Here is a 140,142-nt window from a genome sequence, read left to right on the forward strand (position 1 = left end):
AAAAAATGCCTTTTGTGAAGCAATAAAATTTGTTAATTTTAAGTCTCTTGAATACATTTCATTTTAAATATATGTGTGATAAAATGGGAAGTAAACATAAAGCATTTTTGCTCAATATAGAAGGGTATTGTCTCAAGGAAAAGCATTTGTGTGATTACTTGAATTGCTAGCTGCTTTTTAAAAGCACAAATGACAGAAATTATGATTATTCAGAGTTGGATATTTGGTGTACACTTTCTTGTGAATCCAAGCAGGGTGGGCAGCCCGGGTGGCTCAGCGGTTTAGCGTCACCTTTGGCCCAGGGTGTGATCCTAGAGACCGAGATCGAGTCCCACGTCGGGCTCCCTGCATGGAGCCTGCTTCTCCCTCTGCCTGTGTCTCTGCCTCTCTCTCTGTGTCTCTCATAAATAAATAAAATCTTAAAAAAAAAAAAAAAAGAAAATCCAAGCAGGGAACATACCGTTTTAAGGAAAACAATTGACATTTGTTGTCGGTGCTTAAAATTTTAAGCACAAATTAGAATATTGCAAAATTTGTATGTCTCAGGTTGATAGCTTTCCAATACTTCAAAACTTTTCCGATGAAATCCATGGTGACATTAACATAGGATTTCTTGGATGTTGTATAATGAAGACACATTCCAGTTTGCAATTAGCTTTTCAGAAACTACTGCTTGTTGATTTTGGACCAGATTTTCTTCATGTACTTAAAAAAAAAAAAAAAAAAGGCCAAATACCAACAGATTGAATGCAGTATTAAATCTGAGACTTGCCTGTCTACTATTCAGGTGGACAGTAAATAGATTTGCAAATAACACCAGTCTTTTTACCTCTTTTTTCAGTCGAAAACAGTTATTTTCACTAAATATTTATGTAACAGGTTTTTAAAATGTATTTAACAATTTCAGTTCTAATTTCTAATATGGTAAATATCGACAGATAACTCCTAAACAAAAGGTCTTTGGGGGTTCTCCAAAATGGTTTGTAAGAGTTATGTGAAGGAGTCGTAAGGCCAAAAGTTTGTAGAACCCAATTCTTTGAAGGACCCTTTCCAGGGACCGTAAAATAGACACAGGCTTCATTCCCATCAGGAGTCTACACGGACTTCTGGGCATTGATTTTGTATCCTGCCACGCTACCGAATTGCTGTATGAGTTCTAGCAATCTTGGGGTGGAGACTTTTGGGTTTTCTATGTAGAGTATCATGTCATCGGCGAAGAGGGAGAGTTTGACTTCTTCTTTGCCAATTTGAATGCCTTTAATGTCTTTTTGTTGTCTGATTGCTGAGGCTAGGACTTCCAGTACTATGTTGAACAGCAGTGGTGAGAGTGGACATCCCTGTCTTGTTCCTGATCTTAGGGGAAAGGCTCCCAGTGCTTCCCCATTGAGAATGATATTTGCTGTGGGCTTTTCATAGATGAATGGATAAAGAAGATGTGGTTTATGTATACAATGGAATATTACTCAGCTATTAGAAGTGACAAATACCCACCATTTGCTTCAACGTGGATGGAACTGGAGGGTATTATGCTGAGTGAAGTAAGTCAGTCGGAGAAGGACAAACATTATATGTTCTCATTCATTTGGGGAATATAAATAATAGTGAAAGGGAAAATAAGGGAAGGGGGAAGAAATGTGTGGGAAATATCAGAAAGGGAGACAGAACGTAAAGACTGCTAACTCTGGGAAACGAACTAGGGGTGGTAGAAGGGGAGGAGGGCGGGGGGTGGGAGTGAATGGGTGACGGGCACTGGGTGTTATTCTGTATGTTAGTAAATTGAACACCAATAAAAAAAAAAATTAAAAAAAAAAAAAAAAAAAAAAAAGGAGTCTACACGGAGAACTTAGAGGTGCCGCCCTAGAGGGCGGTGGGGGTGGAGCCAATAGTGCGTCTCCAGTCTCCCGGGAAACCACCTTTCTCCGGTCTCCTGGATCGTTCCGCCGTTCCTCTCTGCCTCTGATTGGACGCAGGTTAAGTCGGTGGGCGGTCCTTCGGGAGAGGGGCGGGGCCCGCCTCTCGGGAACGTATTGACGTCACGCCGACGCCGCGGCCCTGACGCCACGCCCTCGCATCCCTCAGTGAGGCTGCTGAGGTTGTTCTTTCGGGGGGACGCGAGCGTCCGCTACCCCCTCCTCAGAGGCCTGGGGCTGGCAGCCTCTGTCACGGCTCCTGTGCCGGCTCGGCGCTGCGCAGCGCGTCGGTGCCACCGTCATGGATCTAAATTTAAATCGAGCGGATTATTTACAGGTAAACCTGAGGGGATAAGGCGGGAGCCGCGGGGGGTGATTCTGCCCTTGCGCCGAGTACGGTCGGGGCCGCCCGGAGCGGGCGTGGCGGCCTAGGTGCTGCGGGGCGGGGGGCTGCGCTCGCGAGTCCCGGTCCCCGGCAGCTCCTGCTGGTTCCTGAGGGTCCGCAGGGACGTGGAAAGGAGCGGCCCACGCCCCAGCGTCGCCGGCGCCTGCCCGCTTCTGAAGATGCCTAGAATGCATGACGTGATCCCGATGCCCCTCCGGGGGGGCCCGTCGCCTCGCGTCTGCGGCTCCCTGTGGGCCCCGACGTCCCGGAGCTCCGTCTCTACCCAGCCCCTTCTCCGGAGCGCCAGAGCTCGACCTCAACCAGCCAGGTCGTAAACGCGGCAACCGTTGATTGTGCCCGCAGTTTTGTTCTAAGAGCTTAACATGCTTTAATCTTCATAAACATTTCTCTTAGGAGGTGATGTTACGACATGGGGATCCAGGGACTCGGATAAAGCAACTGGCTTAACAGCAAAATAAAAGGATGGAGTTCCTATCTGAAGCAAAGTCTCTGACGCCGGAGCTGGTGCTCTCGGTTACACCATCCTGCCTCTCCTTATTTCAGCTCTGCATATTCTGTACCTCTTTTCCATCTCTTTTTTCCAGTAATCCTCTTTTGGCTAATTGTACAAAAGTTTGCCCGTCAGTTTGCCTGGAAGTTATGCTTCGTTACTTTCCACCTGAATCCCTTCCATGTTGAACTGGTCACCACTTTTTGCTACTGCTTTTGTCTCCTAAATATCTCTTGACTCTGTCCCATTTTTTCCATCTCCATCTCCAGTTCAGGTTCTCATCTTCTCTTTCTCCAAGAATTGAAATAGCTTCTTTTTTTTTTTAAATAAAGATTTTAGGGGATCCCTGGGTGGCGCAGCGGTTTAGCGCCTGCCTTTGGCCCGGGGCGCGATCCTGGAGACCTGGGATCGAATCCCACGTCGGGCTCCCGGTGCATGGAGCCTGCTTCTCCCTCTGCCTATGTCTCTGCCTCTCTCTCTCTGTGTGTGTGACTATCATAAATAAATAAAAATTAATTTAAAAAAATAAAAAAATAAATAAAGATTTTATTTATTTATTCATGAGAGAGACACACACACAGAGAGAGAGAGAGAGAGAGAGAGAGGCACAGACACAGGCAGAGGGAGAAACAGGCTCCGTGCATTGAACCCGACAGGGGACTGGATACCAGGTCACCAGGATCACACCCTGGGCTGAAGGCGCGCTAAACCGCTTTGCTACCCCGCTCTTGGTTGGGCTCCTAGCCTTCAGCTTCACCTCTCTCCAAGCCATCCTTAACATCACTTATTAGAGTGATGTTTCACAAATGCAAGTCAAAAGAAATACTTTAAACTTTAATACTACCCCTTAGAATAATGAATAAAATTGTAGTTATATACTCCCTAAATCCTTTCATGATTTATTGTTTTTTTCCAAGTTCTCTCACGTTGGCCCCATCCTTCCCACCTCCTATCCTAATGGTGCGCCAGTGATAATTCGTTGCTGAACATGCCATGCTGTTTTCATCTTCCGTAACTTTTGTGAAATAATTTGATCATCAAATTGGATGGTATTGCCATCAGCATGTTTGATATTTTAGCAAAAATCTTCTGTGTTGGATTATTAATAATTGTCATCTACTTCCAAAGATTTTTTAAATCACTTTACAACAACTATATGAAGTGTTTTTTTTTTTTTTAAGATTTTATTTATTCATGATAGACGTAGAGAGAGAGAGAGAGAGAGAGGCAGAGACACAGGCAGAGGGAGAAGCAGACTCCACGCCAGGAGCAGGCTCCACTCCAGGATCGCATCCCGGGCCAAAGGCAGGCGCCAAACCGCTGAGCCACCCAGGGATCCCTATATGAAGTTTTTTTTATGAAGTCTTCTAGAAATACTTGTTTGCTAAGTATTTTGCCACTAGTGTCACATTATTTTTGGCTTGACAACTTTTAGCTTGAATTTTACTATTTTGAGTGTCCTGTATTTTGATTTTTTGTGGCATATTGCATTAGAAAATAACTTCATCACTGACCATAATTATATCACTAATTGCAGTAAAAAATAAGACTCACTATGATCAGCATCTGCTGGTCCTTTTAATCTCTGATGTAATAATTTCAAGTTAGAATAACAGAAAACATTCACTAGGTGACTGGTGTATTTCCTTAGGTGGGAGTGACCTCTCAGAAGACTATGAAGCTACTTCCTGCCTCAAGGCATAAAGCTACACAAAAGGTACTGTAGAGGTACTGATTTCTCCCCATCTCTGTAGCTCTGATAGAGTAGAGGTTTATATTTCCTTATTGATAAGTTTCTCTTAAAAATACTAATGTTAAAATATAAAAAAATTTCTTTTAATTTGAACAGAGGTTGGAATACCAAAGGACATTTACAGACAGAAATTTACTTGGATGTTATAATTTTTATGTACAACCTGCAATAGATAAGCAAACATGTTGAAAAATATGTTCAATTTTCCTGTTAATAACTTACTCAGTATTTGTGTGTACCAGATTGTGTATATGAAAAAAGGAACATAAAGCACAATAGGATATAGAGAAAATACTTTTTAAGCTTTATTGTATTAATAAGTTATTGGGGTGCCTGGGTGGCTCAGTCAGTTAAGTGTCCAGCTCTTGGTTTTGGCACAGGTTTGATCTCAGGGTCCTGAGATTGGGCCTGCTGATGGGGTCTGCGTTCATTTCATAGTCTGCTTGTCCCTCTCTCTCTACAATACCCCCCACCACCACCACCACTCTACCTCATAAATAAAAATAAAATCTTTAAATAAAAGTAATTAAGTGCTTTGATTTTGAACTTTCTATTTAACTAATAATATTTTTATAGAAATATTGATCCTATGATTTCTATAAGCCAATTAAAATTTCTTAGTAGACTAGTAAGATATTTTAATAGCTGCAAAATAAATACAATATCCTGATATAATAACATTTTGTTAAGATAAATCATCAGATCTCTGTCATTTATTGTATTTGGTCTACTAGATCAGAATTTCTCAATTTTTTTGGTCTTGGGACCCTTTTACACTCTTAAATTATTGAGGATCCCAAACAACTTTTGTTTATTTGGTTTATATCTATCAATATTATTATATTAAGATTCAAACTGAGAAATGTCTAAAATATTTATTATTTTATCCTTTAAAACAACAGACCCATTACATTTACATAAATAACATTTTAATGAAAAATAACTGTTTCCAAAAATGAAAAGAGAATTGTGTTACACTTTTGCAAATCTCTAATCTGGCATAGGCAAAGACACCTGGCTTCTCATGTCTGTTTCCTACAGTCTATTGTGATAGAAGTATACAAAGAAAATCCAGCTCACACAGACATGCAGTTGAAAATAGGAGTTCTTTAAATAGCTTTCCGAGATAATTACGGCTCTTCATATATATGACACAGATGCTTGATAACTAGTAGTTTCTTAAACATTAGCTGCAATGTGGGATATGAAACCCCATTGATTAGCTTTTCATGGTACATTAAAAACCATGTGTACTTTGTTTTGTCTTTGTTTTTGTTTTTTGGGGTTTTTTGTTTGTTTATAGATTTTATTTATTCATGAGAGACACACAGAGAGAGGCAGAGACATAGGTAGAGGGAGAAGTAGTCTCCCCACTCCTCACTGGGAGCCCCATTTGGGACCAGATGCAAAGACCCCTGGATCATAACCTGAGCCAAAGGCAGATGCTCAACCACTGAGTAACCCAGGTGCCCCAAATCCATTTGTACTTTGAATGGATCTTTTACTCATGCATAGTTTTATAGTATCTTGAAATGGTCATTTGAGATTATTGGTTCATTCAGTTATGCAGATCTCCTAAATGTTGAGTGTTCAAATGTTGATTGTTCCAGGTATTATTATAGAATATCAAACAGATCACATTTGTTGATATCACTACTGATTTCATCAGAAAAGTTATTAAATGTGGAGTAGCTGTCAAGGTCACAGTAGGAGTAGATACAAGTCTTCCAAAGTACTTATTTTCACCTGAAAGCTCAAATTTTATCATTGGGAGCAAATACTGTCAATTATTTTCCTTTAAAATGAAAAGCTCAGGGGATCCCTGGGTGGCGCAGTGGTTTGGTGCCTGCCTTTGGCCCCGGGCGCGATCCTGGAGACCCGGGATCGAGTCCCACGTCAGGCTCCCGGTGCATGGAGCCTGCTTCTCCCTCTGCCTATGTCTCTGCCTCTCTCTCTCTCTCTGTGTGACTATCATAAATTTAAAAAAATAAATAAATAAATAAAATGAAAAGCTCAGTTCTTTCAGTTTTTTGAGTTTTTTTATTTTAATGTCTACAAATACCCAAATGTTAATAGCAATTTGTTATTAACTGTTGATAGTTGCCAGTTGTTCTTTCATTTCTAAAATAGTGTTTCTTGGGGTGCCTACGTGGTGCAGTCGGTTAAGTGTCTGACTTGGTTTCAACTCAGGTCTGATATCAGGGTTTTGAGATCCAGCCCATATCCAACTCAGTGCTCAGGGTGGAGTCAGCTTGAGTTTCTCTCTCCTTCTGCTGGTCCCCTCCTGCTCATTCTCTCTCTGTCCCTAAAATTAAATAAATCTTAAAAAAAAAAAATGTTTCTTGAAAAATGAGTAGTTCAGCTTGAAATGAAACAGTTCTATAAGTGCTTTTTGGTATGCAGCAAGTGTTTTATACATCTTCTTTCTTTTTCTTTTTCTTTTTCTTTTTCTTTTTCTTTTTCTTTTTCTTTTTCTTTTTCTTTTTCTTTTTCTTTTTCTTTTTCTTTTTCTTTTTCTTTTTCTTCTTTTTCTCTTTTCCAATCATTTTAAAGGGGGAGCTGCAGAAAGAGTCTTAAGGAGACTCCACACTCCCAATGTGGGGCTAGATCTCAGGACCCTGAGATCATGATCTGAGCCTAAATCAAGAGTCTGGTGGACATTGAACCAACTGCACCACCCAGACACCCCAATTTTATACATATTTTCTATTTTCTCACACTAAATACTAAAAAGACACGACTCAGGGGCCAAAATTTAACAAGAATAATACTTTTTATTGCTTCATCAAGAACATTCTTACATGAAGTTGGATTTTTTTTTTCCTTACTCTCAAGTGGTGATAAAGATTACAGTGACCACTGGTATGGTTTGTTGCCATTGTTTTGGTTCTTGCCAGACACTACCAACTTTATCCACCATTGCTTTTGTACCATCTTGTAAACATCAACCTATAGAAAAAGGAAAACAAAGACTTACTTAGAGAAATAGTTTTCACTTGCCAGATACCCTATAAAGTTCTTGTTGACCCCAGGAGTTAAGGAATCACACTTTGGGAAACCCTGTAATACATAATTGTTTTACAAATTATTAGAGTAGTGCAGTGTTAAAAAAAATTCAAAACCTTAGCTATTCTTATGTATTTTTTCATCTGAATAGAAATCTGCCAATACCAAAATTCTTTTTTAAAAATATTTTATTTATTTATTTATGATAGAGAGAGAGAAAGAGTCAGAGACACAGGCAGAGGGAGAAGCAGGCTCCATGCAGGGAGCCCGATGTGGGACTTGATCCCGGGACACCAGGATCACGCCCTGGGCTGAAGGCAGGTGCTTAAACCGCTGAGCCACCCAGGCTGCCGCAATACCAAAATTCTATAACTGAAAGCGTGTGCATAATTATTTGTAAATGTTCATTGTTCTGGGGAAAAAGTCCATAGCTTTCATCAAATGCACAAAAGGGTTTGTGATCCCCCAACCCCAAAGTTAAGAATCAAGGGCCTAAGAATCTGCTCTATGCAACATCAACTTTTTCATATTTGAGGCTTATTGTATGTCCTAATACATGGTTACCTTTCTAATGTTTTCTGTGTGCTTGAAAAGAACATTTATAATTTAATTCCTAGGACAAGTGATTACTTATTTATGCATGTGTTTACACACATACACTATATGTATGTGCATGCAAGTATACATATGTGTATATATTTTAAATCAAAGGTAATTGTTTTTTAATCTATATCCTTATCTTTGTCTGCTTGATTATCAGTTCCTGAGAAAGAAGTGGTGAAATCTCCCTCTATATTTATTTCAAAATAATCCATTGTTTACATGTTGATAATTATTGAAGCTGAGTGATGGATACATGGAAATTCATTATAATATTCTGTCTACTTTTGTATATGTTAAAATTTTTCTATTAACAAAGGTTTTAAAAATATCAAAACGGTAAGTCACAACTTTAATTGATAATCTGTTTTGAAAGATAATTTTAACATGTTCTTATGCTCCAGTTGAGAAAAAAAGAAAATTACCTCCCTGCCATTTCTTTCTCTGTTCTCTTGTTCTGTTTACATTGTAGGAACAAAATATATGGTCAGCAAAAAAAAAAAATATGGTCAGCTACTTCCATAATGACTCTCCATACCACCAATTTGCCCTTTTCTTATAATTTCTTATAGTAGTAATTTTTATGGGAGTTACTTTCCTAGATTTTCTGATCTCTACATTTAAAGTCATAATTTATATATTGAGAATTGTGTTTCCCCCATATAAGTTAATAGGACATAATAATAATTTTAGATTCTCTTCAATCTCTTGTAGGTCGTTATTGGAGATCATGATGGGGTAGTTATGTGCTTTGGCATGAAAAAAGGAGAAGCAGTGGTATGTATAACTTTTTTTTAGGAGAAAAAAATTATTTTCTAAAGAGAAACACACTACTTATTGAATACTTTTAGTTTAAAATTGTCCGAAAAATGCATTGTAAGGGAAGTAGTTACATGAAGTATTGCTATAGGCAACACAGGAGTCATGTGCTAGATAGCTGTAAAACACCTTTGACAGCCTAGGGGTGATGTAAGTTTCTGTGCTGTGTAACTGATTACTTCAAATTTTGGTGTTTAAAACAACACACATTTATTATCTCAGTTTCTACGGATCAGGATTCGGAGCTCAGTGTCTCACATGGCTACAGTGCCAGGCTCTATTCCTTTCTGGAGTTGGAGTCCTAATCCAAGCTAAAATAACAGGATTCAGATTCTTGCTTTTGTAGGACACAGGTCCCCACTTTATTGCTGTCTGTAAGCCAGAGCCTGTTCTCAGCATCTTGAGGTTCCCACAATTCCTTGCCCTGTGGTTTTCTCACAAGCTCTCCCCTAACATGGTGACCTACTTCTTCAGGCCAGCAAGAAAATCTTCTCTTAAATAATTTAGGATACGTGTTTTTAATAAGGTTTAACCATACTGATACCACTGCTTAATGAACTGTACTTATAGATGCAGGAGTTTAGATTTTAATGATGTGGCTGATGTATGTGTGGCAATAAATGCTCTAAATTTGGAAGATATTTAGCCAGAAACCTTGAAGACTTACTGAAGTAAATATATTTGTATCTAAAGATGTTTCTATAGAACTATAATATTTTTTCTGTTTGAAATCACAGCATCTTTTACAGTAAAGGAAAATGGTTACAGTAACTTAATTTTTTCTCCAATGATTTTTGCAGGCAGTGTTCAAGACCTTACCAGGGCAGAAGATTGCAAGATTGGAGCTAGGAGGGGTTCTTAACACACCCCAGGAGAAAATTTTTATTGCTGCAGGATCTGAGATTAGAGGCTTTACAAAGAGAGGAAAACAGTTCCTCTCTTTTGAAACCAACCTCACTGAAAGCATAAAAGCTATGTATGTTTATCCTTTTTTATTTTTACATATCCATTTACAATATTTTGGATAGCTGACAAGCATCAGATGGAGTATCATATCCTAATAGGTTTCCTGGGAAATAAAATTGACTAAAGGTACCTTATTAGTCAGAAGTTTATTAACATAGAATCAGTACAAAATCAGTTGGTTGTTGAAATGTTTTTTTCTTAAGACCCTTATGGTATTTACACATTCATTTATTGACTGATTGGTTCAGTTGATTCATGAACAAAGTGTAAAAGATAAAAGTAAAAGAAATCTAGAGATATTTAGGTTTCTGTTTCTTTGCTGTCTCTGGTCATTTTGGTTGTGAGGTAGTATCATTTGTTTAAAAACTGGCTGTCAAAGTTGGTAACTACAAATAGGATATAATTTCAGGTAAGTCAGGTAAGACCCTAAATAAAAAAAAATGACTCCCTTAATGGCTTCCTGATATATGAGATTTTGCAAGTAAAATTTTAATTTTTTTAAGTCATGCGGAGACTGGAAAGGATTTTAAGGTTTTTCTAATCCACTGTCCTCAAACCTACCACTTAGGAGAATACCTTGGAAACATAAGAGATTTCTTGTCTTACTTATACCTGCAGAATCAGAATTATTAGGAGTGGTTAAAAGAGAAATGTTCACTTGACTGTGATGCAGTCAAGTTGTCTAAGCAACCAGACCTTGGTTTGAAAACTACTAATTTATAGAGTTTTGTGTGATACACAGCTGTCCTGTATAATTCTATATAATGCACATTACAAATCCAGTATCCAGGCTGTAAGACTGTTTTGGTGATATTAGATAAAAATTATACAATGGCAATTGGGAGTGAGTTCAGTGGTTTAGTAAGAATGTATTATTTTTGAAATGGACAATTATAATTGTGAAATACTAAAAATCAAAGTAATAAATTAGTAATTTGCATAACTCCACATTCGGAAAAGTATGTGGACAGATGTTTGAGAAGGATCAGGAGTTTCCCAGCCAATAGTCTCTTTTGCTAGTTTCTTAAATGTTTTTACTGGAGTGGCAGAGGTAGGAGGGAGGGGATCTTTACTCAATTTTCAAAAATTTATTGTCTGAATTTACAGATTTTTAAGGGTGCACAGGAAATCAAGGTTATAACTTGAAAATATTCAATAAGAAACTAAGCATGTACAAAGTTAGTTACCACTAACACATCTTTCCCTGCTTAATGCTTCCATCCTCTCCACTCTTGTCAACAACAGTGATTCCAATTATTACTTTGGAAAATGTGTAACTGCAATATAATTGCAAATGTAATGCAGATGGCTTTCAAGATGAAACTTCAAATCTTGAAAAAGATAGAATTTCATTAGATTAATAAAAATGATATTAAGAGGACTACTGAAATAATATCCAGAGCCTCAAAGTGAGGCTACTTAAGCAATAATTGAAGAAGAGAAAGTCAGTAAAGCTCATAATAGCATTGGAAATAATTTTAGTACCAAAAATTTTTAAGTAGACTTTAGAATGGTGGAGAAATAGATGAAACCTTCAAATTACTTTCTTTATGCTTATGTGGTTTTAGCAACTTAGAAATGAAAGGTAATACACTAGTATATAATTTTTGTCAAATTTCAACTCCCTCAGTGGAAACTGGATTCAATATAAGAATTAGAACATAGTTATGATTATTGCCTAAGTTTTGTTCAGTGTAATTTGAAGTGCATTTGTCTTCATTCCCTTTTTCAGGATAAAATTCTAATGAATTTTTCTCCCACTGTTTATCATTTAAAGTAGATTTGCTTCTAATAGCCTTTCCGGACAATTTCATGTAGTAGTAAGAAAGCTAACTCTAGAGCTAAAAGCTACCTGAGCTGCAATCTACTCTACTACTAGTTGTGTGCCATTAGGCAGGTTACTTGACATTTTAGTGTTCTCTGTAAAAAGGGATAATAATGGTCCCTAGTTGACAGAATTATGAAGATTAAGCTAATACATGTAATACATGTAAATCCATTAGGACAGTGCTTGGCACATAGTGCACATTCAGAAAAAGTTGCTTTTTGACATTTTTTTTTTCAAGAATAAATCAAGTGGTTTTATTTATTTTTTTATATAAATTTATTTTTTATTGGTTTTCAATTTTCCAACATCTAGAATAACACCCAGTGCTCTTCCCATCAAGTGCCCCTCTCAGTACCCATCACCCAGTCACCCCCACCCCCGGTTTTTTGACATATTAATTGTCTTCAGATACAGACAATTATCATGGTCTTTGTTTTCAGTTTTACAGAGCATAATTTTTGAGATGCCTAAGGACTTAAGATCCTAATTTTCAGCTTTTTAAAATCCGTGTTATATCAAAAGGCTACAAATTAAGTGGGGGAAATGAGGGGAAAAAACTATTCTTTAAGTCTGTGATAAAATGATAGGAATTAAGTAAACTTTTGTTTTCATCTCAAAAGAATTCAGGAATTTCCTATATTTCTTTTTGGAAATATGGATGTTTTAAATTACTTTTAATGTTCTCAGGTATATATCTGGCTCAGACCTCTTTCTCAGTGCAAGTTACATCTATAACCATTATTGTGATTGCAAAGACCAACATTATTACCTTTCTGGGGACAAAATCAATGATGTCATCTGCCTTCCAGTGGAAAGATTACCTCGTATTACACCGATATTGGCCTGCCAGGACAGAGTGCTCAGAGTTTTACAGGTTTCTGTTATTTGCATTTTTATAGTTTTTCATAATTTATGTAAATGAATATAGCTGAACAATGTGTACTTGAGATAGATTACTTACTACCGCTTTAAATGTCCTACTTAAAATTATATTTGTAAAAAATACTTTTTAATTGGTAAGCTAATTTTTTTTTTTTTTTTAGCTTGAGACAAATGTATTGAGAATTTTGGCAAATTTTTAGAGAGGCATATTTGGGAAAAAGGATGCTTTTCTGTCCCCATGCATAATTTCTGAGTTAGTTCAGTCAGAATGGAGTCTTTGCTACAAAGGACACTTCTCACCTTTTTTTTTTTTTTTTTTTTCTTTCTTTCTTCTTCCATTACTCTTTCCTCTCCCCAAAATCAAACTAATGGAGAAAATTGGTTTGGGGAGAGGATGTTAGGTTTTAACAAAGAAGGGATAGTTGTGATCAGAGTTGTATCATTTGCACTTATTCCACATTAATGACAGTTCTGGAACAGAATAAGCACTCAGTAAATATTAGAAAAGTAAATGAATGATAGAGGGAAAAATTTTATCATTCTTACATTTCTATTAAAAACACGATTGTTTAAAACAACTGCATAAGACATTGTTATTAGTAATAATAGTTACAACTATGTCTTCTCAAAAGTGACTTTCAGTAAAATACACATACATACACATGCCAGGATCCATAAAATAAAGTTTATGCAAATAAACTACACATGCAAATAATCTAGAACGGATAGATTATTTGGGTCAGAAAGTTGGACTAATATTGGTACAGTTGAACAAAACATCTACCACTTTATTCTTTGCCATCACTAACTTTCTCACTCTGGAATTTCATAACTAGATGGCCATTTCTTGACATCAGTTCTTTAAATGGAAGGGAAAATCCAGTAATTCTGTGAGGTTTTTTTTTTTTTTTTTTCTATGGGAAAACAAAGTTGACATTCAAGGTTCATTCTAGGGGCATGAATAATTAGTTTCTTCCATTGTCTGTACTCCCAAATATGAGTTGTCTGAATAAGGCTTTTAACAGGAACTGGGTAATATTCAATTAGGAATTAGTCTGGCTGATTCTAGGATTCTGCTTTGTTTAACAAGAAGAGATGGATGTGCTTACTGTAAAATTTAAAAAAAAATCACTAAGGATTTGTGGGAACTTAAAACTTTGCCTTGCTAGTCACATATTCCTACTCTCCATCGACTCCCCATTTGTAAGCAATCATTACCCCAGAGGTAGCCTTTTTAAAAAGTTTTTATATGTATTTTTTGTGTTTATATAGTTGATATGTATGAATTTTCAGGTGTAATTTTAAATAAAAAAATAAAGTATGACTTTAACATGTTCTATATAAATTTAATTTTTTAAGAAAAATATCATTCCATATTTACTATAATTTCATGGGTTTCTTTGTTGAATGATCTATCGTGGATATTTTTTCCACTTGAGTATGAGTACTTCTACCTCATTCTTTAGCAGCTTCACAAATTATGTATACTAAATGAAAATATTACAAGTGGCAAAATTTTTAAAAAGACAAATAAATGGGCGTAATTTGTTTTCCTGTCTAAATAACTGGCTCTCATTGGAGTTGGTCTTGGAAATATCCAAATGCAGGACCAACCTTCTCCTTTAGGAAGTAACTTTGGATCTGTTTAAATGTTTGAATGTGTTCTAAGTTAAACTGGACAAAAGAAACAACTTGTTCCAGGAAAGCTTTGATAGTAAAATTTACCAGTGTTAAGTTTTCAGGCAAAGTATTTAAAATGAAAATTATTTGAAGTGTAGAATATTATATGTATTTCTTCTTGATCTTTACATTTTATATGTATTTTAAAACGAGTTAACATACACAAAATAGCTAACAAATTCAAGTTAATCACAATCTAACTTTTTCTGGCAGTTTTTATTCTACAGTTCTTTATATGAATATTGATGTTTATCTATTAGTGTCAATGTTTTAAATTTGTATTCTGTTTCAGTTTTAAAATACTTGTTCTCCTTCAGGGGTCTGATGTGATGTATGAAACTGAAGTGCCTGGCCCACCTACTGTCTTAGCACTACATAACGGAAATGGCGGTAATGATAATCAAGGGAGTGTATTGTGTTAGGTCTAGATATTTCAGGTTTAATCATTTAACTATAAATAAAGTGAATGAAAATAGGAATTGTAGAAAGAGCATGAACTAGAATTAAGACAGTTTTCGGGTAACTTGCCAGTAACTAACAGTAATGAATTATTGAACTTTAATTTTCAGTTTCCTCATCTTAAAATTAGATGATGAGGAAGGGTCTTATCCCTTATATTTATAAAATTCTGTGACTATGTAACCAACTTCCAAATTAAGTGTCTGACTTTTTATATTTTTTAAATGAGATTTTTATGTGATATTAAAAAAAATTTCAGCTATAAAGAGATTATGAGTCATGGAATAAATATAATATGTTGACTTTAATTATAATCAGGAGACTCTGGAGAAGAACTTTTGTTTGGAACATCAGATGGAAAACTTGGGCTTATTCAGATCACTACCTCCAAACCAATACACAAGTGGGGAATTCAAAATGAGAAAAAGCGGGGAGGTAGGTTCGTGATATAGATTCTGAAATTTCATTGATTATTAAATACCTAAATTATATAGTTCATTCTGTTTAATTTTTCATAGTACGTAGTAGACTTAGTAATTCACAAAGCCACCTTATTATTTATTTATCAGGTCTGTCATATTTTGGCATAATCTTTAATTAAGAAATGCTAATAGTAATTTAGGATAGATAGGCTTTTATGGGCTATTGTCCATCTGTAACATCATTCTGTGGTCGAATCCATTATTCACTGTTTGGTGTAGGATATTCATTGGAATTTGAGAGTATTCGATATGAAGCAAGGAGAAAGTCCGACAGGTCTTTTCTGTTCAACGGGAATATTTGTTTCCTAAGGAATTTATAACTTTCTGAGGGAATTTATATCTGACTTAGAAGTTAGTAAGATGGCTATTTATAGGTATGGTAATTCTGTTCAGGAAAGCCTGGGTGGCTCAGTGGTTGAGCGCCTGCCTTTGGCCCAGGACTTGATCCTGGAGTCCTAGGATCTAGTTCCACATCGGGCTCCCTGTATGGAGCCTGCTTCTCCCTCTGCCTCTCTCTCTCTCTCTTTCTCTCTCATGAATAAATAAAGTCTTTTTAAAAAAGTAATTCTATTCATTTATTCCTTCAACAAGCACTTATTAGGAGAGACAGAGAATAAAGAAATAAATAAATAAGATAGCTTCATCCAGTCACCTGAAAGAAATATCAGCGGGTGATGTATTAGTGGTGGGTAAAGGAAGAAGACTATATTTAGACTGTGTGGTAATGGAAGGCATCTTTTAAGAGGTAAAATTTGAGCTGAGATCTGATTGATAAGAAAAAGAGTAGTAATATAAAAATTTGAGGCGAAATTATGTTCCAGGAAGAGGAAAAAAAAATCAAGACTTGAGGCAGAGGTAAACTTAATTCATGTGAAGAACAGAGGGAAGACTAGTGTGGCTAAATGCATTAGCATGGCAAGCAAAGAAGTCAGGGAAGTAGCATAGAGCCAAATCATGTAGATCCTTGTGGGCCTTGGGGAAGGGTTTGAATTTTAATCTAAGTGCAGTGGGAAGTCCTTGGAGAATTATAAGTGGGAGTATGACATGACCTAATCTACCAAAACAAAACAAAAAAACCTACCAGGGAGAATGGATCTGGGGGGAGGCTTCAAAATTGGAAGCATGGAGATCAGTTAGGAAGTCATCGTTATAGTTGTTATAATTTATTTTAGTCTAGGCTAGAGATATAAGCCACCTGGGCTAGGCTGATGGTAGTTGGAAATGGAAAGGAGGCAATTTCAGTATATGTTTTAGAGAGAGAGCCGATAAGATTTGCTAAGGGATTTGGTGTGGACAGTGAGAAAATAGAAGAATCAAAGAAATGGTCTAGATTTTTGGCCTGAGGAACTAGGTGATACCTTACTGAGATGAAGAAAATTGGGGAAGAAGCACTGAAAGGGTGTGAAAAAGGTGAATGAAGAGTTTTCATTGGGGCATGGAAATTTTGAGATGCAAATGTATGTCTCAAAGAAAATGCTGAATGGAGACTTGGCTACATGAGTCTGAAGCTCTGAGGAGAGGCCAGAGCTGTGGAGATATAAACTTATGATCCATTTCTATTTAGATTATATTTAAAGTCTTAGAAATAGATGAATGTGGACAGAAAAGAGGACACCTGATAGTGCTCCCAGTTTTTTTGTTTTGTTTTGTTTTTTTCCCATTCTGATTTGGTATATACATTTTTTTCATTCTTTACTTAGTATATACTTGACATAATGTTAGTTTTATTAATAACTTGTCACCTCTATCTTTTTTAAAGGTATTTTGTGTGTTGATAGCTTTGACATTGTGGGTGATGGGGTTAAAGATTTACTTGTTGGGAGAGATGATGGAATGGTGGAAGTATACAGTTTTGACAATGCAAATGAGCCTGTTCTACGTTTTGATCAGGTCAGTTCATTAAAAAAAGACTAAATACACTTGTTCATCAAATAATTAGAGATGACTAGGATGGTTTGGGTTTTATTAAATATATTAAAATCTTGTGTTTGGCTTAGAATAGTGTACCTTTGATATTATTAAAATCTCTAGACCACTCATGTGTTTGAATAATAGACTACTGTCTTCCAGCTACATAATAAATTACTGCTTCATTTGGTTTCTAAATATTGTATTTTGAAGTATTAAATATTTGCATTAGTTTTATAATGCATAGTAGAGTACAGGAGTAACATATGTTTGGTAACATAAGCAAAACTGTTGTTTGAAAATAATAATGTTTTAGGAGTAAACTCATATTGTTAGGACAATGTCAAAATATCCTTAAGCATAGAGAGAAAAGTTGCAATTTCACTTTTAGGCATCCAAGAGTTTACTATATGAGAAGAATTACTAGTTAAGAGTAATTTTAGTTCACAAATTTTGAATGTAGTTAACCTTGCTTATCCTAAAATAGAGAGTTACATGGGGAATCATTCTGGTGTAAATGTCATCTTTCATTTTCATGAAGTGGTATTTGCCAGTCCAGGGTGTCCCATTTTGCCTCAGGCGGGATTCATTGAGGCATTTTTAAAAAACAGAAACAACAAAACTACAACTCAGTAACAATTTTCCCTAATTTCTCTACTAGTGCTACCTTTCAGTTCCAGCTTTAACTGCACATCAGCAAATATAGATGTTTTGATGTATAGAGAAAGTATATTACATAGATAATATGGGAATAAAAATTCCCTAAAGGCTTCATATCATCTTCTTAATTCATTTACAAAACTATTTGGAAAAAACACATGAGAGGTGGTATATGGGATTCAGGTAATAGGCTAAACATATTGGGAGTTTTTCTTATGTAATTTTTTTAAAAAACTTCTTTCTTGGGGTGCCTAGGTGGCACAGTTGGTTGAGCATCTGATTTGGTTTCCTCTCAGGTCATGGTCTCAGGGTCATGGGATTGAGCCCCACATCAGGCTCTGCACTCAGGAGTCTGCTTAAGTTTTTCTCTCCCTCTCCCTTTACCCTCTCCCTCCCTATGCTATACCCATGTGGACTCATTCTTTCTAAAATAAATAAATACATCTTTAAAAACAGAAAGCAAAAATTTCTTTCTTTATATAAATAAAGGATTTTTGCTCATTAGGTGACATATAAATAAATGATTTTTGCTTATTAGGTGACTGCTGTGGCTAAGTACAACACACAAATATATGAGTCATTTCTAATCTTCTTTCTCCAAACTTGAAAGCACTGGGATTTTCTGCCATTTGTGCAGGATTTTTGCCTTCCAACCTCAGTGTTTCCACATGATAAATACTCAGTAAATGTATGTTGAATGTCTGGAGATGGGAAAATAAGTTTTATGACTTATTTTATATGTCTGACAACTTTTTATTTACAGTTATTTACAGGTACTAATGAACTGCTTGATCTTAAATTTATTTTAGATGTTGTCTGAAAGTGTCACATCTATCCAGGGTGGTTGTATAGGGAAAGATGGCTATGATGAAATTGTGGTATCCACATATTCAGGTAAGGTAAACAGTAATAGGTAAAGAAAGAATCAATAAGAAAATAGAAATTTAATACATTATTTTTGATGACTACTTTTTAAAAAAAGTGTCATTAGTAAATCAGTCTTACCAACAGCATTCAAACCTTTCTTTATTGGTTAAAAAATAAGGAGGTAAGGAATGGGTGTATTGATTTATTGATTTATAAAATATTTATAAAAAAGTTAATATTTGAATAATACTTAATTGAGAGTACTTAGCATCCTCTAGTATCTTTGAAAATTAAATGATAGTCTTTGGTTAAAAATAAGTATTTACTGAAATTATTTTATGTTTTCTTATTGTATACATTTCTTATAAAAATTTCCTTGGTTTTGAGTTGGTCATTTTTATATTTTCAAAATAGCCAATGGGAGAATTTAACTTTCCATGAAAATGAATTTTAAAAGACTGTTTTAATTCATCAGGTATTTGCTAGAATGTTTTGACTTTTTCCATACTTGAAAACTAACATTATAAGATTTCCTTAATCATAGTATTATACTACTTCAGGCAAAATAACTAGTATCTCAAAATACTTGTTATTTTTTTTTTTTATCATTTGAATATTTTCCAGCTTGATTTCTGTTGTTCTTCATTTTGTTTTGTTTTGTTTTTTGGGGAATAAGTCCTAGGACTAAATGAGTTTGCTCTTCGTGGACAAAGATATATATACGTTAGGGTTTTTTTAAACACCTAGCAGCACTTAATGGTGCATGATTATAATTTCATCTCTACAGGCTGGGTTACAGGTCTGACAACAGAGCCTATACATAAGGAAAGTGGGCCAGGAGAGGAACTAAAAATTAATCAGGAGATGCAGAATAAAATTTCTTCTTTAAGGTAATTTTGGATTTTTTTGTTGCCTTTTTTTTTCACTTCATGAAGTACATGTTTGTTTGTTTTTTTAATTACTAATAGATGCAGAATATTGTGCTCATTTTGGCAGCACATATACTAATAGATGCAGAATATTTTATTGGAAGGAATTATACCTTAATCCATTTATCACCTTTTTAAATGAAAGTTTATCAGTTTGAGAAAATTAGCAGTGAGTGCTAATTAATATTTTAAAGTTAGAAATATACTTTTATATGCCTTATTCTATATTAACTTTTTCTTATATCAAAAATTGTATTTTTTCACTCGTTTAGTTATAGATAGTGGTAATGTTTTGTTTTTTTCACAGGCATTAGAAAGAAACCAACACAGATGGCTGTATTCCTCATTAATTGTAATGTTTACTGCTCCTATGGACAGACCAGATTTCTTACTGAAAATGAGTAATGTTGATTCCTTTAGACACAGGGATTGCTTCTGTGGCCTATTTAATTTGACAAGTCCTATGAAAAGGGACCCCAGACTCAAGTAAAATTACTTCATATAATGAAGAAGTGGGAATTGCCGAAACTTTAATAACTACTCTCCCTACTTCAACTCTTACCAACCTCTTGGGGCAGTGAGGGCCGATCTTTTTTTGGTGGTAGTTAAGGGCTACAGAAGTTTTTAAGGCAGCAAAATGCCATAAGTACTGATTCACTAAAGCCACACAAGTTTACCACAAGCCAGTTTAGCAAAGCCACCTGGAAAGCAAGCTCCAATATTTGTACAAGAAAACCAAGTAGAGTTAATGTCTACTATTTCACATTCTCAGTATGAGACCATAAACCATCTGTTTATAGCCCAGTCTATCCCTCCTGATTCCAGCGGAATATTGAATGAGAAGCTTATGTCTGTTTTGTTTATTCAGCACTTGCAATATAGGTACATATGGAGCACTCAGTAGATATTGCTTGGACAAATAAATCTTTTCCTTTGTTTATTGCACAAATCTCTTCCAAGCTCCTCCCAGACTTTTCCCCCTAATTTGGGGCTGGCTAAGCCTCATGTTGTTGTTTCTCAGTTACTGTTTGCTTCATTTGCATATGCTTTTCCCTTTAATTGGAGTGGCTCTAAGCAATGAAGCAATGCCTTTGTAGTGCAGTCTGTAGAACTTCAGCTATAGCACTGGCTCATGATCATTTTGTGGTCCCCCAAATGTGAATATGCTGCAGCCTCCTCCTTCTTTTGTTTCCTTCTTTTGTCTGTCTTGCCTAATTCTTATTGAAAGGTAATGTTTCTAGTTTTGCACATTTTGTTTCTTCAAATTAAATCTAATACATTTCTCTGTCCCAGTACAATCAGTTTCTCTTCTGATTAGTGTTATATGTAACTGTACCTAGACTGGTGTGTTAGAATTGATTATTTGCAAGCTGCTTTGATACTTATAACTCTTTAGTAATAATGCTGGTATAGTACTGAGCTTTAATTTTTAAATTAAAGATAAATAATGTGGAATTGGTCAGTCACAGAAGCAAAATTTTGTTCCTATTAGTATCATAATTCTAGTTCAACTAATAAAAGTCCATTTTGCAGAAGTAAATGTCTCAAATGCTTGAAATCATTCTAAGAACTTCAAATATGTATACTTATAGGTGATAGAGCTGTATATATTTTCCTTTAGGAGTGAGCTGGAACATCTGCAGTATAAGGTACTACAGGAAAGAGAAAAATATCAACAGTCTTCTCAATCAAGCAAGGCAAAATCAGCAGTACCTTCATTTAGTGTAAATGACAAGTTTACATTAAATAAAGATGATGCCAGCTATAGTCTCATCTTAGAGGTGCAGACAGCAATAGATAACGTCTTAATACAGGTAAGCAAAATGGCTTATTTGTTTTATGATTGGATCTATTTGCAGACCAGTCATATGCACTAATTACTACTAAATACTTTTAATTTTAGACAGTAATTGTAAGTGTTCATCTTTTATTTATTTTTTAAGTGTTCATCTTTTAAATGTTGCATTTAGTTTAGATAATTTTAAAGGCTTATCTTAATCTTTAAGTAGATAATCAGTTTGGTCATAGATTACCTAAATTATATCTTTACTTTTTATTTATCCTATGAGCACTAAATAAGACTGATGTACTTAAGTTTCAGGAAACATCAGAAAGAACGTTAAGGGTTTCGTTCTTTGGTTGACCTTTATGAGAATTTTAAGAGATGTGAAAGAAAATTGCAGTATTTAATAGCCTTATTATAACCTTTTTTTTTAAGCTCCAGATCCTAAAATGGGAGCTTACAGTACAGCTTGCTCATTAGCCACTAGTTTCCAGGTAGGTCAGTAGACAAAGTGGATAATCCCAAAGGTAGAATTGAGGGATAAAATATATAACTCCACTCAACAATATATTTAATTAGTTTTTCTTTAAATTGGATGATATTCAGGGAGTGGAGAAGGATGATAGTGGGATGAATGGAAAACAAGCAAAAGATCAAAACCCATCAGAAAATGAGAAAAAAACATGAGGAAGAAGACAAGATTTAAAAAGATTTGGGGAGAGATCAGATTTTTAATTAAATCTAAAGGCTGAAACCTGTCTTAAGTAATGCTAGCTTAAGGCTTGCATTAAACAGCTCTAGGTACATCCATTTACTTTGAACTGAGTGCAACAGCAGTGTCCAAGAAACTACTCTCCAGAGGAGATTAAATATTATCTCCTTTCTGTGTTAGAGGTGAAAATAAAATTCATAAAAATGAACTGATATAGTAAGAATAGCCACATTAGGAAGATTATACTTTTAAGGGGGTGGTAAGAGATGATAGTCTATGATCTCTGGTAATCCAAATAAGAAAGAAATAAGTCATTGGGATATAACATTTATTCTTTATTGCATTTATTTTCTAGAAGTATACATTGTCCTCACATATAAATTTAAAAAATTCACATGTTCAAATTTAAAGATGACTATGAAATAGAATTAAAGAGAATACTTAGAAAATATTTTGTGAAAATTTCTACTTTTCCATCTGAACCTTTTTGTTTTTTTTTTTTTAAATTGACTGTAGAGTGATGTTCCAATAGACTTACTTGATGTGGATAAAAATTCTGCTGTTGTCAGCTTTAGCAGCTGTGATTCTGAGGTGAGTAGAAAGTATAAAGAATTTTTCAGACACTTTCATTTCTATGACACCATTTTGAATTAAGTCTGTGATTGCTACTAGGGTTTGATATTTCTTCTTCAATCTTTTTTCATAACCTTTCCCTCAAAATCTGCATCTGCTCTTTTCCTGTATTTTCAGATAATCCATAAAACTGGGGTGTCATCCTAGATTCCTTCTTTTCTCTGATTTAAGTCCAGTTAGTTACTAGTTTATGCCAGTTCTATCTCCTTGGCTCTTACACCTCTATTCTGCTTCATTTCCACGTTTTTTCATTTATTTCTTATCTTATTAATTTTGTAAAGGTTTTATTTATTTATTTATTTATTTATTTATTTATTTATTTGAGAGAGAGGGCATGAACAAGGGGAGGGGGAGAGGGAGAAGCAGACTCCCTACTGAACAGGGAGCCCAACTACAAGGAGCTCAATCCCAAGACCCTGAGATCATGACCTGAGGCAGACACTTAACTGACTGAGCTACCCAGGTGCCGCTTCATTTCCACTTCTTTTAACTTTCCAGGCCCTTATCATGTTTGCTTGAACTACTCTTCTACCAGTTTTTCTGCCTCCAGTATTGCCTCTCACCTCTAGGCTCTGTTGTATACTGCCACCAGAGAGGTCTTCCTAGAGTATAAACGTCTCTGTGTCATTTCTTTTCTTAAAACCTTTAAAAATCCTTATTACCTGCTGCATATAAGTCTAGATTTCTCTTTGTAGCATAACAACTTCCTATGATTCAGCTCTTGATTATATCTCTAGCTTATCTCTTGCCAGCTGCTACTTTTCCTCCCATGCACATATTTCTGCCAAACCGAAGTTCTTTAAATTTCTTGAAAATGCTATATAGTTTCACACATCCTACATTTGAACATGGTCTGTTCCTTCTGTCTGTTCTTTTTCACCTTTTCTGGGCTTGCTGGATCTTGCTTAACTTTCATTTAGTAGGCATTTGTTGAGTACTCACCATGTGCAAAGTACCTTGGATGAGATTGTGTCGGAGCTTTTGGATATGCGTACTATATCACTTCTTCCTGCTTAGTACTAGCTAACTAGCAGTCTCAGAGCGAAGTGTGGCTCCTAAAGAGAGGTTAGGGTAAAGTTAGGGTCTGGAGTAGTTGTATTGGAGAAACACAAGCTAGAGCAGGAGATGGTGACTAGAGTTGGCAGGTAGTTATACACATAAAAAAGGGAGGAATAAAGAGTAGATGAAGGACAAAATTGGTGCCTATAATAGGGAATAGTTTTCAGTATAATTACATAGTAAAGGTTTTTTTGATAAGAGATTTTATAACAGTTATATTATGTAATATTTATGGTTTTTCATCCCTATTTGAGAATAAAACATAAAAGATTGGGACTTACATTTTTTATTTTCATTTAAAAAATCAAATTGATCTTAAAAAATCTTAATTTCTAAGTTGCTATGAAAGATTAACCGATTTTATTTACACCACTGCAGGATTCTTTGAAATGAGCATTTTATGCTAATTTAGAACCCATTTTCTAGAATGATGGATTTAAAAGAAAAAAAATAAACCTGTTATGGAAATTCTAAGTATATACAGAAGTAGAGACAATAGTATAATAACCTCCATGAACTCATTAACTTCAACATATGGCCAGTCTTGTTTTATGGTCTTCTCCTTCTCCCATCCCAAGCCTAATCCCAGACTTTTCATATATTTTAATCTTTATCATCTTATCCATAAATATTTAAATATATAATATTTGTTCTTAACCACACGAAAGTATAAGTTCATAGAATTCTGTTTACTAAATTTAAATGATTTGAAATTAAAATATTCAAATTCTCTTTTTGATATTGGCATCCTTTTAATTTCTTCAGTTACTTATTAAAAATAGGGAAATAGTAGTACACAAAAGTTGCATGCTAAATATTTCATGTTGCTTTGTTTTTACAATTCCTGCATACAACATTTCTCTATTTTTAGCAGTTTAATATTGTTTCAGGAAGTTAGATTTGAAGTAAGCTCTCCAATTTAATTTGACAAACCTGTAATGAATGCTTATAGTATCCCAGGCACTGTGCTATTTGCTATTTGTCCTCTATAAGTATTTGTGAAAGTTAAAGACAGTCAATACCAAACACTGATGTTTTTGTCTTTTAATATTATAAACATTAGGAGTATGTGCTGTCAGTTAAAGTTTTAGGACAATTAATATTTAAATGTTATTGTAGAAGCTCAGGATGGAAAGATCATGAGCATTAGAGTCTTAAAAGGTACGAATTTGGATTCCACTTTCATTGCTTACTATCTTTTGGGAGATTCTCCTAACCTATGATGTTGCAGTTTCTTCGTCTGCTAAAACTTACTTAGTAAATAAAACTTTGCATAGGGCTGTTTGCAAGAATAAGAAAAAAGCACTTATCACAGTGTCATCCAAATGATATGTGCTTAGCAAATGTTAAGTAGCCATTATTATTGTTGATGTTTTTGTTATTAAAAACATGAATTCATCCTTTTTCCTCAACTTTGAATTCTTCCCAGTCAAATGACAACTTTCTTCTCGCCACTTATCGGTGCCAGGCAAATACCACAAGGCTGGAACTCAAGGTAAAAACATTTGAAATTAAAAAAAAAAAAAAAAAAAAATTTGAAATTACCTTTAATTGAAAACTTGAACTTTTTTCCCTCTGGTATATCTTGCAACATATGATCTCATTTCTTTGTATTTTTTTTCTCCCTGAAATGAATTGGAGTAATGACTTTTGGATGACAAGTTAGGTTTTAACTAGCGCCAACCATCATCATTTCTGCTATTGGCTTCTCTAGAATTACCCATCCTGAATTTCTTCTAAGTGGAATTTTTTTTTCTAATTTTCTATTATGAAAGTTTCAAAGGTACATAAAAGTAATGACTTTAGTTTCGGCAGTCATCAACTCATAACATTCTTGTTTATACTGTCATTGTCCATTCCAAATTATTTTGAAGCAAATACAAGATATTTTATGATTTCATTTGTAAATATTTCAGTACATATGTCCAAAAGATACTATTTGTTAAAATGTAAGCACACTACTATTATCACACCTAAGGAAAATTAATAATTCCTTACTATCATCAAATATTTAGTATTTAGATTTCACTGACTTTAATGTTTATAGTTTGATCCAGTCAAGGTCCAAATATGGTAATTTGGTTACTGAAGTATTGGAGTATTTGCCCTATATTTTTCTACCACCCAGATTTTTCTGATTGTGTTCCAATAATGTCATTTATTACCATATATTCTAAAGAAAATATTTTAATTTTTCTTTAGTAATTTAGTAATATCTCTTATAATTAAATACTGATTATAGCACACAAATCTATTTTAGTTACTTAATTTGTGTGAGGTTTCAAAAAAATTATTTTTGATACATTTATGATCTAAAAATTAAGGGTTGTAACTGTTTTCCTTGTGTTGCTGATGTTCAGAAACTCAAAGCCTGTTTTTTTCAAGAGAGATGCTGTTATACAATAACTTTTTCACATCTAGTTAAGGAAGTTCCAATTAAATTTAGGTTTTTTTCTAAACAATTTATTTTAGTCTGCATAAGTTCCTTCTTGTGGATTTTGAAAGCAAAGTTGAAAACTAGAATAAATTTATTTCTAAACGAATATACTTAAAACATATTTTGTGTAACTTCATTAAACATTTTAAGTTACATTTCCACTGAACAACACTGTGCCAATAAATTGGGAAGTAGGCCTAAAAATATTAAAAAGCTGTGTTCTTTTTTTAAAAATTGGATGCAATAATAGATGTGAAAAAATTACAAAAAGAGAAGAAAAAGTTGGAACTTATCTTGCCATATGCTAAAACATAACACAAAACTACTATAATGAAAATAGTGTAGGGTATTTATAAGACCTAAATAGGCAGAGCAACATAATAGAAATAGAGCCCACTATACATTTATGGAAATTTAATGTATGATATTTTTATGTAAGGGAAAATTCTATTAAATTACTATTTCTATTTAAAAATTGATGTTGACACAACTGGCACCTATCCAGAATAAAATCAAGTGGATTCTTATCTTAATGCCATATTTAAAAAATAAGTTCAGATGAGTTAAGTACTTTATTTTTAAAAAGAAGGAAATTTAGTTGTCTTGTAGGTAATGGGTAAATATCAATAAAATACAAAGACTGTGTATAACTTGTTATTAAAAAAAAAAAAGATTTCCACAAAAGGGAGTCAAAATAGCTAACAAATACTAAAAGAAGATGTTCTGCCGTATTATTTGTTAGAGAAATTCAAATTAAAATAAACAAAAAACATTTGCTATCTAAGAGACTGGCAAAAAATTTTAAAAGGGAACATCACCAGATGACAGGGATGAGAAAAAGGACACTCTCAACCATAGGTGAAGGAAATAAAAATTGTTATAACTACTTTGGAAAAAAAAAAAAAAAAAAAAAACTACTTTGGAAAACTGGCAAAGTCCCATTTGGAAGAATCTATTTTATGGCAACAAAATCACAGTATCATACACAGAGATGTATATTTCATTAACCGCCCCAATGGAACCAAGGTGGACATTCAGTAATTGAATGATTGAATAAATAGCTGTTTATGCATTCCATGGAATGTAACACAGGTGCAATAAAGAATGCATTGATCTATTCCTATTAACATGGAGTAAACTCCATGAAAAATAAAATGTGAATGAAATCCCTGTATATGTAAATACATTTTACCTATGGTGGTATAAATATGAAGAAAGATATGAAAATACACACACCTGTCTGATATAACAGGTTATGAAATAGGGGGAAAGCATGGGTGGGATGGGAGTGGGTGGCATTGGAGACTCAGAGATAAGGGAAAAAAGTAATTATTAGAAATAAAAACAAAGATGTCTGATATAAAAAGAATTTATTCCTATGCAATTACGCTTTTATTTTTATACATCTGCATAGAGAAATGTGTGAAGGCATGACCAATATAGCAGTAATGATCATCTCTGGGTGGGAGGATTTTAGGTGACTTCTATGTTCATCATAATTTTTCTTTACTTATATTTTTAATAGTGAATGTGAATTATTATATAATCAAGGCAGTATGACTTTTTATTGTGGAAACAATTATGTGCCAGTGTAAGCCTATGTTTTAGAACCAAATCCTGAAATATGGCTGTATCAGATATATTTTTTATTTCCTATCTGTATTTGTATCTTTTATCTTTTTATCTTTCCTCTCTTTCCATTTAGAGCAATATTTGCAGTATAACATTTACATAAAACCTTGCTTTAAACTTTTATGTTTCCCATTTAGGTAAAACATTGATTCTCTGCTGCCCCCACCCCCCGACACGCTAGGAAAAGTGTGAATTAAAATATCAGCTAGCTTAGAGAAGCTACCATGGTAATACAAGAGGTACTACAGTCCATCTCATGAATTTGAACTGAGAGGAGCAGAAAGTGGGCCAGGAAGGAGAAGCCGGACGGCTTTCCAACCCCTCTAAAATTAGTTCTTCACAGTTATGAATTATTATTTTCTGTTAAGTGTTTTTGAATTCTCAGGATGTCCAACCAGGTACATTTAAAATATCTCAAAAGAATTTCCTAATTCAAATATGTAATAATTAGATGGTGTTTATTTCTCTATTCTCATGGAAAATCAAGAATTAAGTTCTTAGATTTTTTTCTGTCAATAGCTTTTTTTTTTTTTAAGATTTTATTTATTTATTTGGGAGAGAGTAGAGTGGTGGTGAGGGGCAGAGAGTGAGGAAGAAGCAGATTCTCCTCTGATCAGGGAGCCCAACACAGAGCTCAACCCCAAGACTGAGATGACCTTGAGCCAAAGACAGACGCATAACTTACTGAGCCACCCAAGTGCCCCTCTGTCAACAGATTTTTATAATAGCTTTATGCTGTGATACCCTTACTTAATGAGAAAATGAAGTATTCCATTTAAGTTTTAATTATTTGAAAAACTTATCCTCTCAATGAAAATGTTTAAATTTTAACCGCTTTTTATGTGAATCTTATGAAATTACATTATACACCTATGTTTTTAGATGTGATAGGGTAGTGTGTGAGAATCTATGTTTTTTGGAATGGCATAGCACTGCTAAATGTAGACAAATCACCTAAAAGTATGTCATGGAGATAACTTCTATAGATAAAGTTTACCTTTGAGTACCCAAATCTTTTTATTTTTTAAAATTTTTTTAAAGATCCTATTTATTTATTCATGAGAGACACAGAGAGAGAGGCAGAAACAGGCAGAGGGAGAAGCAGGCTTCCTGCAAGGAGCCTGATGTGGGTCTCGATTCCAGGACCCTGGGATCATGACCTGAACCAAAGGTGGACGCTCAGCCACTAAGCCACCCAGGTGCCCGCCAAAATCTTTTTTAAATTTTCCTTTACTCTAGATAAAAAGCAGTTGTTAAATAGAATGTCATTATTTACTTCAGAATATTACAGAAGAGATTAAGGTCTAATTACTTGGTTACTTGTGTTGAACATTTTAAAGATGACATTTATGTTTTGTTGCTAGATTTTTAAAATTTTCTTTTCTCTTTTGTGTTAAATCAGATTCGTTCAATTGAAGGCCAATATGGCACACTTCAAGCATATGTGACTCCAAGGATTCAACCTAAAACCTGTCAGGTGCACCAGTACCTTATCAAACCGCTTTCACTCCATCAAAGAACTCACTTTATTGATCATGACAGGTAGGTCAAAGGAAGAAGCAGTTTATTTTTTAGGATATTACATGATGCAAATACACTTTTCACTTTTATAGTACAAATTCTGGTAGCTAGTTATACATTTTAAAAATTAAATATTTAAACACTATGGATTCATAATTTTAATATAAGATTTGTCTTCTTTTAAAGGTTGATTTAAGGTGAATTCTCCTGTCTTTCTCAAATATTACCATTCTGATATCAGCAGAACAATAGTTCTCTCTCCCAAACACCTATGATGAATAAATATGATTTAGCATTTCAGTTTCTCTCTGAATAGGCTCTTACTGTTACAGGATTTCTTTCTACATGGGTGCCTGCCATTCTTTGTCATGCCATTTTAAAGAATGAAAAGATAGACCAGACAGTGGTGGGTAGCAAAGCAAGCTTATTGAGCAATAGCAAAACTATAATACAAAGCTCCCAAAGAAGGAGGGAACCTGAGAGGGTTATCAATGGAGTTTCTAAGTCTGGGGGTTTCTATGGGCTGTTTTAATCTGATTAATCATCCCTGTGCCTGTCATCCAATCAAGTTTTTGTCCCCTATCACGTGGGAAAGGGTGGAGGGCTCCTTCCAGGGAGGTGTAAAATCCTTTTAAGTGTGGTTTAGTCTCCTTGGGGTGGGGGTGGGGGTGCTTGTCCCTGCCTGCTTGCCTTCAGCTATCCTTTATCATTATTATATTAGTCTCAAACATTATATTTTCTATTTTACCTCAGGGAATACTGGTAAAGCAATTGGTTGTGATAGTCCCTTATTTCTGGATTCCATTTCAAGTGAAGCATCCTTCTGTTGGTAGTTTTTCATTTTCTTTCCTAAAGATGAGACGCCATGGACTTAAATATAAGTCTGACAGCAAGCAAGACAGATAGTAATGTCTCCATTTTATAGATGAGAAATGGAGGCTTGGAAAAGTTAACTAACTTGTTTACAGAAAACAGTTATGGTTGGAGGCCAAAGCCCATGTTTTTTATATTGCAGTTGGTAATTTTAAAGATATGTACTTTAAATAAGATATAAGGAGAAATATTCTTAGTGAAGATTTTGAGAAAACATTAAAGAGAATAGATTCTTTATGGTTTTCTTCCTGTTTTAAAGTCTAACTTGTTGTTAATGGAGGTAGCATGCATGGTGTGCTGGAAAGAACAGCAAACTGGGAATCAAGAGACCAAGATTATAATCTTACATCTTATCTAATGTTCCTTTTTGACTTTGGGGAAAGCATTTAATCTCTCTGGGTTTAGGTTTCTTATCTGCAAATGAGAGGGTTGATCTGGATGCTCTCAAAGGTCCCATCTTGTCCTTATATTCTTTAATTCTGTGTCTTCTTAAAATTCCTCTGAATCCTTAATTCCTTGCATTTTCTTAACTGTTCACAATTATCTATTTATCTTAAATGTATTTGATTTATTTTACAACCTTTTGTGTACATGTGCATATGTATGTGTGTGATTTTGCAAAATAAGAAGTATTGTATTCCATATCCCTGCAAGATAGCAGGTATTTTTCTCTAACTTGCCCAGTGCCTCACAGCTAGTAAACAGCTAGAAAATAATGGAGCAAGGTTTCAAATCCATGTCTATTTTACTTGAAAGCCCAATTCTTCACCTTCACATTATGCTGATTCTTTCCTTCAGGAAATTCTTGTTTAAGTATATTTTGTAGTTTATATAGATGAACTTTTAAAAAATGAAGTCTACCTGAATAAACTGAATTTTATTTGTAAAGCTAATATTTTACTTAATATTAAAAATAATTTTTTTCATGAAACTGGAATTTTTATTTATCTGATGATTACTATTAATCTGAGGAAAATTAAATGGATATTTTTCTATTTGTTGAACCACTATTGCAGAATTCTGTTTGTTCATGTGTTATGCACATAAATACCTTCACATATTCCCACACACAAATCTGTACCCCCACTATTAAATTACAGACCTATGAATACACTGACTTTAACGGGCCAGTTCAGTTTTGCTGAAGTTCACTCCTGGGTGGTTTTTTGCCTACCTGAAGTTCCTGAAAAACCTCCAGCAGGAGAATGTGTGACATTTTACTTTCAGAACACCTTCCTGGATACCCAACTTGAAAGTACCTACAGGTAAATAAAGCTTATTACTGGCTTGCAAATATTTTTATATAAATGGAGTTCTAATTTTTCATTTGTTTTAAGGCAGGAATAACTTGAAAATAATATGATTGAAAGCTTATACTGTTCAAGAGAATCTATTGAAAAACAAGTAGAATTAATGAGCTTAAAAAAATGATTGAATACAGATGAATATGAAAGATCAATACCTTTCCTGTTCCCAACAATAACCAGTTAGAAAATAAATTATTTTAAAAGACACTATCAGAATAACAATAACAGTAACAAAATATCCATGTAAAATCTGTAGAACTATTCATTAGAAATATGCAGAACTTACATGAGGAAAACTTTAAAATTTTATTGACATAAAAGATTTGATTAAATGTAGTAATATATTCTATAGTCATCCGTATGACGATATTGTAAACATGGCAGTCCTTCCCAAATTGTTTCAGACATTTATCCTGATTCCAGTAAAAATTCTGGTTAAATTTGTTTATGCAAAAATAGGAAATGGCTCAGAACTTGAGAGCTTAGGTTTTTGAAGCTATCATGTTAAAAGTTGGAGGTCATATTCTTCTACACTCTTAAGCTCTTCATTGCACTCCTGCTCCTTCATGTCGCTACTCACTCATCTCCCACAGGCTTCCATAATTTCTGTCTGAATACAGTAGAGGCTAAATTTTGCTTCTCCTTTGTTCCTATCTTGGAATGTGAAATGACCTGTCTTAGGTATTTATTGTTATTTGTTTGAAGTAAATAGTAATTTTTATGTAAGCTTGTTCCTTCAAATTATTCAAATTAGACTTTAAGCTCCTTATGGGCATAGTCAATTTCTTAATTATCTTTATATGTTTCCTCCAAGTACCTACTACATGGCTTTGAACATAGTGGTGCTCAAATATTTTTAGGGTACTTAAAAATACATGTAATATGGAGAAAGTGTGCTTTAGAGGCAGACATTAGGTTTGAATCATGACTCTGTGACTTATCAGCTATTTGATCTATCTGGATTATTTCACTGATTTCAGTTTTCTTTTCTGAGGGATAGAAATAATAGCACTTCAATGAGTGGTGATGATTGATTAAAGAATGTAAATCTTGTGAATCATGCCACAGTGCTAGGTACTATGTGTTTAATATTAAATATCATCAGTTAAAATTAAAGACTAGTGAAAATATCATGATTTCTAAAACATAATTGGAATCAAAATAATATAGGAGTCATCTTCCTAGAAAAAAAAAGAATTAGCATTTGTCTACAGGTAGTTAATATAAACTATTAGGGTGTGTGAAAATAAAAAAAAAGACAGCATTTCATACATGAAAGATGGTATATATATTGATTAGGAAACTTTTGATTATCATAAAAAGGAACCAAATACAGGTAGACCAACATACCAAATAAAAGCTCATATAACTTAAAAGTCCATAGTAATCTGCTTTAGGCACAACTGGGTCACTGGCTTAACTGATGTCATCAAGACCATCCCTTTCCATTGCTCAGCTCTGTTCTTGTCTCTTTTTGGCTTTCCAATTAAGTATCATTGTGGCCACCAGCAGTTCTATCCAGTTTTCTATCTTTTCAGCTAATATCGAGCCTTTCTTTCCCACTGTTTCCAATAAAAGTCCCAGGATTGAGTGTCATTGTAGAGCCATGAACCATTGTGGTCAGGAATGTCACATTTAGTGACAAATTGCTAAATGCTTCCTCCTAAAGTCTCACAAAAAGGGTTGAGGCCAGTGCCAGTGAAACTATAGTTGACTCTTAAACAACACAAGTTTAAACTGTGAGAGACCACCTATATACAGTTTTTTTAATAAATACAGTATGGTACTGTAAATGTATTTTCTTATGATTTTCTTAACATTTTCTTTTTTCTAACTTACCTTACTGTAAGAATATAGTATATAATACATATGACATACAAGATACGTGTTGATTGACTGTTTATATTATTGGTAAGGCTTCTGGTCAGCAGTAGGCTATTGCTAGTTAAGTTTTTGGGTAGTCAGAAGTTATATGCAGAGTTTTGACTGCAGGGGTTTGGCAGCCGAACCCCCCACATTGTTCGAGGGTCAACTATATGGATTGAGGAGGGTTAGAGAAAAAAGAAGTGGTTCTGTAAAGAAGATGACGGCTCCTGTGTCTGTAAGAAATGGCAATGGATGATGGGCATGGAAAAACAGAGCTATTATTCTTATGTTTAGTATCAGCTTTCTTTTAAGAATGAAGAATGTAGTCCTGTTGTAATTTGTGTGAGTACGTTGAAGAAAAATATACTTATGTGTAATAAGCAATTCTAAGTGCATTTCATATACATACAGAATTAGCTGTTGGGAATTTTATTAGTCAAAGTAAAGAAAAAAGATGCTTTAATGACTTACATGTATTGACGTATGTTTGGGAGGCATATATCTAACATCTTTTATTTAGTTTCACAATTTTGTTCACATGAAAACACATGAAAACTTTGTATAACAGTAAAAGATTACACATTTTAAGTATGCTTTATATTAATAATGAGATACGTATATAAAGAAATCTAAAATCAAATGAATTCTAAACACCAAGTACTGGTTATAAAGTATTGTATTTACTGGACCTACTTACTATATTTATTTTCTTCTAAAGTTGTTCTTTTAAAAATATATTAATTTTATAGAAAAGGAGAAGGAATTTTTAAATCTGACAACATTTCTACTATATCCATCCTCAAAGATGTGCTGTCTAAAGAAGCTACCAAAAGGAAAATTAACCTCAACATATCATACGGTAAAAAAAAAAAAAAAAAAAAAAAGAAGAAGAAAAATCATTCTTTCTGGGGTATTGGTTTTTCGTTGTTGTTACAATAAGAATGTTTCTGATCAAAGTGACTTAGCTAATCGTGCCTGGCTCACCTTCTTCTAGAGATAAATGAAGTATCCGTCAAACACACTTTAAAGCTAATCCACCCAAAGCTGGAGTACCAGTTGCTTTTGGCTAAGAAAGTGCAATTAATTGATGCTTTAAAAGTAAGTATACATTTACATGGACTCATGATCATTACTTTATGGTGATGGGATTTCTAAAATTATAGACTTTAAAGTTACATGGATTTAACTTTGAACATTAAAGGCCTTTGTTTTTTATTTTAAATAAGGAATTGCAGGTTCACGAGGGAAATACAGACTTTCTGATACCGGAATATCGCTGTATTCTAGAAGAAGCAGATCACCTACAGGAAGAATACAAAAAGCAACCTGCACATCTTGAAAGACTGTACGGTTAGTAGACTATTCTAGAAAATCTTGCTATATTTCTTTTCTGCTGGCTATTTGTGGAGGATCATGTGAGAGAAGCTAGGCAGAAAGGTAAGTGAAGATTATAAAAATCATGAACCAGTGACAACGAATTTATTTCATTGAATATTTTGTCAAATTTTTTTAATTAATATTTTTACTTGACAAAATAAAAGTTAAGTGAAATACATGTAATGCAGTAAATTAATCTGTATATGAAGAAATCTGGTGTGAAATGAATATAGCCTATGAAGTATTAAAATGTAGGCTGTATTTCACACAAATAATTTTTAGGTTATGATGATAATGTGAAATATCAAAATGCAACATTTAATATTTTTTAGACAAAATGTAAGGGATATATATGTGCTGTCAATTTACAGTTGAAAACTTGTTTTGCTTTGATGGTGACAAGTTGGGTGTTTCACAAATTGTCTTGAAAAACATCGAGAGCAAGAGAGAGACATATAGGAAGAGAGAGAAAGGATAGAACAGCTTAAGGAAAACATTTTTTTTGTGATCTTTATATAATATCTATGTGCAGAGCACGTTTCTTTACAGTATCTTCATTAATCAGATATTTAATCCTTCCAACAGTTCTGCAAGGTAGATGGTGTTACCGTTATTTTTCACATTTTTTTAAACTGAAACCTGAGACTAAAAAGTTTGTTGTCACATAGGTAGTAGCACAGCCTGCATTATAATTTCCTCATCCCTAAATGCTTGCTTTTTGTACTATACCAAATCTTCTGTAGAGTCAGTTGGTATCATCAATCCACACTGATCTTTGAGCCTGCCTAATGAATTTTATACCCAGGGACTTGCTCACAAACTATAACAATAAAATCTAGTATCTTAATATTGATTATATGGCAAACACATAATCTTTTATCCTTACAATAACTTAGAAGATGGGTGGTACAAAACCATCTCTTATCACAAGTTCCAAAATCTAGAAAGCTTTGAAAACTAAAACTTTTATAAATTATTTGGCAGCAAATTTGACTTGATCTAAATTAATAATTTAATGACAAAACCTCACTTAAACTGACAATTGAGGTTATTTATAGTCATTTTTATTCTACTTAGTATGAATATTTATCGATATATTTTGCCGCAAAAACACTATTGTGTTTTTTTGGTTTTTAAAGATTTATTTATTTATTCATGAAAGAATAAATAAATAACACACAGAGAGAGGCAGGGATATAAGCATAGGGAGAAGCAGGCTCCCCTTAGGGAGCCCAATGTGGAACTCAAACCCGGATCCCAGGATCATGCCCTGAGCCAAAGGCAGAGGCTCAACCGCTGAGCCACTCAGGCGTCCCACTATTATGTTTTGTTCTCAGATGCTGCCGCTCATTTCCCTTGGATATTATGCCATATATGATGTATTCCTTTTATTATCTTTCTAAAATATGAAAAATTCTGAAACACATCTTAGATAAATTCCAAGAATATTCATCATATTAATTGAATATTTTAATTCAAATAGAACTGTTAAGAACAAGATCTGTTGGGGTACCTGGGTGGCTCAGTTGGTTAAGCATCTGCTTTATCTCAGGTTATAATCCTGAAGTCCTGGGATTGAGCCCCAAGTGGGGCTCCCTGCTCAGCGAGGAGTCTGCTTATCCCTGTCCTTCTGTTCCTCCCCGTTCACCCTGTTCAGGCTCTCTTTTGCTCCCTCTCAAATAAAAATAAAATCTTAAAAAAAAAAAAAACAAACAGAATCTGTCTACATTTTGTCAAAATGGTCAGCTTGGGAAGAAAAATAAAACCACTTGTGATGTTACATATATACCAATAGCAGTTCACAGCATGTCAGCAGTTAATTTTCTGAATTTAGTAGCTTTTAACTAATAAGAGGATTACTAGCCAAATTATTTGTTTTGAAACTTGCCTTAAAATCCCCCCAAATAAATATTTTTAAAAATATCAATACTTTTAGTTTTGTATATATTTAAAAATGCAGTTAATGAGTGCTTAGAAATAGATTCTCAGGTATCACTTTCATTAAGAACTGTGTTAATTAGAACTAATCAATGACAAGAAATTAACATTTTTCTTTATAGGCATGATCACTGATCTTTTCATAGATAAGTTCAAGTTCAAAGGCACCAATGTAAAAACCAGAGTGCCTCTTTTACTGGAGATTCTGGACAGTTACGACCAAAATGCATTGATTGCTTTCTTTGATGCTGCATGAAATGTACACAAGGTAAAGTTCCAAAGAAGTTGTCTTTTTAAACGAAATATTTTAAAACAGAATTATGGCACAAGCTAACTGTACATACTTGTATTTCAAATGCTTTTTAATATAATCTAAAAACATTTAAGATGTGACTTCCTTTACTAATGCTTCTATTTTGAGAAATGGAACTTTTTAAAAATAAAGAGAATTTTTATTTTGGAGCAAGTGGAATGATTATAAGGAATTTCAATGAACTTTTTGCAAGTGGATGTTTTAACTTTTAAATGAGAAATATTTGGAAAATAAATTCAAATATTTAACAAGCTACACCCACATATAAGCTGCTTTACAGTTTTCAAAGTATTTACATATAGTACTTCATCTGAGCTTCACAATATATATTTATTGTTATTTTGTCAAGTCGTATAAGAAAACTGATTCTCTGTGAGGTTAAGTGATGAAGAGGACATGCTGCTGTTATTTTGTAAAGCTGGGACCAGATTCCAAGTTCTGGTGCCTGGTTTGTGTCCTGGTTACTATATAAGGACCAGTTATATATTGTGAATCAGTGAGAATAACTTACTAATTATTTTTTCTAGGAGTTGAGATTGATTTGCAACTGATTTCTTTTTTTTTTTTTAAGATTTTATTTATTTATTCATGAGACACACACACACACACACACACACACAGAGGCAGAGGCAGAGGCAGAGGCAGAGGGAGAAGCAGGCTCCATGCAGGGAGCCTGATGTGCGACTGGATCCCTGGTCTCCAGGATCACACTCTGGGCCGGAAGGCAGCGCTAAACCACTGAACCACCCAGGGATCCCCCAATTTGCAACTGATTTCACTCTTGCTAGGTAATGTTTTGTGACCCGTGCTCAGTTTGTGAGCTTGAGTATGCTCAGTGCTATAAATTTTGGCCAGGGAAATGAGCAGAGCTGCACAGATTGAAGGGATCTTCACTTGCTGTCCTATAACCAGTAGAACTGTACAAGGCTACTACATGTGAATAGTGCAGAAATAGTGATGGCCTCTTAGATTTTCCTGCACTAGTGTCCACTGACTTGTTTTATCATGTAGAGAGGGAAATAAGACTTTAAAGCTACAGAAGTTTTATTCACTAATGTTAATTCATGTTTCTTCATACTCAGGAGAATATTGTGTTTGAAGATTGTTTTAAAATGGCGTAAAGATTATATAATCATGTTTTTAAGAAGGGCATCCTCATGAATTTGTCAGAAAACAAGGTCTCTTAATTCTTTACCATTATATTAATATATGCAAGCCTTGTTTATTAAATCTGAGAACTTGTTAAAGGCACATATCACTGAGAGTTTTATTTTAAAAGGTCATGTTGTTTTTATTTAAACAGCCTTCATTGCCAAATGGAACAAAATTCTGTATCTATGTCACTAGAAATTTCACTGGGTGCTTTTTGTTGGCTGGCACAGCTGGGAAAAGCATCAAAATTAGTGACTGTCTAGTTGAGTTTCTTCCAGTACATTACTATTTGTTTATATATATGTATCAACAGTAGTTAAGGTAGCACCTACCTAATCACATCTTCATGAGGTGAATTCGGAAGCATGACTGAAGAAACCCCTAAATGATACATGACAGTACAGTCCACACTCGAGGATCAGTAAGCAAGCATGTTAATGATTTACGCACATTACATAATCACAACAGCCATACGACATGTAGCATTTTACCCCCAATTAATAGATGAGAACACTGAGAATCAGAGACGTGTCATCACGGGGCCCGCCTACCAGGCCGGTTCGCGGCTGGGTCGGATCCGAGCTTGGGAGACCAGTCAGTCCAGCCAACTGAGGGCCCCACGGCCAGCGTTAGGCAGGCGCGGCCACTAACAATTGCTGGGGTTTGACTCCGTCGGTCCTAGAGACAGCCGCGGCCCAGCACCCTCGGGTCACCAAGTGGCCCAGTTTAGTCACTAGAAGTTCAGGCCCCGCCTCTTTGGCCGGCGCAGGCGTTTTCCCTCCCGCCGCCTTTCGGCGTTTCTCCGCCCCCGCTCCGTGGCCTTCACGGCTTCCTTCATTTGTCTGCGACCGTGTCGCCTTGAGTGACGTCAGGGGCATCGGCCCTTCCCATTGGCCCATTTCAATAGTCGCGGGATACTTGAACTGCACGAACAGCCGCCGCTCCGGCGGGCTGCTCGCTACATCTCGGGGGCGTCTTGAGCCCTCCACGCCTGGCAGTTCCTGCCTGAGCCTTTCGCAACGTCCTCGGAGCTGCGCGATCCCGAGCGAGCAGGCTGGCCCGGACTGCCGCGGGCGGCTGCGGCTGGAGCGTTTCTCGGCGGGGTCGGCGGGACGCAGTACACGCTGCTTGGCGCCGCAGGCTGATCCCGCCGCGACCCGGGGAGCAGTGATGTTGGGCAGCTCGGAGCCTGGGCCTGAGGCCCGCGAGGCGGGCTCGTCGCTGCTAACGTTGCAGCATACGGCGCTCCAAGAGGACCAGGAGAACATCAACCCCGAGAAGGCGGCGCCCGCCCAGCAGCCCCGGACCCGGGCCGGGTTGGCGGTCCTGAAGGCCGGGAACCAGCGCGTCCCAGCGCCGCAGCAGAGGCCCAAGACACGGCGGGTAAAGAGATGAACGATATCTGCAGGCGAGGAGGGCCGAGCGGGAGTTTTGCACGAGGTTTGAGCAGGCCGGGGAGCGTGGCGAGAAAGCATCTTCCGAGCTGTTGTAAGGGAGGCCTGGGTCTGCAGTCCCCTTGATGCCTAGTGTTCTGGCGCGGGGGATGCCACGTAAATCTTTCCCATAGCTCTCTTCGCCAGCGCTGTGTGTTTTGCTCCCTGTCTGCTCTTTATTTGGTATATTTTCCGATAGAATATGAGGGTCAGACCGAGCCCCACGACGTATGTCCGCGCTTTCTTCGCCGCTTTAAACCCCAGGCACTGCCCTAGGATCTGGACCCCCTTCCTGCTCGCCATTTGGTTAAGATTACCTTTACTTTAGGAAAGAGTATAAAAAATAATTTGCTTTTACTAAATTCCGCCATTTTACCGGATTTGCTCTGTTGCTCCACCCTGGGGCCAAAGCGGTGAACCAACACCTCTTTGCCGGCTCTCCTAAACTTGTCATCATTCAGCCTGCTACCCCACTCCTCTTGTGGCCTTGATTAGTTTTGCATAAATGCATTTAGTGTGATTCTATAACTCATGTAGAAATGCCGCTAACGAACTTGAACATCCCTTTCTTCAGCTATTCAAACTTTACTGCCTGGATTTTGTCCCAGATAGTTTAATTTCCTTAGAGTATTTGGGAGTGAAAACAGAAACTGAGAACCGTAAGGGGAAGAAAGCAAGCAGAACTCCATTTAATAGGCTCAAAGCTAGCTATTCATTTCTTTTTAGGTTGCACCTCTTAAGGATCTTCCTATAAATGATGAACAAGTCACTATTCCTCCCTGGAAAGCAAACAGTAAACAGCCTGCATTTACCATTCATGTGGATGAAACAGAAGAAGAGACTCAGAAGAGGCCAGCTGAATCTAAAAAAACAGAACATGAAAATGTCCTGGCTTTTAATTCAGCTATTACTCTACCTGGACCAAGAAAACCACTGGTACCTCTTGATTATCCAATGGATGGTAGTTTTGGTAAGTTTTAAAGAACATCTGTATCAAATCAATGTAATCCTAAAGTGATTATGGATTAATGATAGTTTCATTTTAAGACATTATTTTACCTGACCCTTACTATATAATGAATTTGGTGTAATGTAACAAAGTTTAGAAAGGGTATGATTCATCTCCGATCTCACAGCTCATACATTGACCTAGTGACCTATAAATCCTAACTGGGTGCTCCTTCCTTCCCATATTACTGCCAATCACATCAATTTAATTAGATCTCAAACCCTTATTTTAATCTGACCCTGGAAATATTTGCCTGCTTGGGAGAATAGATTTGAACCGTATTCATAAACTCACTGTGTACATACCACTTACGAGAGTATTTGAATAGGATACAGCTTTCAATATTGTGATATCTAACATCTCTTACAGCTTAAAATTTTCTGTAAATCCAGTCTGATACCAGAGAGGGACACTGTCCTCCTGTGAGGCAAGAGTTGAATCATGACTGCAGCTAACCACATATAAAATGAAGTAGCTGCTATAAAGCAAGCTCTGCCAACAGTTTATGCGTGCAACTTCTTTACCATACATAGATAGGTCTGTTGAGTCACTGGATAATTCATTCGTTTCATCTCATTTAGGTTTTAGTTCTGAGAAGTGGTCTGGGAATAGCAGGAAAATCCTTTGGAAATAAAGTAATTTTTGTATTTTTCTTGAAAATTTATAACAAACTTTAACCTTACAATGAAACTTGAAAAGAGTAATGAATGATATTCTTTGCCTCAAAAAGTAATTTAAAATTACAAAACATGAAACATTTGGTGATTATAGTGTTAATTTGTTTGAATTGCTCATAACAAACCTAATTTTAATTAACATTAACCCTGCTTTTAGTTATTGCTACATTGTTCTTTGAATATGTCAGACTTTGGGGTCAGCACTCTTAAGGTAAATACTACATAATACCACAAAACTTGGATTTTAACTGTCTTTGCAGAATCACTGTGCCATTTGCTCTTCTCTCATGGAATATGATTGATACTTAAACATAATAATACATTTTCAAGCACACTCTTTTAGTGGCCTAGCAGTATTTTCTCTTGTTGATTAAAACCAAGTGGACTGGGGATCCCTGGGTGGCTCAGCGGTTTAGCGCCAGCCTTGGGCCCAGGGTGTGATCCTGGAGTCCCGGGATCGAGTCGCGCGTCAGGCTCCCTGCATGGAGCCTGCTTCTTCCTCTGCCTGTGTCTCTGCCTCTCTCTGTCTCTCATGAATAAATACATACTTAAAAAAAAAGTGGACTGAGGTACTAAAACCAGAGTGAAATATTGTTTCTTTGCCATGAGAAGCCCTTTTTAATTGGATGAAATAAATGCTTTTGAATGGGATGCCTTACAAAGCCAATCAGTTTGACTGTTAATTAGAAAATTAAACTATGAACTTAATCATACTTTTATATCCTCCCAGAGTCACCACATACTATGGACATATCAATTGTATTAGAAGATGAAAAGCCATTGAGTGTCAATGAAGTTCCAGACTACCATGAGGACATTCACACATACCTTAGGGAAATGGAGGTAACAGCTCTGGAATCCAGTTTTTATACTGTTATTCATTGTGGCAAAATGAAACCAAGGGGATGATTTTAAGTTTTTTAACTGCTAGTGGATTATTCTGTTGTATTTAGGTTTCTGGTATGTAGCATCTTTGTTAATGGTAGAATAATCTAATTGTAATTTTAACATTATACTAAGTAACTTTCTCAACAGGTTAAATGTAAGCCTAAAGTGGGTTACATGAAGAAACAGCCAGACATCACTAACAGTATGAGGGCTATCCTTGTGGACTGGTTAGTTGAAGTAGGAGAAGAATATAAACTACAGAATGAGACCCTGCATTTGGCTGTGAACTACATTGATAGGTTCCTTTCATCGATGTCTGTGTTGAGAGGAAAACTTCAGCTTGTGGGCACTGCTGCTATGCTCTTGGCCTCGTAAGTCCAACCTGGTTTGTTGGATTAAAAGTGATAACTTCTTGTGTAGGGAAGAAGTTGTGATTTTTAACATTGTGACATTTTAATATACACAAGGCAGAGAGTGACTACTTTAAGGGGTAGCAGTATGAAACAGAGTAAGAAACTAATTTAGGACATTAATTTTCCCAGATCTAGATTTCAGGGAATTTTCTTGAATGAAGATGGGAGACGGGCTATATTTTAATATGCTAGGACTAGATTACCAAGTTTAAAAGTGGTTCCTTCCATCAAAAAGTACTTTCTGGCATGAAATCTTCTCACCATTAAGACATGGAAACTAAATTCAAAAACTAAAAATGTTTATTTTTCTAAGAATTTCCTAAATTTTTAGTTACTTGGTGAATTCTGGCATTGTGGTGGAGTATAGGTTTTGGATTCATTCCATGTATTCTGCTAAAGGGATTTCAGAATTAGATAAACAGCTTGCTTCTCTTTTTGGAAGAACTGATTACTCAAAACTTTTTTCATTGTAGAAAGTTTGAAGAAATATACCCCCCAGAAGTAGCAGAGTTTGTGTACATTACAGATGATACCTATACCAAGAAACAGGTCCTGAGAATGGAGCACCTAGTTTTGAAAGTGCTTGCTTTTGACCTAGCTGCACCAACAGTAAATCAGTTTCTTACCCAATACTTTCTGCACCAGCAGTCTGCCAACTGCAAAGTTGAAAGTTTAGCAATGGTAAGTTCTTTTCATTTTGTTGAATGAAGATTTTTAGGTCACATAGTTTAATTACATAGCTTTGGTCAAGGGATTTAGTATTTCAGGGACAAAGTAGTGTTGCCGCATAAAGAGAGCCTACCATTGGCAAAAGAGAACATGAATTGGGAAAGTACCAGGAGTATAGTGGTATAAGGATGAAGTCTTAGGAAATGGTAGCCAGAAGAGTTGTTTTAAAAATTATTAGGGATCCCTGGGTGGCGCAGCGGTTTGGCGCCTGCCTTTGGCCCAGGGCACGATCCTGGAGACCCGGGATCGAATCCCACGTCGGGCTCCCGGTGCATGGAGCCTGCTTCTCCCTCTGCCTGTGTCTCTGCCTCTCTCTCTCTCTGTGTGTGACTATCATAAATAAATAAAAAAAAAAAAAAAATTATTAAAAGAGGAAAAAGTTCAGGATGAGAATGGAGCAAAAAACACTAAGATAATGGATAAGGCTATGGGAGGTTTTTTCTTTGGTTGCCATAGAGCCAGTCTTAAAGAGTGGAAAATGTTAGGGCAGAAGGCAAAAATTTGAGGTTTGAATTCTAGAGCTCTTGTAATCATCAAGTGTATTTACTTTTTCATTCCAGTTTTTGGGAGAATTAAGTCTGATCGATGCTGACCCCTACCTAAAGTATCTCCCATCAGTTATTGCTGCAGCAGCCTTTCATTTAGCACTCTACACAGTCACAGGACAGAGCTGGGTATGTATTGCCATGCTTCACATGTCTACCTAGCAATTTGAATATTTAGGCCAGATAAGTTAGATAACTGTACAAGTGTTGGTGGTCTAGAGGTACCTACCTGGAAAAACAGTTCAAAAAAATCTAAGCTGCTTAAAGTTTACCTGTTTAGTAATATGTTTGTTACATAGAAAGCTTAGTTATTGCTTGGATTTGGAAGATGTGACCTACTACTGACAGGTAAAGTAATAAAAATTGATCAAAGTCAGCATAAAAGATGGATTTACAGCTTGAGAACACTAGATTGGTTAGTTGGAGGTGTTAGTCCTAAATTTAATGAAATTCAAGCTTAATACCAACTACTAACTCATTGTGTTTAGTGTTGCTAAAAACAAAACTCAGTGGTTCTCTACTCCTTTCTCTGCAGCCTGAATCTTTAGTTCAAAAGACTGGATATACCTTGGAAAGTCTTAAGCCTTGTCTCATGGACCTTCACCAGACCTACCTCAGAGCACCACAGCATGCACAACAGTCTATAAGAGAAAAGTATAAAAGTTCAAAGTAAGAATTAACATAAATAGGTATTAAAGAAGCTTGCTTTTCCTGGCTACTGTAGGATTCTGAGATCCTTGACATTTTATCAAAGGATTCAAAAGAGGCACAGCCTCCTCTTGGCAAGCCAACTGTTTTGAGCAAGTTGTAGTTAGAGGCTTTATGTTCTCCATTTGAGGGAGAGGAGGGGAGAGGAATGGGGCATGCATGCATGCTTTGTGGACCAGTGATTTAATAACCATTAATTCAGAATAGAAATAGCATTTTTGAGTTCCTAATTAGATGTATCATTCCATGATCTTACCTGATGAACATTTACTGTTTTTTCCTACTTACAGGTATCATGGTGTTTCTCTCCTCAACCCACCAGAGACACTAAATGTCTAACAGCGAAAGACTGCCTTTATTTTCTAAGATGTAAATCACTCAACGTATATGGTGTACAGTTTTTGTAAGGTTTTAATTTTACAATCATTCTGAATAGTTATGGTCAAGTACAAATTATGGTATCTATTACTTTTTAAATGGTTTTAATTTGTATATCTTTTGTACATGTAACTATCTTAGTTATTTGGCTAATTTTAAGTGGTTTTGTTAAAGTATTAATGATGCCACCTGTCAGCACAATAAGAGTAAGAACTAATAAATGGATTTGGAAAATTTGGTTTGTAAGTCAAATTGGTTTGACTTTAAGATACCACTCAGAAGAATTAATGTGATTTTACTATAGAAGGGGACTGGGAAGGCTTCTCTTGAAATTAAAAATAGTTTTAGGGAAACATTGAAGTTTTAATATTCAGTTTCCTAAGCAACTGGATCAATTTTGTGACTTGAGCATAATCTAAGCATATCTGGAATAAATCTGTGCTTATTTATCGGTTGTGATGATCCTGAGAATCTTTCAGCCCTTTGAACACACTATGAAAGTGCTTTTTCTTTCCTCAACTTTTACACTTTACAATTATTTAAAACCTGTTAAGTTGTCCAGAAGGTTAATATTTTAAAGCATAATGTAAAATGCTATGTAAAGAATCAACTAGATTTTATAATGGATTTGTGAGTAGAAAAATACCCAAAGTTATTAGCACTGAATAAATATCCTTTTAATAGTTATATATACAAACATACAACTCTATGCACTTCAATTGGCAGCTCTCTTCTTTTTTCTCTTTTTCACCGGCTTTTTACTTGGTGCTTTTTCTTGTTTTGCACTGATGGTTTGTGTTCTGTGAATAAAATAAATTAACATTTTACTAACAGTATTAGCATTATAAAGGTGAGACCATGGATGGTTTACCAGACTTACACCATTTGCTCATTAAATTTTGGACCACCAAAATAGGAGGCCTTATTTTTTTTTCTAGTAGAACATACAACATTTGCCAATTATGAGAATAAAATGAGGTAACTTTAAAGGCATCCATCCAGTTTTTCAGTAAGAACAGCTGGAATTTGAATAAAATAGGGGTGTCTTTGTTTATAGTAGGATGAGAATAAAACCACAGAAGTCTTGAGTATGTGTATACATTTGAAATAAACCAGAAATTTGTTACCTTATTTTCTTTGGGTTCTTGTCTGGTTCTAAAATGATCATTTCTTCTTCTTCACTGTCTGAGAGTACTATAGGGGCATCTTTAAGAAAATAATTAAGAAATTAAGGAAACTATATAAGTATAATCACGTGGAAAATTTCTACATAGGTTTATGTCAGCAGTTCTGATACTCTGTTTGCATACAAATAGCCCCAACTATTCTGGAGTTTACAGAACTACTTGGTTCTTTCCTTCCCTAAAGTAACTCCTTGGAGCTCTGAAAAATAACATACTTCTTTCCTAAAATTCTGTAATTAATTATATGTATAATTCTGTAATTTATACTTCTTTCCTAAAAATTCTGTAATTATATTCTACTTTGTACATGTCATAATGGGGCAAAATCTATGTATCTTCTATTCTGAAAGGAAAATACAAAAAAAACAATTATTGGGTCAAAGGTATATACATTCTAAAAAATTTATTGCTAAATCCACCCAAAATACTGTTCCAATTTAAATGAAAAACCTGTTTTTCCTATATGCACCCTTGCCAATGGTGGTTTTTAAGATTTTATCTAAGAGCAGAGGAAGAGACTCTGAACTGAGGATGAAGTCCCACATGAGGCTTGATCCCAAAACCTGAGTCAAAACCAGTCAGACTTTACCTACTGAGCCACTAGATGCCCCAATTTCTAATATTCTCTGATAGAAATCTCTGCTTTGAATTTATTTGTTACCACTAGAGTTGCCCATTAAATATATTACTGGCCATTTATATCTGAGAATTACTTTGTATCATTTGCCAATTTTTCTCCTGAGCCTTAATAATATATATATATACTATATACAATGTGGATTAGCCCTCTTCCTAGTTGGCATATCAATTCTTTATAGTTTTCAGTTAAGTTTCTTTTTAGTGTTTATATGCTTTAGAAAGACTTTACCTGTTTTTATCCTCCCAATTATCTTAGGTCTACTTTCATTCAGTTGAAAATATTACTCTTCCAAGCGGTAATTGAATGTTTAGCTATTAATCTTACTAATCTTAGAAAAATATTTCAAAAATATCTAAAAAGAGGCCTATGCAAAGATGCTTTACTCTAGCACTGTAACAGAAAATGGCAACATTTATCAACGAGGGAATTTTGTTAAGCCAACCTAGTTAATGTCAAAGCTAGAATTCAATGCAGCATTTAAAAATGTGGCTGATGACATGAAAAAGTTCTAAGGATTCATTCACAGTCCCTGTGTTTAAGCAGCTTATTCTGGTGTAAATACACAGTAAATAAATACATGGAACAAGGTCTGGAAGAGTAATACCAAAAGAAGTAACCACTGGGAAAGCTGAATAAGGCTCCCAATCAATGGGGATTATTTTTCCTCACAAAACACCCCGGCAGGGCAGCCCCGGTGGCTCAGCACAGTTTAGCACCGCCTTTGGCCCAGGGCATGATCCTGGAGGATCCTGGAGGATCAAGTCCCACATCGGGCTCCCTGCATGGAGCCTGCTTCTCCCTCTGCCTATGTCTCTGCCTCTGTCTCTCATAAATAAATAAAATCTTAAAAAAATGAAAACAAACAAAAAAACACCCCAGCAGCCTCTCAGTAATGTTTATAGATAATAACTTCTTTCCTTGAAGGTAGGCAGGTATGTGCATTCCATACCTAAACAGTATCACCTAATTTTTTCAGCCAGATTTTAATAATTACACCCTTTAGTTCTCTGCCAGCCTACTTGCTACATCCAACCTTGGAGGATAAGTTTTACCACATAAAAAAAGCCCAATTCATGATTATTATGAGCTAAGCAAGAATTTTTACTAACAGTAAAAGTTAAAACAATTTTCTCAAGTTCTACAGCTTTCAGAATGCAAAGAATATCTTATCCAGGACTACCAGTATTCTAAGCAATTCTAGAATTTTGTATGTTCTAATACTGCTCTATTAACAGCCATGCATGGCTGTTTACTTTTCTATTAACTAAAATTAAGATTTAGAATTTAATTTTCTGTCACAAACCACATTTCAAATGTTCAATATCTGCATGTGGCTAGTGGCTATTATACTGAACAGTGTACATAAAGATCTCTAACATTACAGACAGTTCCACTTGTACAGCTCTAATACCTGTTATATGGGCTTTTTATATTTGAGTCTAGAAACTACAAAGAGAAAATAGCATGCAGGAATGAATCCTTAGGAAACCCATCCCTTTAAAACTGGCCAGATATAAAAGGAAAAAAGAACAAAACATTTTTAAACTAAAAATGCCACTACATACAAAAGAGTACCACTAACTCCACAAAGATAAGCACATTATTTTAGAAAAGAATTGGGGTTAAATATGAACAGATTCAAACCACAAAATATTTAGCTCCTCTGAAAAAGGAACTGCTAATAAAAGAGCTGTAATACACATAATATATTACATAAAAGCCATAAAGCGTTACCTACCTTGGCTCCCAATATTGGAGACTTCTACTCCAGTGTCCATTTTTATAGTATCAAGAATGATAGCTTCATCAGTGCCATCTTCATCCTCCTCTTCCTTCTCAGACTCTTCAAGATCACCCCAGGAGTTTTCTATTCCCTCTCCAATTTGGGCAGTTCCAGGAGTCCAAAGCACAGGATTAGAAACACTTAACAAGTTAAGAAAACTATGAATAACAAATGCTGTGATTTGATGCAGTGTTGAAAAAAGATGAGAGTAAAAGTTTTAAGACTGAAGTGTGCATCATTTGTGCAAAATTTCACTAACAGCTGCGCTATGGATGGCTGAACAATGAGAAAGAAAAAACATGTAACTAAGGTTAAGATTTTATGGAAACAATGGTGAGAAATACTGAGACATACTGGCTCTCAACAGTTCCAATCATAAATCTGGCAAGTGTATGAAAAATTTCCAAGAACAATGTGTAACAGTATATATAATGCTTGATTATGCCAATGAGATTAAAGAATAATTTTCCAAAGGAAAATAAAATGCTGTAAATTGGCTAAGATGGAAAATTTTCTGTTTTTGTAGGATAGATGAAGAGGTGGATATTATGTCAGACTTAAGACTAGTCACTGTCTTGTATCTTAAATGTGTTCTCTATCAAAGCAGTGTTTCAGAAGGTAAACCTCAGTATGTACACCCTTCACATATACCTAATACTGCCAAAAGTGTTATGAATCATGTTACTGAAAAAATCATCCAATAAAGATACACTTCTGAAGGAGGTTCAGCTTCAGCAATAATTTCTTCTGCTTTCTCTTCTACGTCGGAGGTATCGATAGGGGCCTTCTCCATTTTAAATGCTGTGATTCTTTGACTTGCTATGGACTCTGCAAAGCCAAATTTTCCACCTTCTTTCCTGTGTGGGTTTTATTTGGGAGTGGGAGGCATGGAGGAGGGGGGTATGATAATGGAAGAGAAAACAGGAAGGGAAAAGTTAACTATTTCATCCTTTTGATGGAGAAACATTGGAAAAAAACTAACTTAACCTCACCAATTTACTATGCTTATCAAAAGTAATAATTAAAAAGAAAGTTACTATAATTACCATTTATTGAACCATGTGCCAAGCAAGTGTTAAGTGCTCTAAGTATATTATTCTTTAATCCTTAAATCAGCCCTACCAAGTAAGTCTTATCTCCCATATTTCAGAAGACTTGGAAGTGCTACATTATAGAAGCAGCAGAGTGTCAACCCACTTTGTGTTTCTTCTGTTAATTTGAGCTACCAAATCCTTTTTTTTCTGAAGAAAATGATACTTTTTTTAAAGAAAAATATATGGCTTCTCAATACAGACTATATTTAAATTGGAATACAACACTTCAACTTAGATTAACAGATAAGGAAAAATGGGAGTGCAAAAATTATATTGTTACCCTTGTGCAAGAAAAGTCCCTAACAGAAAAATCTGTTAAAAATAAAAAGACCATTTAGTTTTAAACTTACCTAACTTTCTGGTCATTCTCCAAAGCCTTCTGTATTAGCTCTGTAATTTCCAGTACTTTCACACCAGCTATTTTACTACATCTCAAAACCTATTTATAAAAGTGCATTCTGTTATTTAAAGACAACAAACCACATAGCTTTCTCTAACAAAGCTATAAACATGAGAATAGTTTTTCTACTTTTAAAATTTAAGCCTGACCTTTTCAAATATGAAAATACAGTATAAACACAAATTAATGCAAAATGTGAGAGCTGTTTTAAAATGTCTGAAGGATTATCATGTTAAGAAAACAGACGCAAGGGACGCCTGGGTGGCTCAGTGATTGAGCATCTGCCTTCAGCTCAGGGTATGATCTTGGGGTCTTGGGATCGAGTCCCGCATTGGGTTCCCCACGGGGAGCCTGCTTCTCCCTCTCTGCCTCTCTCTCTGGGTCTCTCATGAATAAATAAAATCTTAAAAAAAAAAAAAAAAGGAAAAAAAAGACTCAAAAACTTCCCTGACAGTGCAAAAAATACCACTGAAAAGGCCACACACATACATTATATACTCAGGGATGCACTAACTACCTTTCTATGTGAGTGATTCAAAGCATCGGTTCAAGACATGGCTGCAATATCCCCTGGGAAATTTTTATAAAGCAAAGACTCCCAGGCCTCAGTGATCTAATGGATCAGAATCTCTGCAAATAGGGATCTGGTAATGGTCACAATACTGGTAATAGAAACTAACATTTTACGGCATACTTAATATATGCTACTACTCAGTGCAACGTACCCATGTGTTTATCCTTACATTCTTTAACAAGGTGTTGACAATAACATTATTCCTGGTTTTGCAGATAAAGAACCCAAGGCACAAAAATATGAAATTATTTGCAAAAGGTCAATTAGTATAAGGCAGAACTAGAATTCCAACTAAAGCAGCCATGTGCCCCACCTGTGCTATATGCTAATCTATTTTCTAGAAGCCTTCATGGGAATCTGATACATAGCTGGATTTGAGAACTACTGCTTATTGAACCCAACTTCTGAGAATAAAATTATCTTTTTACCTAATTCATTCATTCCTTCCTTCCTCCCTCCCTTCCTTCCTTCCCCTTTTTTGGAAGAGGAATACAAATCTCTTTCCTCACTGGGAAGAAAAGTGTTCCTTTATGTTGAAGGGCCATACCCTGGAGGGCCATACATGGGAGCAGCATGGAAGACTGGTAGCCACCAGTCAACAGAATGTAATAATATTGAAACCAGATTCTAACATCGCCTGGAATCAATCACTGAAAATATCTTTAATGGCTTTTAGTTAAAAAGCAAGCAAAAACAAAACAAAACAAAAAATAAGAACAAGCTTCTAAAAAGAAGAGACCTATTCTTAATAGGACATTAATCAAAGCACTAACTTGATCTTTCAGCAGCATTATCCCACCACTGGATTGGATAGTACAAATCTCTCGATGCTTATTCATGGCAATCACCAGCAGGCCATCCATTACACGTTCTTCTCGTTCATTGGGATCCACCAATAAATATGTGCTGAAATGAATGTTAAATGGACCTGAGCAAATCTGAGGTTGAATGCTTATCAATCTTAAGATAATATTTTTAAAAGATAGTATTAATAAAGTCAACATGGTGAAGGTCTGAGCCTATAGATGTGAATCCCTTTAATAGGAGAAGAAATGAGAATTACAGTTTTTATGAACAAAATAAATGCTAAGTGGGTATCACTAGTTATTACAGTAAAATCACTTAAGTTCATATTGTTGTTTTTTTTTTTTAATAATATATAATCTAAATCTAATGCTATCACTTTGGTTAAATGACTTGTGGCTTATCAATAAAACCTTAGATGGGGCGCCTGCGTGGCTCAGTCAGTTAAGCATCTGCCTTCGTCTCAGGTCATGATCTCAGGGTCCTGGAACTGAGTCACATGTCAGGCTACCCACTCAGCAGGGAGTCAGCTTCTCCCTCTCCCACTGCCCCCCTCCAATTGTGCGCACAAGCATTCTCATAAATAAGTTTTAAAATATTTTTGAAAACTTAGATAACATTCATTTTTAAATTTTAAATGTTACCTAGTGTGTTGCAGATTATGAAGTTCTTCTAGGTTTAGCTAATGGCTCATTAAAAAAATACTATTGGCCTTTAGTCACATGTGACTATTAAGCCTCTGAAGTGTGCTAGTCCAAATCAGGATGTACAGGAGTGAAAAATACTAGATTTCAAAGACTTAGTAGAAATACAAGAATGTAAAATATCTCATGAATAATTTTATATTAAATATTAAGGTAATAGTTTACACATAAATAAAATATATATAAAAATTAATTTTCCCTCTTTCTTCTTACTTTTAATGTGGCTACTGGAAAACTTAAAATTACATGTACTGCTCATGTTGTGTTTTTACTGGAGAGTGCTGGTCTATATCCCACTAATGAAATTCTGCACTACAATGACTAAAAGTTGAAGAGTTCCCTTGTTTTTAGTCATAAGATCGTTAAAACATCTGATTTATACCTCCCTTTGTTTCTGAAGAGATTTAAGGCTCAAATTTTCATTTAAAGGCACCATAACATGAACCTAAGACTCCAGTTTTTCTGCTGTAGAAAGTTAGCAGTGAACTGTGAAGAAACTACTAAAGAGATAAAACTAGATTTATCCCATCTGTGAACCATTACCCCTTGTAACCTGCTCCTACAACCACTCCATCTAATATGCTCCAAAGTCCCATCTTCCATTAACTTACAGTAATTCTCACCCTACTCTCCCAAATTAGAGCCTAGCACACAACTCTGTTAACATCGATGCATCTCTAGCACCACCATGCTGCAGTAACTTTGTAAGTATCCTTTGAAAAGTGTTGTGAACTCTCTTCATTATAGAAGAGTTTGTCACTTCTATTGAGAATGCTCTTTGCCAACTAATGCTCTTCCAAGGAAAGAAAAAAGGTGCTTTAATATTAAAGGAGGTATTTGTTCCTTTGTCCAGGGAACATTTGAACAGAACAAAAAAGTTCCTAGCTGTATGTACAATTTCAGCCCATGACAAGAACGAGACTTACCCTTGCTGGAAGAAGGCAAAACTGACACAGATGGGCATGTGGTGGATGCTTAAAGGTACAGGATCACGCTCTTCAGGTGTATACTGTTTGAAAATAAAAATTCCTTTAATCCTCAGTTAAGTACCTAAATAACTCTTTTACAATTACCTATTTGACTTTGCCACTCATGTTCCTTAGAACTTTATACATATGTCAAAAAGGTTTTTTAATGTATAAATAACATAAAATCCATTAACAATGAATATTATGGATAAATATTGTTTGTAGTACTTTATAGTTATGTAATCCAGTTGACTTTTCCATTATCCCACCAAATCTTAAGCTTATTTGCAGTCACTTCTCCCACTCCCAACCACGAGCATTCCATGCAAGTAGAATCAAGTAATTTTGTCTTTTACATGTGCTTCTTTTGAAGTTAGCATGTTTCATCCATCTTGTATATGCATTACTACTTTGGTTCTTTTTACTGCTGAATATATAGATATAGCACAATTTGTTTTTCAACTTAGCAGTTGATGAACATTTGGATTCTTTCCAGTTTTGTGCTATGACTAATGCTGTCATTCACCATTCCCATGAAAGTCTCTGACTGAAAATGCCCTATCTTTTCTCCTGAGTAGATTCCCAGGCATGGAATTGCTGGGCTGTATAAATTGACAATTATCTTTTTAAGAAACTGCCAAACTCTTCCAACGTGGCTATATATTCTAGGTTACCACTAGCAATAACTCTACAATATTTTTAAATTGATCACTCTTTTACTTCCTCATACCAATTCCCTTCTCTAAAGGAACATGTCTCTATAGTTAAGAAACCTTTGTCTGTACATTTAAGTCGTTAGAGCCTAGCCTATTGCCTAAAAGCAGCACATGAACACCTAACTGCTCAGAATTTTGGGCATCTGATGTTTCCTTTCACAACTTTAAGACTCAAACTATCCAAAGTGTACTTTCATTATTCCAGCATGAATTCAAATATAAATTGAAATGAACATACTGAACACAAAAGAGAGGGGCAACGTAAAGAGTATATGTCAACAGTTTTCAAAATGTAGCCCTAACAGTGGCAGCATCATTATCATCTAGAAACTCTGTTAGAAGTACTTTGTAGGTTCTACCCCTACCCTACTCTGAGGGTAGAGCATAGCAGTATGTTTTAATGAGTCTTCTAGTTGTTTCTGATGGACTTTTGCCAGAGAGTACGCACAAGTATCTCAACATGCTGCGAATCATGTATCTCTCACACATGTGGCTCCTCAACATAAATCAACCACTTCATCTCATGCTCAATCCCAAGAAAAAGTCATCTAGTTTTATCCTAGAAAACCAAGACAGGGTGTGCTTTTATTGACAGATACTTTAATACAAGAGATGGAAGAGATTTCAAGGACAATTTTGACCAATATCATTTTTGCCTTATCAACAAATATTAGAACATACTTAATTACCATCTACAATAAGAATTCACTAATAACAAGTTGCCTACACATCAAGGATACTCATTCATTTATAGGGAGAAAACTGGCTTAAATTACGGGAGCTTACCAGTGTTACTTCATCTCCTTGGACAGAGACATCAGGTCTTCGGAAGTGGCACAAGGCTACAATTGCAGCAATGCTGGCAGCGTCAATAATATTCCCATCATGATTTAATAAATGTAGGTCCACACGTATTTGCCAAACCTGAATGTGAATTTAAAACAAAAATAAATCCTAAAGGATCACAACCAGTGGGTAGTTATAAGCAAAATAATACTGTGTGCAAATTTTTCTCTTGCTGTTAAAACATGGAGTTACTCCTATTCTACCAATAAAATGTATTAAGAGAAATGTTAAGCCAGGCCAACATCTGAAGTACCAACAGTTCACCCTTCTGAGTCATCTGACAACAGTAAAATATACTCTCTAAATAAACAGAACCACTACACAATAGTACTAAGATTTTCCCAACCCTAAATATATTTTTATTGTGTCTCCTAACTTAAAAACCTCAAACTCTTAGGTTTTACTTCACAATATTTATAATAACACTACAAGTAATTCAAATAGAAAGTATTATATTCAAGGATAGAATGTGGAAAGTGACTTCTCCAGAAACAAAAAAGATAGTCAAAATACCCTAATCAAGGGTAAAGTTCTAAAACATCATCATGCACACAATTCATTGAGAGCAGTATTTCCAATGTTAGTCTGTCACTGCCTCCTCGTGTAGCCCTACATAAGTCAATAAACCTACACAAAAGGATTTAATCGGTTCTTCAGTTCTTTCATTCGTAAAAAAGGAACACATTAACTGCTTCTATCAACCCAAAGAACATAAGAAAATAGAATATATGAAAAACCACAAGTTCTTTAAATAACACATTTTTATACACATCTAGATTGATACTTTCACTGAGGTTTATTGTCTCTTCAGAGAGAGATGACATAAAATTCTATGGGTAGCACTCAGGAACATTTTAAGTGAAGTGAATCAGTATAAAACTAAGTTAACAGAAGCTCTGAGAATAAAAGTACAGATACAGGAATCCATGAATCAACAATACTCAGCCTAAGATTAAGAATTTTGGGCATATTCCCCACCTTTTCACCAGCAACAACACAGAGAGATTCAGTGTCTATACACTTCGAATTTCTTAGACATCTTTCCAAGAGTCGATTCAACTTCACCAAGAGATCTGACTGCCTATGAAAATAGGAATGGGCTAATGTCATGAAATATAACACCAGGCATTAAAACAATAGCTCACTGCTGTTAGGTTCTCCTCTGGCTAAAGCAGCTTTTAAAAAAAAAAAAAAAAAAAAAAAAAAGGTTTAAATACCTGCCAGGTTCAAAAGCTGGAGCAGCCATCTGAGAGAGTTCAAGGTTAAAAAAAAGAATACCTTCTGTTGCCCTATTGAGTTTTGGAGAAACAAGTTCACAGGAAACCTGTCCAAGAACTCTGTAAAGATAAAGCACAAATCTGTTAACTAAATATATCTCCTTTCCAATTAAAAATTAACCTAAAACAGATACCAATTAAGTTTTGATCTTACTCTGAGTAATCACACACTCAGTATGATGTACTATTAGAGGCTGAAATCACAAATAGAGTTTAGAATATATACAGAAATAAAACACATATTGGTGTACTCAAAAAGATGGTACGAAAAAACAACTCTTGGGATCCCTGGGTGGCGCAGCGGTTTGGCGCCTACCTTTGGCCCAGGGTGTGATCCTGGAGACCCGGGATCGAATCCCACGGCAGGCTCCCTGCATGGAGCCTGCTTCTCCCTCTGCCTGTGTCTCTGCCTCTCTCTTTGTGTGACTATCATGAATAAATAAATAAAATCTTAAAAAAAAAAAAAAACTCTTCCTATAATACTATTCCATAGATTTTATTTTTAAAAATCAATGATCTTTGCTTTTGTAAAACAACTATTTATCAACACAAGATGGCATGAAAACTTGAGATTTCTTAAGAGTTTTCATATGGCATGGCTAGCTAACGTTACCTGAACAATATTTTTACAGCTTCCAAATGAATATTAAAAACCTAATTCTCATGTCAGGAAAATGAGAAAAGTAGGACCATTTAATGGGAAGTACAGGAAACAAATTCAGGGCAATTACTGCTGGCTTGAAGAGATCAGAAAACTACGTGATACTCATGGGATGAAAAATACATTTTATGATACTCATGGAACAAAAAATACGTTTATGGTGAAAAATCTTAAATGTGAACTATAAATCCGCAAAACTCTCGCATTTAAGAAAATATACTTATTTTGGCAGCAAAACAAAGAAGTCTGTGCACACTTCTTAGCTGCTTTGTAAACAACTGATTCAGTAAGGTTCTTTTAAAATTCTCCCTGTTGGGCTTTCATCTAATTCGAATCCTTTATTACCTTGTCTTCCCAAGCTCCACAATACAGCACCCATAATCTGTTCCAAATGAGATCTTTATGTTCCTATAATCATAGGTTTGTCTGCCATCCAGCCGCTGTAAGCAGAACATTCATTCATTTATTCCTTCAACAAGTATTTATTGAGCAGCTACTCTATGCCGGAGCTAAACATGGGGCGGGGGGGCGCGGCGGCGATTCCTAACCACTCCCCCATCCCATCGGAAAGTGGAATCTCGGTCCCTGAGCACTAATAGTTGCTGGTGTGATTCCAGCCTTGAACCCAACTGGAGCCAAGAAAAAAAAAAAAAAAAAACTTGAGGGATTGGGGCATTTCCCCTCAGGGGCTCTCCCCCCACCTCGTACCTGTCCCCCCTCCCCCCCGGCCTGCGAAGGCCAGCTCCGTTGGACCCCCTCACCCCTCCGCCCCCCTCTCCCCCCCCATCTCCCCCCCCTCCCCCCCCCCCTCGCTTGCGAAGGCCATCTCCGTTGGACCCCTCACCCCTCCGCCCCCGGACCCCCCTCGCCCTCCCGCCCCCCCTAACCTCCCCCCCGGCCTGCGAAGACCAGCTCCGTTGGACCCCCCACCCCTCCGCCCCCCCCGACCCCCCCTCGCCCTCCCGCCCCCCCTAACCTCCCCGCCCCGGCCTGCGAAGGCCAGCTCCGTTGGACCCCCCACCCCTCCGCCCCCCCCGACCTCCCCCCCGGCCTGCGAAGGCCAGCTCCGTTGGACCCTTCACCCCTCCGCCCCCCCGGACCCCCCTCGGCCACCCCGTAACCTCTCTACCCCCCGCCCCGCCCACCCCCGCGCTTGCGACTGCCAGCTCGGTTGGTCCAAGCCGGAAGGCTGCCGGCGGCCGCGCGACCAGACCGCCCTCGCACCGCGAAGCTCTCCGGGGCCATTTACCTTCTTCTCCTCGATGGCGCGGAGTAGGAAACGGCGCTCACAATTTGAAAGTGGTGTCTCCTTCATGCTGCAGGCACACGGAACACACCAGCACCGGAATCCGCTGGGAGAAGTGATCTGGATCCCCCTTCACGCGCGCCCCGCGGGCTCCGACGCGCAGGAAACCTACGTCATCAAAGCTCGGCGGCTGAGGAGGGGCGAGGCGGGGGCCGCCCCAGTGCGCAAGCGCGGAGGCCCGCGGGCGCTCGCGTGCAGAGCAGAGTGGGAGAGGCGAGCGCGCCGGCGGAGAGGCGGGTGTAACTATCAGGCATAGAAGTCGATATCCGCATGGGGCTTTCACATTCCACCGTTTCATCAGTTCTAACGGGGTAGCTAGACAGGTATTGTTACTCACAGAGATGAAGAACTTGGGATTCAGCCGCTAGGAAGCTGCAGAGGCCAAGTCTGTAAACGTTTTCAGAGGAGAAACCCCGGAGCGAACGCGCGAAGGGGGGGGGGCGAGGAGGAGAAACTGGGGTGAGGGGGGTATTAACTGCGGGCTCAAGGTGAAATCTCGTAAACTTGAGGAGTTGACAAGAATTGGGAATATTAACCACTTTGTAACTAACAGCGTTATAATCCCCGCTAGCCTTGACTAAGTGTGTGTGTGTGTGTGTGTGTGTGTGTGTTTTCAGTCTCCGCAGTTATTTCAAGCTGATAAACTTAATTTCATGGGCATAGAGGAACCGGATGCTCGCGCCGACCACCTGGCATTTTTTTTTTTTTTTTGGAGAGGCGGTACCGAGAAATAGTTAAAAGCAGGAACTCCAGACGATCCAGATTGAAATTCTGCCTCTGCCCTTGACTAACAGGTCTGCGACCTTGGCCGAGTTAGTGTATGGGCTTCACATTATTCATCTGCAAAGTAGGAGTGATACGCCTATTTATTATGAGGGATGAAAACGAGTTAACACATGTAAAATGCTTAGAACAGTGTCTGGAACGAGTAAGTCCTATGCAAGTGTTTGCATATTATGTGGTTGACATTTGCTTCAGAGGTAATAGGCACTACGATTCCTTTTCAGGTTCCAGTCCACTACTTTTGTTTCATCTTACAGGATTTTTCCCCTAAGGGTGATGACATTGTAGTCTCAGTTTGTAGCACTTGCAATCCACATACTCAATAAATTCTTTTTTTTTTTTTTTTTTTTTTTTGGTGGGGGGATGCGCTTCTATGTCCCAAGAATAATTCAAATGCTGGAGAACAGTGGTGGACAAAATCCTGTTTCCTCGAGGAACTTCTATTCTCTTTTTAGAAGAGACAAACAATAAAAACTTTAAAAAAAAAAAAAACAAGTTCAGATATTGAATGCCATCTGAGAATGGGGTGGCTATTTTAATAGGGGTAGTTGCAGGAAGAAGTTTTGTAGAGGTGGCATTTGAGTTAAGGGAATTGTCAGTGATGACAAGGAGCAGCCATGATATCAACCTGGAGGAAAGGATAAGTGTTTCAATCAGGAGGACCATCGAGAGTCAAAAAAAATGAGATAGGATGAGTTTAACATGACCTGGTGACAAATTGTGAAAGAGGAAAGTGGACAGAAATCATGTCCACATGCTTAGACAGTTGATTGATTTTCAAAACAGGAAAAGGAGATTACGGAGTATAGGCATTCAAGCTCTTTAACAACATTAGTTCTTTTATACTACAGTTTCACAACAGGACTCCAGGCTAATTTCATCATTTCTTTGAGTGGACATTTACTAATTTCTCTTTTCATCAGAAATGAAGTGGGGCTTTATTGAAGTAATCTAGCCTTTCCGGGGGAGCAGCCTGGTAGAGGAAAAAAAAAATGGGAGTTTGGCTTCAGATAAACGTCAGTTCAAATGGATTTTGGGTGAGTGAGGTAATCTGTGTGAGCTTCAGCTTCTGTATCTTAGTTTGGAAATAAGTAATTACTTTGTATTAAGTTGAAAAAATAGCACAGTGTTTTAGGCAAAATAGCTATTCAAATATTAGTTTCCTTCCCTTTTTTGGCTTGCCAAAGGCTTCCCTTGAAATTATCCAGAGTCACCATGTCAGCTTGCTGTTGCTTGATTAATTTGCCTTTGCTTTTCTCCACTTTGGTAGGATTTCCACCTTTCTTTCCTACTTTCACTATTATGTTATCGTAATTTTAACACTGCAGCATCTGCCTTTTATTAGAGTTAATACAAAGATGTATAACACATGTCCACTCACGTCTGCGTACCATCACAAAATATATTTACTTCACAATCTCATTTTTAGAAATGTTTGAAACACTCAAGGGACTTTGGCTTCATGTTTTCAGGCGAAAAAAGTTTTTGAAGTTTGAAAAGGGCTTCAGATAATATTGTACATTCTGTTCTTTAAGAAGAATCGGTTTGAATCAGCATATTAAACTGGACTATCTGCCTGAATATAACCTGCTTTACAGCAAAATATTTGAGTACACATCTTTTTTCCCTCTTTATTAGACATCTTTGCTTTGTCTGACCATCATCTTTCTATTTTATTGGAGAATGCCCTGTCCCGATCCCACATTATTCTGGTGTCAATGTGTTAATAGCAGGCATGGGTATAACCAGATCCTACCAATCATGGAGCCCCAACCCTCTCTCCTCATTGCCTATTCACCCAGGTAGGACTACATAGAGTCCCTTCGTCAGTTTTGACATGTGAAATCTGGGAGACAGTAGGTCTTTCCTTCTCTATTATGAACTGTAAGGACGATGCAAGTCTGGAACTGTTAGGGGCCGCCTTGCCACCACATGGAGAGAATGTGTTTGAAAATGAAGTCAGACAGAGGCCAGTAAAATGAGAAATAAGGGAGAGAAGTGGAGCCCTTATGTAGAAATAGTTTGCACCATTTCTTGGACTTCCCAGTTGATGAGCCAATACATTTGAATTGGTCTTTGGTTAAGGGTGTCCAGAAGAATCCTGACTAAATACACTTCTACTAGATTATAAGGATCCATGTCTTATTAATCTTTATATCTCCCACTGAAATTGGTAGTATGCTTTGTGAGTCAATGGATGAATGGCCTATTATAGTACATCTGGTGAAAGAAATTAATAGGCGGATGAATAAATGAACAAGTGGAATCTTTCAATTTTGTTTGCCATATAATATGTCTGCTGTACAATTTACAATTTGTCTATATAGAAATTGGTTTTCCAAAAATTATCCTGGAAGGAAATAATGCAAAATGTTAAGATGGTTTTATCTCTGGGTGGTGGGATTCTGGGATTTTTTTTTTTCTTTTTGAACTTTCTTCTTTATATATTTTCCAAATCTTCTGTAAGGCATATGAATAGCTTTTATCATCAGAAAAAAATAAAAATGTATTTTTCTTTTCTTGTTCTGACACATTTATCAATTTAAAGAGATTTTGACTTACAACTACATTTTAGCAAAGACATTTGTTTTGCTGTTTTTCAAGACTCAAACTGGAAACTATGTAGTTAATATGTGAAAACGTTTTATGTATTGACAACTGCTGTGGTCTGAATATTTCTGTCCCCCTGCAAATTCATATGTTGAAATTCTAATCCCCCAAAGTGATCACATTAGGAGGTAGGAAGGGGAGGATGGAACCTTCATGAATGGAATTAGTAGGTTTATAAAAGAGATCCCACTGAGCTCCCTGGCCCCTTCCACCACATGAGGATACCATAAGAAGTCTGTGACTCAGAGAGCTCTCACCCAGTCATGTCAGGACCCCAATTTCAGTCTTTCAGCCTCCAGGAATGGTGAGAAATAAATTTCTATTGTTTATGAGACACCGAGTCTGTGGTATTTTTGGTTATAGCAGCCCAAACAGACTAAGACAAAAATGATTGAACACTAATAAGTCACATGTAGTATGTATTTCCTTTCCATATTTTTCTTCATATTATGAACTTAAAACCCTAGATTATCAAGTTCATCTCTAACTTCTATGGAATGGTTAAAAGAGCTTCCTTTTCTTATCATTTGCTATTTATATATGATCTCATTATTAAGATTTTTCTATATGTTTAGAGGAATAAAAAATTATATCTTCAACTTATAAATACAATAAGATGAAGGGAGAGGAGAAGCAAGGAATATTTTGATTTGCATTGTTCACTGATAGTTGTAACATGTGAGTAATCCTGAACACAAAGAAAATTAGGCAAATTCTCAGCTTCCACCCTAGACTTACTGAATCAGAAACTCTGCAAAAGGGGCCCTACCATCTGTGTTTAAAAAAAAACTCCTCCAGCTGATTTTTATGCACACTAAAGTTAGAGAAGCCCTAATCAAACTTTCTTACAGAAAGTGATATGCCGGGATCCCTGGGTGGCGCAGCGGTTTGGCGCCTGCCTTTGGCCCAGGGCGCGATCTTGGAGACCCGGGATCGAATCCCACGTCAGGCTCTCAGTGCATGGAGCCTGCTTCTCCCTCTGCCTATGTCTCTGCCTCTCTCTCTCTCTCTCTCTCTGTGACTATCATAAATAAATAAAAAATAAAAAAAAAAAAAAAAAAAAAAAAAAAAAAAAAGAAAGTGATATGCCTGGTCTTTTCCATAGCTCTGGGATTCCCAGTCTTATGCAAAAATGTGCTTGCAGATGTTACCCACTCCCCTTCCCCAGGGAACACTGCTAACTGAGGGCTTAGAGACTTCTGGAGGAAAGTGGAGGCAGAAAAGGGATTACAGAGCTCCTAATATGTGCTAGACAGTGTGATTTGTGCCAGCAAAGTTGTGCTTCCTTACAATGATTGGCTTCTTTGACTTAACAATATGCATTTAAGTTTCTTGCATGTCTTCTTGTGGCTTTCTTTTTTATTACTGAATAATACTCCATTCTATGGGTGTGCCATAATTTCTCTATCCATTCACCTATTAAAGGACATCTTGGTTGCTTCCAAGTTTTTGACAATTAGGAATAAAGCTGCTATAAACATTCAGATACAGGTTTTTGTGTGGACATCAGTTTTCAACTCATTTGGATAAATACCAAAGTGCACAATTGCTGGATCATATGGTAAGAATATGTTCAGCATTGTAAAGAAACCTGTCAGACTGTATTCCAGAGTGGCTGTACCATTTTGCATTCCAACCAACAGTGAAGATCTTATTGCGTTACATCTGCACCACCATTTGCTGTTGTCAGTGTTTTGGATCTTGACCATTCTAATAGGTCTATGGTGGTATCTTGTTATTTTAATTTGTGATTCCTTACTGGCATATGATATTAATATATGTTGAGCAAATACATTTGCTTATTTGTCATTTACAAATCTTTGGTGAGGTGTCCAGATCTTTTGCTTATTTTCAAATTGAGTTTTATATTTTCTTATTCTTGAGTTTTAAGAGTGCTTTGTAAAAAAAAAAAAAAAACAAAAACACTTTTTTAAAGAGTTCTTTGTATATTTTGGATGATACATATATGTTTTGCAATATTTTCTCCCAGTCCGTGGCTTGCCTTCTCATTCTCTTGACGGTGTCTTTTACATTACAGAAGTTTTTAATTTTAATTGAATCCAACTTGCCAGCGTTTTTTTTTTTTAATACTATCTTTGGCATTATATCTAAAAAATCATCATCCCCAAGCCCATGGTCATTTAGATGGTCTCTTGTGTTCTTAAGTGTTGTCTACCTTTTTCCATTAGAGCCCTTAGCATATTAATTATAGTTATTTTAAAATTCCTGGTCCTATCATTCCACATTCCTTGCCATATCTGAGACAGTTTCTGAGGTTTGCTCTGTCATCTTCAAACTATATATTTTTGTCTATTAGTATGCCTTGTAACTTATTGTTGAAAACCAGACATCATGTACTGGATAAAAGTAACTGGAATATATAACCACCTAGTGTTGGTAAGGTGTGGGAAGGGGGAAGCATTCTGTAGTCCTATGATTTGGTCTTAGTCTTTTAGTGAGCCTGGGCCCCTAGGCTGTGACCTTTACAAGTGATTCTCAGTTCCCCACCCCATCCTCCTTAGGTAAGACAGGAAAACTAATGGGGAATGGAGTTGGGTCTTTCTTTTCCCCCAAGTTAGGTGGACTGTGGTAAAACCCCAGTCTCTTGGGCTCTGGTGACATAGTTTCTCTTGAGGACAAGCCTTATTAAGAAGAACAGAGTGTTCTGGCCCTATGTCAGAATGGCTAACTGTTCCCCTCCCCTTGCCAGAAGCATGAGAAGACTTTTCCCCCCAATATTCACTGTGAGAGCCTGGTAGGGCTTCTGGAGGTAAAACTCACGAAAGAGTGGGAGTCATCCCATGAGTGACCCCCCAATGGAGAGTTTTTAACTATCAGACTTGTCTGCATTGAACTCCAGCAATTAGTCCATTCATTACTGCTCAGGTATTCTACCATAGAGGTTCCTGTTGAGGTTTCTGTATGTGAGTTTCTGTTCTGGTAAGTTGTAGTTCTCTGTATCAGTCTGTCTGCCTCTCCAGATTTTGTGACAGTGTTTTGGTTTATGACAGATCTAATAAAAGTTGTCAATTTTTTAGTTCAGCTTTTTTTCTTTTCATGTGGGCAGAAATGACCATTTCCAAGATGACTGTGTGCTAGACCAGCATTGGAAGTCACATGAGGAACACCAAAAACTTAAATTCTTTTATTTATCAAACATGCATATAATTCTATGTTCCAGGCCTTGATTTAAGCATTTATAAATATTAATCCTAATAACTACCCTACGAGGTAGATCAAATTATCATCTCTGTTTTGCAGTTGGGGAAACCAAAGGCACCGAGAGATTAAGGATTTGCCTAGGGTCAAAAGTAAGTCATGAAACCAGAACTCATTTGCAGGCAGTCTGTCTCGAGACAGGTATTTATCCACTACCCTGTGCTGCTGCTTATAAATGAGAATCCATTTCTATTCCAAGTATGTGATCTTCATCTTAATACCAAATCAATTTATTTTCTTTCTCTGTGAGGATCTTAACTTTCCCCTTTCAGTTCTACTTACATCTACAGTTGACCCTTGAATAACATGGGTTTGAACTGTATGGGTCCACTTATATGTGATTTTTTTCTGATAAATACAATACAGTACTGTAAATGTGTTTCCTTAATGTTTTCTCTCACTTATTTTGTTGTAAGGCTACAGTATATGTAACATACAAAATATATTTAATTGATTATGTTATTAGTAAGCCTCTGGTCATCAGTAAGCTCCTAGTAGTTAAGTTTTGGGGGAGTCAGAAGTTATATACAGATTTTTGACACTGTGGGGGGTCAGCACCCTTAACCTCTGCATTGTTCAAAGGTTCACCATACATAGATAAGAAAGCTGCTATTATATTACCCAAACTCCATTTCTTATGCTTAGACTTGACATGCAATTAGAAGTACAACCATGAAGTGGGCTCATTAATGCAGAGAGACATGATGAGAACCAACTGTAATCCCAAAGCTTGCATACAGAAGGAGTAAGATTGTAATTTAGCTTTTATTAATAAGCAATAGGAGAACTTCTACGTGCAAAAGTGGTGTTGGTGATTGAGTGACTCTTACAGAATATGTCATTTGTATGACCGTTAGCCCTAAAGCCCAGGATGCTGCACCTATATCATGGATCAACTCTTTATCCACATTAATGATTTAAGAAGAAATGCTTCTACTTCTTGTTTTCACTTTGTGTACCTCTTCCTGAAGTTGCCTAAGAAGGAAAGCTCAGATTGTTTCCAAGCAGCAGTGTCAGCAGAAATGGGAGAATACCAGATGACAGTGACTCTCAAAAGGTGATAGTGGATAGCTGAGGCAAGAAGGTGGTTTCATGTGGGCACATTTCTCTAACAAGCAATAAAGTAGGGGCGCCTGGGTGGCTCAGTCCATCAAACATCCTACATGTCCCACTTGGGCTCAGGTCATGGTCTCATGATCTCAGGGTCCATGGGATCAAGCCCCACATCAGACCCCCAACACAGCAGGGAGTCTGCTTCTCCCTCTTCCTTTGCCCCTCACCTTGCTGGTGCTCTCTTTCTCTCAAATAAATAAAATCTTAAAAAAAAAAAAAAAAAACAAGCAAGAAAGTATTATTTTGAGGTAGTACTTCAGTGGTAGGCAGCCTCAAAGATGGCCCCCAGTGATCCCCACCTCCTGTTTCAAGACCTGCATAATCTTCTCCCTTTGAGTAACTTGCCTCAAACCAATAGACGCCCTCAACATTGAGGGGATGACACATCTGTGATTATAAGAGAATGTAACTTCCATATTCCTACAAGTTTCTCTCCCTTGTTGGCTGCGATGAAGCGTATTTATATTTCTATGTTAGGGGGGCCACATGGCAAGTAAGGATGTCCTCCAACCAACAGCCATGTAGATACTGAGGTCCACAATCCACAGCTCCCATGGAACTGAATACTGCCAATGATCACCTAAGTGAGCTTGGAAAAAGATCCTTCCCAACTTGAGCTTTCAGGTAACACACCCCAGCCCTGCTTGATAGTGGCCTTAAGCAGGCCCAGCTGATCTGTGCCCGGATTCCTGACTCAGAAACTATGAGATAATAGACGTTTATTGTTTAAGCTGCTAAGTAGCAATAGACAGCTAATGCAATTTCTAGCACAAACTCTTAGGTAAGCATTACTTCTGGATTTCATATTTCCACTCACCTATTCTCATCTTGTTGATAGTGCAAAGAAAATCTATATTTAACATTTTTTGCAACTTTATCAAAATGTTGCTAAAATATTTTGTGAAGAAATTTGTAACACATAAATGCTGATTCTGTGTCACTAAAGTATGCTTTCCTTAGTGACCAGGAAATTTTTTGATGATCTTTAAGAGGTCAACTGGAAGGAAAGCATGGTTTGTATCTCAAGAATCTTGCTATAGTTAATTAAGTCCTACTAGACTAGAACTATCATTTTTATCTCTGGCAATATAAAATATATGGGAAATTACTTCTAATGTGCAGATGGAAAAGCCTTTACCAACTTTGCTCTTACTTAAAAAAAAAAAGTCTGTTGAAAGTCATTGACAAGCAAAAATCCTTTCAGCAATGGATTTTTTTTTACCTGATCCAGTAATGTTATCTGAAAAGGCAAATTCATATTGGAATCTCTGTTATGAGTACATATCTATAAAGAGAAATACCAGTATTTGGATTGGAAAAGAAGGCTGAAATTAACATAGATATCTATTACATCTCTAACAGAGATGAACTATTACGGAGATTACAGATATCTATTACAATTTTATTAGATAAAATTTAAAGTGGCACTTTAAATTTTATTTCTAATATTACTGATAAAATTAGATTGTGTAGCAAATAGGAATTTGAAAGAATTCAGTCATTTATATAAATATTTTTTTTGTGAGTGAACCATGTGCCAGGCTCTATTCTAAGCACTAGAATATGTAGTAAACAAAATAATAGACAATATTCCCTTGGAGCTTATGTTATAGAGACAGGGGCACAGTAAAATAATCAACAAACAAGCAAATAATAATGCCTGGCAATGACAAGTGATACAAAGAACAGTAAAACCAGGTTTGGGTGAGAGAGTGGCCAGAAGGTTACTATGCGGATGACATAATCAGGAAGGGGCCTCTCTGATGAGCAGGCATTTGAGGAAAGCTGGAAATGTGGGGAATGAATGTGGTGGACTTTCGTATTCCAGATGACCAAATAGGCTGTGGAGGAAGGTTGCTGGAAACAAATAAATGACTTCTTCAAGGTTCTATGGCATGTACTATATACAGCTGGACATAGTTTTATGAGAGGTAATTTAAAAAGCCTGGGCTGTAGAGCTAACCTCCTGGTTTAAAGTCCAATTCTAACTTATTAGCTGGGTGACCTTGGGCAAGTTGTAAACTTCTCTGAAAAAAAAAGAGGCTAATAATTACACCCTCATAAAGTGGTCATGAGGGTTAAATAATGTGCAAAAAGTACTTAGAACAGGCTTCAGCCCATATTTAGTAATAATAAACATTAGCTACTGTTCTTAATAAGTTTCCTCTGTTACAACATTTATTCTTTATTAAATAAGGTCAACACATAGCACTCTCTGGAGATATAACGATCTGCCTCTTATAAGATGAGGGCTCTAGCCTTCAAATTTGCAAACCCAAATTCCTAAGTAGCTTTCCTGGCCTCCTGGAAAGTTTTAGCACAGGAACCAGGAACTAGCTTTTCAGACACATTAGGTATAAAATCCATTGTTAAAACAAAGGTCTAAAGAAGCAAGTGTCAAAGATTCTTTGAAATCATCTAAGAAAGTCACACATTTTCTAAAATGTAATTTTTATAGTGGTTTGGGCATCAGGAAGCCTTGGGTTTAGATCCTGGCTTGGGAAACATTGGTGTCTTGGACCTATCATCCTACCTCTCTAAACCAGAGTTGTTATAGCTGATACTCTTACAGCATCTATTACATGCCAGATACTTTTCTAAGATGTTTACATAGATTAGCTCTTTCTTTACAAAGTGGTTACTATTACCATCTTCGTTCTACAAATGAGTGAGCAAATTGAGGCAGAGATCAAGTGACTTTCTCAAGGTCACAGCCATTTAAGTGACAGAGTCAGGATTTGAATAGATTCTGGGGCTCCAAGTGTGTGTGCTTAAAAGCCTCATACTCTACTGCCTCCATAATAGTGGAGAACTATTCTACCTCATAGGTAGAACTATATTAAAAGAGGTTGTGTGTAAGCACTCAGCACAGTGCAAGACACTAAGTAAATGCTCAATAACTATTTGTTGATGATTGGCTATACAAAGTCATAGTAAATTATATCATAGTTAATAGACTATCTGCATACTTTATAATGGCTGAATAATTTCCATTATTTTTCATGTTTTTAGATAATCTTGTATATATTACATCAACTTGCAAATCCATTATAGTCTAATAACCCTATTGGATTACCTGGCAAAATTTGTTTGTACCGAGCGCATGCTGGTCACCTCTTATGTTTCTAAATGCCCACAGACCATCTGTTTGAGAATCTATTTTAGAATTTTACTTGCAATCAGTGTCAAGCTCATCATTTACATATTTGCCTTCTTTGCATTTTTGGAACTTGGGGAACTTCTAGTTCTCTTTAGGATGAAAATCTAGTTTATATTACTGGCATACTTCATTAGTAATGAAGACCATTAGAAATTTTCTACGTAGTTTTCAATTTTTTGCTAAAGTAACGGGATGATTGCATTATACTAGAAAAGCATTTGAATCATACAACTAGCAAATCACTTCTATTTCAAACCCATAACTGTATCAGTTTGTGGGGCTGATCCAGCATAAAATTAGATTACTCATCTGTTAGAGGAAATTTTCCAACAGGAAAATTTAGGTAGGATATGAGTCATATAATCTGACATTCTTCTGCTATCTAAATAAATCCTATTTCTTTTAACTAAACCATATGTTTTAAAGGAGTAAAGAAGAAATAAAAATGTAAAATTTTTGTGCATAGAACCCCTTGACCAATTAGATATTTTATACATTTGAATTTCTGAATTATAGTTGTACCTTGAAAATAGGTCAGTCATTTTCTTTGCAGCAAACCTTTCCAAGTGCATTTGTTTCTTAAATGATTTCTGGTTACTTAAATATAGCAAAGAAATAAAGCTATGCATATTTTTGTTTTCTGTGTAGATGGTACTCTCTAAAAGCAAAAGCTAGTATAAACATTTTGAAATATTGAAATGTATAGTACATGGTCTCCCTTCTTAAATTTTCTAAAGGTCACTGGCATTGTTGGGAGATGAGAATTAAACTACAAAACTTCAGTTTGTCAAATTGTATTTTATTTATCAGTCTACACTTAAAATGGTAATAAGTTGCTTCCATGGAGAAGTTTTGGTACAACAGTTGGAATCAGGGCACCATTGACATGAGTTTGGCCTTGGCCACAGGACCAGAGGTTGTGCTCCACCCCCTGTCCTCTATCCTCCTTTAGTTTGGTCTGCTGAGAGCTGAGGAGCTTTGTAGTATAACTACAAAGGATGGAGGTGGTAAGAGAAGGAAAACAAGACAGAGCAGACCCTTGGTGGATCTCAGAGAAACACTCCTATATTAGCTGAGAATTTAAAGTTCACGTGAGTGTGTCTCTGTGTGTGTTTGTGGATTTAGATAGACTTACAACTCCTTATTGTTAAAACCAATGAAAATTGAATCTCTTGCTTGATTTTTCTGCATCATTTGATATCATTTGTCTTCTTGAGATGCTTTTGTCCTATGATTTTAGTGGCCTTCTTGAAATACTTTTTTTTTTCCCTTTTGACTTTCATGACTTCTAATTCTCCTGATTTTTCTACCTTATGTGACTATTCCTTTTTAGTTCTCTTTGGGGAATTTTTCTACCTCAGTTCACATCTGAAGTGTCAGTGTTTCATTGAATTCTGTCTCAGAAAATTTCTCCCTTGTTTACATTCTCCCTGGTTTTCACTTCCCTGATTTCAATTATCGGTTGTGTGCTGATTACTCCCAAAGGTATTGTGGGATTTCAGAACTCAATCCAGACCTCTTCTGGATTCTAGATTTCTTTAGATGTTCTGTGGACATTTCAAATTCATTGTGTTCACAGCTGAACTCATTATCACTCTTCCCAAACTTTTTTTTCCTTATATTCTCTCTAGTGAATGGTAGCACTCCAGTAGCCAGTATGTAAGAGTGTCATTCCTTTTTTTTTTTTTTTAAGATTTTATTTATTTGAGAGAGAGAAGGAGAGAGGGAGAGAGGGAAAGAGAGAACACAAGCAGGGAAAATGGCAGGCAGAGGGAAAGGGAAAAGCAGACTCCTCACTGAGCAGGGAACCTAACATGGGGCTCAATCCCAGGATAATGGGATCACAACCTGAACCAAAGGCAGACACTTAACCAACTGAGCCACCCAGGCACCCCTTAGGGTGTCATTCTTGACTCCATTCTTACCATATCCACCTTTTCTCATAACTTACCAAGTCCAGTGGAGGCTACCTATCAAACACCTAATCCGTTGATACCTATCAATGGGTTCTCTCCTGACCCCGTTGTCATGACCATAATTCAAGTCACTATTGTCTTTTCTCTAAGTTATTGTATTGGCCACCAACTTAGCCTCCCAGTCTCCAACCTTTCCTTCTTCCTCTTCATTTTCCACATCACATATGATGCTTCTAAAACACAAATCCAATCATGCTGTTTTACATACAACCCTTCTATGACTTCACATTACTTTAAAGTAAATTCCAAACTCTACACCATGGTTTACAATACCTTTTCTAATTTAGTCTCTGTTTATTTTTCCAGTCCCACTTATACACACTTTTCTTTCTATCTACAACTTTATTGAATTATTTTCAATTACTCAAAGGCACCAATTTCTCTCTCACCTCCAAGCATTTGCATTGGGATTCTCTTTGCTTGAAGTACTTTCTTCCACATTTTCTCTCTGGCCAACTCCTAACCATTCTTTATGTTTCAGCAAGAAGTCTTTCCTGAAATGCCAGACTGGGTGGAGTGCCCACTCTGTGCTTTTAGAGCATTTATGGGATGCATTTAAAGTGGTCTGTTTGCTCGGTCTCTCTATTAAGCTCCATGAGGAGAATCTGTTTCATTCAGTTTTCTATCCCCTGCACCTAGGCCTGAACATGGCAGATACTTAGTAAATATTGAATAAATGAGAGAAAATCAAGACCAAGATGAAAATGGAAATGTATTTGTCTGGCACCACAGGCCTATATTGTACTACTGAGCAAGAGTAATCTTCACAGTCACATTTGCATTCTTTCTGTGTTCCAGGCACCTTTCAAAGCAATTTCCATACATGTGCTTTTCCCAACAATCCTAAATAGATGAGGATTTTGATGCCTAGATAATGAGGTAACTAGCCAGAGGTAAGACATTTGTTAATTTGGTGCTTTCGCTTCTTTGGTAGGGGAGCTGTGAGTGTTCACTATGTGTAACAAAATATGTTACTAATCATATTTTGCATCAAAGTACCACTAACATGATTATGACAGACTTCAAGTTTGAGGCTTCAGGTTCTCCAAAACAAGTTTTAAAAGTCTTTAAATTAGAAAATGTCATTTTATTTTAAATAGCCATTCATCCTTTTTATGAAAAACTGTTATATAAAATTATTTTTCAGAACCTTTTTCAACATTATATAAATAATGTAAAATTTCAATGAGACTACCCTCCTTTATTCAAAATAGTTTCAAAGCCTTCTTGAGAAGGACAGATGGGGTATGCCTGGGTGGCTCAGTGGGTTCGTGCCTGCCTTCGGCCCAGGGCATGATCCCAGAGACTCAGGATCTGGTCCTACGTGGGGCTCCCTACATGGAGGCTGCTTCTCCCTCTCCATATGTCTCTGCCTCTCTGTGTGTCTCTCATGAATAAATAAATAAAAATCTTAAAAAAAAAAGAGAAGGACAGATGGTGTTTTCATCATCTACAATATTATGAAGGATACCAAAGTCAGTTGAGGTGAGGCAAAGTACAATGTTTCATAGCACCAGGCCATTAATTTAAGATGCATAAAGAAATTTGTTCAGAATTGGAAATCTTTACAGGATCCCAAAAAACCCACAACATATTTAGCCATCCAAATTGCATTTCACAAGCTTCCCAGTGCATTCTATTTTTCTGCAAGAGATTAGTCAATATTTTGGTAATCAGATTTTGAACAGGCTGTTTGAAACTCTGCTTTTCACAGAGAAGGTGATCAGGGTATATGTTGATGGAGTGCTTTTAAGTGGCAACACTTTCAGCTTTATATAAGCCAGTTGATTAATGTTGTGTAAAAATTAATCCATGGCAATAAGCACTGGAAAGAGTTATATAAAACTTAAACCAGTAAATGTACTTAGAGTGGTGAGATTTTATTTTTCCCCCTTAATTTTGTGGAGATGCTGTATGTGCCATAGACAAAAATCAGGGAGAGATACAAGGTCTGTCTAGCAACTTCTGGCTCATGTCTACCTGAACTCTTAGAAAGCAGCCTTGTCACCCTGTGGCCTCTCCCTGCAGGCTGTGATGTCTATTTTGGCTCAAGACTTGTGACATCAGTTAATAAGCTTTCTTCTGTCCCAAAGCACAAAATTAACTGTGCTTATTTGATTAGCCCAAATGCTGTAAAAACCCTATGCTCAGAAGCACATGGTTGGGTTGGGTATTTAAGAGCTTCCAGTGGAGCCCAGGGATAGAAACAGGGATGGTGGCGGATGCTTTCTCCTCTACCCCTCATTGTGGGTGTCATACTGCTGGAGAAGAAATAAGGGAACAGCTGGAGCGAGGCAGGGCCCTTGGCAGCAGAACATGGTGTCAGAACCCAATTTGGCAAAGCAGAAAGTGGTTGGTAGTTACATCAGGAGTGCCAGCTCCTTTCCAGCTGCCAAGAGAGAATGGCTGTGGGTGGGTGGGTAGAACAAAGAGGCAAAGGGAACAACACAAGCCCATTTCCAAGGAGGGGTAGGAAATAAGTGTGCAGAAACTGCCCTCAGAGATGTGACATGGTAGTGGCTACTCTGTGTGTCTTGTCGTAATCTGTATTAAGTGAATTACAGATGAGGTAAGGTTGCCATGTACTGCCAGAAACTGTGTACTTGACACTCAGTGATACACTTCTAATGAAGCCAAAGTGGGCTTTGTTCATGGATTCACTCTGACGCCACACAGGATGTTAAGAAACTAGCACAGGGCTCCTGGCATCTCTATGACAGCACAGTCTTGGCACAAAAAAGCAGCCCATTAGAATTTTGAGGCTCTTGTATGACTTCTGATCCAGAAGAGGGCTCCTTGAGTTTCAGAGAAACATGTTAGTTTCTAGATCCCTAGAACTCCAGGGATCCACCAGGCTTGCCAAAGTAGATTAAGTAGACCAATTTACCATATATGACCCCTTGAAAATAATATGTCTAAATATAAATGAGCAATCTTCCAGCAGGAGAAATGAAATATTATTATTTAGTATATTGACTCCTTATCTTTAGTTCTCTTCTTACAGACCCTCCGTGTAGAACTGCCACTAAGTGTCATATCTCTGCTGGCATCTTCCTCATTGCCTTTTTCCCAGTACTCCTTGATAATGGGTACTGCTTGATCCTTTTGCCTTTTTGTTCTACCCACCCACTGCAGTCCTTTTTTTTTTTTTTTTAACTTTTTGTCAGCCCAATAACAAGCAGTGGGCCCAAAAGAAACCAACTACAAAGCCTTGAAATAAATGTTTATATCAGTTTTATTTTACTAATCCCACCTCATTCTGCTTGTCCACATCACTTTGATACATACAATATTAATATATATAGTTCTTTTCCATATTCTGCCCTGTACTTGTCATCTATTTCTTTGATCTCTCAGTTTAGTCTCTTCTTAAGCAGAAAATAAAAATTACTTAAAGATGGGAATGTGTCTTTTATTATTTGGTATTCTATCTAATGCATAAAGGGTGAACTGTGAACAATACAGTGATAGAGTTAATACCAAGTGTTTTTATTTCTTTACTCAGTGCCTGAGACAATGCATGTACAATTAGACCTTTAAAAACCTTTTGTGTTTTATGAAATGATTTTCTATGTAGTTTTGATTGTGAATCTATCTAGAACAAGTTGTTTGACTTCCTTCAATATAGTTTTATTTATATTTTATTTTTTTAAGATTTTATTTATTTATATGAGAGAGTGAGAGTCGGTGAGAGGGAGAGAGAATGTGAAGCCGACTCCACACTGAGCACAGAGCCTGACACGGGGCTCAATCCCACAACCACAAGTCCATGACCTCAGTGGAAACCAAGAGTCTGACGCTCAACTGATGGAGGCACCCAGGCATCCCTCAACATAGTTTTATTAACATACTTTCCAGATCTAGATTTTTATGATATAACAATAAAACCAACCCACCCCTAAATTACTACTTTATGTTTTTTTCTAAAATCTTCTGAAATATAACAACAAAATATGTTTGAATGACCAGTGTTGATGTTATTAAATTTGAAAATGACTCCAAATGACTTTTCGGACTTAGAGTATGCTCATTTTTGAAAATGATTCAGGAATCTCTACCCATGTCTCTTCACATTGGTGGAATTGAATTTGTGCACTTTGCAGAAATCACTTTGTTCTAAATTGAAGACTGTAGTTGGGATCAAATTAGATTATGTATGTGAAAGCACCCTGTTAATCGATCTATAAATATATGTCATTAGTATGAGTAAGGATGATGGTCGTCAGTAAATAAATTAAGGTAGTGTGGAACTGGGACCTCACTGGGTGTGGCATGAGATAACGAAATAACTAGGTGCCACCAATTGAGTGCTTCTGAAACTGTAATGTGCATAGGAATCACCCGGAGAAATTGTTAAACCGCTGCTTCTGCTTCAAAAGCCTGGACTCAGGCCTGAGTGTCTTAATTTCTAATAAGCTTCCAGGTGATGCCAACACTGCTGATCCACAGAAAACACTTTAAGCAGTTAAGGTTCCAAGCCTTCACAAAAGTTGTTGATTAAGAAAAAATAAATAAAAAGGAAAGAAGATAAAGCCAAGGACTATATTCTTCGAAGTGCAGCCCATCTATAATGGGCTCATATTACATAACCTTGGCACTTTGCACCCCTAAACACACACACACACACACACACACACACACACACACACCTATAAGTACCTGAACAACTCCAAACAAGTTTGAGGTGGGAGGAGAAGGTGGTTAGGATGTAAGAAAATAAATAGGATCTTTTTAAGGATTTTTTTTATCACAATCCCCCTAAAAGCTTTTTGAAAAAGCTATATTTCTGCTAGACTATTTAAATTGACATTTAACATTTTTATTATAAATTTAAATAGCACCAAGGATGTTGTTTATGGCATACTTTAAAGTTATTGTATCACTCTTCAATGAAAATGGAAAATCCAGTTATTTGAACCCATTATCATCCACTTAAAACATTAATAAACAAGTTCCTCTCTAACAGGCAGTAATTTCAAGTAGTTTTTTTTTTTCAACTTCCTTTCTATTTCACTTCTCTATAGATTTTTATCCTAATGGGCTTTTATGTTGAAAGTCTTTTATTGGTTATGTTATCATACTTCTTCACATCAACTGTATATCCTATTACCATATATGTAAAACAATTTGTTTTGTATTGGCTTATTATAAACACAAGTAACATTTGATTAGCATAAATTATGAATTTTGATAAACAATTATTATGTGACTATTAGTTGGCACAAATATCCCAAACAATACACAGAGGAGGCATAGAGCAAATTTATTGGGAAGTCTCATATCTAAGAGCCAGCAGGAGAGCATAGAGGATCTCTCAAGATCTCCCCCAGCAATGAGAAGTATTTAGACCCAGAACCTCACCCAAGACATTGTGAGGGGGCAGGGAGCATTTATTTGACTATGTAACAATAGGAGCCTCCTAGACGTAAGGATGACTTTCATAGAAAAGTGAAGAAGTTGGAGCCTAGGCTGGCATCAGCTAGAAGCCTTATCACTGTATTTTTTAGCTGGCTCATTGCTGGGTTGCCCGCTGGGGTAAGGAGAGAGAGCCACTGGAGCTAGTCAGCAAAAGGTTTTTGTTTCTTGTCACCTGGAAAGGAAGTGTCTTTGTTTTCTTTTGTTTTGTTTAAGAAGTGTCTATGGAACTTCCTAAGTGAGATGGATGGGGGAGAATGTATTATGATGCCTTGATTAAAGAAAATATTTTAAAATTATTTCTGAATTTGGAAATGTGTAATTTTAAGATTGGGAATAGGTAGGAGATTAGTCTTGTTAAAATGGGAGGAAATTTGGAAAGAGGAGTAGGAAAAAGAGAGACCCTTGACATATTACCAAGTGAAAGAACCCAATTCGAAAAGGCTATTTACTGTATTATTTCAGCAAAACTGAAATAGGCAAAACTGTGTTCTGAAAAAGGCAAAAAACTGTGGAGCCAGTAAAAAGATCATATATTGCCAGGGATTAGTGGGAAGGGAGAAATGAAACTACTCTGTAGGATACTATAATGGTGGATATATGTCATTATACATTTGTCAAAACCCATAGAATATTCACCACTAAGAGTGAACTCTGGTGTAAACTATGGATTTAGGGGTATTATGATGTAGGTCAACATAGGTTCATCGACCATAACAAATGTAGCATTCTGAGGGAAGAGGTTGATTATTGGGGAGGCTGTGTGTATGTAGGGACAGAGGTTATATGGGAACTCTGTACTTTCTACTCAATTTTGTTATATACCTAAAACTCATCTAAAAAATAAAGTCTAATAAGAAAGAGAGACCTCTGAAAGCAAGCAGTAGGAGAAAAGATGGGGGAAGCTTATATTATTCATTTGGGGGAACGCTGTATCTGGTGCACCAATTATTAAAGGTACTAGTTGGTTTCCAAAGCCTCCAATTATAATTGGCTTTACTATAAGGAAGATTGTTATGAACACATGAGCAGCAACGATTACATTATAGATTTGGTCATCCCTACCAGGGCGCTGGGTTGACCTAGTTTGACTCAAATGAATAGACTAAGGGCTGTACCCACTATACTGGCCCATGCACTGAATAAAAGATAAAGGGCACCAATGTCTTTATGATTAGTGGAAAATAGTGGTTTATGAACATAGGTAAAATGGCTGATGAAAGCATTAGACTGTAAATCTAAAAATAGTGGTTTAAGTCCTCTTTTTACCAAGTTCTGTGGTGAAATATCTTATTGAATTGCACATTTAAATGCTCGTATGCTCTTTAGAAAGTCTTCATATACCTTTCATATACCTGAAACCTGGTTTGAAGATCTCTGGTCTAAGGTTATGGGAGAGTGAATAGACAAGAAAAATGTAGGAAAGATGGGTTATTCATTAAATAAATGGTTTTGGGAAAACTGGGTAGTCATATGGAAAAAAGAAGAAGGGCGGATCTCTGCCTTACACCTCATCAAAAATTAAGTTCTGAATGGATAAAAAATTTGAACATTAAAAAAGCCATGTTATGGCCAACAAGCACATGAGAAAATGCTCCGCATCACTTGCCATCAGGGAGATACAAATCAAAACCACAATGAGATACCACCTCACACCTGTGAGAATGGGGAAAATTAATAAGGGAGGAAACCACAAATGTTGGAGAGGATGCGGAGAAAGAGGAACCCTCCTGCATTGTTGGTGGGAATGTGAACTGGTGCAGCCACTCTGGAAAACTGTGTGGAGATTCCTCAAAGACTTAAAAATAGATCTGCCCTATGACCCAGCAATTGCACTGCTGGGGATTTACCCCAAAGATATAGATGCAGTGAAACGCCAGGACACCTGCACCCCGATGTTTATAGCAGCAATGTCTACAATAGCCAAACTGTGGAAGGAGCCTCGGTGTCCATCGAAAGATGAATGGATAAAGAAGATGTGTTTCATGTATACAATGGAATATTACTCAGAATATTAGAAATGACAAATACCCACCATTTGCTTCGATGTGGATGGAACTGGAGGGTATTATGCTGTGAAATAAGTCAATTGGAGAAGGGCAAACATTATATGGTCTCATTCATTTGGGGAATATAAAAAATAGTGAAAGGGAATAAAGGGGAAAGGATAAAAAAATGAGTGGGAAATATCAGAAAGGGAGACAGAACATGAGAGACTCCTAACTCTGGGAAACAAACTAGGGGAGGTGGAAGGGGAGGTGGGCGGGGGTGGGGGTGACTGGGTGACAGGCACTGAGGGGAGCACTTGACAGGATGAGCACTGGGGTTATTCTATATGTTGGCAAATTGAACACCAATAAAAAATTAAAAAAAATTAAAAAGCCATGTAAATATAATAGTAGAAACATGATCTGGAGAGTGACATGTGATTAGTGAGGTAGGCAATGAAACAACAGCTGGTTTGTGTAATAACAAGAGGGCCCACAGATCAGCACTGTGTGTTAACTGTGTGTTAATATCATGACTTGTGAAATAATAATAGTTAAGTTGTATTGAGCATTTACAATGTTCTGGGCAATGTTCTAAGCTCTTTCCATGTATTAATCCATTTAATCTTCACAACAACCTGTGTTGAGACCTCCATTTCTCAGATGAGCAGTTGAGTCAGAAAATTGAAGTCACATGCTGGCTGGGATGGAAGCCAAGATTTATTAATTCAAACAGTCTGGCTCTATAGCCCAGGGACTTAATCACCATACTCTGCTACGAGACAGTGCTTATTTCTACGTGTTTTTAAAAATATTAGATATACAGATTAATAAGTATTAAATTTTGACAAGTTGTATCTGTAGTGCTAAGTTTAAACAACTTGTGCATTTTCTTCCCTTTAGAAAAGCTTTAGAGAAAGACTTTTTTATTTAATAGTTGACTGAAAAAACAGAATTGTTTTATCCCTAATATATTTTACTAACTGAAGAGTATAATTTCCACATCTTTGCAGGCTTACTTCACAACTTAATTCATGGTATTTTAAAAAATCACAGTGTGTACAATAGTTTTAGAAACACACTGTTATTATGCATGAATTACTTTACAAACATGATTATCAATAGTTTATCATGGAGTGATGGTCAAACAATTGTCCTTTAAATTAATTTTCTGCTTGTGTTGAAGTTGAGAGCAAATGTTGTCACATTATTTCCTTGGCAGAGTAAATCTGGAAACCTTGTTAGAAAAGCATGAATACCAAACAGCTCTAGCTTTATAATACTGTTGTGAAATGATTATTGTGATGTTACAAAAGATATAAAATAATGGATTGTCAGATACTTGATAACAAAAATGCTCAATATTCTCTATTATTAAATAAGCCTTAAGAAGAGATCAATTTTTGTTCAAGATTAGATGAAAAATAGTAAAGCTATTTTCTTGTGGTGGGATGTAGAAAGCTTCATTTTTAAGCCTGTACAATGGAGTTTTTGTTTTGATTTTTAAATTTGTATTTTAATTCTAGTTAGATAATATGTTGTGTTGTATTAGTCTCCGGTGTACAGTATAGTGATTCAGCAACTCCATACATCGCCCTATGCTCATCACAGGTGTACTCCTTAATCTCCATCACGTATTTCATCCATCTCCCCACCTTCCTCTCCTCTCGTAACCATCAGTGTGTTCTTCGTAGTTAAGTGTCCATTTCTTGGTTTGTCTCTCTCTTCACACCCCCCCACACACCATGTTCATTTGTTTTGTTTCTTAAATTTCACATATATGCCACTTCTTTGTCCATTCATCAATCTATGGACACTTGGGCTGCTTCCATATCTTGGCTATTGTAAGTAATGCTGCTATAAACATAGGGATGCATGTATCTTTTGAGTTGGAGTTTTTGTATTTTGAGGGTAAATACCTAGTAGTGCAATTGTTGGATCATAGGGTAGTTCTATCTTTAACTTTTTGAGGAAACTCCATACTGTTTCTTTAGAGTGGCTGTACCAGTTTGCATTCCTACCAACAGTGCAAGAGGGTTCCCTTTTCACTACATCCTTGCCAGCACTTGTTGTTTCTTATGTTGTTGATCTTAGCCACAGTGGAGTTGTATTTCTTCTAATCTGAAAGAGAATATAAACAGTGGATATAGTTACACTATGTATGAAGTCTTATCCTCAACAGCCCACCTAAGAGGTCTTATTAATACAACCTTTCTCTTATACTCTTTCTTACTTGGAAATAATTTGGGTTTGATCAGAGACATCGAAGTGTTATGTGTAGTACTCAGGAGGAGAATATCTTCTTGGTGGCTTGTAGAATTCCTTATCAGTAGGGTCGCTTTTATTTAAAAGGGAATTTGATAGGTCTGTAGGAGATAGGTAGGTGTGAGCTAGCTCAGATTATTGCTTAAGTTTCCTGAATAGCAATGAAAGCAAAGGAAAGAAATCATAACTTTCTTGGGGGAAGAGAGTGTTAAAAGGAGGGAGCACCCAAAGTTGTGTGAACAGCCAACCAGGGCCTTTGGGAACAACAGAGCTATTTAATGGGTATGTGTTTGCTCTGTGGTCAATCTTCCTTCAGTAAATTCTGTGTTGTTCAGTCATGCTTTGTGGAGTGATTTTCTCTTTTAGAAGAACCTGTGCTGTGCTGAGTCCTACTTGTGGTTTGCACATAGTGAAAAAGTGGTTGCTTTTGGGAGCAGCTGATATGTAGGTTATGCGTGAATAATTCTGCTTACTTAAAGGAAAAATGTCATGGCTGGGGGTGAGCAGTGAGCAGTGGTTAACTAACCTCTTCTGTTAATGTGTCAGAAGCCCTTCTGGGAACAAATTGCCTTCTTTTCAAGATAGAAGGCACTCTGGGTTCCAAGCCTACCGTGTCGTCGTGGCAGCTGGGAGCAATTCACACAGATACTCTCACTCTTCCACCACCCCTGGTTTTGGCAGGAAAAATGATAAGTCATTTGAATTTTGGAACTAGTAGGGACATGGAGATAATTATGTTCAATCCCCTGATTTAGGGAACAGAAGCGTAGAGAAGTTAGACATGCCTAATGTTATGGCTCATGCTAGCAGGGGATGGTGAGAATCCAGGCTTCTTGAGTTTTCAACCAGTGTTCTTCCCACAACACCAGAGAACCTAAAGAAATCTGGAGAAGGAGGAAAAATCATACTGGAAAATATAGCTAAGGCATCAGCAAAATGATGAAACTGATATATGGCTGTTTTCCTCTTGTGATAGACTTTTTTTCCATCTGACAAAATATACAAGATAGAAGAAAACATGAGGAGCCAAAAAATATGTAGGTAGCAGGTGCTGAGTTTTGTGTAATGAGTTGTGTGTTCATTTTTCGCATAGGTGAGAAATGGTTCAACCACCAGCTGGGGTAGGTGGAGAAAGAAAATTCTTCATGGTGTAAGTTTCAATCATAGCCCACCGGCTTAGCCATACAACACATGAAGAGATCATGATTATGAAGGGCCACACAGAAGAACCAGGTGCGCAACAGCCTACAAGGAATATGCATTTTCTTCAGATGTCACAAAGCTTCATTTTCATTACTGAGTAATTGCTGTAATAGCATCACTCAGTTCAACCAACAGTACTGTGATGGAGCAAAAGAAAACCTCAAGACAGTATTAGTATTCTAGTACCACTAATTCACAAACACCTTGAACGTTCTCTTTTTACAATGTTTTTGAGATCACAGAAAATAATAGGACAATCTCTTTATTGCTGAATTTACAATCTATACCTTTTGAATTCTTGAAAACTACTTTAAAGGTTGCTCTCTCTATGGTGCCATTCATCTTGGTGTTTAGATGCTTACATTCATTAAACTAAATGAAAGCTCAAAAAGAAACTTTGTCTCTTTTAAGCCAGCAGCTTCTAGTCTGAAGTAATGATTTCATTGGGAGAGGGTGAGGAGGTTCCTTGGCTAGATTCACAGTGGCTTCTAGACAGCTGATACAAAAACTGGAGGGAGGCTTCGGTGGGGAGTATGGTCAGGATTATAAAAGGAATATCCAGATATATTTTCAAGTGGAGGCCTTAGAGTCACTCACCCTCTCACCAAGAGTTTCTATTTAGGTTCTAACCAGTATTGAAGACAACAGGCCTTATGATATGACATATTGAAGACAACAGGCCTTATGATATGACATATTGAAGAGTCAATAATACCAAACCAATACCTTAATGACTGTGGAATTGGTCTCTCTATACAGAAAATCCCAAGGAAAACTAATGTTCACATATATTAAATAGCATTGTGCTTTCTGCATTAAGCATACTTACACTCTATAAGAAATAGTTCTTCAGGGTTATATATGTGTATCTTCTTAAAGCCAATAGCCAAAGTAGACTATTTTAATGATTTAGGTCATATAGTAAAGCTCCTGTATTACTCAAAATAAAAGATATCTACAAAAGTGAGATATGCATACAATGAAATATGTATTAATTAGGGATCTCCAGAACAGAACCAAAGGAAGATAGATAATTTATTATTAAAATACATAACTAGGGGAATCTGCTTTACTTAGTCTATTAATTGAATGTTAATTTCATTCAGAAACAGCCTCACAGACATACCCAAATAATGTTTGACCAAATATCTGGACATCCTGTGGTCCAAAAAAGTTGACAAATGAAATGAACCATTACAGAATACTATTCAGCCTTATGAAGGAGGAAAATTCTGACACATGCTATAATAGGATGAACCTCGAGGACATTATGGTGAGTTAAATAAGCCAGCCACAAAAGGACAAATACTGTATGATTTCACCTATATAAGGTACCTAGAGTAGTAAATTGATAGAGAAAGAAAGTAGAATGGTGGTTGCCAGGGACTAGGGGAAAGGGAAAATGGGAGTTATTGTGGAATGAGGACAGAGTTTCAGTTTTGCAAGTTGAAAATATTCTGGAGATGGATAGTCATGATGGTTGTACAACATTATGCATGTGTTTAATACTGCTGAACTGTACACTTAAAAATGGTTAAGATGATAAATTTTATCTTAAGTATGTTTTACCACAATAAAAGGAGAAGGAGGATTCTGGGAAGATGATGGATTACCAAGCACTAAGAATCTGTCTCCCTACCTAAACAGCAATTGCACTGGCAGCAGGATCTGTCTCATATAACTATTTTGGAACTCCAGAGTCTATTGCAGGCTTGCAGTCTCCAGAATCTTGAACATAAATTATGGTAACAGAGATTATAGGCTCTGAGTAACAGTGATTGTGAGATCTGGGTAACAGTGACCATCGACTCTGTGTAATTCCATTTTCCCTTTTACTCCTCTAGCCCACGGGGCTATAACCTTGTGGTGTCTTACCTTCTCCTTTTTGTTCCGTGTACTCATTCAACAGCTGTCTAACCAATTTCCCTGCTTTAGATACCTACGATGGTTTAGTTTTCTTTTTTGAAAACAGTAGAGTGTATAGGGCTGGTACTAGGACTCAAGTCTATTCATTGCCAGTTTGCTTGTGTATATCTAGAGGGCATATTGGATCCCTAGATCTGGGAATGCAGGCCCTAGTTGTTGGGGTCCCCAGATCTTAGAAGCTGGTATTTTACAAGGAATATGGGTTATAGACAAATTCTACTTTTTTCTAATTTCATTTTCTATTGTGGCAGTCCAATTTTAGTCCTATGTATGTGTACATGCACCTGCAAGCCCACAGCTCTGATTATTATCAACTCATATAGAAGCTTGCAGACCTTCCATTAGAGATGACAATTTCACCAGTGCCATTATTGAAGTTGTGCTAAACAAAAGATATATTGCTCTATAATGCTCAAATTTTTTATTTTGCTACATGACATAGTATTGATCAAGTCTAGAGTCAAGCCACAGTCACATTGACTTTTTCTAGTGTTACTGCTAACTTACTGGAAAGAGTCTAAATTAAAGAAAGAATGTTTGGCTGTTAGCACAATCTGTCACTTAATTTTTTTCAATATTGGACAGACTTGGGCATCTTCTGTTGTGTTTTAAGACATTCTAAACCAAGGACATGGTCTAGAATTATTCTTAGTGGTGAATTCTGGGTTTCAAAGGCTACCCACATAGGATGATCTCCCACATACCACTCAAATAAATTTCTTCCTTAGATTTCCCTCCCTCCCCTCCTTCCTTCCTTCCCACTGGAATTCCTAAATGGTTATGTAGAGATTTAAGCAGTTTATCATTTACATTTTACTTATTTCTTGAAGAGTATCTCATTTTGAAGTATTGCAAAACTGAAGTCATTCTTTTGGGATGGAGCAGGAAAAGAGATGAGGGTGTAGAAAGAAATCCTATTGTTGGGGTCTTACAATAACTGTTGGTTAACTTAATATGACTCCTTGAGGTAGAACAACTCACTTTTCTGCTCTTCTACAGCAGTAAACATTCCCATAAATTTTCTAATTCTGACCTACAGGGTTGTAGGAATTATAAAGAGTGTAAATAAGGGGCAATTCCAAGGAAGCCCAGTTTGTGTCACCTAGAAGTGAACATAATGGTACATTTGTGCATGGGGAAGAAGCAAAGGACGGGGTGGAAGAGGGATATGGACAGTATTGGCTAGGATAATGGGGTCATTAAGAATTGCCAGGATCACTGGGGTAATTCAGGTCCTGATTAGATAGGACAGAGCTTTCTAGGGCCTGGACGCTTCCATAGAGTATGGATCTCATCCTCAGCACATGCAGGAGTGCTTTACAGGAGATTCCATCTGAGCAGAAAGCATCTACCTATAATTCGGTTCTTAAGGTCCAGAACACCTGGAAGGGTATGCAGTTACTTAACAAGCCAGTGTTGACAATCATGGTCAACAGCACATTTTGAGGCCAGAGCATGGCACAAAATATTTCTTCTGTTTCATTTCAGACCAAACTGAGTTAGCCTTAGAAAGATACCTGGAAATCTTTTTTTTTTTTAATTTAATTTTTTTTTTTTATTCTCCTAGTTTTGTCCTTCCTTTGTCTTGCAGAAACTGCTTCCATCCTCCAGGTACCTCCAATGGGTAAGTCCCAGTAGTTTTCACCCAGGGATGGTGACAATAGAATTTTACAGCCCCTCCTTGGTATTTTCTTAGGTCTTTAGACTCTTTAGAGAAGCACATTTATAAGACAAACTCTCCAATTGCTACTTTTAATCAATTCTCATAGTTTTGATGCTTGTTATGATAAAAGATTCATCTCTAACAGAGGGTGAGTAGGAACACAGCAGGCCAAGGGATGGAGAACCCTATTCTGATATACACCATGGCTGTCTATAGGTCAGGACCTGGCGCAGCCCTGGGCAATATCCAGTTGTTTTAAGACTTGTAAGGAGGAAACTGAGAAGGTGAGGGATACATAAAGTCTGATTAAGAGTAGTGGACGTATTAAATGGAAGCATATTTGGGGTCAAATTTGTGGGCAGTGGTATGAGATTATAATGACGTAGCCCTCTGCCTACTTTATCCATTTGTGCACAAGGGCTTTCTTTTTAGATGCTAGAACCAACCAAGCTCTTATATTTGGTATGTGTCCTTTCTGCCCTTTAAAATGCTTGGGTTTTCTTTCTATGGATTTTCATTAATATGTATATCTTGGTAGAGAAAGAGTGCATCTTATTTCTTTGGAGTCATTTATATAATAGAAACTGAGATTCAGATCATCTTATGAGGTGTATAAATATGATCAGAGGCTAAAAAGCATTGAAAGTATCTAATAAGTGTAATACATTATTTTTTTGTTATAGCAACATTATTTTGAATACAAATTCTATTGAGAGTGACTGAGGATTTATTAGTTAATATTTATAAATCTATTTATGCTGCTTCCATTTAAGATAAATGGAAAATCTAAACAGTTATGGTCAGAAAGGCTGAAATGAGTTTGATCTTGGTTACATAAAACTTTCATCTGTTGACCTCTTTCCTCAATGTCTGCAGGCAAACACTCACTCATCTGAAGTTTTGACCTTGAAGATTTCAAAGGAAGGAGCTGAGATGCAAGTAAGCAGAAGGTATGGGTTTCTTGAAATTTATTTTCTTTAAATTTGACACTCAAAGGAAACAAAATATGGTCATCAATTTGATGGTCATACACAAGAAAGGGGTACTTACCCTGTGAGGCAGTATATCATGGGAGTTGAGAATGAAAGCTTTGGAGCCATACTCCCTGAGTTCACATCCCAGTTTTGCCACCTGTTAACTGTGTGGCATTAAGCAGGTCACTTAAATTCTCTGTGTTTCAATTTCCATCCTTTGATTGCTTAGGTATTTGGATGGCAATGTGCCAAATGGTATATGCCTTTTCTACCAAACACTTTATTGATTTTGAGTAATATATGCAAAGTGTGTAAGTAATGCTTTAGCAGTTAGTATTTGCATATGCAAGCTGCCATTAACCAGTATACTTTGTACAATAAGGAGATCTACTGGAAAACCAATGGAAACTTACTGAATGGAAGACAGGCAGAGAACCAAGTTTGGGAAAAGGGCAGGAGTCAAAGATGCCACGGAGGCAGGCAACAAGAGCCACACCCAGGTCACTTCTGGGACTGGTCTGGCTTTCAGAGCTCCTCTGCTACCGGGATGCTTCTGACCTCCAAACATTTTCTCCTGTTCTATCTGCTCCCAAGTTTGAGAGTCCTGGAATCAAGGATGTTTGGTTGAGTTTCTTGCACGGCTCTTCCTGCCCTTCTCCCTGCACTGTATCAGGAGTGGGTAAGAGATGTATTTGACCCTCTTGGTTTCCATAACAGGAGGTGGCAGTGGAAAGCAGTCACTGGAATCCATCCTTCTGTCAAGATTAGATAAAATGGAGAATTCTTACCAGTAGGAACATGTGGTGTTTCTGCATAGAAAAAAAAATCACAAATCTCTGCTTTACTTACATAAGACTTCAAATTTTCCTCAGTAGCTCCATGAGCCATAGTATAATGGTAAATAACAACTGGCTTGCTGGCCCTGATTTTGTAGCATTTGTACATTTCCAAGGGCAAACACTCCTACTGTGGCCAATTTCAGGCTACCTGCATGACATCTAAACACAGTTGAGAAGAGAGGTACAGTAACATACTATTATATAATATTTTAGCCATACAGCTACAACACATGTACATAACTTCAAGGGCACAGATGATAGGGAAATGTAAAATAATTCAGAAGTAATGAGTTTTAAGTATTTATTACCTTTGTTGTTAATATAATTTATTTAATTGTAAATTTGTATGATCTAATTTTTAATAATAGCTATATTTTAACAAATGGCTTGCAAAATTTTCAAAAAAATTTTGTGAACCAGCTCACCAATGCCTATGAGATGGATCAATAATGTTATTTTTTTAATATATATATATATTTTATTTATTTATGATAGTCACACACAGAGAGAGAGAGAGGCAGAGACACAGGCAGAGGGAGAAGCAGGCTCCATGCACCGGGAGCCTGACGTGGGATTTGATCCCGGGTCTCCAGGATCGCCCCTGGGCCAAAGGCAGGCGCCAAACCACTGCGCCACCCAGGGATCCCAATAATGTTATTGAGAGAGAGATTTCTTACACAGTGCAAGGCTTGGTGAGAGGCCTAGGACCTGGACATTTTGTACAGTACATTTTTATTCATTGGGGATCCTCAGTAACAGATTAATAATAGTATCTGACATTTATCTAACAAAACATATTCTTATTCAACATCCCATTCATTTATTATTCTCACAACAAACCCAGGGAAAAGGTAAGCAAGGTATATTACAGGTGAGGGAACTGAGAGAACTGAAGTGAACACTGACAGATGGAGTGGAAACTCGATTTGGGTCCCTGAGACTTCCAGTTCACAGCGTATTCCATATCATCCTGTTTCTTTGAATCCTTTCCCACTCTGGAACAGCCATTTATTATGGGCAGAGCAGTAAATAATCTGTGAAGTGTATGTCAGGCCTTATTTCCTGAATTCTGCCCAGGGGGCCCTCCTGTATCTTTACAAATAAAAAAATGAAATAAAATCAGAGGCCCACAGAATGGACAATGGTAATGTGTTGCATTAGCAGTGTTGATGGCCAGACTCCAAGGTGGCCCCATTAGCCATCCTTACCCCTGGTGTTCATGTCCTTGGACTCCTTCACTGAATAAGGAAGGCTATGTGTGTAACTAATAGAAGTGACATCACAGAAGTGATGGTATACCACTTTTTAAAATATTTTATTTATTTATTCATGAGAGACACAGAGAAGCAGGCTCCTCATGGGGAGCCCGATGCGGGACTTGATCCCAGGATCCTGGGATCAGGCCCTGAGCTGAAGGCAGTCGCTCAACCACTGAGCTACCCAGATGCCCCGGTATACCACTTCTTAAGCTAGCTGCAAAGAGCACGGCAATTTCTGCTTTGGTCTCTTGGGTCACTTGCTCTGGGGGAGGCCAGCACAGTGTTGTAAGCACACACACACAGCCCACATGGCAAAGAGCTGAGGCCTACCAGCAACAGCCAGCATGACTTGTCAGCCATATAAGTGACCTACCTGGGAAAGGTGGAAGTGGATACTCTAGTTCCATTCAAACTTCCAGGTGACGTGGCCTTGCCTGACATCCAGCTGTAACCTCATGAGAAACCCCAGGCCAGAATCACCAACTTAAGTTCTACCAAACTCTTGACTCTGAGAGTTTCTCAAACAGTGTGAGAGAACTAATTTTTGTGTTGTCTTAAGCCACTAAGTTTTGGGTAATTTGTTACACAGCAGCAGATAAACTGCATTTCTTTACAAGCTGCACTAGATCTGCTATGGGTGATCTTAAATACAGAGAGGTGTTAGGGACTTAAAGGCACATCTCAAGTAATCGTTTATTGTTTCGTTTTTGCTTTCCACCAAGGAAATTCAATTTCAAGTCAAGGTTCTGAAGCTTTGTACAATATAACTTTTGAAATGCATTTTGTTCTTAATGTTTTCCTAAATGACCTCTTGTCCACAAGAAGAGCACTCTCTTAAGCGCATCTGCAACTCTGAAGGGCAAGGCAACCTGAACTGGAATTCACTGGCACTGTTAAGTCATCTCATCATAGCCCTTTAGACCCCCCACCTTCACTACTATTTCTAATTCTTTTGGGTTTCTGGGCCCTGGCAGCTTTTCCCTTTGGGAAAACCAGGACCGGGGGAAAAATAATCAAAGAAGTTAATTGGGAAGGGAGGGGGCCTAGGGACCCATTGGATGTTGGGGGTGGAAATCTTAAGCTCGTTTGCAAACCACCAGCCCCAACACCCCTTGGGAAACTGAGCCTTGACCCGTTCTCCAGGTGTCCCCGCCCGCTAAATTGGCTCCTAGAAAAATCCGCTCTCCTCTCCAAGAGCTCAGGAGAGGATCTCAGCGAAGCGGGAGGCTCTTGTGCCTGCTGGGAGAGGCGGAGCTGAGATTAACCAGCTCCTTGGCGCGTTTCCTCCGAGCTGGGGGAGGTCGAGCACCGACGGGGAGTAGGCGCCCAACCTGGGGGGCCCGTCCGCGGGCGGAGGAGACCGGCAGGTGGGGAGAGCGGGCGGCAAGCCTTGCGGGCACTGCCACGGAGCGCCGGCGCCTCCAGCATGGAGTGGGAGCTTAACTTTCTGCTCTACCTGGCGCTCTTCTTCTTCTTGCTCTTCTTACTTTTCCTCCTGCTCTTCGTGGTCATCAAGCAGCTGAAGAACTCCGTGGCCAGCACGGCCGGGGCGCTGCAGCCCGGGCGTCTCTCCGTGCACCGGGAGCCCTGGGGCTTCTCCCGCGAGCAAGCGGTGTGACCCGTAAGGCGCGAGCGCCCGCGGGAGGGCGCGGAGCTGCGCGGGCGCCGGCCTGGCTCTCAGCCTCGACTCCCCGACCGCCAGGTCCCAGGGCCAGGCCAGGTTTTAAACTCCGGCAGGTGCGTTCGGGTGTGCGAGGGGTCGGCGGTGGGGCGAGTTCCCTGGCCCCTCGGGGGGGGGGGGGGACTCTGGGCTGGAAGCACGCTCGGTTGCCAGGCTCGGCGGGTGTATGGGGTCTAGGCTGGTGCTGTGCCCGCAGGCACCGACCCTCCGCCTTTCGGGGTGGGGAGCGATGGAGACACAGACGTTCAGCTGTCGGAGCCGGGATGGCTTCGGGCACCTGCAAGCTCTTCCTCCCCGCCCCACTGCGTTTTAGCTTGTCCGGAAAGCATGAGAACTAAATCATTCAGTTAATTCAATCCAGCCACTTCCAAACCAAATTCGATTCCAAAAATCGCATGTCAACGTAAATGTCCAAATTATTGAGAGAGTGTGGGCTCTGGGACAGGAAGCGGGAGGAAACAGTGCACCCCTCGAAGTATGCCAAATACTGCTTTCAATGTCTTTGCGCTTTGCTAGACGCTAACTGGGGTTCCTCTGACCGTGCCCGAGAGGATGCAGTGGCCCTTCTTCCCCGTAATCTCTACTCTTGTAGCCACCGACTCATTGATGCCTTCAGAGTTGCCACAGCAGGTGGATTTAGAATCTGGAACAGGCGGGAGGGTGAGCGTTAGCGAGTCATTTGGGAGATGCCTTGGGGTGGTGAAAAGAGGTGCTGTTCACACATTGTAGGGCAACAGGAAAAAAGAGGACGGGGAGGAGCGAGGCTGTCGTTTCAGGTTGTAAGACTAGACCGTTTGCCAGAAGATTGGCAGGCAGCATTAAACATATTAACGTGCCCTAAGCATCCTCCAGGCAATGTCAGCTTGGGGGAATAACAGTTTCATCTTTCAGACGCTTTTTCTTCAATTTATGTCGTCTCGAGTTCTGGAGTCGAGCTGTTGCCCTGGGTTGGTGCACTGAAGGCCGCCACTGCAGTTATAGCCGGCAAGGAGCGCCCCTGCCCAGAGAGGACCCCAACCACCCGAGTTGGACATTTTCTGCAATGGTAAGCAGGGGGGCCTCCTTGATTTCACTTTGTCCCTGGTTGTAGCTGAACTTCTAAAGACCCAGAGCCTAAAACAGTGAGAGGTTAGGATGGAGGAAGTGGGTGCAATGAAAGGGCTCTCTCTCTCTCTCTCCCTGTTAGAACCCAATGAGCTCTCTACTAGAACTGAGGCACCCTACTGATTCCTAACTGCAAGAATCAGTGTCTATGCAGAGGAGCATAGAAATTAGGATGGGATGTGAGGAATGTTTACAATTATAGTAATCATTTTGGAAAACAGTACAGGGGGTCTTGGAGTTAGTTGAAATACACAATGCAGACATAATTTGTCTTCAGTAAGGGAAGATTCTGGTTCAGTCATGTTAAGGTGGGATAAGCTGTCCATGTCATGACTGGATATTGAAAGCATTTATTAATTTTAGGTACAGGGGTCATGTAGAGAGGATAAAAACAACAAAATACTAAGTTTTGCCTAAGTTGACAATATGAAAGTGAAGTGGAAGATTATTTTGATAATTCAAGGGGAGGAAAAATACTGTCATGTTGGTAAATGATTATGGGGAAAATTTTCTGGCTGAGACATTCAGATATTTTCCCCTACTTCTATTTCATTTTTGTGTTTTTAATGAAGCATAGGGATGTGTGTATATATATTTCTCTTTATATAGAAGCATATATGTAATTCTCTCTATATAAATAATTCTATATCTCTATCTACCTGTCTATACTTCTCTTTATCCAGGCCATAGTACAATTTGTTTTGAATTTCCAGTTTGAATCCTGGAATCAACTGCAGTGACTCTATCTTGTATTTTTTTTTATTTTTTATTTATTTATGATAGTCACAGAGAGAGAGAGAGAGGCAGAGACACAGGCAGAGGGAGAAGCAGGCTCCATGCACCGGGAGCCCGATGTGGGATTCGATCCCGGGTCTCCAGGATCGCGCCCTGGCCCAAAGGCAGGCGCCAAACCGCTGCGCCACCCAGGGATTCCTCTATCTTGTATTTTGTTTTTTTTTTTAAATATTTTTTTTCAATTTTTATTTATTTATGATAGTCACAGAGAGAGAGAGAGAGAGAGGCAGAGACACAGGCCGAGGGAGAAGCAGGCTCCATGCACCGGGAGCCCGATGTGGGATTCGATCCCGGGTCTCCAGGATCGCGCCCTGGCCCAAAGGCAGGCGCCAAACCGCTGCGCCACCCAGGGATCCCTCTATCTTGTATTTTGAACAATAGTTCTCTAATTGGTTGAGACCCCTGCAGTGACTTTTAGTTATTGGGTTGGATGATTAATATGGACATTGAAGATGAGTGTGGGAGTAGTTTATTAGCAATTACAGTTGTTTACAAGGATGGAAAACAGTCACTTCATACTTTATAAATAACCAGAAGGCAAATTATTTTAACTACCTCCTTGACTTCTTGAGTTTGTAATACTTTAATCTTCCCAGTGGTGCAGCTGGCATCCAGAGGTTTAAACCTACCCTTACTCTTCTAGAGACAAGACTAGAGAACTCAGGGTGAGTAGTTTGCTGCCATCCCTGTGTAAAGCCAAGCCCTGTATGGTTCTACTGACTCTGCTTTCTGTGAAAGGAGTGGTCACTTTTCTATCTTGTGCCCAGTGCCATTTTATAACCCCCTTGTAATCTAATTATTAGTTGCTAAATTCCCATTTGTCTCAGCCGAAAAAGAAAAAAAAGAATATTTATTCCTGTTATTCAGTCTCTGCTTGGAACTTGGCCCTAAACTCTGAAAATTAAAGTCCCTCTCATTTGCTCTCAGAACTTGCTGCTGTTAATCTCCTGCTTTGCCTTTGCTTAGTTAGGCACTCTGCTTTTGAATCTTGGACACCCGTATATAAGCTGCCTTTTTCTATTCATTTATTCAACTATCGTTTTTCCAAAACTCAACAAAGACCGATCTCCTAAATTAGAACTGCTTTTGACCTCACTTTTTTTTTCTATCTGTATATTCTTGATATAATGCTCTGACACCCACAATGCTCTAGATTCCTAGTTTGTATGTGTTGGCTGCTCTATCTGTTGACCACATTCTGATCCTGACTATCACTATACCAAGTCTATTTTTGAAGATGGTATGCATGTGGGCTAGACATTAAAACATTTGAAAAGTCAGGAATGTTTAAAATAACTGCTCATTATACAAGTATAACTTGATCATAGAAAATTCTTATGTTCTATTTCCAATGAACAGTTTTTAGGGATTCTTCAGCAATGTTAGAAGCTGAGTTGAATTTCTTACATTATAAGGAAATAGGCCATAATTCAATTATTAGGAAATACTAGTATATTACTTCAAGTTTCCTTATTTCATTGTTGTCTTTAAATTTCAGTAGTTTGAAATGACTTCAAATCTTATTAAGATAATCTTGATTGTTTCTCTGATTTCCAAACCTGTAAGTGCAATGAATCAGCAGTTCCGCTTGGAAAGATAACCATTTTAAGTTGAATGAGAATGACATCACACTCACACCTGCAAAGTCTGAAATGTCTAATAAAGTAGATTCCTATGTTTGAACTTCAATTTTGGGGCACAGCTGTAGATGCAGGACGGATGCCATCTGGTGCAGTTCCACAGAAAAAGAGATAAAATTTACCCAGAGTGTGCCATGCACTGGCTTTTCTGGGAATGACAAGGTGCCAGGATTTGTTTTTGGTTCATTTGCAGGGGTGGAAACTTGGAACTAGGTGAGTAAAATACATGCAATATCTCCATTTATAGCTTGACATTTTGTATTTCCAATTTTGTTTATACTTTCAAAATAAGTGCAAAAGAGTTAACTTTTAAAAAAAATGCCCCCCCAAAATAAAAAAAAAAATGCCCTCAAATTTAAACATTGTAACTAGTTAAAACATTTAGGATAGTGGGAAATGTTTACTTTTTCTAACTCATAACTACTAAGCTAGGGACTTTTAGAATACTAATGGTACTAATGCAGTACATGGAACATATTTACAGAGTACTGCACTTTGGTTTTAATTTCTATAGCTACTCTGAGGTAGATGTGCTTATTTAAGCTAAAACCACAATTAAAACTCTGGTATCATTAGCAAATCACTGTCAGGTGTCTGTGTCACATACAAGGGAAAGTTAAAAATTAAGCTGCAGATCTTTGAGGTTAATTTTTTGGTGGGGAGGTTTGAATCAGTGGAATAAATTCTCAACTCTACATTTCTTACTGTGTCCACACAAAATAAAATTATAGATTAAATAATGACCTGATTAATTATCTGAGTAGTTAGCATCTTAGTACGTAGGAATGGGGGCAATCAGAGGGCAGACGTGTGCTTAAAACCATAGTCAGAACATAATAGGCACTCAGAAAAATACTTCCTGATGAATTAAGCTAAAAATCCTCTTATTCTCCTTAATAGTAGCTATTTTATGTAATAACCCTAATGATTTCTTCCACTATTGTGCTATATAGACATGGGTAGGTTGAAGTTAAATTTTTTTTAAAAAATTTATTCATGAGAGACACAGAGAGGCAAAGGCATAGGCAGAGGGAGAGCAGGCTCCCTGCGGGGAGCCTGTTGCAGAACTGGATCCTAGGATACTGGGATCATGACCAGAATGGAAGGTAGGCACTCAACCACTGAGCCACTCAGGTGCCCCTGAAGATAAAATTTTTTACTTAACTTTTGTTTTATTAGTATGACTCTATGAGGTTACTTGAACTTTATTGAATATATATAGATTCTTCAGGCAAGTTGGGTTTTTTGTTTTGTTTGTTTCACATTAAAATGAAATCTTGCTTTCCTATTGGGAATTAAGATGGATTGCTATCTCAGTAATAGAGGAGGAAGTTACTGGACCAAACTGTAGCTTATACATATAAGAATAGTATAGTAGGAGTTTTGTTTTGTTCTCATGTGTCAGGGAGGTTAGCTCACAGATGTCAGGGTCAAGGTAGCCCCTGAGGTTCCTCTGGCTTTTCCCTTAGGTTCCAAGATGTTTGCTGCAGCTCCCCCAAGAAGTTGAAGGAAACTGAAAGGGAAAACAGGGCGCATCATTTTGATTCTGCTTCCTCTTAAAGAGCTTTCTCAGAAGCCTAACAACTTTTACTTACATATCATTGGCTAGACTGTCATATCTGCAAGGTTGCATGAGAACTGTCATTTTTGTAGCTGGACATATGACTGCCTTCGACAAAAAAATCTGAGGAGATCTAAGGAAAAAAGATTGATGGTGGATCTTTGGGGGAACAAACTAGCAATCTGTGCCCTGACTACAAAATACAGTTTTAAAGGAACATGATGATTGAAAGAGAACAAAATTGTAACTCATTCACAATTAATAGTACTCCAAGCAACACTGCTCTGCTCAGAGAGTGAGCAGAGTGAAGACATCCTAGGTTGTTTTCTTGAAACACCTGCCAGGACTGGCTTTCCCAGCCAGCCAGTATGGTTGCCCCACATCAGGATTTCCTAGAAGAGGACCCTGGGAACCTGTACACTTCCTTGAAGGACATAATCTATAGAAGTTTGGAATGGGAGAAAGAATGCGCTACCTTGCTGCTTTCCCATCTGCCTCATGTATCTCTAATTTTCCTTACAGATTTTTGGTAGCGTCTAGTTTGTGTTTGATCCCTGGAAAGGGATCATCCCTTTCATACATAGGAGAAGTTAATCTGTGTAAAGAAAGGCTACTTTACTCCCTTCTGTGACTCCACCACCCATCTAGGAATATCCTGGGAGAAGAATTGCTTCTCAAAGCTGATTCCGTAATCAGCCTACATCCTGCCTAAGCAAAGGGAGAAGAAACACTTCCCACATCCCAAGGCTGTCCAAAAGAACTTTCTGTGATGACAGAAATGTTCTATATTTTCACTGTCCAATATGGTAGCCACTAGCCATGTGTGTCTAGTGAATGCTTGAAATGTGGCTAGTGTGACCGAGGAAGTAAACTTTCATTTTACTTAATTTTAAAACATTAAAATGTGGCTAGTGGCTGTTGTGTTGTGCAGCACAGTACACAACCTTCTTTTTCTTGTGTTTTATAACCACCTGGGAAGGGTTTGAGCCAGTCATGTGCTTGATGTTCCATGGTCTTCATTATTCTACTTGGTCTTTGAACTTGTGTCCCAGGGAAAAGGAAAAATGGAATCTTGGAACTAAATTCAAGATGTTAACTTGACATCTATACATTGTATGTATTTCTGTATAAATGGAATGATCTCCTAGGAATAGGTCCTGTGATTGATTTTTGTGACAATTGATGATGGAAAAATGGTGGTCGTATTGGTCCACTTAACATTCCTAGTGAATATTATGTGTTCCTAGTCAGAGTGAGTCAGCAGGAATCATTTTGCCATGTTGCACAATTCATTCTGGTTTATTTTTGTAATATTGTGGCTGCTAAATGATTATTCCATGTGTGTTTTTCAAAATACTTAGTGGTTTATATTTTTTAAAAGGCTGTGAAATAAAAAAATATATGTAACTCAGTTATTGTGTGTGTGAATTATTCTTACGCATAATTTTTAAAGAGATAGGATGAGATTAATGGACAGAAGGAAACATTTATTTTTATATCAGATTTTTTAATGGGCATGTCTGTATGTCAATTTATCTTTTAAAAATATTAAATAATATTTTCATCATATGCAGAGTTTGGGTAAAATATTAGGGTGGTAATGGTATTGGGGTAATTTTTTCCTGGTTGTTTTTCTATGCTGAACATCACTTGGATCTTGTTTCTCTACAGTGCCCTGTTTGGGGTTGTCTTTTATTATTGAGTTATAGGAATTCTTGATATATTCTAGATACTATTGATTTATTGCATATATACATTTTTAAAAAACATATTTTATCTATTTATTCATGAGAGACACACAGAGAGAGGTAGAGACACAGGCAGAGGGAGAAGCAGGCTCCTCTCAGGGAGCCCAATATGGGACTCGATCCCTGGCCTCTGGAATCTCGCCCTGAGCCAAAGGCAGATGCTCAACCCTGAGCCACCCAGGTGTCCCAATGATATATATGCTTTAAAGCAATTTTATCCTAGTTTGTGGCTAGCCTATTCATTTTCTTAGCAATGTTTTTAAAAGAGATAGCTTGAATTTTGAAATTAGATGTATCCACCTTTTTTTTTAAGATTTTATTTATTTATTCATGAGATACAGAGATTGAGAGAGAGAGAGAGAGAGAGAGAGAGAGAGAGAGAGGCATAGACAAGGCAGAGGGAGAAGCAGGCTCCGCGCAGGGAGCCTGACATGGAACTTGATCTTGGGTCTCTAAGATGGAGCCCTGGGCTGAAGGTGGTGCTAAACTGCTGAGCCACCCAGGAAGCCCTGTATCCACCTTTTTATGTTTATTGCTTTCTAGGTGCTAAGAGACTTTTGCCTATCTTTAGGTCACAAAAATATTCTATGCTTTTTTTCTCTACTAGAAGCTTTACAGCTTTAAGTTTTACTATATCTGCTACCCATCTTAAATTAATTATTGTGTAGAATGAGATGAAGATTAAAATTCTTTTTTCTACCCATTTCTTGAGAAGACTTTTCTCTCCCCATTAGATTGCTTTGGCATCCTCATAAAAAATAAAATGATCATGTATGCGTGGGAATATTTCTGGGCTCTCTGTTGACTTCCACAAGGTTATTCTCATCCATTACAACACTGTCTTGATTACTGTCGTTTTATAATCAGTCTTGGTATTCACTACAAAATGTTATCGAATCTGAACTTTAATAATAAACTACTAAAGTCTTGGTCTACGCGCAAAAAGGGGCTCCAGTAATTTCAGTTGAAAATGGTCAAATGCAATAAGAGAACCCCACCCCAATACCACGCTTCTTTTATTCTTGATCCTAGTTCTACCCTGATTCTAGATTTGGAGTAGTACGTGGTGAAAAGGGATGTCCTTGTGTTTCTACTTACCTGCATAACTAGTAAATATCTTTTTTTCCCTGTCTTTAGAATTGAGAGCAAATTACTTTTAAAAGGGACTACATTTTCTACCATATAGAAAGCTAAAGTGATGCAAAACAAAACAAAGCACAGAAGTTCATGTGTTGCTAAAATCTCATCTTTGTTATTAATATAGTATTAACCACAGATTGAATTGCCTGGCTCAGTATTAGGACATTCATTTTGATGTTTACCCTAACCTCAGTGGTATATTTGAATGTTTGGATATCTGATCATGCTTCTTAGAAATTTATCTAGGGTGATTTGATTGGTACCATGACCCATGCCCCTTTTTACTTGCACGCAGTTTTCCAGACACTACTTCTTGTCCTGTACACATCTCAACTTGGAACTCACTGCAGAGTCTCAACCCATTAGAGGAAAAGTGAATGGTCCCCTCCATCTCCAACTATGTAATCTCAGTCCCTCCTTGGAGCTAACTGTTAACAGTTTGAGGTATATCTTTTGAAATGAGTTTCTGTGTATTTGCCACTCATAGTTAACCAGTCACATTCATTCATATTTGCATGCAGATACACAAAAGGTGTTTTTTTTTTTAATATAGATGTCAGAGTATTGAGAGTCTACAATTTGCTTTCTTCTCTAATATATTGTGGCAGGTTGTATTTTCCAAAAGATGGCCAGAACAGTGTCTCCCATTTCACATGCTCTTACAATATGATTTAATATTGAGTTGGAGAGTCTATATCCCCTCTCTTTGAATTTGGGCAGGCTTGTGACAACAGAAAGAAATGACACTGTCTGACTTAAGAAGCTAGGTCAGAAAAGCAATGCAATTTCCCCATTGTTTGATGAAATACCCACATTTGGAGCCCTGATTTCCCATTAAGATTGAATTATCCTGAGGCCATCATCATTCTCTGAAGAAGACCATGCGGAGAGGCCCTGTGTAGGTGCTCTAGTCCAGAGCCCCAGCTAATGAATAACTCCCAGTTGAGGCCCTACACTTTATGGAGTAGAGACCAGCCAGGCTCACTGGACCCTGTCTGAATCCTAATTGTTTTAAGTCACTAAGTTTGGGAGAGTTCATTACAGCCATAGTAACTGGAACATATGTTTTAAAAATTTTCATGAAAATAGAATCATCCTTATTGTTTTAAATTGTTGCAGAGAATCCTCAGCAATTCATTTAACAGATGAGCTATTGATGAACATTAAGTCTGTTGCAAATTTTTCTAAGGTTGTATTCACAGAAGTATTTCTGGGTCAAATGGTTTGGAAATCTTAAGAGTCAGTAGATACAGACAGTCTCCATCCTAAATGACTGCCAGAATATATCAATCCACTCTCCACAGTATTGACAGTATGGGTCTTTTAAAAATTTGCCATTATAGTGAATAAAAAATACAATAAAACCTTATAGGTTTGATTTGAAACATTATGAGGGATTTGTTCCTCTTGTGTTTGTTTTGTTTTAAGGGTGGCAAGGGGCAGAAAGAGAGAGAAAGAGAGGGAGAAAATATTAAGGAGGCTCCATGCCCAGCATGAACTTAACATGTGGTTCTATCTCACCACCCTGAGATCATGACCTGAACCAAAATTAAGAGTCAGACGCTTAACTGATGAGCCACCCAGGCACCCCTGTTTCTCATGTTTTATGTTTATTGGCCACTTTAATTTCTTCTTCTCTATATGTCTATTCAAATCCTTTACCCATTTTTAATAGGTTGTTTATATATATAGTACAGATATATAATGGCTATAATACAGATATATAATGAATATTTCAAATGGCCATAGATATAAAATAATTAAATATATATATACAGTTATTAGTCACTTGTCAGTTGAAAGCTGAAATTGTTTTCTCCTGGTGAGTTGTGTATGTTTTAACTTTGTTTTATTTATTTATTTATTTTATTTATTTATTATTTTTCAAATTTTTATTTAAATTCTAGTTATTGACATATAGTATAATATTGGTTTCCACAGTAGAATTTAGTGATTCATCACTTACATATAACACCCAGTATCATGAGTGCCCTCCTCAATACCCATCTCCTTCCATCAACCCTCAGTTTGTTTCCTATAGCTAAGTCTCCTATAGTGTTCTTCTTCCTTCCTTCTTTTCCTTTCTTTTTTTTTCTCCTTCCTTCCTCCCTCCCTCCCTTCCTTCCCCTCCCTTTTTCTTTCTTTCTCCCTCCCTCCCTCTCTCCCTCCCTCCCTCCCTCCTTCTCTCCCTCCCTCCCTCCCTCCCTCCCTCCCTCCCTCCCTTCCTTCCTCCCTCCCTCCCTCCCTTCCTTCCTTCCTTCCTTCCTTCCTTCCTTCCTTCCTTCCTTCCTTCCTTCCTTCCTTCCTTCCTTCTCATATGTTCATCTGATTTATTTCCTAAATTCCACATATGAGTGAAATCATCTGCCTCTCTCTGACTGACTTATTTTGCTTAGCATAATATACTCTTCCTCCATCCACATCATTACAAATGGCAAGATTTCATTATTTTTGATGGCTGAGTAATATTCCTGTGTGTGTGTGTGTGTGTGTGTGTGTGTATGTGTGTGACAACTTCATCCATTTGTCAGTCAATGGACATTTTAGTCTCTTTCCATAGTTTGCCTATTGTTGATAACGCTGCTATAAACACTGAGGTACATGTACCTCTTCGAATCAATATTTTTGTATCCTTTGGGTAAGTACCTAGTAGTGCAATTGCTGGATCATAGGATAGTTATATTTTTAACTTTTTGAGGAACCTCAATACTGTTTTCCAGAGTGGCTATACCAGTTTAACTTTGTTTTTTATTTCATCGTACTGAAGTTTAAAATTGTATATACATAATGTTTAATCTCCATAACAATACACTGTAGTAGAACAATTATCTCCCTCATTTTATCTTCATTATTCAAAAATTTCTTGGCTATTATGCAGTGTGTGTGTGTTTCACATAAGAAGTTAAGAATCAATTTATCAATTTCCGTTAAACAAAATTCCTTTGGATTTTGGTTCGGATTGCATTGAATTTCTACCTCAATTTTGGGGAAAAAAATTAACACCTTTTTTGTATACTTTAGTGATGGCTTAGATTGTTTGTTTCATATGGGCAATCTTGGATATTCCTGATTAAGTTTATGTTTAAGCATTTTATAGTTTTGGTTGATGATATATAGAGGATATTTAGTAGTTATTGCTCATAAAAGAAGGCAATTGATTTTTAAAAAAGTTTTTATTTATTTATTCATGAGACACACACACACACACAGAGGCAGAGACAGAGGGGGAGAAGCAGACTCCCTGTGGGGAGCCTGATGTGGGACTGGATCCCAGGACCCTGGGATCATGCCTTGGGCCGAAAGCAGACGCTCAACTGCTGAGCCACCCAGGCATCCCGAAAGCAATTGATTTTTGTACATCATCTCATATCTGGCTCTTATTAAACTCTTCTGTTCATTGTAATAACAATTTTTCACTGATTTTCACCTGGATTTCCTAGGTAGTCAGTCATACTGTACAAATACTGAGTTTTATTTCTTTGCAACCTGAATTAATGCAGTTTATTTCATTTCTTTTCATTTAATCATGACCAGGACAGCTAGCATGATGTTGAATACTACTGGTGATAATGGGCATTCTTGTCTTTTATCTTATTACTAATTTAAATGATTATACTTCTAATGCTTAACCTTTAAGTATTATATTTGCTACAGGTTTCATATATTTTCTCATCATTTTTTCCTTTTCATTTTTTCATGGGAATGCTTGTTTGTTTTTCTGACCTGTTTTCTTTTTCTCAACTATATGTTGTGAGCAGCTTTCCAAATCCAGAAGTATATAAATAAATAATTTTAAATGTCTGCATAATATTTCATTGAATACACATACTAAAATTTATTTACCTAACATTGTATTAATAAACAAGTATATATATGTAATATGTTAATATATATAAGCTACACTGCTTTAAATCTCTGTACAAACAATGTTCACATCTGTTTGATTCATGGCAGTTGGATAGCTTGTGTAAATGTAGTTATCTAACTAACTTTATTGTACAGATTCTTAAGGCTTGAATTGCCCTCCAGAAAGGATACACCAATTTATGCTGCCATCAACATGAATGAGTATGCCCATTTCCCTCTACCCCTGTCAACTCTGTGTTTTGAGGATTTTTTTAATCTACAAATTTGATAGGTAAAAAAGTGATTATTTGTTGCTTTTATTAGCATTAATTTTGGTATTAGTTTCAACATTGAAAATTTCTCTTTCTTCTTTTGTGAGTTGCTATTCATATCTTGCCCTTTCTTCCTATTGGTGCATTCTTTAGTTCCTTATTGATTTTTTGTTGATATTTACTTTTATTCCCTTGGAGAATGTTATTTTATTTTATTTATAAATAGGAAAACAATGAGGCTAAATCACACTCCCCTCTCTAATTTCCATTCTCCATTTCTTCTTTATGGTCACTATGTTCTTATGTATACTTCTGGACTTATGAAATATATATTCATGCATATATATCCTTTTTATTCACACGAACGAAGCTACACTATTTGCATGTTGTTTTGTATCTTACATTAAAAAATGTAACAAATATTCCCTATTCACTTATTCAGTAAATACTTATTGAGCACTCACTATATACCAGGCACAATCCTAGTTACTTGGTATATATCAGCGAACAACAAAAAAAGAATTCCTTCCCTCATGGAGCTTACTTACATTCTGTTTGTAGGGCTGCCTGTTTTTAGCTGTTCTATAGTATTCCATGTGTACAGGAAGCATAATTTACTTATCCAACTCATTCTTAATAGATATTTAGTTGTTTCTAGGCATTTGCTATTACCAACAATGCTACATAATTTTTTGACATAAATCTTGAATCAATATGTCCATATATCTATAGGGAGAGAGAGAGAGAAGCAGGTGCCCCACAGGGAGCCCTATGTGGGACTCGATCCTAGGACCGAAGGATCAGGACCTGAACTGAAGGCAGATACTCAACCACTAGGCCACCCAGGCATCCCAAGAATTTCGTTTTTCTTTCTCATTTTCAACTTAAATGATCTCCCAGTGATAATTTGTGAATTTCTCTCATCCTCTATTGGCTAGCTCTAACCTGTTTAAGAGGTATTATTAAAAACAGGCCATGGAGCCAGACTCTTGCATTTATATCCCAGGCCCATCACCTCTCTGTGCTTCAGCTTACCATCTGAAAAGTAGAGACAATAATACTTGCAAAATACCTTGAACATATGTGACCGTATATGACATATAGTACATGCTCAACAAATGTTAGCTAGTCTTTCTATTCAACAAGGTATACTTCTTCCATCATTTTATTTTAGGTGATTGTCCCATCTCACAATAGCTGCTTTTGTCTAATACAAGCATTTGTTTTTCCTTGCTGAAATTTCAAGTTAAGTTGATTTATAACCTATGTTTTGTTAATTTGTATGTAGACATGTGAGTTTGTAGTACTGTCCCCACTTCAATATCTTGTGCAGTTTTTTTTTGTTGTTGTTTTGTTTTGTTTTGTTTTTGCCAAGACTTGTTAGTCTGCTCCAATGCTATTGCCCTTCTCATGTCATACCTGGTATTCTCAGTAGGTGTATAGTTTTATCTTCCCTTCCACATGTCCGATTGGTACTTTCCTGCCAAGTGTATTCCTTCCACCCCATGCAAACCCACTCCAGCCTGCAGAAGCCCACTGTCCCAGAAATCTAAATTCATTCCTACCCATAAAGGAAGCTGGCTGGTCATCCCTCACATCCTTCTTTATCTTGCAAAGTCACAGCCTTTATCTGGAAGTCGAGATAAAAATACATCCTGTGCCCTGGGGTTTTTCAGCTTTCTGTCCAGAACTTTAAAATGCACAGAAAGACATTTTGGAGAGTTCCACCTGTATTCTATGAACCATTAGCAGTTAGTAGTACTGAGGATTTAATCATTGTTGGCAGACTCTGACCTAACTTGGTTATAATCAAGAGCCAAAAATACATGGACACATGGAAAATGAGGATCTGAGTAGTCGGGAAGGAGAGAGATGCAAGGTTAGGTTCTAAATATTTCCAGTGTGAACTTTCTGATGTTCGGGAGGGTCTGAAGGGTTATCCACTCATTATGTTTGTGAGGTTTCTGCCTACCATGGCAGCTGAAGGTGCTCCCAGGGTCTCCACACGTCTGCCCTCTCCAGTGTAGGTTCTGTGATGAAGAACAAGGGTGGCAGGGACTGCGGTGTTTTTCATATTCATTATACCTAGAGCTTTTATTTCATGTAGACAGTCTGTGAATTATAATAGACACCTTTTCCATATGTATAATCTTAACCAAGTCCTTTCTCCTGTAGGAATTTATGATGTATAACAAGATGAGAGCTCAAACCTCAGATGTGAGCTTCTCACCACATTCATTAAATTTCTAGCCTCTCTATTTTCATATGTGAAACTTTTGTGCTAGGAGAGGGAGGCTGCCTTGAGTATTTCATCTTACCCCTTAGATCTGCCCTCAAAAGTCACAGTTCCCTTCAAAAATGGGCTTTGCGTAGTCTTTTGATGATCTCCACTGGCACCCACCACATGTCTTCCTCTTAGAGGAATGATAATACGAGTGTCTGTAATGTTAAGTGTTTACCATGTAGCAGGCACTGTGCTCATATGTGGTTACCAGTCCTGACAATACCCTTGAGGAGAGTGCTGTTATTATGCTGATTGTTTTTCCCAAACCTGCTTTCCTTTTCCTCCTTTGCACCCACAGCTTTGACGTCCCCAAATCACCGGGCTCTCTGCTGTGACCAGAGGACTTGGCAGCCTCACTTTGGGGGACAAATTGCCAGTCTGATCTAAACTATTCAGCGCATGAGCTCTTATGGCCACCAGGTGGGAGTATTGGGATTATAAAGAACTCCAGTAAACAGGTTCAGTGCAATTGTGTGGAGATCCACCTGGAATAGTCTGCTTGTGATTTTAACAGGTAAAATACCTTTCTAAATCAAAGCCATATTTCTTTTGTAAAAGCACATTTTAAGTATTTCAAGATACCAGAAAGTGAATTATCTCAGGAGCATTGCACTGTTTTGAAGATTTTCTACATGTTGGAACTCTACACACACCCACCCTTGAGCATAAACATCCTTAGATTTACAGTTATTATTAATTCTAATGGTTTCTGTGAATGCATAGTTTAGGGTTTCCTAGGCTGGTGCTTCTCACATTTGCTCCCAGTAGCAGAGGAGAGACAGTAAACATGTCTCCCAAGAACTGTGGACTCGCCTACAATGGCCCCTGGGGTCATTCAAAGGCAATACTGCCTTTGAAGATTCAGGTTTCACTTCACAAGTTGTGCAGTTTTTAATATATATCAATGTTTTTAATTACAAAAATGACATTAAGGAACACAGCCATGGCTGGGAAATGTGGCACACTTATCCCACAGTCAGTTTTGAGATACTGGCTTTAAGATTTCTAGAAGGACAGGAAAAGAGTAGACATGCCAATAGGGAGCTCTTCGATGTATGTCTCCCTTGGGATTTCCAGGTGGTTATCTTCTGTGATGTTTCACTTCTATTTGTTGCATCTTGGCCTTGCATATTTGTTTTTATTAATAGTTTGGCTGTTTTTCCAATAAGCATGGTTTTACAAAAACATGGCTCAAATTTTGGCCTTTGGTAATGCCCTTTCTTCAATTCCCAGGATTACACTCACTCTTACTTTCATGATAACTCCAGACTCCTTCCTAAATTAAACCTTTTTGATGAGACAACTTTCTTATTTCCACACTGTTCATGTTGTGAGACTTTTTTGTTTTAAAAATAACTAATGTATATAGCAGTCCTGCGACTTTTAGAACAAATTTAAAACCATTCCTATACAAGATCATCACAAATGATAGGAGAAAAGCATGACTAATAAAAACTGAACTATTAATATTTATAATAATAATATTAATAATGATGGTGATGAAAAATGATACATATGAAAAGAAGCCAGGGAGAATGTTAGTTCATAGGATCTTGATTCAGGGCCCATTCTTTATCTTCAGACATCCTGAATTTTTGCCAAACTCAAAACAGAAACGACTCTGGTGACTGGAAACACATTTTGGTGAATTAGCACATTAGCACAATTAGAAGTGCTTTGCTGCTTTATAGTTTTATTTCAAACTCTCTTTTACTCCCTCCCACCCCCCATATATATATATTCTTTATTATCTAGTATCTTTGAGATGTTAGAATTAGTACATATCTGCAGGCAGGATGCTGCAGAATGCTTTGTCAACATGACTGACACAGGAACTTATTATCTTCATGTGATTTCAATATAGGATTAACTCAGGGAGGTCAAACGTTTATTGAAAATGCCATGTTCTATGACTTTCATGTTAGCAGTTGTGGTAGACTGTATTATTTGTTCAAAACATTGTTTCTACAGAATCCCTCACTGGGGAGGGAGTTGAATCTGTCAGCCTTGGCCTCATACCTTACTTTGGCCAATGTGACACGTGCCTCATTCAAGACAATGCTTTAAGAGCCACCTCACCATTTACTCCCTGCTCTTCCCCTCTGCAATGAGAACAACATCTCCTTCCATCTGGATCCTGGGGGGAGAAAATCATGTGAAACAGAGCCACAGCATATCCTTATGCGGCAGAAACAAATCTCTTTTGTTAATCACTGAGATCCTGGGATCATTTGTTGTAACCTAACAATGGCTATGTGATGTACCAGTGAAATCTTTATCAGGCCATTTTACCTATCCATGAACGATGGTAGTTGGTCCTACATATAGTGTATCTGTATTATATATTAGTCAATGCAAGAGCAAATTTAGCTGGAGATCAGTAGCCATTGATTATGTTCAGCAAAATCCTTTTTTAAATTTTACTTTTGAATACATATGTATTCATAGGATATGTAGAGTCTAATTTTTCCACATTCTTCCTCTTCCACTACAAGTTTTTAGAAAAGCCCCATAACTAGGTTTGGTATACAGACACATAATACATTGTCTAATCAACTAGTTTTCCCAGCGTAGTTATATGGTATGATGAAGCAGCCAAGATTCCTGGGTTTCAAGGGGCTGTAGGTCGGGTTCCCTGGAGAGAAGAATTTGAGATGGAGATGAGTATATAAGAAGTTTACTAAGGAGAGCCCTTGGAATGAATACTTATGGAAGGGAAGCAAAAGGAAGGGAAAGGAACATGATCGAGCACAAAGAAAATTTGAGTCATAATGTAGTCTGGACTCACCCAACCTCACAAGGAGTTCTAAAACTGGGGTGGGCCTTCAGAGTTGTCTCAAGTTGCGATGGTTTTGTGGGTGGGGTGGAAACTTTATACTGTACATTAACCAATCATTAGATGTGGACTTCCTAAGGGTGCACGACCTCAGGCAAGGCAACTCTCTAGCTGAGGTAATCCCCACAGAGGGCTGACAGCTCGACTCTCTGCTGACCACACTCTGAAATTCTGGGGGAATAAGTCCTTTGTCTCAAAGGGGTCCTGGATGGCACACCACTGCCTCCCCTGAAATCCTCCCTTTGGGCTGCTCAGATTCATTTCATTATGAAAGTTCTGGGAGCAGATCTTCCAGGATTTTGTTAAGCTTCTTTCCTGAGGGAAACTTAAAAGAGGAAGATTGTCCGGGTGTGAATGACAGCCCCTGTTGCTGTCATTGGTCTTAGAACTGCAACTGGAATTCACTCTTGCTCCCATGTGATCCAGTCTAGGTGACTCTCATTCTCAGCTTCTCTGCTGGTTGCTGGCAGCCTACCTACCATCATGATTTTGTCTCTGGTGACCATGACCTTCTCAGGCTGTGGCTTGAATATTTGTCCGTTTACTATCAAAATTGAACAAGGGAGTACACAGAGGAGCTCATCATGTAACAGTAGCTCTTACCTCCTCTTCATGATTGGAGTTGGTTATCTCAGCCAGGTTGTAGCTCCATTTCTTGTTTGCTAGTCTCTCATCAAGAGGGTCCCAAAGTGTCAGCTATAACTTGTGGGACTCTTGCTGTGTCCTGTGGGGAAAGTTTGCCCTTTGTAAATTATGACCTCTAAACCTGCAGAACCCAGAACTGGCAGGTCAGTAAGCACAAATTCTCCAAGTGGATTACTGGGAGTTGTAGCAAATAGGCCATTTCTGCTTTCATCCCTTGATTCCTGGACCCATGTAGTCTATTTATTGGGGGCACAATACAATATAAGTCATCTGATAATGTTTATTGCAGGATCCTGGACGATACTGCCCTATCTTCCAAGACTTTGGAAAGTGATATGTGCTAATAAGAAAAAAAAAAAAAAAAAAAAAAAGCAGAGAGGCAAAGGGAAGTATAGGATGGAATGTTAAAATTGTAGAGTAGCCTAGGCAGGCCTTTCCTAACAGTGACATTTGAGTAAAGATCTAAAGGAAGAGAGAAATCTAGGGTAATTTTATTCCAGACTCGGGGAGCAGAAAGTGCCAGGCCTGTGGTAGTAGTCTTCCTGGCATGAAGTGGTCAGTGTGCCAAGAGTGGGGAAAGAGAAGCCTGGTGTCAGTGGATGACATTAGAGTGGTGATAGGTGACCATATCATGTAGGGTCTTAGAAGTTGTTGTAAAATGTTTGCTTGTACTCTGAGTGAACTGAGAAAACACTGGAAAATCCTGAAGTAAGAAATCCTATGATATGATTTAGGTTTTACCAGAATCTCTATGACATGTTATTGAGGATAGAGCAAAAGGGAAAAGGGGGAAGCAGAGATACCAGTGACAAGGCTGTAACCTTAAAGGTAAAAGGTAAGAGATGGTGGTGGTTGGACCAGGATGACAGTGACAGTGGGAGTGGTTTTACCGATCAGAGCTTCCAGAGGCACCAGTCATAATAAGTTCAATGTCAGGAGGGCTTCTTAGAATTGTATAACGTGGCAGTACTGGATTAGTAAAATTCTTGCTACATTTTGATGTAGAGGCAACCAGATTTGCTGCTATAGAAAGTGAGAAGAAAAAAGGTTTGAAGGATGGCTTGAAGGGTTCTGGCCTGAGCAACCAGGAAGTTGGGGTTGCCATGAATTGAAATGGAGAAGACAGTGGGAGGAACATATTGAGGGGTGGGAGCAATATTAGGAACTCAGTTGTCGACACATTAAGGTTGAATTGCCTTTGAGATATTCAGTCAGCGCCTAGATCTGTGAGCCTGAAAACCACGGGAGGTGTTTTGAGTTCCATACTTGGGAATCATTAACATAGATAGAATTTGAAGCCCCGAGGATGAAGGGGATGGCTTACTAAGTGTGCTGAGAATAAATGAGATCAGCTAAAGAGTGAGTGTGCGTGAATTAAAAAAGGAGACTGAACCAAGCGAGAGACTGAACCAGATGCACTCCATGTTCAGAATCCGGGCAAATGAGGAGGATCTAGCAAAAGAGACGGAGCAGGAGCAGTTCAGAGATGGGAGAAATCCAGGCCAGAGAGCCATCTTGGAAGCCAAGTGAACAGGGTGCTTGAAGAAGAGACACAGAAGGAATGAAGTAGCCAGGCACAAGTTCTTGGGGACTTTTATCAGGGTTGGTTCTCTGGACTGTTTAAATCTCCATATTTAGTATAGTGTTAGATAATGCCATGCAGCATCAGGGCATGTGCATTCTTGCATCCCGTTGGAACTTTGACAATAAAGGTCCAGCTTATCATTTTCAGAGCAAGTCTGGTATTCTAGAGGAGGGATCCACAGGCATTGAAGACATTTCAAAGCATGCAATCAGGACTATAGTTCTCTCATTTCTATCTTTCTTAAAACACCTATTTTAACAAGTTGTTTTTGGGCCCTTGCCTGGAAAGCTAAAAAAAGCCAGAAGCTGTCTGTTGTTTTAAGCCTACAGCCTAGCACGATACATGAGAAGAATGTGACAACATCCATTGCTGGATTTATGCTGGAGCACGGCTAAAGCTGTGCTCAGAAGCCCCAGCAAATAAAAATAACATGGAAATTCTTTAAAAGAAAAGACTTTTAAAGCATTCAATGCTATTCTTTTCAAATTTAAGTTTCATTCACAGGAAAGTTATTGAAACTGTTATACCTTTGAGAAAATTTCTTTTTAAAGTTAAAGGAAACAAAAATTTACGTTTTTAAAAGATTTTTGAATAGCTTATTATGAATAAGAAACTTTGTTAAGCAACTAATCTATTTCTAGCATATTTTGGTTAGACAGATATTTATGAAAATTAATTTAATTAATTTCTTAAAACTCTGGACTTAAATATTATCAGAAATAACTGTGTGTTACTGAATATTGCCCCAATCTGTATTCTATAGACCCCAAGTCCTTTTACAAGGTCTTTTTTTTAGCATCTTAGTGAATCTGTGGCTTGAGGCCATAATCCTTTTTTTTTTTTTTTTTTTTTTTTAAGATTTTATTGGGACACCTGGGTGGCTCAGCAATTGAACCTTTGCCTTTGCCTTCAGCTCAGGGTGTGATCCTGGAGTCCCAGGATCGAGTCCCACATTGGGGTTCCTGCATGAAGCCTGCTTCTCCCTCTGCCTATGTGCTTCTTTCTCTCTCTGTCTCTCATGAATAAATAAAATCTTAAAAAAAAAATTTTATCTATTTATTTGACAGAGGGAGAGAGAAAGAGAGCGTGAAAGCACAAGCAGGAGGAGCAGCAGAGGGAGAGGGAGAAGCAGGCTCCTGCTGAGCAGGAAGCCAAATGCAGGGCTCCATCCAAAAGTCCTGGGATAATGACCTGAGCCAAAGGCAGACGTGTAACCCACTGAGCCACCCAGGCACCCCATAATCCTTCCTTATAACCTCTGCTAAGTGATGGAATAGGGCCGGTCGCTTGATGACCCCTTGAGAAACCACTTGGGGGCGACATCTCACGCCAATCCCCATGGCCTGTGAGCCCTGCCAAAGGGAGTGTTGGATCCCCAAAGCCCCAAACCCTGGTTGAGAAATCTGGGAGTGGGCAGCCCAGTTTGGAGCTGTTTCCTTTCTGCTAACTCAGCCCCGGGGCAGCTCTTTTTCCTTGTGAAAACAGGTCCTTCACCTGCTGCTTGAGGCTTTTTTTTTTTTTTTTCTCTAAAGCAGGAATTTTCCAAACATGAGCTGCTGGCTTATGATAGCAATTCAGTGAGGGGGGAGAAGGGTGGTATTCATAATTCCACAAGGACAACAGGTGTGAGCTGGAACTGTTCCGGACAGACCAGGACATGTATGTACTCACCCACTAGTTTGAGACCAACATGAAAGAGAATGGGATGGAATCAGGACAGAAAGGATCAGTGTGTCATTTTTGAAATTACGAATAGTGTTTTATGAAACTTGCCAGGAGCATTTCTTATTGGAGTGAAAGACAGAAATGTTGGAAAAGTCATCTCTCTCTAGGGCTAAGACTGGTGTGTAGAGGGGGCCCTGGAGGAGGTCATTATGCTTTCCTTCTGCTCTGTTGTTCTCACCTGGCCCACCTCCTTCCACCCTGAAGTTCTCTAACAAAGCAACTCTCACCACTAAAGTCCTCCTGCCTGAACCCCAGTACCCAGCCTGGATTAAGCCAAGTTCTCTAACACCTAATGCTTACAGGATAATACTTTTCTTGCCTGGAATCATTGAGAAATATGAGTGGCTCATCAATCATAAGGGTATTGAAATGTGGTGAAATAGAAGAAGAAATAGAAGAAATATAAATATACATATTTTTTTCTCCACTAGCTCCTTGAGGGTAAGAGCCTTCTGAGAGAATAGCACCGACCTAGCAGGTAGAGGCTGTCAGGAGCTGCTTACTGAACGCCCCCTGCTCCGATGATTGGATTTCCCCTCCCAGCCTGCCCTGCGGAAACTGATACCCAAACTGAAACCTGAGTGTGCTGTTTCCTAAGTGATGTAACTGCCTGGAACCACTCCAGTGTTTTCTCTCATAAGGATAAGTGTCCAGTAGGAGAAAATGTACATTCTGGAAGTAATACTGCAATGGGGGATAATTCACATAAAGCAGTCAGCTCAGTGCTTGGTGTCCAGGAAGTGCTCAGTAACCTTGACCTGCTGTCAAGACTGTGAAGTAAGCAGAGTAAAGATAAAACAACACAGGGGAAAAAAAAAATGGTGTCCCTTCACAGAATGAGGTAAAGCTTTAAAACTTAGGTTGGTGGTTCTGTTGGTTAGGTAAAAATTAGTGAATTATTTTTAAGTGATACTGTTGGTTTGTCCTCAGGACCCTTGACCAACTTACTTTTTTATGTCTTCTCTGTGCTCTCTCTGTGCCCAGATAATGCAGAGCCAGGTTTTTGCCCCAGGTTGAGAGGCAAGACTAATGGGTTTATTAGCTCCAGGGCTACTTCCTCTGAAATGGAAATATCTGTGGTTTGGAGCAGGGGGGCTCCTGCTCCGGACTTTGCTGGTAGTCTGAGATTCACGGCCTTCCAAGCAGATGAGCAGGGATTCTCGACCTCAGCACAGTTGACATTTTGGGTGGGACAACTCTTTGTTGTGCGAGGCTGGCCTGTGTGTACGATGTTTAGCAGCGTGCTGGTCTAGAGTCATTAGATGCCAGGAGCATCTCTATCCTCAAGTTGTGCAAACAGAAATGTTTTCAGACATTACCAAATGTCCCCTGGGGGTGAAAATGGCCCCAGACAAGAACCACTGAGATAAAGGGCGAAATTTAAGATAATAGTCCCAAAGCACACCAGCATTAAGTAACTTTAAATATATATATTTGGACTCCAATGATATATATATATATTAGTCCATATGTATATGGACTTAACAAGTAGCCATGTTAAAGGACACTTTTGCAAGGTTCATTACTGCTGCTGTATTATGAATAATATAACTGAAAATGTCTCACCTTTTAAAATGCAGCAAAAATCAAGAAATGACTCCCTCACATTTCCCACGTAGTCCACGCCCAAGCACTGCCTTCTGCTTACAGTGTGCACTTCCCTTCCTGGGCAAACTCCGACTCCCTCTCTGACGCCCAGCTCACATGTCACATTTTTTTTTTAAAAGAATTCCATGTGTTCCGGTGGCATTTTATGTATATCTTCTATCGCCATTTTTACATTTCATTATAATTATTTATGGGTCTGTTTCCCCAGCAAGGGTGGGGACTGTCTTGTTTTCCACTAGCAGCCCTCACGCAGCAGAGCACCCTTCACAAAGCTTTTCCACAGTACCTGGCTCAGAGCCGGTTGCCAGAGAGGCTGTGTAGAAGGTGAATGTTGGAGTTTCAGTCTTCTGCTTTTTATTAACTCTGACTTTGGAGGAGTCACTTAACTCTGAAAAATTTAGCTTCTTCACTCAGAAAATGAAGAATAATATTTGCACCTTGATGGGTAGTGTTGTGATTTAAAAGCATGGAGTTATGTTGGTGCTTCTTTGGGAAATGAACTGTGGCCTGTGGTGGGCGAGGAAATAGAAAATCCATCCCTAGAGTTTTGTAGTTGGGCATAGCATAGTTTTGACTGAGGACCCCCAGAAGAAATTTTATGCATTATTAATTATTTGATTAGGACTATGTAATAATTTCATGATGACTTGTCTGAAAAAATATTTTTCTTAATTCTACTTTAACTCCCAGAAATATATCCAGTGAACTACATTCAGGGCTGGAGGGAGGCCTAAAAACTGCCATTATTTGGATATTACTGTTTTTGAGACCTCATTAGCACCCTAGGCTGAGGAAGCCTGGTGACACTGGCTTATATCCTCCTAAGTTGGGGCAGGGGAACTGTATAGGGAACATTTAATTACATTCCTGTGATTCATCTGCTCTCTGCATATTCCACTGGGAGGCAACTTGGAACAGAAAGATAATGGGTTCTGGGGCCAGATGATCCACTTGCTAGTGTATAATCTCTGACAATTCGCTTGTATGTCTGAGCCTCATTTTCCACATCTTTTAAAAATGAGAATAATAATAGTAATATCTCTCTCATAATTGTTTTTGAAAATGTAGAGATCACTTACAGTGGACTTTTAAGAAAATGAAACTACTCTGTATGATATGGTAATGGTGGATACATGTCATTATACATTTGTCCATACCAATAGACTGTATACCACCAAGAGTGAACCCTAATGTAAACTATAGACTTTGAGTGATTGATGTGTCAGTGTAGGTTCATGAATTGTAACACATGTAGCACTATGGCAGGGAATGTTGATAATGGGGGAGGCTCTCCATGAGTGGAAAATCTCTATGCCATTCCCTCAATTTTTCTTTGAACCTAAAACTGCTCTAAAAAGTAAAGCCCATCAGTAAAATAAAAAATAAAAGAGGTTGCATATATAAAACATCTAACAAGGAGTACTTGCCCAATATTAGCTACATTTCGTTCACAGATGACAGAGAACATTGATATATCATCTACTGTCTACCATGTGGTATGTTCCCGACTTGCCTCCTTGCTCAAAGGCTGTGAGGCAAAGACCCCTGAACCCATGCCAGAAATTCTTCCAGTATTAATAGGGGGTCTTATTATCGCCTAGCCATAATAACAATATCAACCACAACAAACATGTAGCAAATATTATTGTGCTTGCAATTTTCCACATGCTTCAACAACATAACTCAACAATCTTACAAAGGAAATCCTATTATTACCCCATTCAACAGATTAATTGAGGTGCAAATGGGTTAATTGTACAATGTCACACAGTTGAATAGTGGGGGGAACCGAGATGAAAAACACAGACATAAAAAAAAAGAAAAGAAAAGAAAAACACAGACACCTGCTATTGGAAGTACATCTTCTTAACCACTGGGCCTCAGTCTGATGGCAGGTCATTGCTTTGGTCACTTCAACAAACACACACTGAACAGTTATTTTGTTCCAGGCCTTGAAATTCTGAGTGAAGATAAATAAGATGTACTTGCAGTCTTCAAGGAGTTCACAGTGTAGTAGAGGAGACAAACCTGTAAAAACATGATTTCCACGTAAGGTCATAAGAACAACAATAAAGGCTGGTGTTGAGTATAACAAAAGCATCAACGTGGCAGCTCTCTGGGCAATGTCCTCCCAAGAGAGGAAGGAGCCCCTTGAATGGATTAAATAGATGAACAGCCTTGCAATAGCTGTGAGTACTCAGCAACAGGTTTGGCTGGTCAGACATAGATAACTCACAATAAACTTGGCTTGAAACCTATCTAAAGATAATTCAGGTTTTCCTCAGTCACTCAGTTCATTATTTTACTGCCTGGATTATCTTTGAAAAAAAAAACCTGATAGTAAAATATTCTATGACTTAGATGGGAGGCGGTTGCTGATACTTGCTCTTATTATCAATGAAACTGATAAACTAAAGCAGATACTCAACTTGTTTTACAAAAATTCAAAGGAATGTCCTTTGATGTTTATATCTTCTGATGAGACTGTGTTTTCTGCAGTATTAGACTGCAATAGGGTGATCTCAAGCTTTGTTCTCACCAGGAGGAAATTAGAAAGAAATGGTACAGATTATGTCCTTTCTCTATGAGGCCATCTTCTATGTTTCATCTGCTTGTTTTGTGAGTTGTTAGGGAAAATGTGAAATGGCAGGACACTTCAGGAAGGTTGCCTTCCAAGTGGATTTGTTCTCTGCTAATTTTCACCGTTGGCCTGGGAAGGAACTGTGGTCTCAGAGAAAAAGCCATTATTCTAGGAACGCCTATCTGTAATGAGTGCATTGTGGCTTTCAACCAACACATCACTTAAAGGATGGAAAACTGGTGTGTGTACTCAGTGCCTGTGGCTTTCCTTCCAACTGAGGGGAGAAATGAGTTCTTCTGAATTCTAATGCTGCAATCTGCAAAGCAGTCCTTGCCTCACCAAAAAAAAGACTATGAATTTAGGGAGGCTTCTTACGCAGATCTCCCAGGTAGCTGGATTAAAATATGTAGGAGGAGTTTCAAGCATTTTATAAAAGCCAGTAAGAGAGGATTGCAAGCATGGTGAAATTGCCTTCATTATGAAACAAGGTCTTCTGTTGTGAGAGGAAACATTCCACGGGGACTTGCTGGTGGCCCTGGAAAGGGAAGGTACTGTCAGGGGACAAGAGGTCTGCTGAGGCGGGGAAGCTATGCTGAGCCAATGCTTTCTCTTGTACTAACAGACTCTTAGCATTGCAGAAGGCATTTCAGTGAACTAGGGCGGTGCCTCTCAAGACTTTTTTTTTCTCTTTGTCCCAAACACCTGGCAGATACGAAATATTTTTAGAAACTGAGGAGAGGGATGAGGTTGGCAGGTGGGGAAAGCAAGGCAGTTTAAAACAAAACAACAACAACAACAACAACAACAAACCAAGCAGGTGAGTGGGAATTTACATGATCAGCTGTGAGGAGCCAACTTTGTTCTGTGAGCTGCTCTCCTTTGGGACATCTGTGACTGAGGCCACCAGCCTCAAAAGTTATACTGGTTCAGATGTAGACTACTGCTGCGTATTTGTTGGTCGTAAGTTTGTTCTCTGGAATTTCTCAGAACATGTGTGCTGGCCCTTCCCCCATGACTATTCTTCAAATATTTGGAGTCAGATCCCCTTGAACACTTGTTTTCTAGATTAAGTTTCGGCTTTTTTTCTAGCCCATCCTACATCTCTTTCCAGGTCCTCGCCCTGTGCCAGGTGACACCAGGTAATCTGCAAAACAAATCCATGATAGTGTGTCAGCCAGTGGTAATAAGTTACTCTTATGTCTACAATTGCAAAGCAGGAAGAGACCTTGGAGGTCAGCTCTACCCAATTCCACCAAAGAACTAAAGAATGCCCTAATAGAAGAAAGGGCGATGTATGAATAGGCAACTCACAAAAGAAGAAAGAGAAATGATCAATGTTCGAACTGATAACAAGATGAATGCTGATAAAAACAACAAATGATCACTTTTTTACCTATCAAATTTGTAGATTAAAAAGATCCTCAAACACAGAGTTGGCAGGGGTAGAGGGAAGTGGGGACACTCATTCACTGTTGATGGCAGCATAAATTGGTATATTCTTTATCCATGGAAAAGAGTAGAGACTGTGTCACACAAGTTGTTGGTGGGTAAATTAGGACAAAAATGCAAGTTTCTGAACACTCAGCGTAGCACAGGGTATGTGCCAGGCCGCATTCCTGGGAAACATTTTAACGGGCAGCAAATCAAACAGTAACTAACCTAGGATAGACTAACAATACAATAAAGAAGCCAGCCTGCTATAGCTTTTTGCCTATTTCAATCCACTCCATATCATTTAATTTTACAGAAGAAGATCATCCCCAAATCAGTGGAGCTCCATTTGTTTTTTCTTATTAAGATAATGGTTTGTTAGTATTGTTTTGTTTGATGAAATACACACAAAAAGCAACCTGCTTTTTTCTTACTTTTGGTTGGTAATACTTTGCCTTCAAGGATGAAATTCTATAGAATCTAGCAACTTATTTCCAAAATTGAAGGATCCTTAAAGGACTAAATAATATTATGTAGCAGCTGTATCATTTACTATGAAGGAAGGAAAGAGAGAGAAATTCAAAGCAATATTATTGGTGTGAATATTTTGCATGGAAATACACAAAAAGTTCATTTTCTTAAATAAACCATTAATTTTGAAATAGTTTAAGGTTTATAGAAAAATTGCAAACAAAAAAAAAGAAAAATTGCAAACATATCAGAGTTCCATGTACCCCACACCCAATTTCCCCTAGTATTAACATCTTACATTAGTATATTACCTATAACACAGTTAATGAACTAATATTAATACATTATTACTCACCAAGGTATTTTCTTTATTCATATTTCTTTTGTTTTTGTCTAATGTCCTTTTTCTGTTCCAGGATTCAATCCAGGATATAACGTTACATGAAATCATTGTGTCTTTTTAAGTTATGATATATTTGGTTATGGCAGTTTCTTTGATTTCCCTGTTTTTGCTGGCTTTCACAATTTTGAGAAGTATTGGTGAGGTATTTTGTAGAAAGTCTCTCAATCAAGACTTATCTGATTTTTTCCTTATGATTAGACTGGGCTTCTGAATTTTATAGAGGAAGACCAACAACAAATTGTATCAGGAGTATATGCTATCAATATGACTTACAGCTGTTGATGTTGACCTTGATCACCTGGCTGACGTGGTGTTTGTTAGGTTTCTCCACCATAAAGTGACTCTTGCTTTCCCCTTTTCATACTGTACTCTTTGGAAGGAAGTTACTACTATATGTGGCCCACACTTAAGAGATCAGGAGTTATGCTTGGCCTCCTTCTATGAGCCATTTTGAATAAACTTTTGTGAAATGTATAAGGTTTGTATCTAGTTTTATTTTTTTATCTTGCATATAAACGCCCACTGGTTGCAGCCCCATTTAACCACTATCCTTTCTCCATTGAATTGCCTTTGTGACTTTGTAAAAATCAAATAACTAGATTTGTGTGGATCATTCATGTGACATTAAAGGTTCATTTGAAGGTGATTTCTAAGAAAATTAGTCGGATTTTATTTTATTTTGCTAGTTTCTATAATTTAATTTTATCGAATCTTTTATTTCTACATATGTAGTTATCATGGTAGCCTTTGAGAGTGACACCTCTTAATAAGAAACAAAAAGTCTTGGGGCACCTGGAGTGGTTCAGTTGGTTAAGCGTTTGACTCTTAATTTCAGCTCAGGTCATGATCTCAGGGTTCTGAGATCCAGCTTGCCCAGCAAGGAACCTTCTTTTTTTTTTTTTTTTTTTTTTTTTTTAGCAAGGAACCTTCTTAAGATTCTCTCTCCCTCTCTCCCTGCCTGCCCTTTCCTGCTTGTGCTCCCACTCTTGTGAATGCTCTGTCTCTCAATAGATAAATAGATAGATAAATAAGATATTAAAAATGTTGAAAAAAGAAAAGAAAACGTCTTTAACTTCAATTTCCTTTTCTGTAGGTAAGGTTAGCAGAATGTTAGGGTGAGAAAGGGAATTGAGAAATTTCCACTCTAATAATAGTGTTTGTCTTGCGAGAAAAACAAGATGCCCATGAATTACTTGCTCAGGATCAAACACTTGGTAAGTCATTAGGCCACTGACCAATGATCAGTGACTCACTGAGTACTCCCGCCAAGCCTGTCTCCCTATATGGTATCCTAGTTTAAACAGAGACTTCTGCCTTTCTAGATCTTTCTCCCCAGTCACACTAATTCATGGATATACATGCTTCTCAGCTGACTGAGTAAACATTGCATCATTCACAAAGCTAACTAGAAAACTAGCCCAGGTGTAATCATTCTGAGAAGCCAGGTTGGTAAAAGCATGGCATTAATGAGGTAACTCCTGAATTCTTGCACCCTTATTTTTGATCTGTAGCCAAACTGCATTTATAAAACTTCTTAACAATCTTGGAAGCATTTGCTTCTGGTCACAAATGGAACTCAGTGAGAAAATGTTGGAGTTTTATATATAATCTGCTGTTATTGGGAAAAAAAATAGCTCAATGGGCATATCCTGATAATAATAAGTCAAGAAGATAATTTTCGTACGAGAAAAACAATAATGCACCATCCTTGTGTGGGTGAGCATTATATGAAGTGATTGCTTTGTTCACAAGTAAATAGACATATGAAGAGATCATGGATTACTGGATAAATGGAGAGAAAAGATTTTAGCTATAAACTTGACATTTTGATTTCACAAAATTTGTTTTTTAAAAGATTCTATTTATTTATTTGAGAGAGAGAGAACATGAGCTAAGGGGGAGGCAGATGGAGAAGGAGAAGCAGGTTCCCCGCTGAGCAGAGAGCCTGATGTAGGACTCAATCCCAGAATCCTGGGATCATGACCCAAGCCAAAGGCAGATGCTTAACTGACTGAGCCACCCAAGTGCCCCTCTTTTTTTTTAATATTTTATTTATTTGAGAGAGACTGAGAGAAAGAAGGAAGAGAGGGAGGGGTGGAGGGAGAGGGAGAAGCAGACTCCCTGCTCAATAGGGAGCCTGATTATGGGGCTTGATTCCAGAACTCTGGGATCATGATCTGAGCCAAAGGCAGATGCCCAACTGACTGAACCACCCAGGACCCCCATGATTTCACAAAATTTCTTAAATGATTAAGTGGATTTATAAATCTACAAATATTTAGGTTGCAATGCGATCACAAGATACATCTTAGTCTTTCATACATTATCTAAAGCAGCAAAAATGATGTTGGACAGTGAAAGCTAGCTTCATGAGTTGAGTACTTCATTTTACTCTTTTATTAAACTTTATTTAGATCTACTGCTATAATTGTCTTGCCATCTTTTAAAATATATTTGATTCCTTTAAATCTCTCCATTATTGCCAAAGCCATTATAATTAATTATTAAAATAATCATTTATTAGGCATCTACTCTGTGCCTCATAATATCCTAGAGCATATTTATGCTCATTATTCTTATGAAATTTTCACAATAATTCTGAGGTAGATTGTATTACTGTCTTCATCTTGTAGTGATTAAGAAAACAATAGTCCTATAATTTATGTTCAAAAATTGTCATGACTTGTACTTAACACATCCCAGTTGAAACACCAACTTCTCATGTCCCTGATCATACCAGGCTGTCCATAAGATTGAGTCATTCATTATTTCATACTAAGGCAAAAATGATGACAAAGTTTTGATATATCTGTATAGAAGAGACTTGGAGAAATCAAATGAAATCAAATCAAATGGTAAATTTTTCTGGGAGTGAAAATACACTATTGGGAAAAGGAGTGCAGGAGACAGGGAGGGATTTCATACTGAGGAATCCACTGTCCTTTCAAGTACATTTCTTAAATGTTTACCTGGTAATATGGTAAACCATCTCATCTGTCAACAAGAACAGTGTGTACCCAAGAATGAAGACTTGGTTTATTCAGGGAGTATTGCTAGTAAAAGTAATGGCCTATGTATGTGGTGGAATTTTCAGTACAAATTACCAACCCGCAGGTGGGATAAATGAACTAACTGTACTTCTGCAGCTAAGAATTCATAGGTGGCAATTATAATAATTAAAGTGAGTCCATGCAAAGGCTGTAAAAAGGTAATTTAGGTGGTGGTTAATAATGGAGCACTATTTTTGATCAAATTTCACATGCTTGTTTTTATTTTCTATTTTTTGTCTACCTAAAATTAGACATATTTCTTCTGAGTTTTTGGTAATTGCAGACAAGCACTATCGGGAGCATGGCTTCAAGACTACATCTCTGTGCAATTTTGGCTTAATTGGAATGCTCACATTCTTACGGTTTGAGGCCATGGGAAAGCAAAACATTTTGGTGACCTAAATAATTTGATCCATCGAGGTCCTGCATCTCTTTAACCAAAACATTGTTATCTATGGCTGTTGCAGCTGGAGAAGATGGGTACTCTAGATAGCATCGTGACTCAAAGCAAGGGCTCTGGCCTGAGTTCTAACTTTGCCACTGATTAGTCTTTGGACCATAAGCATTTGTTTAACCATCTTGTACCTCAGTTTCCTCATTTTGTAAAGTTGGGGCAATAATAGCACAGCATTTATTTCACAGGATTGTTGTGAGAAATCAAAGAATCACTTGGAACAATGCCTGGCACAAAATTAGCATTCAATAAATGCTAGTTTCTTGATATATGTTGTGCTCCACAGTTCATATCTATATTTAAACTAATAATATACATTCTTCTCATCTGTTTTTCCTGAGTACATTCATCATACTTATTTTAAATGTTTTTGATAACTAAAATATATGTATTAACAGCATGTCTGTTTCTATTTTTTCTTTATAGTTTTTGTCTCCTGGAAAGTCTGTTAAATGTCTCCTGAAAGTACCATTGTATTTTAAGCCTTGTAGAGGCGTAGGGGTGAAATCTTTCTCCGGAGAGGCTTTACCCCTTCCTCTGCTAGGAAGCTGACCACTTTAACACAATCAAAGATAGATCTGACTGCTGGCTGCATTACAAGGCTTTTGTTTTTTGTTTTAGCTTTTATTTATTTTTTTTGAACAATGTTAAATTCACAGAAATGTAGAGCAGAAAGTACAGAGTTCCTGTATGTCCCTGACCCTACACATGTAGTGCCTTCCCCACTATCAACATCTCTTACCAGAATGGTGCTTTTTTTTTTTTTAATCAGGGATGGTTCTACATTGATGCATCATTATACTCACTCTAGGTGAGTGAACCCATTCTCTCAGTTCTGACAAATGTATATGACAGGTATCCACCATCACAGTATCATAAAGACTAGCTTCAGTGCCTTAAAAATCCTCTATGCTCCACCTATCTATCCCTCCCAAGCCCAAACTCCTGGCAACTACTGATCTTATTTTTGTCCTCATAGTTTTGCCTTTTCCAGAATGTCACATGGCACATTATAGTCTTTGTGAGGTTCATTTCCAGCTCAGATCCATCCCTGTTTCTAGAGAGGAAGCCTCTGCTATAGACTGAATGTTTATGTCTCCCCAAAACCCATAGGTTGAAATTCTCACCCTGAAGGTGATGGTATTATGAAGTGGGGCCTTTGGAAGGTAATTAGGTCATGAGGGTGGAGTCCCCATGAATGGGAGTAGTGCCCTTACAGAAGAGACTCTTGTCCTTCCCACCATGTGAGGACTTAGTGAAAAGATGATTGTCTATGATCCAGGAAGTCAGCTCTCACCAGACACTAAATTTGTTGATGCCTTGATCTTGGACTTTGCAGCCTCCAGAACTATGAAAAATAATGCATAATATTTTTGTTATAGCAAAACACCCTCCTAAGATTCCAATTGAGGACCTGTGGTGTCCACTGTGACCCTTTCCTCCTGGTGAGTCTTTTGAGACTCCAAAATCTTAGCTGTACTTTCACAGACGTTCTGCTTAGTTTCTTAATATCCTGTGCAGGCAGCATCGGAATTTGGGAAAACAGGTCAAGTGTCAGGCTCGATTTTCCACCCACTCTTCTCACTGGCAACCCAGACTCCTAAGAATCCAACTTTTCTCTCCAGTTCCCAAAACTGCCAAAAATTCTGTTGCCTTCTTGGCCTCTTGGTGACCTCCTGCCCACATCCACAGCCTGGCCTTTGGCTTCTTGCCCAGTGCTCAGAGTAGGCAAATGCTATCTTACCAGAGGAAAAAATCAGTTGCAGAATGCCAACTCTCCTAAGTTTCTTTCTTCTCCATAATCTTGTTGTTCAAGGATGAGTTTCCCCAGAAGTTCCTCTCGCCTTCAGGCAGATATTGTTTTGTGTACTTTATGCAGCTTTTGTAAACATCCACGGAGAGAGCGCTGGCCTTCATCTTGGTTGAAGGTGGCAGTCCTAACATATGTTCATGATAGATGTTTTTGTATTCCTTAGTTATTCCATGAAGATTAACAACAATATAAACAGTTTAGCCAAGCAATTTACCTATTCTATAAACCACATGGCTGATTTTATGGATGATTTGTCATTTGCAAGTAAATCTGTACTTTAATTAATTTAGTTTAGCATGTTGTTACCTTAACATATTTGAACATCTCATGTGTAAAGACTTGTGAATTTTCAAATGAATTTTCAAATTAATAATCTGGTGATCATAATCACCATATTTGTTTAGTATTTAGTATATGAATTTCAACTAACCAGTAGAGATACTATGAAAATATGATTTTATTTTTTTGTAAGTCAACTTAATTTCCGTCTTGGGCTTCCATTTTACTTGGGTGGCAGAAACTTAGTCTTGGTTAATTTGTGGATTTCCCTAAGATTGTGTTTAAGTAAGAAGGGACTTATGTAGTACCAAAGCATCAGGGTTGGGAGGGATCTAATGCTTAATGTCATCTGTCCAGGATGTATCCAGGGACATAAGAATAATCCAGTCTCCCCATTCAGTAGTCCAGCCTGGCATTTCTTAACCATCACTCTTATTTATAAGGCCCCTTTAGATCTGCTGTGTTTCTCCATTTACCTTTTTTTTTTTCATTCTTGAATATGCGAGAAACTCTCTGGTGCTCCTGAGCCAGTCTAGTGGAATGAGATTGTCCTAGCTGTCTAGACACTGTACCTGTTTGTTTGTTTGTTTTTTCCCTATAGGGCTTTCTGCCTCCCTGGAGTTAAGTTCTGACTCTTTTGGATCAGTCTCCCAATTTCAAGGCAAAGGTAGAGGGATGATTCACAATGCTTTTCCCCAATATTTTGTTTTTACTATGCATCCTTTCAATTTTCCTAAACACTTACATTTTTGGAACTCAAAATCCAGCAATAGTTTGCTCTCTGTTGTCCCATGTATTCCCTGGAGCAATGATAACAGATTAACCTAGCTGGAAAGGGGACAATGAAATACTGGTGAGAAAAGCAAAGCACAGTATTGGTTACTATTTAAAAAAAAATGATTGTACTACATTCATTCAATAAACCCTTAATTATTGAGCTCCTAACGTATGCCAGGCAAAATGCTGGACACTAGACTGTAATGATGAATGAGATACAGTCCTCAGTTCAACTGCCTCCAGAGCCAACGGGAGACACACACAGACAAGAAAGAGACAGTTTCAAGATTTCTGGTGAAATACGGCAGAGTAAACACACATTTACTCATCCTCCCACCTCAAATTTTATAAAAGTAACAGTATGGGGTTTTCTGTTGTTTGTTTGTTTGGCACAAACCTATAAAGGCAAAGAGAGAGAGAGAGAGATACTTATAAGTAGAGGATATGGCAGCAATGGAATGTTGGAAACTAGAAAGCAGATGAACTAGTGGCAAAACTGAATTAACAATTAAAACTCAGGAAAGCTGAGAAGGCTGATTGAACTACAGGAGCTCAGAAAGATTTAGAAATACCAGAATAGGGGTACAGATGGTGTTGACAGTGGGAGGGCTAGTTGCAGGTCTGTAAGAGAAATGAATTGTCAGCCAAATTTCTACTTTCCAGGTGAGAAAGTGGTTGAGTCCACTAGGGGAGGCTAACTAAACAAACAAACAAACAAACAAACAAAAAATGACACAAACAAAAACAATAAAACAACCTAGCCAGAGCACCCTACAGGGATGTGTACCTGCCTATTCCAATCAGGTTATTTTCTTTCTTTAGTTTTAGTTGTGAGCAGACAGCCAAGGATTACCAGGCAATTAAGGAAAGCCTATGCCACGACCAATAGAATCAAATCAAGCTAACATGTGAAGAAAATAGAGATTATGTATGGAGCAGAAGAAAACTTTAAAAACAAACTTTATAGTTCATATCCACATGTGGTAGAAAGAGATATCGCATCTGGACAAAATGAGAAGGGCTCTAGAATGAAACTTCAGAAAACAAAAATTGCCCTTTGAATTTAAATAGAAAATTTTGGAAGAAAGTTTGGGAGATACATTTCTGGAAGAGACCATCTTCCAGAAAATCAATCAAAAATAAAGAAATGGAAAATGGAAGAGAAAAGGAAAAGATTGGCGATCAGGAGGCCCAACACTCTAATAAACAGGAGTTCTAGAGAGAGCGAATACAAAAGATGGGGTAGGGTACTTTTGAAGAAATAATGAAGAAGATTCCCTGAATAGATGGTATGAGTTTGTAGCCTGACAGAGCTCCCTTATGCCCTACATAATGCGTGCCATGACATAACTCACACTGAAGCATGCTATTGCAACATTCCAGAACTTTGGAGATAAAGAAAAGATCCTACAAATTCTTGGGGATTAAAAACATACAAAAGATCCAGAATCAGAAAAGCACCAGATTTTTCACCTACCCCATGAAAAGCTAGAAGTCAGTGGAGTAATCCTTTCGAAATTCAGATGGAAAATTGTTCTAGATCTTGATTTCTGTTCTGCCAAATTTTCTAACAAGTGTGAAGACAGAATAAAGACATTTTATTCAGGCATGTTTTAAGACTTTTTACCTCCTTAAGATATTTGTAAATGACTTATCTGATAAAGTGCTAAGAATCAAAATCTTTAAAGAATTTGTCAAACTCAGCACCCAAAAAACAAACAAAAAAAATCTAGTCAGGAAATGGGTAGAAGGCATGAACAGATATCTCTCCAAAGAAGACATACAAATGGCCAACAGACACATGAAAAAATGCTCCACATCACTGGGCATCAGGGAAATACAAGTCAAAACCACAATGAGACACCACCTCACACTAGTCAGAATGGCTAAAATTAACAACATAGGAGAAACAATAGGTATTGGCGAGGATGCAGAGGAAGGGGAACACTTTTATGCTATTGGTGGGAAAGCAAACAGGTGCAGCGGCTCTGGAAAACAGTGTGGAGGTTTATCAAAAAGTTAAATATATATATATAAAAAGTTAAATATAGAACTACCTGATGATCCAGCAATTAATTGCACTACTAGGTCTTTATCCAAAGGATACAAACATAGTGATTTCAAGGGGCACATGCACCCAACCTTTACAACAGCAATGTCTGCAATAGCTAAAATATGGAAAGAGTCCAGATGTCCATGATGGATGAATAGACAAAGAAGATATGGTATATATATATATACAATGGAATATTACTCAGCCATCAAGAATAATGAAATCTTGCCATTTGAGATGATGTGGATAGAACTAGAGAGTGTTATGCTAAACAAAGTAAGTCAGAGAAAGACAAATACCATATGATTTCACTTATATGTGGTATTTGAGAAACAAAACGGATGAACATAAGAGAAGGGGAGGAAAATAAGATGTAAATAGAAGGAGAAAAACCATAAGAGAGTCTTAATTACAGGAAACAAACAGGATTGCTGGAGGGGAAGGGGGTGGAGGGATGGGGTAACTGAGTGATGGGCATTAAGGAGGGCATGTGATGTTATGAGCACTGGGTGATACGTGCAACTCATGAATCACTAAATTCTACCGCTGTACTTAATAATGCAGTATATATAACTTAAATTGAATTTAAAGACAAAAGAAAAACAATATTATCTCCTTTTCAGGAAAATACTGGAGAATGTGTTCCACAAAACAAGGAAAGAAACCAAGAAGAAGATACAGGATCCAGGAAACAAGACCTGAACCAGGAATGAGGCAAAGGGATGTCCAGGTAGGTTGACCAATTGTTCCAATTTGTCTAGACCTGAGGAAGGGGTGTGCGAGATGTGGGATTTTCAGCTTTAAAACTGGGCCAGTCTCGGAAATTAGGATGAGTTAGGTTATCCTACATCTAGGGTAACAGTGAGGAGAAGTCTCAGGCAGGGGGCTGGCAGCAGATATAGAACAACTGGACCAGACAGGATGGAAAGCTTGCTTTGGAAGGGTTGTCTGGAGGGGTGCCTGGGTGGCTCAGTGTGAATGTTTGTCTTTGGCTCAGATTGTGATCCCAGGATCCTGGATTGAGTCCCGCATCAGGCTCCCTGCAGGGAGCCTGCTTCTCCCTTTGCCTATGTCTCTGCCTCTCTCTGTGTCTCTCATGAATAAATAAATAAAATCTTTTAAAAAATAGAAAGGTTGCCTATAAAATACATCCAGGGGAAAACACATACATTCAGACTTAACATACGTGTGTGTCTGTATTTTCTGGTGAATTTGCATGTATTAAATATTAAAGAAATTCCTCTTTTGGGAGGAATTTAAAGATAATTAAAGGCACACAGGCAATGATACCAATGAGGGTAGTGGAAACAATAGGGAAAACAAAAAACTACAGATGAAAGAAAGCGAAATTGGGACATTAACATGGCTCTTCAATGAATTATATTTACATAATTGTGCTAATGTAAACACTAAATATTGCTCTGCCTAGAAGTTCTATCTATTGTACTAGTGGAGAAAGAGTGAGCAAGAGAGAGAGTGTGTGAAGAAAGTTCATAAATCATTGTCTTCAATGCTATGGAGTCAATAGGTCCTATAAAAAAGCACATGTTTAAAAACATGGAGACTAATTCTAGAAAAAAAATAGTTAAAAGAGTTGAAAAAATCTACTTTTGAAAAATGGAACTTAATAGTAGGAGCAAGTAAGGGGAGAGACTTAAATTTTAAACATATTAAAAAACTTGACTTATAGAATTATGAACATGAATGTCTTTGAAAGAATATTTTTAAAAGTAGTTATACTTAACAGCTTATATTTTAACTTCATTTGTATAATTGTCATTCAGTTTTTAATTTTAATGCAATCAAATGGGTTAGTTTTTCTTTTTTTTTAAGATTTTATTTATTTATTTGATACAGAAAGAGAGAGTGTGCACAAGCAGGGGGAGCAGCAAGCAGAAGGGGAGCGAGAAGCAGGCTTCCCCATCTCAGAGGGGAGCACATGGTGGGGCTCCATCCCAGGACCCTGGGATCATGGCCTGCTCTGATGCCAGAGGCTTAACTGAGTGAGCCACCCACATGCCCAGGTTAGTTTGTCTTTTATGATTTGTTTTTTGATGTCTTAATTCCTTCATGACTATGATACCAAAACATAAGGTACAGTGAAAGAATTGTTGGAGTACATGTATTAAATTTGAAACATACCAAGAAATACGAGTAATGCTATATATTGTTTTTTTTTTAAGATTTTATTTATTTATTCATGAGAATACACAGAGAGGAGAGAGAGAGAGGCAGAGGGAGAAGCAGGCTCCATGCAGGGAGCCTGACGTGGGACTCGATCCCGGGTCTCCAGGATCACGCCCTGGGCTGTAGACGGCGCTAAACCGCTGAGCCACCGGGGCTGCCCTATATATTGTTTTTGATTAAAAACACAAATAACTAAGATATATAAGCAGGGAATCACAATGGCAGTACTATTCTGTGTCTAACATTTTAATGTTGGGATCCCTGGGTGGCGCAGTGGTTTGGCGCCTGCCTTTGGCCCAGGGCATGATCCTGGAGACCCGGGATCGAATCCCACATCAGGCTCCCGGTGCATGGAGCCTGCTTCTCCCTCTGCCTCTCTCTCTCTCTCTCTGTGTGTGTGTGACTATCATAAATAAATAAAAATTAAAAAAAAAAAAGAAGGCAATAAATAAAATATGTGTAATGAACGAGGTGTTAATTGTAACAAGGTTTTAATTGGTAACAAAGTATCACTTTAAGTTTTTCTATAGTTTGAGATATTTCACAGTTAAAAAGAAAATCAACAGGCAGCCACAATATACAGATATACTTTATCTGTATATATTTATGTAAAGTATATATTTATGCAATACATATATATATTTATGTAAAATATACTGTATCTGTATATACAGATACAATATACTTTACCATAGCCCAAGGTACTTGGTACTAGGGCGCCCAGAGAAAGGCACCTAACCCAGATTAGGGGTGTTGGTTAGGAGAGACTTCACAGAGCCAGGGCATCCAAGCTACCACCATTTAGGGAAACACTGACAGCGCTGGAGGTGAGGGGCTGCAGGTAGAGCTGTATTTCCCTAAGAAATTAAGGGGCATTTGGGATATGCGTGTTGGGCAAAAAAAAAAAGACCCTACAAACCATGTTCCCGAGGTAAGTGTGAATCGTAAAGGGTGTTGAGCAGCAAGGCCAAAGGGAATCCCAGGAGACCTGGTGAAGAACCTGGTGTCTGTATTTAATTGGTAGAAGCTCGAATTCTATACAAAATTGTCCCAACCTCCTACCCCCGCAACGATGCCTTCTGCCTCACTGAGCCTATAGTTTGTGCCTTTTCTGCCTTGTCTTTCTAGGTGCGAGCACAGTGCCCTGGCTCCTAACTGCTCTCCCTGATGTCAGGTGCAGGCTGCTGGGCTTCTCCGGTCTGGGCTAAGTGTGTCAAATGCTCCCTTTTCTGTTCCAACGGCGGCTCCCATGTGTCCCTCTGCAGTCGCAGTTCACAACTGTGAAGGATTTGTCAGTGTGTTTTTCCCTTTTAGTCTCCTTTCTGTGCCAGCACCCGTCCTCCTCTGCACGTGTGCGATTCCTGGACGCTGAGTCACGCTCGGGGCAGCCGGCCAGGGCCTGGACTCCTTTGCTGAGCCCTGCTCCCTGGGCCTTCCTGCTGTGCGGAGGGTCCCCTGCCTGTGTGTGCTGAGCAGGGCAGGCTCAGAAGTGAGAATTGCATGCTTTTCTACCCAAGTCCGGCTCGAGAGAGGAATGGGCTTGTGGTAAGAATCAGTGTGTATTTATCATGGCTCTGGAGGCTTGGGGTTTATTTTCCTCAAAGGTAGCTTTCTGAAATATTTGGAAATATTTGCTTAGTTTCACTTGTGTGATGTGGAGGCTCTTTCAATTTGGTGTCCCGAATCCCCTGTTTACACCTTCTAAAGCAGAAGTTATCTTTCTAGTGGGGAAACATAATTCAGTTTTGATATTAGGCAATATTTTTAAATGCTGTCTTTTTTAGAATGAGCTAAAATTTACATAAAGTGAAATGAATATAGGTAAATCCTAAATCACGGGTTTTGATAACTATATACTCCTATGTGGTTGTCACCCAAATCAAGTAAAGAATGTTTCCATTGCTCCCAGAAAATTCTCCTGTTCCTTCTATTAGTCAACTTTACCCCTATAAGAACTGCTCTTTTTCTTTTTTAAGATTTTATTTATTATTCATGAGATACACACACACACACACACACACACACACACACACACACACACACACAGAGGCAGAGACATCTGCCTTCTCCCTCCGGGAGGGAGGGAGAAGCAGACTTCCTTTGGGGAGCCTGATTCCATTCTTGATCCTGGGACCCTTATCCCAAGAGCCTGGGATCACAACCTGAGCCCAAGGCAGGTGCTCAACCACTGAGCCACCCAGGCATCCCGGCTCTCGGTTTCTATCACTATAGCCTAGTTTTCATGTTGCTGAACTTCATGCAAGTGGAATCCGAGAGAATGTATATTTTTGTGTCTTATTTCTTTTATTCAACATGTTTTTGAGATTATTCCACGTTGTGACCTTTTCTATTGCTGAATACCATCCCAATACATGAGTATTCCATTTATTTATCTATTCTCATTTTGATGATGATTGTTCCTACACACTAAATTTTAAAATAAATAAACTGTTTAAGTTTAGAACTTTCCTTTATAGTGGAGAGTTTTCTTTATGAAATCAAAATTACATTCCTAACTGATTATCTAGAAAATTGGAATTAGATTCTCTGTTCGTATTCTGTAGACTTTGATTCTTTGAAAGATAGAAATTGGAATGTAAAGGAAAATGTGTTTTGGTGGGTCCCTCAGTTTCCATTCTGAATCTTTAAAGCCACATTAAATAATAATAGAACTTTGAACTCTTCCTTTGTGTATTACTGTATGAATATCGAGCAGCTAATTCACCCAAACGCATTTTTAGAGAAGGGAGGATCAGAGGGAGAAGGAGAGAGAGAATCATCAGCAGGCTCCACACTCAGCACTAGCCGCCCCCCCCCCCCCCCAACGAGGTCCTGGATCTCACAACTTTGAGATCATGACCTGAGCTGAAATCTGTTGGACACGTAACTGACTGAACTACCCAGGCAACTCAAACACATTTTTTAAACACAATCATTTTTACTGTGTTTCCAAATCAAAGTGCAGAAATAAAACAATTCATAGACATCATTCAAAAGCAAGAGCTTGAGTTAGAGACTGAGCCCCTAAACTTGGAACTTGGATCTAGAACTTCATTCATGTTGACCTCTGTAGCTAAACTATTTGAATTAGTCATCTGTTGCTCTGTAACAGAATCCCCAGACTTGGTGGCTTAAAACAGAAAATATTTTTTTTAATTTTGTCATTTCTGTGGGTCAGAAATTTAGGAGCTGGTTAGCTGAGTAGAGGTGGCTCAGGGTCTCGCATGAGGTTACTGTCAAGAAATCAGAATGTATGATGAAGAGGAATCTTAAGAAAGAAAAATGAGAGAAAAGATGCTTATGATGGGTCTTGAAGGAGGAATAGGAGCTCACCCCTGAACTAAGAGAAATGTACGGGAAGGAAGGTAGAGGCAGGCAGGGGAGATAAAAATGCAAAACCAGGAACCTTTAAATAGTTTATTAGCAAGAAAGCAGCCAGTGGGAGTAAATCTGGTAGAAAAGTTCAAGAAAGTCATTATATATGTTGTTAAAGAATTCTGACTATTGGGGCACTTGGGTGGTTCAGTGGTTGAGCATCTGCCTTTGGCTCAGGTCCTGATCCCAGAGTCCTGGGATGGAGTCGTGAATCAGGCTCCTCTTCCCGCAGGGAGCCTGCTTCTCCCTCTGCCTATATCTCTGCCTCCCTCTCTGTGTCTCTCATGAAAAAAGGAAATAAAATCTTAAAAAAAAATTCTGACTATTTTCCGTAAGCAATTTGGATCTGCTGAAAATCTATTGATTTGCATTTAGAAGGTAAATTAGAGGAGAAAGTAAGAGGCTAATGGAAGACTATTGTAATACGAGGTGGGGAGAGGGAGCCAATATAAGACAAGGAGAGCTGTTATTAGAATCTGCTCCTTCATAGGTGATGGTGGATGGGGTTGGTGAGGGACGTGAAGGATGTAGAAGTACTGCTAGAGTTGTGCATGAATGATTAACACTGATGTCTTTAACCAGGGCAGGGAATGTGAAAGAAAGAGTTAATCTTAGAGGCAAAATGATGAGTTAGGTTTGGACATGTTGGCTTTGAGTTAGCCATAGGACATCCTTGTTGAAATATGAGTAACAGACAGGTAGACAAATGAGTCTAGAGTTCATTTGGTGATTTAGATATGTAGTTGGCAATGGGCAGGCTTGCTGCAGGCTGAGTGACATGGAAACAAATGGAACATGGAGCTATAGCTCAGCAAGAAATCCCTCACATAGATCTGTGCTTCTCAACTGGGACAATTTTGCCCCACAGGGGACATTTGCCAATGTTGGGAGTTATTTTTATTTGTCACGATGTGTGTGTGGGAGGTGCTACTGACAAATAGTGGGTAGAGTCTGGAGATGCTGCCCAACACCCTACAATGCACAGGACAGCTCTGTTTGTCCCCTACAACCAATAATTATCCAGCCCAAAAGGTCAATTGTGCCATGGTTGACTCAGAGGAGCACGTGACTCTTGATCTTGGGCTTGTGAGTTCAAGCCCCATGTTAGTTGTAGAGATTACTAGAAAATAAATAAACAAATGAATAAATAAATAAACAAACTTTAAAAAAATAATGGCCATGGTTGAGAAACCCTGATTTACAAAAATAATCTCTTCTAGGAAATTCTCTACCAGATCATGTGATTATGGTGCGGGGTGTGACTAGGGTCCAATCAGATTTTTCCAAGTTGAACTTTCCCAAGTTCAACTTGGGAAAGAAAGCTTTTATAAAGCTGGAAGAATGTGATCCTGAGGTAATGGTAGCCATGTTTTGCCACAAGGAGAAAGCTGGTGTATGAGAGAGAAAAAAGAGACAGAGAGAGCTATGTGCATATCATCTATCCTACTTCCCCTTTATTGGCATTTCTGTTTTTTTTTTTTTTTCCTCCTGTGAACTTAATGTGGGAGTGAAATTTCCTACTTCCGTAAAGTTGAAACTGCATCTTACTTTCCAAGCCCTTGAGGCTAGAGAGAGCATATGATTAGGTTGTACCAGTCAGAATGGACCATGGGGGACTGATTCAGGAGAGGGTAACTCTGTCAGGGCTGGGCCACACCTGCTCTACTCAGTAGCCCTTGGCTTCTAAACCTTGCATATAGTTGCAAAGCCACTGGGTATCTCATAGGAAAATTGAGGACAAAGTAGCAGGCTCATGATAGTGGCAGGAAAAAGAAATCATCCAGAGCTTAGAGGTTGGATCCATGTGGTTTGTGAAAGGGAAGGATCATATGCTGTGGGGTCACAGTGATACGGTTAGATCAATCTGGCAGGACCTCGCCCTAAATAGACAAAATGCCATCACCACGAACCTGGGCATGTCTTCTGTGAGGCCTGGGGACATTTGAGAAGCCACCTCCCTACACCCCGTAGACATCTCCCAAATTGATGTCTCCTGGTATGTTTGCTGATGGCATCTCCTTTATGTTATTTTAATGTAACTGCCAAATTTATGCAGCAACACGCTTATTTTTGGCAAGGCTCCAACTCAGTTGAACCAATCTGGGTTCGGTTGAGAAAAGAAAGGCCACTCTGTTTAATATAGTTACGAAAAGCTTAATATAAGGTATTAGTGGCTTCCCCAATTGCTAGAAAAATGGCAGTGCAGATCAGGGAAGCCACCAGTGAATACCTCATTCTGAAGTGCCAAAGACAGTAGGGGTTCTCAGGAGATTGCCAGGGAGCTGCTGCAATCCTCAGAAAGCCCACTGACTGTCTTGTTCCGCAGCCTTACACTGGGAACCACCGGTTCACCAGACCTTTTCAGGAACTTGCGAGGAATTTTGTGTGCGGCCATGCCCCCAGTGCAACTCTCACCTCTACTGTTTTCTAAATCTTGGCAAATGCTTCTCCTTGACAAACTCTAGCAAGGGATTCTGGGGAATGTAGTTCCAGGCTCTTCAACCACAGTGGAACCCAGACTTTGTCAAGAGATGTGCCTGGTATGACTGTGGTGTGACCACTTCAAGCAAGGAAAGGACACAAATGTTCCACGGAACTCACCTTCTGGAGATCTTGGCAGAGTAGCGTGGAGAGATCTAAGAGGCAATAGGGCTGAAGTTCTAGCAGGTTTGTTCTATGCCCAGCATTAGTTTGCCAGTGGTAGCTTCTGCATGGAGAAGCAGGCAGTGAGATTTGGCTGTTGTCCAGCCTGCATGCCCCCCCAAAATGATCTCCTAGTCTTGCCAGACATTGTGCCAAGGTGCCTAAAAATCCTTTAATAATTCCTTGCTTCCGATAGTTAGAATGGGTTCTTATTTTTTACAGTTAAAGATCTTGCTGGACACCTTATAAAAATCCCTCTTTTAAGGTAAGCTAGCTTGAATTGGGTTTCTGTCACTTTAAACTAAGAGAGTCCTGATTTAAACAGCTTTGTTAATTTGGGCTGAAAGAAAGAAGCTAGTGGAGGGAAAGGATTTAAATACAGATAAGTGTAAGATCATAATCCTGGGGAATGAACCTTAAACCTCAGGTAGGAAGAGGAGCTTCTCATCCTCTGAGCGAGAAGGGCCGTAAGAATGGGTGTGGACACGATGTATTTGTGGGAGAAGGATGAGAATTCAGGGCAAGTGGGCCTGTTAAGCGGGAATTAAGGCCATTTGCTGGGAGAGATGGCTAGGATCTTAAGTACAATTGAAGACTAAAATCAATATCATGAGGGGTGGAAAAAGAGCTGCACAAGGACAAGGGTTGCTAAGAAATATTGAGGGTCCCACTGAGACTGATTACCCCAAATTTGTTGCAGGGCCAATCTATGGTATGATTGGTTATGTCCACTGACACTCAGCAGCCCACATATGGGGCATGTGATGGCGTGGTCAGGTCATTGGGGCATGTGAAGACAGTAGACTGGACTGTGAAGGGGGTAATAATGACAAGATGGTGGCTGCTATGTCTGCTGACAGGCTGGGGGTTGGGCAGAAAAGACAGAAGCAGGAGAAAGGTTGGTAGGCTGGGAGTAAAGAGAGGAAGTAGAGGTTTGCATCGTGTCGGAGAGTCATAGGAGACAGGCCTGGAATGGTGCGAGAATGTGGAAGACAGGAGGAAGCTGTCAGGGAGTGGGGATTAGATTGGAAGATTTTAGAGGAGAATGGCAGTGTCCAGCGTGTGAGGGTGACTGTTACAGCATCTTTTAGAGAGTGAGTCCTCTTCCTCCCCTTTCTCAGGCAAAATCCCTCCTCAGTTGTTCTGCTCTGAATGTTCATTCTCATTTTATACAAGTAACAAGATGGCATAAAGTGGGGGAGGAATGGGGTATTATAGTTCTAGCTTTGATCCCTGTTTGACTGACTTCGGAGATAGGCACATACCCACCCTGAGGAGGCTTTCCTTGGATAAACCTACCTTTGCTCTCTTACCTCTACCCCAATGTTAATGGAATTCTGCTGTGTCACCTCCTTTAATTTGTTTGACTGCCTGCTCTAACTGGACAGATCCTGTGCATCTTTTTTTTTTTTTTTTTTTTTTTTTTTTTTAAATCACTGTATCCTCAGTGCCAGGGTCTGACACAATTAATTTGTTGAATGAGTGGAGGAAGAACCCCAGATAAAGTAACCAGTGCTGAGAGGACCATAAACTTACCCCAGGAGTAGGAGTGGGTTGGAGCTGGAGGTGAGTGCTGAGAAGTTGGCTATTGATAGGAAAGGCCTACGGCCCTGGAGCAGTGGATTCAGGGGACTTAATTTTGGTTTTTGAGTGGGATGGGAGGGGGACTGAATCATCAGCATGGAAAATGAGGGTGGGGTTTAGTGGTGAGAGATTTTTGGAAGGAGAATGAGGGATGAGAAATTGAAACCAGTCTTCCTGTTATTTTTAGGCATTAAATAAATGAGCTCATCTAATGCTAACCACCACCCCAAATTAGGAAAAATCAAATCATTGTCCAAGGTCACACACTAGTAATGTCATAAAACAAAACTTTACCCACCCAGGGATAAGTCGTCTCCAGAATTCAGAATTCTTGTCTGAGAATATTATCTATTTCTCTGGTAAAATTTTCTTACAAGGTTTCCTTTTAACTTTTTTTTTTCAATCTTCCTCACCCTGAATATCAATGGTTTGCAGTTAATAGCAGCCATTGTTAAACATAAAAACCCCACAGCACACCACAATGGATTCATTCATCCATTCACTCATTCTTTCAAAATATTCAATGTGCAGCTACTAAGTGCTGGGCACCATGCAAGGTGCTGGGGATTCAGTAATAAACTAGAAAAAGTAGCCTTTTATAAGTAGGCTGAGTATTTTTACTGTGTGTTATTGCTAATAACTCTGAAAATTTCAATCAAGCTTAAAACATTCTGTCTGAAAGTTTCTTTTTTTAAAATAAATTTTATTTTATTTTAAGATTTTAGTTATTTATTCGTGAGAGGCACAGAGAGAGAGAGAGGCAGAGACACAGGCAGAGGGAGAAGCAGGCTCCATGCAGGGAGCCCGACATGGGACTTGGACTCGATCCAGGGACTCCAGGATCACTCCCTGAGCCGAAGGCAGATGCTCAACTGCTGAGCCACCCAGCATCCCTGTCTGAAAGATTCTTATGAGAATTTTCTTTACCTAATTATTTATCCACGACCTACATTCCAGTTTCCTGCTAAGGAAGTTGATTCACATTTTACTGGATAAATACATATATTGTTTTAAATAAAAACAGTGGAAGGACATCTAAAGCTAAACGTCTCCTGAGGAGTCTCTGCTTTTAATTTCTGGTGTGCACATGGATCTCAGGAAGGGGAGATTAAAGGGTCTTCTAATAATTTAACACTGTTGGCTCAGGACAAGATTCTGAAAGTAAGTCTGGACCAATTTTCCCTAAGGACACTATAATCACTTGAGATCTGAAGTACAAGGATGGGGAAACCACTAGAATGCTAGCTGCATTCCCATGTCACTGCTGGGATATACAAGTGAGGGGGGCAACTGGGAAAAATCTGCAGAGGAATGCACCTGCACTTCTCACCCCGAGATGCTCATGGGTGGACGAGCTGAGGCCAGGTTGATGGCTTGAATTAAAATTCAAGTAGTTCTTCTGGAGTCCTTGGCAATATCCCATGGGGACCACAGAGGCTTGCATGTGGAGAAGAGTCTAGTTTAGCTGCATGTCAATAGGAGCCACAGATGGAAGACTCTGGATGAGAGAAAAATAGGAGGCAGAAGGGAAATGGCACCAGGAATCATCAGGTTGGCTCCCAAAAGTAGAGGCCTGCCAGGCTTGAATTGGCTGGTGATAGGACAGGCCCTGTGGCAGTAGAGCAGTGGGACCAAGGAGGTTAATTTTGTTTTCATTGTGAGAGTGGGGACTGAGTCCTCAGAATAGGAGCTGAGCGTTATAGTTTTGGGGTGGTAGAGCCATGGAGGAATGAAACCAATCTAACCAGTTGTTAGGCATTTTCACAAATTAGCTCATTTAATCCCAACCACCACTTACTTACTTACTTACTTACTTACTTACTTACTTACTTACTTACTTTATTTATTTATTTATTTATTTATTTATTTATTTATTTATTTTCTAACCACTACTTTATTTTTTAATATTTATTTTATTTTTAAAAGACTTTATCTCTCTCTCTCTCTCTCACACACTCACACACACACAAGAATGCACCCAAGCAGGCGGAGCAGCAGGCAGAGAGAGAGGGAGAAAAAGATATGCAGAGAGATATGAAGCTCAATCCCAGGACCCTGGGATCATGACCTGAACCAAAGGCAGAAGCTCAACCAATTGAGCTACCTAGGTGCCTGGTAACCACCACTTTAGATAAGGAAACCTAGGATCACATGCCTGGTGTGCAGCACAGTGGGGATTTGAACCTAGTTCTCCCTGACCTCAGTGGGTGTGCTCTTTCCAGCTCTAGTGTGAGAGCCAGGGCATTCCTACTTTCCCTTTTTATCTATCTCCTGCCTTACTCCATAGGCATTCTCTCATTTCCTCTGCCTATTATAATTCATGTTCCCGTCTTCTCCCTTTCTCCTTTTAGTAATCACAATTTATAACAACTATATTTATTAAACAAAATCAATTTTATTTTATTTTTTTAAAGATTTTATTTATGAGGGGGAGAGCGAGCGAGCGAGAGAGCGAGCCTGCGCATGGGAAAGGGCAGACGGAGGAAGAGAGAATCTCAAGCTGACTCTGCAGTGAGCATGGAGCCAGATGCAGGGTTCAATCTCATGACCCTGGAATCATGATCTGAGCTGAAATCAAGAGTCAGACACTTAACCAACTGAGCCACCCAGGTGCCCCTAAACAAAATCAAGTTTTAAAGTAGGCTAGTTGAAAATATGTAGTCTTTTAAAACACAAGACTCCTACTCTTCTAAAATGAGGAAAAAGTTTTCTTGTACTAACTTATGCAAAGCCTATTACTCATTTTTCTCTCTCTTTATGGATCATTATATTCAGGGAAAACAGTAGGTCAATGGATATATGATCAAAATATTAGAGCTGACAGATGTAGAAATTGCAGCATCAGGAAGCTTAGTGACTTGTTTAGGATAAAATGTCTAGTTCCTGAATGATCCAAATAATCGAGGGCAAGAGTGAAAGTGGGAAATCCTGAGTTTACAAATAAATTGAGTTTCAAAAGTTTGTTTGTAAATCAGTTATTTGACTTTTGGTATATTTCCTCAATGAAAAGAAAATTTTAGGTAGGAATGCAACCCGATTATCTTACCAGAAAATAGCTGAAATCTATTATTATTATTTTTAAAGATTTTATTTATTTATTCATGAGAGACACAGAGAGACAGAGACAGAGACAGAGACAGAGAGGCAGAGAGACACAGGCAGAGGGAGAAGCAGGCTCCATGCAGGGATCCTGACATGGGACTTGATCCGGGTTCTCTAGGATCACGCCCTGGGCTGAAGGCAGTGCTAAACTGCTGGGCCACCGGTGCTGCCCTGAAATCTATTAATTGTTCCCAAGAATAGTAAAACAACCCCAAATTGTTATGCAATACTTAAATTTAACACAGTATTAAGAGAACACACTGAGTGAGAAGGATTTTAATTTTAAATGCATGAAAGAGAAGCTTAATTGAGAGAATGAATGAATTAACTGGAGGGTCTGGTGGAGATTCTGAGAATGACTTTTGGACTCTGATCAGAGACTTTTGGAAATGGATGATTGATACTGTTTTTAAGAGATAGTAAAGGAAATTTCCTTACTGGCCATTATTTATTATACCCAGGAGTTTAAAAACCATTCATTCAAAATCCATCAATTGAATATACTATTCAAAGCAGCATCTAAGTCACAGTTTCTCTCTACGCACTTTTCACTCTCTGCACAAAAAAGCACTTTCCTTCTGGTTTTGCTGTCCCTAACCAGAGATCATCCTTTTTTTTTTTCTTCATTGAATGACAAAATATCCTCCCTAGAAGCCTAATTCAAATGTCATCTCAATTTTTAGAATCCCTTGACAAGACATTAGCGGTCCCTCCTCTGAAACCGGTTGCATTTTGATTGCATTTCTTTTATGATGTAGTTTGTCTCCTGTTTTAGTTTTTGGGTGCCCAGTACATAGTTATCAAATGCAATTAAATTATAATAATTCCGTTTCTCCTCAAGAAATGCTTTAAAATCACCTTTGCCAAATGATATTCCTAGGTCACCTGGGTGGCTCAGCAATTGAGCATCTGCCTTTGTCTAGAGTGTGATCCTGGAGTCCTGAGATCGAGTCCCTCATTGGACTTCCTGCATAGAACCTGCTTCTCCCTTTGCCCCCCCCCCCCGTCTCTCATGAATAAATAAACAAAATCTTAAAAAAAATAATATTCCCCTCATCCCTAGTCCCTAACCCTACTTTATTTTCTTTATA

At 37.9% G+C, this 140,142-nt stretch overlaps 4 protein-coding genes and 2 long non-coding RNA genes across 10 annotated transcripts; 4 read left to right on the forward strand and 2 right to left on the reverse strand.

Annotated features, from left to right (window-relative positions):
* The first annotated feature begins 2,043 nt into the window (after nucleotides 1–2,043).
* BBS7 (Bardet-Biedl syndrome 7) lies at nucleotides 2,044–40,543 on the forward strand. 3 transcript variants are annotated; one of them, XM_072788543.1, is made up of 20 exons: nucleotides 2,044–2,247; nucleotides 4,458–4,523; nucleotides 8,880–8,942; nucleotides 9,785–9,960; nucleotides 12,466–12,652; nucleotides 14,658–14,730; nucleotides 15,118–15,234; nucleotides 17,041–17,171; nucleotides 18,659–18,743; nucleotides 19,504–19,606; nucleotides 21,267–21,459; nucleotides 22,657–22,731; nucleotides 25,262–25,327; nucleotides 29,304–29,443; nucleotides 31,396–31,560; nucleotides 34,218–34,327; nucleotides 34,463–34,566; nucleotides 34,695–34,818; nucleotides 36,906–37,051; nucleotides 40,408–40,543. In XM_072788543.1, exons 1-19 carry the CDS (start codon nucleotides 2,212–2,214, stop codon nucleotides 37,037–37,039), a joined length of 2,148 nt encoding a protein of 715 aa, XP_072644644.1. In that variant the 5' UTR covers nucleotides 2,044–2,211; the 3' UTR covers nucleotides 37,040–37,051; nucleotides 40,408–40,543. The 3 variants fall into 3 exon arrangements, with proteins under 3 accessions (XP_072644644.1, XP_072644643.1, XP_072644645.1); XM_072788542.1 differs by lacking the exon at nucleotides 40,408–40,543 and having other exon boundaries at nucleotides 36,906–37,245; XM_072788544.1 differs by lacking the exons at nucleotides 4,458–4,523; nucleotides 40,408–40,543 and having other exon boundaries at nucleotides 36,906–37,245.
* LOC140611732 (uncharacterized) lies at nucleotides 7,314–38,733 on the reverse strand. The gene is made up of 5 exons (XR_012012874.1): nucleotides 38,581–38,733; nucleotides 31,470–31,554; nucleotides 25,378–25,457; nucleotides 23,716–23,828; nucleotides 7,314–7,508 (listed from the first exon to the last, which is right to left on the reverse strand). It is a non-coding gene; the product is annotated as an uncharacterized lncRNA (long non-coding RNA).
* On the forward strand, nucleotides 39,139–49,357 carry CCNA2 (cyclin A2). Its single transcript, XM_072788546.1, has 8 exons — nucleotides 39,139–39,631; nucleotides 40,408–40,651; nucleotides 42,098–42,210; nucleotides 42,403–42,626; nucleotides 43,142–43,349; nucleotides 43,958–44,071; nucleotides 44,478–44,611; nucleotides 44,941–49,357. The coding sequence occupies exons 1-8, from the start codon at nucleotides 39,419–39,421 to the stop codon at nucleotides 44,987–44,989; spliced, it is 1,299 nt and encodes a 432-aa protein (XP_072644647.1). The 5' UTR covers nucleotides 39,139–39,418; the 3' UTR covers nucleotides 44,990–49,357.
* Nucleotides 45,681–61,646, reverse strand: EXOSC9 (exosome component 9). Its single transcript, XM_072788545.1, has 12 exons — nucleotides 57,929–61,646; nucleotides 57,025–57,119; nucleotides 55,959–56,078; nucleotides 55,720–55,822; nucleotides 54,682–54,819; nucleotides 53,138–53,220; nucleotides 51,477–51,609; nucleotides 50,080–50,168; nucleotides 49,346–49,492; nucleotides 48,591–48,775; nucleotides 46,156–46,234; nucleotides 45,681–45,828 (listed from the first exon to the last, which is right to left on the reverse strand). The coding sequence occupies exons 1-12, from the start codon at nucleotides 57,992–57,994 to the stop codon at nucleotides 45,744–45,746; spliced, it is 1,323 nt and encodes a 440-aa protein (XP_072644646.1). The 5' UTR covers nucleotides 57,995–61,646; the 3' UTR covers nucleotides 45,681–45,743.
* On the forward strand, nucleotides 58,158–96,570 carry SMIM43 (small integral membrane protein 43). 3 transcript variants are annotated; one of them, XM_072788549.1, is made up of 9 exons: nucleotides 58,158–58,308; nucleotides 81,608–81,747; nucleotides 82,824–82,990; nucleotides 85,211–85,267; nucleotides 86,183–86,256; nucleotides 86,663–90,115; nucleotides 90,576–90,689; nucleotides 90,938–91,104; nucleotides 95,068–96,570. In XM_072788549.1, exon 6 carries the CDS (start codon nucleotides 89,805–89,807, stop codon nucleotides 89,994–89,996), a length of 192 nt encoding a protein of 63 aa, XP_072644650.1. In that variant the 5' UTR covers nucleotides 58,158–58,308; nucleotides 81,608–81,747; nucleotides 82,824–82,990; nucleotides 85,211–85,267; nucleotides 86,183–86,256; nucleotides 86,663–89,804; the 3' UTR covers nucleotides 89,997–90,115; nucleotides 90,576–90,689; nucleotides 90,938–91,104; nucleotides 95,068–96,570. The 3 variants fall into 3 exon arrangements, with proteins under 3 accessions (XP_072644650.1, XP_072644648.1, XP_072644649.1); XM_072788547.1 differs by lacking the exon at nucleotides 90,576–90,689; XM_072788548.1 differs by lacking the exon at nucleotides 90,576–90,689 and having other exon boundaries at nucleotides 90,951–91,104.
* A 27,359-nt stretch (nucleotides 96,571–123,929) lies between these two features.
* On the forward strand, nucleotides 123,930–131,026 carry LOC140611733 (uncharacterized). Its single transcript, XR_012012875.1, has 4 exons — nucleotides 123,930–123,997; nucleotides 126,784–126,890; nucleotides 128,018–128,184; nucleotides 129,476–131,026. It is a non-coding gene; the product is annotated as an uncharacterized lncRNA (long non-coding RNA).
* The last annotated feature ends 9,116 nt before the right edge of the window (nucleotides 131,027–140,142 follow it).

This window comes from Canis lupus, chromosome 20 (assembly GCF_048164855.1).
Source record: "Canis lupus baileyi chromosome 20, mCanLup2.hap1, whole genome shotgun sequence".
NCBI classification, from domain to species: domain Eukaryota; kingdom Metazoa; phylum Chordata; class Mammalia; order Carnivora; family Canidae; genus Canis; species Canis lupus.

Excerpts from the sequence above, each read along its gene's own strand:
- BBS7 (XM_072788543.1), top strand. The coding sequence starts at position 2,212 with ATGGATCTAAATTTAAATCGAGCGGATTATTTACAG. Across the intron at positions 2,248-4,457 it reads ATCGAGCGGATTATTTACAG|GTGGGAGTGACCTCTCAGAA; the intron begins GTAAACCTGAGG and ends GTATTTCCTTAG. Across the intron at positions 8,943-9,784 it reads TGAAAAAAGGAGAAGCAGTG|GCAGTGTTCAAGACCTTACC; the intron begins GTATGTATAACT and ends TGATTTTTGCAG.
- CCNA2 (XM_072788546.1), top strand. The coding sequence starts at position 39,419 with ATGTTGGGCAGCTCGGAGCCTGGGCCTGAGGCCCGCGAGGCGGGCTCG. Across the intron at positions 39,632-40,407 it reads AGAGGCCCAAGACACGGCGG|GTTGCACCTCTTAAGGATCT; the intron begins GTAAAGAGATGA and ends ATTTCTTTTTAG. Across the intron at positions 44,612-44,940 it reads GAAAAGTATAAAAGTTCAAA|GTATCATGGTGTTTCTCTCC; the intron begins GTAAGAATTAAC and ends TCCTACTTACAG.
- EXOSC9 (XM_072788545.1), bottom strand. The coding sequence starts at position 57,994 with ATGAAGGAGACACCACTTTCAAATTGTGAGCGCCGTTTCCTACTCCGC. Across the intron at positions 51,610-53,137 it reads TTTGCCTTCTTCCAGCAAGG|CACATATTTATTGGTGGATC; the intron begins GTAAGTCTCGTT and ends CATTCATTTCAG. Across the intron at positions 50,169-51,476 it reads TAATGCTGCTGAAAGATCAA|GTTTTGAGATGTAGTAAAAT; the intron begins GTTAGTGCTTTG and ends TTTTATAAATAG.
- SMIM43 (XM_072788549.1), top strand. The coding sequence starts at position 89,805 with ATGGAGTGGGAGCTTAACTTTCTGCTCTACCTGGCGCTCTTCTTCTTC.